The sequence below is a fragment of the Aplidium turbinatum genome, chromosome 12 (assembly GCF_918807975.1).
Source record: "Aplidium turbinatum chromosome 12, kaAplTurb1.1, whole genome shotgun sequence".
Lineage (NCBI taxonomy): Eukaryota > Metazoa > Chordata > Ascidiacea > Aplousobranchia > Polyclinidae > Aplidium > Aplidium turbinatum.
Genome location: NC_137483.1, coordinates 13899169 through 14030768, shown reverse-complemented (window position 1 = coordinate 14030768; position 131600 = coordinate 13899169). Strand labels below are relative to the sequence as shown.

The 131600-nt window shown below is 37.2% G+C and overlaps 5 protein-coding genes across 8 annotated transcripts; 1 reads left to right on the top strand and 4 right to left on the bottom strand.

Annotated features, from left to right (window-relative positions):
* Positions 1-13356: 13356 nt before the first annotated feature.
* Positions 13357-16817, top strand: LOC145780481 (ADP-ribosylation factor 6). Its single transcript, XM_082592092.1, has one exon. It carries the CDS (start codon positions 13431-13433, stop codon positions 13956-13958), a length of 528 nt encoding a protein of 175 aa, XP_082448218.1. The 5' UTR covers positions 13357-13430; the 3' UTR covers positions 13959-16817.
* A 3641-nt stretch (positions 16818-20458) lies between these two features.
* On the bottom strand, positions 20459-35537 carry LOC145780603 (uncharacterized). The gene is made up of 10 exons (XM_082592229.1): positions 35401-35537; positions 34538-34731; positions 31258-31381; positions 30907-30966; positions 30215-30473; positions 29008-29108; positions 27917-28006; positions 24490-24724; positions 23467-24092; positions 20459-22728 (listed from the first exon to the last, which is right to left on the bottom strand). The coding sequence occupies exons 1-10, from the start codon at positions 35411-35413 to the stop codon at positions 22694-22696; spliced, it is 1737 nt and encodes a 578-aa protein (XP_082448355.1). The 5' UTR covers positions 35414-35537; the 3' UTR covers positions 20459-22693.
* Positions 35538-36675: 1138 nt separating this feature from the next.
* Positions 36676-41765, bottom strand: LOC145781034 (retinol dehydrogenase 13-like). 2 transcript variants are annotated; one of them, XM_082592741.1, is made up of 8 exons: positions 41576-41765; positions 41109-41227; positions 40566-40721; positions 40308-40424; positions 39526-39626; positions 38728-38956; positions 38103-38208; positions 36676-37806 (listed from the first exon to the last, which is right to left on the bottom strand). In XM_082592741.1, exons 1-8 carry the CDS (start codon positions 41662-41664, stop codon positions 37623-37625), a joined length of 1101 nt encoding a protein of 366 aa, XP_082448867.1. In that variant the 5' UTR covers positions 41665-41765; the 3' UTR covers positions 36676-37622. The 2 variants fall into 2 exon arrangements, with proteins under 2 accessions (XP_082448867.1, XP_082448869.1); XM_082592743.1 differs by having other exon boundaries at positions 38920-38956.
* Positions 41766-59923: 18158 nt separating this feature from the next.
* LOC145780529 (uncharacterized) lies at positions 59924-62542 on the bottom strand. Its single transcript, XM_082592155.1, has 6 exons — positions 62423-62542; positions 62055-62153; positions 61551-61744; positions 61064-61231; positions 60632-60773; positions 59924-60179 (listed from the first exon to the last, which is right to left on the bottom strand). The coding sequence occupies exons 1-6, from the start codon at positions 62495-62497 to the stop codon at positions 60156-60158; spliced, it is 702 nt and encodes a 233-aa protein (XP_082448281.1). The 5' UTR covers positions 62498-62542; the 3' UTR covers positions 59924-60155.
* A 7831-nt stretch (positions 62543-70373) lies between these two features.
* On the bottom strand, positions 70374-100211 carry LOC145781129 (uncharacterized). Of its 3 annotated transcripts, XM_082592891.1 has the most exons (18): positions 100086-100211; positions 95116-95330; positions 88958-89076; positions 88004-88202; positions 87559-87803; positions 85423-85606; positions 84591-84717; positions 84025-84167; positions 82420-82654; positions 80697-80885; positions 80231-80336; positions 78605-78787; positions 77600-77688; positions 76386-76494; positions 73674-73747; positions 72568-73153; positions 72340-72486; positions 70374-72065 (listed from the first exon to the last, which is right to left on the bottom strand). In XM_082592891.1, exons 1-18 carry the CDS (start codon positions 100182-100184, stop codon positions 71629-71631), a joined length of 3486 nt encoding a protein of 1161 aa, XP_082449017.1. In that variant the 5' UTR covers positions 100185-100211; the 3' UTR covers positions 70374-71628. The 3 variants fall into 3 exon arrangements, with proteins under 3 accessions (XP_082449017.1, XP_082449016.1, XP_082449015.1); XM_082592890.1 differs by having other exon boundaries at positions 72340-73153; positions 78605-78784; XM_082592889.1 differs by having other exon boundaries at positions 72340-73153; positions 100086-100186.
* Positions 100212-131600: the final 31389 nt, after the last annotated feature.

The following is a 131600-nucleotide window of genomic DNA, read 5'->3' as shown; positions in this document are numbered from 1 at the left end:
ACCGGCCAGCAAACTGATTTCATCTGGCCCGCCACGTGCTGCGGAAATTACAGCTGCACTACAATTTGTACATGTACTTCCCTTGGCATTAGCAACCGTCTTTGGCTTTTTGTGTAATAGAGACTTCTTAGTTAAAATTGTTCGTTTTTATAGTTTGTTGTTGTATGTTGAATTCGTACATTTTTCCACTAGGCAGCCTACATGTTGGTGTTCTGTTTTTATTATTAGGCCACCGCAAATGGGCAGGGGATGGAATGGAAGACATTTTTTCATCTTCCATCCTGAGATTTTCTTCCATTCCATCTTAGAAATCTTCCATTTCATCTCAGAAACCTCTTCCTTCTTCATATTTTGTGATCTCCCCGTTGAATATGCTACAAATAAACCTAAAAACTACAGGCTAAATTTAAGCTAAAAATTTAACAGCAGTATTTTCCTAAGGATTACGTACCGCTTGGTGTTAGGCGTTGGTTTAATACGAACCAAACATCGAATTATTTCAGCAAGCAACGTAATATTTTGCATGTCTTGATAAAGCGTTAGAAAGTTAATGATGGAATTGGGATGGAATGATGGAAGATTGTCTTCCATCCCATCATCAAGATCTTCCATTCCTTTCCACCCTTGACATTTTCCATCTCAAAATCTGTCTTCCATTCCATCCCATCCCATGCAAATGGGGACTGCCTAGGCCAAATTTGGTAAGATGTAACGTTTTTTCAAGAGCACGATGCCCTGTAGTGTATCACAGCAGGGGATAACTTTTCCAGCTACCTTTCGATTTTCATCACAACTTTTCTATTCCACCGCTGACTTTGTTATTTATTGTGCTCAATCCAAGTCAATGGAGATTCTAAATAGTTGTATATCTTTTCACAATTTACATCCGGCTCGCAGATAATCTCGCAGCAATCCGGCTCTCAGAGAAAAAAGTTTGGTGACCCTGCTTTACAGTTTACAAGCTATAATTGGTAGCTATACTAACTTATGCTATATGCTTCACAGGCTGTAGTTGATAGCTATACTCAGAACTGCATAAAGTTTCATTAAGGTTTTTTATTCCTAAAATTTTCCAATGTTTCGTTTTGAATGTAGCAAAATTAGTTGCTTCGCCTACTTACTTTTCTTTGTCCAACACACCCAAGCAAGACCATCAGCTGTCAGATGAGATCGATGACTAAGTCTATGCCAGTAATCCAAACTTGAAAGCCTCTACAAACAGTGTTGCCAGATTTTTTGAAAAAAAAGAGCCCAAAAATGAGCCAAAGCGATTTAAAAGTAGCCCAATTTGTCGTCGCGACTTCGACGATCGAGCGACGAAGGCGCAAGCTTTCTAGGGGGGTTTTGGGGCATGCTCCCAAGAGTCATGGACAAAGCAACATCTTTGTCCATCATGCTGATTGTGTAGATACAAAATGCATACACTGTTACAACATATAAGAAGTAGAATGTTCAATATTGAATCAAGCATTGTTCAATAGAAAAAAACTTAGACGGGACAATGCTATATATACAGACTTCCTACAAATTCCTATTTTCAAATTCAAGATACAAATGGTTCTATAGTAGATGCTAACGCATAGCATAAGCCCTTCAACTCAGATGAACTACTAAGAACCAAGACCCGACAACATTCTATCATCAACTGCTGAAGCTTCATTTTCATAAATAGAGCTGTCATACTTCAGCTCTGATGACCGAGGATCAAACGGCATTTTTCCAATTGTTGCAGCAGAGTTCTGATCCTCAAAATCGCTGACAAAAGTTGAAGTCCCATACGATTTCGCAGTTTGGTTTTGATTGCAGAAACTCTCGAAAAGGCTCGCTCAACCAATGCATTGCTGATTGGTAGCCTATACATTGTCAGTGCCAATTGAGTGACTTCTCTAAATTTATACTCCCCTGCACTGCAGCATTTCTAAACTCGTACACCTTGGTACATAAAGTAGCCTACAACAATTTATCATTGTTTTTTCATCATACAAGGAAGACGAGTTTACATACAGTAAATTTCTCCACTGACATTCAATTTTTCCAACTTTAATTTATAGCTTAGACACCAATAAAAGCTTCAAACATTATGGCACTAAACCAAGATCATAACTATAATTTCCGATATTCGATACAAGTGCAATTTCGCTTTCGCCACTCGCCAGTCAGTCCTTCCATTTTCCCGGATGAAAATGAATACAGCATTAATGTAACAACAGTCAAAGCTGCTCATGGTCAGCGGTAAAATCAATCCTCATGCCAAATCATAAAAATAACGTCATTTTTTTCGTAATAAACCGAAACTTTACCAACATTTTCAAAGGCTCGTCGGATTCTACCAATTATTCAATTTTGCCAACTCAAAATTCATTGCCAAACAACTTAAAATTCTGCCAAATTTAAGCGCCGTATCGCGCCAAATAAGAGACTGAAAGTAGCCCAAAAAAGCGCAAGTCGCAAACCAACATTTTTTGGCGCCAAGCCCAACTAAAAGTAGCCCAATTGCAGATAAATCGCCCAATCTGACAACACTGTCTACAAAGTATGCAATATTGGCTTGCCAAGAACCACCGTCATTCTGATTAAGCTTCCAAAGAGGATTTCTGAAAAAAAGATTTTTTACAAATATAATGTTCGGTACTGTATTAAAAAAAGGTTTAAGCCTTTTTGAATGCCAGTCTTCTGAGGTTTCCAAACCAGGCCTTTTACTCTCTCTTCTTTTTTTGAACCTCTACATTTCTTCAGTTGAATTTTTTCTTTTTTGAGAATAACGGTCGAGTCAAATTTTTCCTCAACGAAAAGTCACAGAACAAAACTACAAAAACAGAAGTCATCATCTGGCAACACTGCTTGAAACTAAAAACAAGTGTTGCCATGACCTTTACCAAATTTTAGCATTAAATTTATCACAGCTTTGGCAAGCACAAGAAGCAAAACTGTAGATTTAAAGCCATCACTCAGACAAAACTTTTGATATATAGGCTATGATTTCCAAAACATAAAAAAACAAAAACATTACAGCTAAGGCACATTCCAACGAATTAGGCTTCAATGGTCAATCAGGCTTCAGTGGTGCCGGATGTTTAAAAGTTGCCTAATTTTTAATATTTTTGGATTATTTAATATAGTAATCAATAGTTTCATACCCCCAAAGATGGAAGCTGAAGCTCAGCGAAACCAAAACAGTGACAACAGCCTTCCACTTAAACAGCCGGGAAGCAAAGCGTGAGCTCCAATGGAAAAATCCTGCCCTTCTGCCCAAACCATAAATATGTAGCGGTAGTCCCGGACAGGTAGCTCACTTACCAATTACCATCAACATTTGGAGTCACTACTCAAAAAGATCTCAACACGCACAGCTTTTCTAAAACGTCTGGCCGGCTCAGGCTGGGGATCCGGAGTTGACACCCTGCGCATTGCCACCATTGCGCTAGTTCACGCTCCAGCACAATACTGTGCACCTGTCTGGAGCCGCAGTGCCCACTGCCATCAAATCGACACTGCCATAAACAACGCCTTGCGTATCGTGACAGGATGCCTGCGACCTACAACATCGCAAAATATCCCTGTCCTTGCAGGCATCCAACCAGCTGAGCTTCGTTGCGAAGTAGCCATCCTGTCTCTTTCTCGCCGGGCTACGAACCCCAACCACTTGTTCCACTCAAGTCTCTACGAGTCTGTGAGCGAGCAACCTCGGAGACTGAAATCGAGACACCCATTTGTACGTGCGCACAACTCCTGATGAAAACCGCTGAAAACCAACCCATCAGTGAAGCTACCTGGGCGGTCCACCAATGAAGTTCGGAGTGGAAGAAAAACTCCTCAAGACTTCAAAGTTTCATTTCCGACACCAGCCCCCACTCAACTGGAATGCATTTGCCAAGGAAGGCCTAGGCAGTGATGTACGCTCATATAAAAAATATTGACGCCGTCAGCGTAAACGCAAACGTTAGAAAAACCTACGCCATATACGTCAACGCAACTTGTAAAAAAAGTTGGCGGCGTCATCGTATAGCCTACACTAGCGTAAACTTATTTTGTTTGCTAGGTGCCAAACATTCACACGGTATAAACCACTCGAAACAAACAAGTTTTATTTTGAATTTCCACGAAGAAACACAAGCATCTGAAAGTGCTCATCTGACATTTTGTTGTGTTTTGGTTCCAATGTGTCTTTGCCCATTGAAAACATTCTTTCAACTGCAGCGCTGGAAGGTATTGGTGTGTTGTAGCGAAAAAAATACATTTAAAAGTAGGCTATGCGTTGACGCTATGCGCTAAAAAGTCGCGAAAACTTTAAGGCGTAGCCTCAAGCGAAAACTATCCAAAAAAATGTGGCCGCAAGCGTTAGCGCAAACAAAAAGTCTACGCCGCAAGTCCGCAAGTCTGCGGCTTAGAATTTGCGGCGTATACGTACATCTCTGGGCCTAGGTGCGGCTCAACCGCCTGCGTACTGGCGTCGGACTATTCCACTCTAACATGCACAAATGGGGAATGGCTCCAACCGCGGTCTGTGAGTGTGGCAAGGAGAAACAAACCGCAGACCACACCATCTGTAACTGCGCCATCTGTCATGCGCCAAATGGTGTGCGTGGTCTGCATGAAGTGGATGACGAATCCATTCAATGGCTGCTCGGCTCCTGCTCAAACACCTAGACCTAGAGTCGCTGTCACTGCCCAAGGGTGGTAAAAGGCAGAGCCCCTCGACCCCTAAAGTGGAGAAGAGTTTCATGAAACAACGTTCCACTGAAGTTGTGGTGTTGAAAGTGGGATATTATCTGGGGCTGTATCCACTTTTAGAATTCGGGGGGTGATTTTGGACAGTGGGTTAAAATCATCATAGTCATTTCAACTTATGGAGGGCTACGCCCCCCAGACCCCCCATTGCAGCATCAGCTTCATTGATCATAAACGTGCACAGGGTTTCCAAATGGTTCCACAAACTAGGCTATGTTTCGGAAATGGCAGTTTTGGGTACGCATTTAACTAAGTTAAAACTCCACAGTGTAAACGCTTGTCTCGTAGTTCAGGAGGATACATGGAGGATACAAAATGGTCATGTAGCTCATGGAGGATACAAATGGAAAGAATTTCAAAGAAAACTACAATCTGACAGAAAAAAAAATTGCAAATTCTGCAGAAAAACTAAAGACAATGTGACCCACGTCCTCACCGAGTGCGCCTTTGCACAAGGAATATGGAAGCGCCTGAAACAACAATATTTTGACCTAACCAAGGAAGACATAGAAATAACAAAGGACATGATCCTTTACAACCAACTCCCTGGAGGACAAAAGAACAACCTGATCCTTCTGACCATGATGAATATCGCCAAGCACACCATCATCCAAAAGAAGATATCTCTGGACATAGGCGACACATATATACAGGACACAAAACGGTCCACCATTCAAGCCCTGTGGGTCATCATGACAAAAACGAAAGACATAACACAAAAGCATAACATTCCTTTGTCATCTGACATTTCTACTCCTTTCAAACCTCTTCTTACGGTCAGAAGAAAGAAGAACTAGTCGAGATCCACTCTTCAACCGCCCTCTCAGTCGTCCTCGGTGGTAGGGATGACTGATTGCAGCGGTGGATATCACTAGCACAGTACGGTCGTAGATCACCTTTGAAGAAGCTTAGACAGCCAAGGGCGTAACAACCCACCTTTAACCCGTCCCTCTCACTCATCTACAACGGCCTGATGCCGGAAGAGTGATTGCAGCGGGAGATCTTTACTCGTCCCTCTCCGTTGTCCCACTCGCCCTGGGATGACAGCATTGCAGCGGCCCATTCCAAGATGACTCTGGGGTCAGCGAAAGCTACCCTCCCTCTGGCCGCTCCTCTCTGGCATCTCCGCCAAATGAGGTGTCAGACTGCAGTGGCCCGTCTCCCACAAGCAGGTGCCCTTCTTCAAGCGGGCAACAAGAAGATACACACACACAAACAATTTCAAATAAAATTAAAATTAACTCTCTACCAAAATGCGCTAGTTCTTGAGCTTGACCCGCCATCTCCTAGACTGCTCCAAGATCAGCAAGAGGAAAGTCGAGACAGGCAGATCAGCTTGAGGCAGCCACTAACCAAACATTTACATCCACAGATTACCATCTACCGCGGTGGGTCCCTTCGGTCGTAGTGAGTCCCTCGCCTCCCTGGTAGGTATCTTCCATGTAAGTATGGTGTGCCTGCTGAGTGTTTGGGTGTGTGGACGGCTCCCGGAGCGGACGCACTAATGATGAGACAGGAAACAAATCCATTCCATATGGACAATTTGTAAACCTGCAAAATGTAGTGGTATCCATCTTGAACTCTGAGCGTTGCGCGACGAAAAAAAAAAAAAGTAGTTCAGGTTGCGCAAAGAAAAAAAAAAGAACATTTTTTTTTCAAAATTTGATCAATAAAATATTACAAAACCTTTGATAAGGGTGATAAGGGTACCGTAACGTGTATTAAGGTGTATTTGTATCGTAATAGACCTACCGTTAACTTAAAAAGCCAAGTCAAGCATTTGCCTAGCACGGACTGAAAGAATCAACAAATCGGCAGCCGTGGCCGAGTGGTTAGCGCGTTGGGCTCGCAGTCGAGAGCCTGCATGTTCGACTCCAGCCACCTGCACTTGCTGTTGTTTCTCTGGGCAAGAAACTTTACGACAATTGCCTCTACCTAGTTATCGATTTCGAGTAATGGGTTGGATGGATGGTCATTTTATTTTTGTTTGGATGCGAAACGCCGAAACACACATAAAACAAAAACTGACAGTGTGCATCCAATGAGAGAGTGCGAAAGACCGTAGCCCTGAAGGCGTAGGAGGTCGTCGAGTCTGCACTCTCTCATTCAAATAGTTACACAAAAGAAAGTATTGCGTTGATAATATTGTTGCAAATTGACACAAAAAAGAAGAAGGAAGGAAGAACAGAAAAAACAAAACAAATACAGATACTACAAACAATAATAACAATTAACATACCGGTAGTCAGGTAGTGGATGTCGTTTTTATAGCTCTTGATTATTGAAGAAGTGTTTTTTGCACATTTTACTGAAATATTTGAAGCCTTTGTTCATGTTTTTTTTCATATTTTGAGGTAAATTGTCCCATACCTTGATTCCCATGCATTTTAAACTTTTTTGAAATAATTGGATATTTGCCAGTTTAGTATAAAGTGAATTGGAACTTGAACGTCGGGTGTTATACGAATGAATAGATGATACATGTGTAAAGAAAGTTTTGAAGTTTTCCGGTAGTTTATTATTATAAAATTTGTACATAAATTTGCTTATTTCTAGTTTATAAGTAGAATTAACAGTTAGTATTTTATTTTCTTGATAGAGTGGCAGTAATTTAGTTTTCATTTCAAATGCTCCTGTAACGATTTTAATTATCTTATTTTGTCTAACCTGAATTCTATTCAAGTATTTTGTGGGTGCGCATCCCCAGTTGATAATTCCATATTGTAGGTGCGAGTGTACAATGCTATAATAAATATTGATTAGAACTTTTCTAGTAGTGAATTTTCTAAGTTTGCTGAGTACGCCTGAAGAAGAGGATAGTTTTTTGGAGAGGCTATCAATGTGTTTATTCCAGTTGAGTTTGTTATCTATTGTGATTCCTAAGTAGCGCGTGTGGTCAACTTCTTTAATTATTGTATCATTTAATTTTATTTGCATATCGGAGAGTGTAGTCTTTTTATTGTTAAAGAGTATGTAGTTAGTTTTACTCAAGTTGAGTGTCAACTGATTGTTATCAAGCCAAGTGTAGAGTTTACATAATTCTTTATTCATTATCGGTTGGAGGTTGCTGGTAGTTTTTTGAGCCAAATAGAGAACTGTGTCATCAGCATAGAGTAGAGTTTTCAAATTAGTTGCATCGGGAAGATCGTTTATGTAAACTGAAAACAAAAAGGGGCCAAGTACACTGCCCTGAGGAACTCCAATAGTAATATTTGAGCGAGAAGAGTTGATTTCCCCGCCATGTACATATTGCTGCCTATTGGTTAGATAGGAATGAATAAGGTTTTTAACGTTTCCCCTTACGCCATAATGATTCAACTTGTCGATTAAGATTTCGTGATTAACTGTATCAAATGCTTTTTTGAGATCTATAAATACTGAGCACACAATGTGATTGTTGTTTAGTTCATTTATGATATCTTCATGAAAGTGAGTAATTGCTAAATTGGTTGAGTAGTTTTTGCGAAATCCAAATTGCAAAGGGGAGAAGAGTTTATATTTGTCCCAGAAATTAGCCAAGCGTTTGTGAATGATTGTCTCAAATATTTTGTTGAAAGGCGATAAAATCGATATCGGTCTGTAATTCTGAGGTTCCTGCTTGGAGCCTGATTTATAGATAGGTATGACTTTACCAAAACTTTGGTAGTACCAAATTTAATTCATAAGTAGAGTAGACAACCGGAAACAGACATTGCCGTCGGCTGCAGCATGGGTCAATCGGAAGGCGAACATCGATGCATAGCGCTCAAGTCCGCTTTCCCGCAATGCAGGATAAAGATAAACAAACAAAACAAATACCTTTTTTTGCAGATCCCATTTCCAGCCCTGCTTTAAACACATTTTTTGAACTCATGCGATAAAATGATGGCGAAATATGAAAGATTGTGTTACACACAAACTTGAATATAAATTAGTCGTCTTGATTTTTTCAGATTGTTGAAAACTTCGAATAAACTTCTGTGATGCTCAAGAAAAAATAGGAGCAGCAATTTCCTTTTCAAATTAGCCGTCATCCTGACGTATCCCTTGTCCGTGTATTCCATGAAACCGTATTTCTCCTCTCACTCGGACCTCCGTCCAGCGCTTCCACTTTTGTGGTAATTACCACAATTGTGGAATTTTCATCATGCTTGTGGTAAAAATGTGGTAATGAAAAATTTGTGGTAAAAATGTGGTAATATGGAAATTTTGTGTGGAAATGTTGCCAAAATGTGGAAATTATAAATTTTGAAAATTTAACATAAAACACTAATAATAAATAAGAGCATTAAAACTGTTGTCCTCCAAAGTCGAACAGATATGCAAAAAACTACTTATAATAGCATGTGACTAGCATGTTCCGCTGTTTTCGGTTTGATTTTGGAATGTGTCCTGACTTTTGACTTTGAAGGTAGGGTGACCATGTGATCATATTCATAGTCAATATGTCTTTCAGATTCTAGCTGCGGTGTCAAGTACAGTACTTTGCAGTGGCGTAGCCAGGGGGGGGGTTACAACCCCTCCTTTGGCACGCATGTGACGTCACGATATTGAGAGTGATGCTTTCAGTCTCTATGTCTTTAAAACAAAGTTTGCCTAATTTTAAATGAAACTGCATTAAAAGAGCGAGTTTTTCGAATACTAAACATTCCAATATCTCAGCCAGGAATTAGCAACAAGACAACATAGAGACTTAGCTTTATTACCGAAAAATGCCCAAGACAACATGAACTTATTCTTTTGCTATGCCACCAGACAGCACCATTTTACAGGAACATTTATACCCACATTTTTGTTGAAAATGCTCTCAGAATGCACCAAATTTAAAGTAATTTTTCAAATTTTTCTGGGAGAGGCCCCCAGACCCCCCGCCGCTGGGTGTCGCCTTTGGCGAAAAGGCCGGCGGGCGAAGCCCGGCGCCGTCAAAACCCCCCCTTTCAAAATTCCTGGCTTAGCTACTGGTACTTTGCTTTCTTATTTCGGACGTTCTGTTAATAAACTGAGTAGTTGTTTTAGGCCTTCTTTTACACTATATAGTGTAAATATAACCAAATAATAGCGTTGCCGGATAAGGAATTCTGTCGTAATTTGAGAAAAGTTTAAAGCTGTTGAAAACAAAAACTTGCATTTTAGAAAAATTTTTAGTTCTGGATAAAGATCAAAACCCTAACCTGATTCCTAAGTCTTACCTTAACCCTTACTAACTTTAATCCTAACTCTGACAACACCTGATAGTAACTATGGCAACAAGTGAGTAAAAATAGCCAATGTGTTAATGTAAAAGTAAGTCAAAATACGGTTAAGATCGGGTAAAAAATCACAGTAAAAAATGTGGTAATCTGAGGACAAATGTGGTAATACAAGTGGTAATCTAGCTTTGTAAAAGTGGAAGCACTGCCTTCGTCCTCCAGTCTGGATGAAGTGATGTTGTTGTAGTAATAGGCGTAACACGCTGAAAGAAAATTAGCTAAAGGCTAGTACACAAAGGAGAATTTGTAAAAGATGGCTTCAGTTGGCCTGTATCCGGTCTTGTAGTCAGACAAAAACAATCAATCTTCAGCACAACCAGTAAAATTTTTGTTTGGTTTGTTCTATGCTTAGTGATCACCTTATGCCGAGTCTTCAAAGTTAACATATTGTTAGTACCATAAAAAGCAGCCCACAAATAACCCTGAAGCACAATAAGTCATGTCGAATTACTTGTAAGTGTGGCAGATTACCAGGGTTGTCGGTATTTTACCCGACCCAAAAAAACCCGGGTGGGTTTTTTTAATAAAACCCACTTAAAAAAACCCAAAAAAACCCATAAAAAAACCCAGAGCATCATATTTGTCCAGTTTTTAATAGAAAATTAAAAAAATGAACAAAAACACTACAAGGCACTTAAAACAAACTTTAAATTTTAAAATTAAAATTTTAAAGCAGAAGTAAATTTTTTTAAAGCAGAAGTATAGTAAAGCAAATTGTAAAGCATTTTAAAGCAGAAGTAAATTTTAAAATTGCGCCTGCGGTGCAAAATTAAAATCTGATTTTCTTTGTAGCTGCATTAGATCTTTGTGGCATAATGTTTTCGCCTGTGCCGTATGATTGTGGTGAATTTCCAAGAATAAACTGAAAACGCAGTGGATATTGTACAGTGCACAAAAATCAAGTAATGCCACTTTGTGTATACTACACTAAAGCTCATTTATGCAAGAAGGCCTTATAGTTAAACTGGTGAAAGTACTACTCTATTGTAGTCTGTATTAGTGTATATACATATGATGTGAAATGCAATTTAGGAGGCTATTTACCAATTACAGATTCTGGATTCTAACGCATGGCTGTTTCAGAGCATTTGCCTAAATGGCCATTGGCCACGCAATTGCTCATCCATTAGTCATTACTATATATAATATATATAAATGATAAAAAATATTTAAACATGATGGCATAAATGCTCCTTGCCTTCAAATCTAAAGCAAATGATGCAATAATGTGATTTTTACCACGGTAGCATCAACTTGGTAGCCTATTGAAATCAGTGGATGATGCAACATCCAACTTGATCTTGAAATTAATGGATGATGCAACATTCAAGCAACAACAGCCCTAGTGCATTATTTTATTGAGTTATGCAAGCATGTACTGTGAGTGAAAGGCACTTTTTTCGTAAAAAGTAGTTTTGAGGTGAAATAAGCATGAATCTACCTTTTTTTACATCTTTTTTAAAAAAACCCAAAAAAACCCGTTTTTTTTTTGAAGAAACCCGGGCGGGTTGGGCTTTTTTAAAAAAACCCAGGTTTTTCTCAACCCTGCAGATTACCCATAGGGTCATAAGTCACGTTTGCCCACAAACATCCTTTAATTTGAAAGTGGCTATTTTTCCACACTTATTGCCATGATTATAATCAGGTGCTGCCAGGGTTAGGATTAAAGTTAGGAAGGGTTAAGGTTAGAGTTAGGAATAAGATTAGGGTTTTGATCTTTGCTGAGAACTAAAAAAAAATTCCAAAGTACAAGTTTTTGTTTTTAACAGCTTTAAACTTTTCTCAACTTATGGCAGAATTTCTTATCTGGCTACACTATTGAGGCTATTATTACACCATGTAGTGTAAATATTGCCACAGCCACAGCCTTTTAATTTACTGTAGGATCTTGGCAAATACTAAGGTAAATGCCAAAGTACGGTAATTAAACAAAACAATAAATGAATGTGCTGATGAAAAAAAAAATGCTAACGTAAATATTTAGCAGATTTATTACAGTTCATTACAGAAAGTTTTTGTCAAAATAGGGACATTAAAAGGCGGAAATGCGGAAGGCGGAAATAAGCCGGGCATGAAATGGCGTATTGTCCGCAGAAGTAGCGATTTAATGCCGATGTAGAAAACGCGGAACTACAATCTTGGCGTCCATATTGTTTAACATAGCGATAAATTCATCATGAAATTCATCATGAAATTCATCATTCGCCTTTACAAAGTCTAACTGTCTAAAGCGCAAAGTTACAAAGTCAGTTGTACAAGTGTTCTGTGAGGCAGAAGTAAATTTTAAAATTGCGCCTGCGGTGCAAAATTAAAATCTGATTTTCTTTGTAGCTGCATTAGATCTTTGTGGCATAATGTCTTCGCCTGTGCCGTAGTAACTAAAAGTAAGGTGCAACCTATTTCGTCTCCTGAACACTTTGTCCCCTGATTCATCAATTGTAGAGTTGTGCTCCTTTGACTATAGCCCTTGGGCCTTGATTCCTCTCATTATAATGAACAGTATGCTGTTCTAGAGAGAAATGCCTACGGCGTTAAGACTATGGCCTGCAAACTCAAGTACGTGTCAGTTACTGTACTTTATATTTGTAGGTTTTATAATTGCTCTCATTGTGAAACATTGCATCATTGTTGTAGTAGAAGCATAAAACAATGATATGTGATTACTGATCCATACTACTAGTAACAGACATCATTTTAATGTTAATAATTTTTTACCAATTTTCTGACATCATATGTAATATGTATCTCTACTTCTTTAGTTTCCTTATTGCCATGACAGAAACTTCAAAATCTTTATAATGTACTGCAATTTGCTGGTAATCACTTGTAATATGTTTTTGTGGCATTGTGGCAACTAAACTTCTTCCAAATCTACATAGCTAGTTGTACTCATGATTTGTATCATGATATAGTGATGTTTTTTAAAGTTTTAAGTTGCTTTGAGATATGTTTTTTTACCTGCATAGGTTTGATTTTTTCTTTAATTTCAACCACAAATAAACTACACTAAAATAAGACCACCACTTTTTTTTTTTAAATCTAAGTCTGTCAGTGTAGTTACAAAGCCCAAATATTGATTATATATAATGAAAAAAATATTTGAATATTTGATATTGATTATAATATAACCCTTAGAAGTTTGTGAATTATTCACCAGGGATTTTCTTATAAGAACCAATGAGAACAAATCCTAAAGTGGCACAACTAATTGGGCACATGCCAAAGTATCAACACCTAAATTTCTTGCTTGAAATATATTTATATTATCACTAAATAATTTCATTTTTTTGAATTTCTGAAACAATTAAAGTCGATATTAAATTGAGCAATTGCTCAAAAGTATGTACCGGTAGCGAAAGAAAAGTTTTGATGTAATTATTTTTCTTTATTATATAGATTAGGTTTGAACACCAAGTAGTGTATATACCAATTTTTGAATACAAATTTCTGTCTGTCTTGAAGTTTCCTGTCAAAATGGGAAACTTCTTTGCAAAGCTGTTTGGTGGTAAGGAGATGCGCATACTGATGCTTGGCCTTGACGCAGCTGGAAAAACGACAATCTTGTATAAACTCAAATTAGGGCAGCCGGTGCAAACTATTCCAACTGTTGGATTTAATGTTGAGACTGTTCAGTACAAGAATACTCGGTTCAATGTGTGGGATGTGGGTGGCCAAGACAAAATTCGCCCTCTATGGCGACATTATTATACAGGCACACAAGGACTTATATTTGTCATCGACTGTGCGGATACTGATAGAATTGAAGAAGCTAAAATGGAGTTGCACAGAATAATCAACGATCGTGAAATGAAAGACGCAGTCATTTTAATTTTTGCCAATAAACAAGATCTTCCAAATGCAATGAAACCACATGAAGTGCAGCAAAAACTCGGCCTTACTTTATTGCGAGAACGAAACTGGTATGTTCAGCCATCTTGTGCAACGACAGGTGATGGTTTACAAGAAGGACTCGAATGGCTTGTATCTAATCAAAAACAGTAGTAGAACGTTTCATCAGTAGCTTTTGTTCTAGGTCTATATGGCAACACCAGGGCTACTTTATACAATCTAGAGTTGGAACAAAGCGGACAGACTCTTTGCTTTGATGTAGTTTTTGGAAAAGATTCAAATCAAGCATAATTGGTAGCTCAAGGAATAGTTTTTTGTTGGTAATTACAAAGTTTGTACTTTGATCCACATTTGAGCCTTGAAATAAAAGTTGCCATGACACCAATACATTCAATGCAGAAATAATTTTATTAAAACAACAAACTTTGGTTGGTAGCTCAACTTTGGTTTTGAATGTTATGTATTGCATACTCCAAAACGTAATTACTGAAATATCTCCCAGTAATTTTTGTAGTGTTCATTGTTTTTATTTTGTTTATTTTTAGTAAAAACATTTTAGTCTTAGTTATACCTTTGTTTCATCATAACGTGTAACAAAAGTCTTCACTTTGGTGAGACTGTTTTTGAGCTTTCAGCTTACTGTAATTTTTGAGCATGTTAAAGTTTTTTGTTATAGACTTCATTATGAATTTTTGCAAAATTTCTAAAAATATTACTTTTTAATTCCTAATTCGATATGGTTAGTGGTAGTGACTACCAGTATCGTGTTGTGCAAACTTATCTCTGTACGTTCATCAACGACATTTTGTCATAGAATGCACTCATTACTCAGTGATATGTGTGGTTGCAGTACAACAATGCTTGGTGTAAGTCAGGTTTATCGATAAGTGTTCAGAAGTAGAATCTTATTTTTTATGATCTCTAGTCACAAAGAAACAGTTTGTCAACATTATCATGGCGTTGTGTTTTAAAGCCAGTGTTTTCATCATCTGATTTCAGCACATGCAAAAGGCTTGCTTTCAATTTATGAGATTATTCCCTAGTTAGTAACAAAAGTTATGAATAATTTACACTGAAAGCGCTTCAATAGTTACAATATGTCAACACAACTCCATGTAGCAATCTAATCCTAACTAATCTCTAATTATAATAATATATCATAAACCTCGAACACATGGTTTTGGTATGGTCGTTAATTAGTTGTGTTATTTAAATTTCATTTTCTTCACTAGTTTATGATATTGCTGAAAGTTATAATTTTTTCAAAACACTTGCGGTGTTTTTGTAGTTGTTTTCTTGAATCTATTTTACAGTCTTTTCTTACAGTGTTAAAACACTAAAACCCGAAATTGTTTGTGTTCATGAAAGCACAAGAAAATCAATGTTAAAATTTGTGGATGATTCATAAAAATATCTTATACTGGTTGAATAGCAGCACATTAGTGAATCTTTGCAATACTGAGCAATGTGTTCGTGCTGGTGTCAATGTGTTGGCTGACCAGTGACCAGCTTAGCAACAACACCAAGAAAGGTTTTGTTTGATTGAGGTTGACAATTGACATGTATGAAGATAAAATCGACTGAACGTCGTCAAACTGTTCTCTTGAATAATAATTTCATAGACTGTGTTTTATCATTAGTTGTTCAAGTGTAAGAATTGCGTAGCGCCTGTTTTGTTTTCAAATTTGATTCTAATTCGCTGATAACATGACGAGCAAGGGTCTAGACTAGAGGCAAAAGCTGAAATGTTGCTGCTGATTCAAGGCTAAATACACCACGAATCGATTGAACATGATCGTGCACTGTTTTTCGCAGGTTGTACGATTAATTAGTAGCAATTTGTTGTCTGCAAAATTTTCTTGTGCTGTCTTGTCACATCGCCATTAATTCTAGTCTGTCATTAAGCAACAGCACGTCTGGTTGTTCATGGGGTAAGGTCTCGAACATGTCCATAGATTTAAGATTTAAAAGCATAAGTTTGCACATAAAGGTTTCCTTCTAGATTCGTGGTTCTTGGTTGGCTATACTTTTTCTTTCACCGGACATGTTTTCAAACAATAATCCATTAATAACATATTTACCCGTATCAACTTTTGCGAATTTCATGCATTTTCCAGCTGTTTGATTGGTAAGCATTGCCAGCAGTCAGTGTTTTAACATACAGAAAGGTGCTGAAATGAAAATCAAACCGTTTTTATTTGTACGTCATAATGCTGAAGATCCATTGTACTTCTGAACCTACAGAAGGGCATGCTTTCATGACCAAGGCCCACTTGTAAGCAACACCTCCAATAAATACTGTACTTTGTAGTTACGTTAATTGAATCCAAATCATGTTTTGGTGATTGCTTTTTCGTCTGCCGGGCGTTTTTTACTGATTCTTGTGTTCAATTGGTTATGTAGAAAATGCTGTTTATCGTAACTATATTCGGATGCAAGTGGTGTAAAAATATGATGGCGTATTGTATAGCACATAACAGAAATTTGGTCTTGTGCACTCTCGCCTCTCGGTGTCTGTAGGTTTTTGCAGAACGTCCAGAGTCAAATTAGTCAATCTACGATGTGATATTTGTCGTGCAACTTTGAGTGCATTTTTTGCTGCTGTATAACCTGCAGAACAAACTACGACTAAGGTCCTGAAATAACTAGCTTTGTGTGCCTAGTAACTTGATGTTTTTGTTCGGAACGACAAATTAACCACCCTAACTGTTTTTGAGTCTGTTTTGATATCTTGAATTGTTTTCAGTGTCAAAACAAGTGTACATCGCGATCCTTGTTAAGCAAATTTCATCACTTAAAAACAATATATGAAAAGTCAATGCATTGTAATGATGAACATTTGTGTGCTCATTTTTTATTGTTTTTGCATCCTTTGCTGTTATTATTCAGTTATTAAACACCACGACGCACGCAAATATAACCTTCATTGTCCGAAACCTGCTTTACTGAGTGTTTGCTCACCATTCGTAGGCGACCTTAGATTATGTGCTACATTATATTTTTCCTTTTGTACCAGCTTGCTTTGTTACAAGAAGTCCGTTGTCCGAGTGCTCTGTGGGTTTTTTTGAGTTTTAATAGTGAGGTGCAAATTTAAAATGCGATTTTCTTCGTGGCTTCAGCATGTCGTTTGCCTTGATTCTTATGTTCTTTAGCTCACTCATTTCGGCAAGCAGAATTTAGGATTTGTTACAATGCTTTAAGATTAGTAATTTTCCAACAAATGGGGAAGTTATACTTTTTTATGATCTACTGTACATACCTATATTATGATGTAACTGCGAACAGTGGCACACCGTTTTGGCCTTCCAGCTTCATCAGTGCATAGGTACGTAGGTATGGCCACGGAGATATATACCTCGTGTGATGTTTTTTTCCATTTGTGGAACCCAAAGAGCTTCAAAAAATAGTACTACCGCCCATCTATACACCACTCTGTACGCATACAATGCCAGAGATTAAACATAACCCTCTGAAGATAGGTCCATAACATTTCAGTGTTGCCAGACTGGTATGAGCTTATTTTGTTGTTTGACCGTTATGTTGTAAGGACTTATTGGTTGAAATGAATTTCATCTTAAACGTGTGGTTGGTTGTGACAGCACTGTAGGCTGTGGTTTACTAATGAACAGGTAAGTCTAATAATAACGGAACAAGAAACGCTCTTGTAAAATACTAAGCTAGCTATGAATCATTGCTCAAGTATCATCAGATTGTATGGTTCAACTTTTCACACTTTTACGTATCTGATGTCCACGGGAAATGTCTTAGTTTGTCAAGGTATGGTGAAATGCAAATCAAATTGCTTAAAATTCTAGTATTTTGCAAGAATGTGTTGTATTGTTGCGTTTATTTGACACAGTCTACCTATACCTGTTCATTGATAGAACATGCCGTGCTGACGCAACCAATTATCGCTTTTATGTAACATGCTTGACTGGACACACAGTTAAGACCATACAATGAATCAACGTCTATCTGGCAACACTGAAGTTTTGTAAGGCGAAAACGGTCCGTTAAAGTTTTGTGATGAAAAGTGATTTCATTTACGTAGCCTACAGATTTCTCGAAAGCACAGGCTGTAAGTTAAATCCTTGCTTTTCTGTGATGTCACTGAACAATGAGTTCATGCAAAAATTCTTGACTTCGTTTTGCATCACATTACTGATTGATTCACCTTTCTCATACGTTACTCCATTACGTCACAGCATATTGTCTTGTAGGCTACCTGTCATTGCATCCTGGTCTTTGTTTTGTTGCCTGCCTGTCTAAAAAATACTTTAATTTCAAGGGTTTATTAAAAAAAGTAGCGTCCTTATCTTATCGCGTCTTTTAGACTGAACTATCATCCTACAATTGCTTCATTTAGTTACGTTGTTGCGTCTTTGAATAAGCCACTCTGTCACTGTAGGCAAATTGGGATTTTCCGAACTACAGTAGCGTAGGTATATGTGCCGTTGCAAAATGGTAGACAACGTCGCAGAAAGGAAAAGTGTGTCACAAAAGCTTGCATAATTTGAGGAAAGCTTATGAAAATATTTGAGGATGATTTTGCTAAATATGATGCAATAGGTCAGAGGTTCTTAACCTTTTTTTGTCTCGTTTACCCCTTAGGGAACGTTCAAATATTACGTAACGCTTTTTTTCCGAATTTTTGACCCCCCCTCCCCCATGTAACGCCAACGTAACGCTTTTTTCAATCCCCCCCCTCCCCCATGTAACGCTTTTTCAGTACGAATTCAGCACAAAAAACTACCATTCCGTACTCGAAAGCGTTACGTAACGTTTTGCTTGAACCCCCTCCCCCCCAATGTGACGCTAACGTAACGCTTTGCATAAACCCCCCCTCCCCCTCGAAGGCGTTACGTAATATTTGAACGTTCCCTTACCGAATGAAAAAAGTAAAATTTACCCCACCGTTTTGGTGGCCCCTTGTGATGTCATCGTGTCCAGTCAACCATGCGAAGAAATGCGAAACATCCATTTTTGTCTGGATTTACAAATATCAAAAACAAGCTGTTTATTTGCCGAAGACACAATTGTTCTTGACGGGGTCCTGTGTAAAATAATGTCTACTCAAATGTCCTAAATAACTATGATCATAGCTGTACGAGACCAAATCATTTTGGGGCGGGGGCAGAACGTAAATTTGCCCAAATATGCACGCTTTTATAGAAATTGCCCAAATATAATGTAGGCCTATGCGGTGCATGATAACAGTGAAAAATTAACATAACAAGATCACCAGCTAGCTAGAATGTCTTACCAAAGTAGGCTACCGTAATCAAGATAGAACAACTGAATTCATCTTTGAAGATACCTTGCTTGTGCATTGCTTGATGCTTCTGCACTTTGGCATGGTAAATTGGTAGGTAGGAGTAACAAATCTTGTTTTACACACCACAAATAAAAAACAACCCCACTTAAATATTGGATTAGGCCTAGTTGCAAATTCCTTGGATTGCAAAAGTAACAAACAGATTTTGAACCAAATTTAACCGGACATATCCCTAGAAGCTAGAAATTATAATATTTTGCCAGCTTGCATGGCAGGTTTTAAGTTTGGAAAGCTTTGAAATAAATGAATATGATTGGTTTGAGATTATATATTTCAGCAGTAGCATTTTAAATGTTGGTGAAGTTAACATGACACAGTTGCATAAACAAACTAAAGATTTTATTTTGGGGCGCAACTGTATCATTTTGATTTGGGTAGTTTTATAAAAGTAACAAAGCTAAGCAACACCACAACATTAACATTACATTTAACAGGTATAACATTTTTTTGTTAAATGTTGTGGTGTTGCCTAGCTATGTCTGTTTATGGTTGAAAAAGTACTGTAACCTCTCCACCCGAATTGTTTTATGAAAGTATTCACCAGATTTATATACAGTCATATTTTGTAGTTGCCCAAATCAAGATGATGCATTTATGGATATTATGAAAAAAATTAAACACTATGTAAATTTTGATGCCGAGGCAACTGCATCAGTGCATCATGCCAATTCGGGCAGTTTTATAACTAGAGTATGATCGGATAGTTTCATATTTTTTGTTGCCCAAATCTAAACGATACAGTTATGTAAATGGGAAAAACTAATAAATTTGTTCATTTTGGGGAAACTGCCTCACGCTAATTTGGGCAGTTGTATATTTTAAACAGACTACCGTAATCAGTTTCATCGGATAATTTCATGTTTTCAGCTGCCCAAATCAACACCATGCATTTGTGAAAATTAATAAAATTAGCTATATAGCAAATTTTGCATTTTGGTTTGGGCAGTTTCACAAAAGTAATAGAGACATACTTTGGTGGCTGCCCAAATCGGCATGATGCAGTTGGTTAAATGCATTTCGTACTACAGTTTGATCACCATGCAATGCAATACATCAATACGGGTGTGCCAAATGAAAATTTTGCGGCACATTTCTTGTGCAAATAAGAGGCTGTACTTAGTTTGATAGGTAAAATGTATTAATTTATAATTTTGCTTAATTCATGCAATTTTGTAGCTTTTCATACAGCAATTTTTGCCCTAATAATTGCAAGATTTTGCCCGGCTTCGCGACGTTTTGAAACAACAGGGGGGCAGCCGCCCCCCTGGCTCGTACGGCTGTGACTGTGATAAAGGCACACAAGAATGTTTAAGTTTTTTTTATTAATAACTGACACGCAATTTTAACCGTCAATCACTGCGACTTTTGTGCAATTTTGAACGAACAATTTAGGAGATTCTTGGAACAGTCGTTCTGACTGTTGGCTGCATAGCCGATTGGTGAGAACCCTGGAACGTCAATCGAAAGCAGTGGCGTAGCCAAGAGGGAGGGGGGGGGTTTGGGGGTTACAACCCCCCTTTTGGCACGCGTGTGACGTCACGATATTGAGAATGATGCCTTTAGTCTAAAAAAAATTGCCTAATTTTAAACACAATTGCATTAAAAGAGCAAGTTTTGCCAATACCAAACATCTCAGCCAGGAATTAGCAACAAGAGAACATAAAGACTTAGCTTATTTCCGAAAAATGCCGAATAAAACATGATCTTATTCTTTTGCTATGCCACCAAACACCACCACTTTACAGGAATATTCGTAACCACATTTTTGTTGAAAATGCTCTCAGAATGCACCAAATTCAAAGTAAATTTTTCAAAATTTTCTGGGGAGGCCCCCCATACCCCCCGCCGCTGGGTCGTCAAAACCCCCCCTTTCAAAATTCCTGGCTACGCTACTGATCGAAAGGGTGCCGTTCGATACCGCTCAACAGAATGCAGCTGTGTCTCTGGCAGGACACCTAAAGGCACGCTTAAAGGTGGACACGAAGATTGGCTTCCTTGCCTTTCCCGTCCACTTAATCTAAATCTTCAACCACCGGGTGTAAGCCTAGATACGACAAACAAAAACAACCAAACTAACTCCAAATTAATTCATTTGCGAAAGACGTTCACTGTGCAGTCTGTCCATTGTCCATGAAGAATGAGTATGAGACAAATGGAGCTACGCCACGTTTTGACCATTGCGAAAACAATGCACTTTATTGCGCAATAAAGGAAGTTGCAATCTTAGCAAAGTTGCAATTCACTCTTAATTAGGTTGTGTAAGACCTCTTAATTAGGTTGTGTACAGTAAAAATGTAGCACACATACGTTGCTGAAATGAAACTGGTAGTCTACTTGCGTGGAGATAAAAGAAAAAGACGAAAACTTACATTAAGCATAAATTTGAATCAAAATCGAGTGCAACACTACCAGTTTTTTAATAATTGAAAAATGAAGTTTGCTTTAATTTATGATTCAGTAAATTTACCCCCTCGGTAGGTGAAATTTACCCCCGAGGGAGTAAATTTAACCCCGTTAAGAACTCCTGCAAGAGATGCAAACTGATTGAATCTTTCGATTGATTTGATCCGGGCCGGAGATGATTTTAGGGGCCCAGAACCTATCCAAGGGGTTCGTAAACTTTAAGAAACCAACCTCGTAGCTATTCTTTGGATATAGAGCGTCAAATTAATCTCTCTAGCTACGGCATCGCCTGCACACCAAGTGTGTTGTTAGGCTACTTCACTTGGCGTTCCTGGTAGCTTTTGTCAGCCTAGTGTGCTAACCATTGGTGTAGTTTAGCTTAAACCCATTCGGTATGATCAAAAAAGATGTTAAGAAGATTATCAAAAGCAAAGTTATTTGGAAAATAACCAGAGGAAACACGCTTATTTGCAACGCCATTCCCAATAGTTATCGCTGCTTTATTGTCAATGGGTAAGTAATCTCTTGGATACTTTCACTTCTAGCCCGCAGATTGTAAGCTAAGTAGGTTTATTAGGCTATTCAGCGTTCACTCATAAGCAGATTGTGTGTGGGGCTACCAGAATAAAGGTAGCTTATAAAACATAGTTAAAATGATCTTTATGATGAGAAAGTAAAAGTAGATGAATTTCAAGGATTAAATTAGTTTTAGGTGTTCAACCTGCTGCAGTGCAAGGCCAATAAGTTTGAAACACTGGTGCCAACAAAAAATGATTGAAAAGCTTCTATTCGCCTAACCAGCAAAAACACGATAGTAGGCCTATGGTAGCCAAGCTTACACATCTATCATCATTTATAATTGAATGAACATGATATATTTCAATTTCTCATATAAAATAGGCTACTGTGCGCTGCGATAGAAACTTTTTTAAAATGCATTGAATAGCAGCAAGTTGCAAACGTTGTTATTAGTTAATTAATTAATATCTCATTAAAACATGATGATATTTTGCGAGTAGTCTAATCATAGAATTTCTCCATTTCCTCATAACTGAGCAGTTGCAGGTGACCCTCTGTTTCGCACAGAAGCTCTTAATTTTCCACTAGCACGATTGATGGCATGGGAAAAAGAGTTGTCTTGAATTGTTTGTCACCTTTGCACATGCAATGGAACCGCTTGAATCTCTGGAACAAAGAGAAAGAAACATTCAACTGAAAGCAGTTTTTTGTCGTATCCAGGCTTAAGCCCGGTGGTGAAAGATTTGGATTAAGTGAACAGAAAGGTAATGAAGCCAATATTTGTGTTCCCCTTCAGACATGCCTTTAAGTGTCTTGCCAAAGACACAGTCGCATCCTCATGAGTGGTGTCGAACTGGCGTCCTTTTGGAGCTCACACCACCTGGCTATGCAGCCGATATTGATAGTGAATAGAGTATAGTCACTAATTCGATGGCAGCAAAGTAGCTATAAAAAATCTCACAACATAAAACTTGGCGCTTCATTGCCTCCAACCTTGGACCAGGGGAAGAAACTTAATGATGATGCTTACGACACCACAATAAAAAGAAAGCCAAAAGTACTTGGCGTAAATATTGGCACACACAAAAAAAATGGGTAAAAAAGGTATACCCACCGCACCAGACACAACTGTCATCAAGTGCGAATTGTAGAACAATTTTAAGTTGAAAATTTGCTTCAAAGCTTTATGCTTTTTACATAGACAAACAGTATTATCGTGAATATCATTGAACATCGAAATTCGAATGAGTCTTCACTAATTATTGGAATTACAAATTTATAATTGCTCGGTTAAACCATTTAACCAACATTTGTGTTGTGAATGAATAGGTGCAGCTCAGATTATTATAAACCTGGTTTCATATTTGCAGTCAGTAGGCTAAATCAATCATTTTTTTTTCTCACCTTTATGGTTTGGTTCATTGACATCATCTAAGGATTCATAAATGTGATCAGAATCTTCCACTTGTGACTGTTGTTGTTTTGATTGGGTGCTTTCAACTTCGATGTCGTGAATGTGGCGATTAACTCTAATTGGACCATGAGATGGGAGTCGAGATTGGTGTGGATGATAAGTTTTACTTTGGACTTGGGTCTGCAGATTATTTACGTCTTCTGCATATCGGAAATCTTCAGGAGCCCAAGCAGTCGTCATTTGTGGAAAATACATGGCTGGACTTGGTGAATCTGGTAACTGGCTATGAGTATTAGTCTCATATCTTCCGCCATGCAAAGTGAGCGATCGTCTGTGATACAATGACCTGTCGTTCAATTCTGCACCGACATTCTGTCGAGCCATTATGTCCAGGGCCGGGGAAGGCGGTCTCGCATGAGCATATTCTTCAAACATGGAGTACGGCTGGTGATGAGAGTGCGGCCGACGTCTCTGATCATCTCCAGATCTGTAACCGCCATCATTTCCTCCGTCATTGTAGTGACTTCTTGGGGACTCTCCTCGGTAACGTCGCGAACGGTGTCGATGACGATGATGGCTTTCGCGACGACTACGCCGATAAGTAGTCTCGGTCATTCTGATAAAATAGTTCACTTGAACAAATGTTAGAAAATATAGAAGGCATTTTTATGAACTACTTTTTCACTTCTTTTCTAACTTAAATGTAGCTAATTTCTCCACGACCTAGGTTGATACGTTGTTGTCGTCGCGTGGAGGCTTGCGAGCACCGAGGAATCTGTCAGACAAGCAAGGTCATGGAACTATCATACTTGATCTGAACTGATTACAGATAAGCTGCTATACCAAGATTAACCCAACCCCGCCATCACGCCAAAGCTTATATGAACGCCAAACGAAACTGCTATCCATATTTCACAGAAGAGATACAGAATAGAAGCTATTTAAAAAGGTAGCCTATAATCGGCTTGTGTATTTTCAATCTGGCTTTCTCGGTCTAGAAATTTGATGCTTACTTTGATAAAGATGAATCAGATATTCGCGAATCGGCTGATGAACTTCGCGATGAAGCGCTGTAGTATGTCGATACAGCTTCAGTCATTGATTCTATCCTTGACATGGAAAGTCTTCTGCTTCTTGACCTGCTGCCTCTGTACAATTGACCATAAGGTGGCGGTGGAGAGTGGCGTCCGTGCGAATGCCTCTCCCGCGACTGGCTTCGGTTCGACCGGCGATTGTGACGACGAGATCCTATCGAATTCAGACGGAAAATTATTTTTTATTGAAACAGCTATTAAATTAAAAAGATGCAAACTACAATGTTCAAAAACATAAAAATCTATACAATATTTGTTGAGCTTTGCTGTGTAGCCTAAAGAGATCATATTCTTGATCCTCAGTTAGGCTACTCTTGGCTTTTCGAATGCCTGACTTTTATAAAATTGCTTGGACCACAACAACACCAAGCCTGGGATATGTAACTCGTGATATCTAATTGCTGATTAGCTGGTTTTGGTGTTCTTTAAATTTATCTTAACCATTCAAAATTATTAATTTAAGGATATGGAAGATGTGGGATTGATAGAAGAGAATGAGCACAGAAGGCTGCTTCAAAAATTAAAAATTTGCACCGGTGATCTATTATCGTGGAATTACAGCCAAAAAAGAAGATCCAAAATTATAAACAAATGAATACCTGAAAATGAGAATGGCCCAAGTCCAAGTGATACTATTTCGAGAAAATCAAAAAAAACTTTACAAATTTTTTGTTTGTTGAAGATATCAAAGCCTGGTTAATATGGGTAGTTACTCATGGGAATAGACAACAAAAAAGCTGTATTGTGTGTTGTTGTGCGTTATAGTTTATGCGGTGCGGATCGTCAAACTCACTGGATTTGGACCCTTCTTATATTCAGGACTTCACAAATTTGTAATGCACTGCGCTTTGCTTGGATATATTGATAGATAGCACCTTGCCCACTGGCGTAGCACCCTGCAATACCTGCAGTCGCAGGGGGGCCCCGCACCTAAAGAGCCCCACGTTTAAGGGCCCCCTCTCGAGGTTGAACACCTCTTTTGTTTTGAAAAAAAGCTTTTTTGGGACAAAAAAACGAAGCATTTCTTAGCTGAAGATGCAGTGACAAAAGCCACGCAGGGGGAAAGCGCTCTCGCTAGGTACGCCACTGACCTTGCCCCATTGTCATATCAAAATACATTCATCATGAAAGAAATCTGAGACTTTTGTTATGTAGGCTACAGTAAAAGCAGTTTTTCAGTTCATTGCGTAAGATAAAAGCAGTTTGTGTAAAAAGTAACCCTTTAGTTTTCATAGTCTGAGTTTTGTGCATCAAAGAATGCATCTTCCGTTGTAACGAGTTGGTCTATCATGTCTCTTGTTTCTTGGCGCAAGTATTTTTTCAGTTTGATAACATTTTGCTTCTTCGCAGCCTTAATCGGTACTTGGCTAGAAGAGCACTGACTAGCTTCTAAGGTAGGAAGAGCGTTAGGCTTAAGGATCCGAAATTTAGTTCGAACGAGTCCCATCATATTCTTTGAAACGTCAATTTCAAACGAATGCTCCTTCCTGAAACGGAAGCTTTTATATTCTGACACGAGATACTTCTCAGCTCCCCGTTTCGTCGCTTTTTTGGAATATTGAGCCAAGTGTCCACGATAGTCTTTTGTCAAGTCTTGGGTAACTCGAACCAATTCAAACTGTTCTTCAACCATGTTGATCCATCCATCATACCATTACATCTTCTCTCTCCGCCGCTTCATTTTCTCAATCGTAGCAAAATGCCGGTCACATGGCAGAAAACTGTGACCTCTTATTAGCAGATTATGATCAATAGCATCAAAATCTCCGTTTTTTACCAGTGTCTGAAAAAACTGCACTGCAGTGTGGACTATGGTTATGGTTTTAGCCCCTGCAACCGTCAGAATAAACGTTTACCTTCTTGACTCCGGGTAAAACTTTGTTTTGGAGATAATGATGAAGGCACGAAACCACTTCATTTGCTCCTCGCTTTGCAACAGTTTCTGGCCACATGTACATCGTAAATGTTTTCGTTTTTGTGCTGTACACACAAAAGTTATGCAGCCAAATTTGCCGCATGTAAAAAAATTCTCCAACAGAAAGGTGAGGAAAAGGTATGTTTTGTTGAAAGTCGATAGCTAGTGTCTCCGTTTCTGGATCGTTTTCCGCCGTAACAGAGTCAGCTTTCAGCTTTTCATAAAAAGACTGAGCTTTGCGTTTGTGGAGTTCCGAATCTGATTGGAGTTTTCTTCGCGTTGCTTGATGTTTTTCACTTTGTATCTTGATCTCCATTTCGGCGCATGTACCACATACATCAGATCGTGGCCTTCCAAATCCGTAGTTAAAAAGTAATTAAAGTATATCCTGTGTCTAACAGGGCATTGTACAGATTCTGGTTCTTTCCCAGCTTGAACCTGAAGGTATTCATCATCAGCGCGTTTTAGCAATGTGCGGAAGAATATCTAATATGTATGAAAGAATGGCCGAAGTCCTGGACTTGAGCCATTCTTCTAATCATACAAATTTATTTGCCTTCGATAACACGTTTCAAAGCGTGAATTTGGACCTTTCTTTTGCTCTTAAGGTAGCGCTAGGCGTTAGTATTACGATGGTGGGTATAACTCATTTTGCTAAAAATGTGGACTTGGGCCCTTCTCATTTTCAGGTATTCAAATGTTAAAACCTTTGATTATCATGTTTTTACTCGTTGGAAAAGTTAATGTTGAATGGGATAGCACAAGGGAAACGAACAAAAAGGAAGACAAAAAAATTAAATATTTTGACAATATCAAGAGAATTTTGCGAATGAAAAGTATGCCGAAAGTATAGGCTACTACTAAAGACAAAACACAATGGAGGGAGTTCATATGGGAAATCACAGCTGATTAATAATGATCCTCTGTTGAAGAAGAAGAAAGAATCATGTTTTAATGCGATTTTTGTCAAGATGTCGGTGAAGTCTCTACAGTTAGGCTATCTTCTGGAGACACAATAATTTGAGAAATGTTTTAAAAATTCGGCAGACGTCAAAACCTATTTTCTTAGTTGGTATTCATTCGGAGTACTTTGCTTTGCGACGATATAAGTTGGGATTTTTAAAATTTCTTGGATGTCTCAACACAACACGTTAAAACATAGCCTACCACATGTGAGTAACAACATTAGTTAAGGATGCTGTTCCGATGGAATTCTAACCTCAGCTTCCGCCAAAAGAAGCGGAATTAAAAGTAACAAAAATGTCTGTTAAACAATCAGAAACAAACCAAATCAATAAGCAAGCTTGTGTTTGATAAATACATCCTGTAGGCTACACGTAGGCTTACAATTGGCCCGTTGTGGAAGTCTAGTACAGTGCTTAGCCCATTGTGGAAGTCTAAAAAAGAAGCGTAGTGTAATGTAGCCCATACCTTGATCGGCTTCTATTGATTTCATGGACCTGCGAGTATGGCTTCCTCTAGTTATGTCTTCAATGTGACCTTTTCCATTTCTGTACATATCTAGAAAACACATGACTTGTTAGCCTACTAACCTGCTGTCCTAAAATGCAAGCCTACTTTATGACTAAGTAAATGTCGACAACACATATAGCTTCGGTGTTTCCCATCATTGGGTCTAGAAAATACACAAAAATATCTGTCATTTACATAGCCTAACTATTTATAGGCTATATAGATGTTCTTAAAAATGTCTAGAATTTAGCTTAAAATGTGCATCAGTAGGCTATTTCATTGGGTAACCTGAGTAGCCTAACTCGTCTAAGGTAGATCGGTCATTTAATCTCCAAAATCGAGTAAACAAAATCGTCATAAATCAAAGAACTGTTTGGGTAGGGACAGTGGAACATCGGGACGACTCGCTTTACTGATTTTTCTTGTAATATGGACAACTGGAGGGTCACTGCGAAATTAAAAAATTGGCAAAATTGCAAAAAGTTTTTTTTGCTTTTACATAAATTCCTTTTTATCAAATGAAATGCTATACTTTGCGTGAGATTTTGGGTGCTAGAACATCGGCAGAACCTTACTACAGCAGTGTTAGGCTAACTATTGTTGCCACTGTAGCGTGACATCTATCGCTGCATTATTATGACTAGAATAACATTAAATAAACATGATATCACGTATTTTCATGCATATATTTTGGCAATACACACTTTGTACACACGCAGCCAGGTCACATGCACTGCACCTTGCTATGCGACACATGGCGGTAGACCTCAAGCTGTATTCGCACCAAATTTTGTCATAACACTAAACCCTCCAGTTGTTCACCTTCATTTTGAGTGAGCAATCCCCTACTTCTACCATCCCTAAGTTTGGGTAGGTAATAGGCTACAATAAATAAATAAAAATTTTGAAAAATCTTAGATGTCTGTCGTAAGCACGATTAACCTCCAAAAATGAGTGAACAAAAACCGTCATATATAAAAGCACATATGATTATAGCCTAACATAATAAACAAAAATAAATATAAAAAATGATGTTTCAAAATGTTTACTCTGTTCTGATGGTCTTCTTGTGAGAGTTGATGCATCTGTGTGTATCCCATTACCTGGCAGATTGAATGGCTTGTTAATCGTTGTTGTCCTTGAAAGGCCACTGAAATACATCGCAAGATATTAATTACTAACGTCAGCTTAATTCACGTTTTCATCAGAAAACTTGCTTGACAAGTCTGCTGTTGTAGCGGCGAAAATATGGAGTTCGCCTACGGCAAGCTGTTGCGCTTTGCACGCGTTTACTTCGTGTGGTGCGTAGGCTACTGTTGTAAGTTGGGCTATCATTGATTCACGCCGATGTAGCCGTTACAGATTTATAGCATCATTGCATGCTCAAGGCTTGTGGTGCAGGAAATCACCAGAAATGTTATATGCCGTAGGCCTACACAGTTGTTCGAAACGATTATTAGTCGAAAGAAGATATATCAAAATTTGTCATACATTTAATTAGAAAGGACACAAAACCATATCGACAGAATAAATTTTGTGGGAAAACAAAATGAAATATGTTTTCTTGAATACCGTACACTTAATAAGAATATATTTTGTCTAGAATGCACCTGTAAGCTAAACCTACATTATTGACAAAACGTTGTGTTTCGATTATGTAAAAAAGATTTTTTTTTTTCATAATAGGGCTACAACAAAATGACGAAAAAGTTTGCGCTCAAACCAAGTAAAATATTTCGAAACAGGTTCAAAATATTTTAGCTTCGAATAGCTCTAACGTTGAATTCGAATTTTGTTCAGATGATTTGTTCACTAAAAGTCAACATCTAATTTCTTCAACGCATACGCAGCTTCCATGCATTGCTAATCTCCAAGCTGAAGCGGAACGTGAATAACCCTTTATATTATATTAATTAAAACCACCTGAGTAACTTACAACCTGACTGTATATTAAAAATATTTCATTTCCCCACTTTAAAGAGAAAATTTGTGGACAACAACTCTATTTCAGATCTGTCAATCAAGAGCAAAAACTGGTCAACTTCCTTAAGACTTGAAAGAAAATGTGTGTCATAACTAGGGGCTGATCCAAAAAGTAGTCTTGGGGAGGTTCAACAAAACACAACGATGTGCAGGTCTACATTGATCGCCCAGTTCGCCCCCCTGGATCCGCCACTGGTCATAACATAAAAAGTACAAACTAAGGAGGATGTAGTCCAAAGTCTATATAGGCCTAATCATACAGTCTAAACGCACTTGTAACTGGACCTTGGATAGAGGCTCCCAGTTTTTGGAAAAGCAGAAGCAGTGCTCGTTGTTTTCTGTAGTTCTTTCATTTTATCTTTTCTTGCTTTTTGCCTTCTTCTGTTGCAAATATATCGCAGGATAATGGCAATGACAATGAATATTCCGACTGCTACTACCGAGGCTATGACAGCAGCATCTGAGGCCTCTTCTACCGCGAAAGTGGTTTCGTCAAGCTCATCTGGTACTGTGACTGGTATTTCCAGTTCACCTAGTTTCAACAGCAAAATATTGCATTAAAACATAGGATTTAAAATACTGCAATTATTGGATAACTAAAATGCAAAGCTAATTCCTAAAAAGGGCGTTCTGTCATTTTTCACCGACGAAAACAGATGTGTATATTTCCTGTTTACATTAAAATTGATAATTCACGCATTGTGGGTTAATCATTTCAATTATATAATAAACGATCACAAGATAGGCAAAAAATCTATAAAAAATATGGCTACTAAAATTCACAATCCACGGACTGCTACATAAGAACATTAGTATAAAATGTTGTTATGACAGGATCCACGAAAATTAATTCCGCAAATATTTCTTTATGACTTCTTTTCCCAAAACTTTGGCATCTTTGTGATAGCCAGACAAATACTATATAGCCTACAAATTGCGGGAAGTTAATTGCACAATCAACGTACCAGGTAGATCAAAACGGTCAATTCCAGTAACCCGTTTGTTCAAATATTGCGTATCACCGTCTGAAAAACATCTATCATGAAGCTAAGGTAAAGATTACTCGTGTGAAGCATTTATGTTGGTCACATAGTACGGTAGGCTATAGGTAACATTCAAAGAACAACCAGATCAATAGAAATTTGTTATATTAGGCTACCCGCAAGATATATCCTGAATCGAGCCAAGTAGCCCAATCGACAGTAAGCTTAGCCTATATCTATAACAAATAATACTTTAGAAAAAGGTTTCAGCACTGTATATGGACTAAGCTTCACAAAGTGAGAAATCAAATATTAGCCTGTTGCAACACTTACATTTTTGGCAAATATAAGGGTAGGCAGAGTTACAATTGACTAGAGCAAAGTTTTTTGATCTCGTGCTTTGGCCTTTTATCATGGGGCAGTTGGTGCCTTTTCTTTTTGTTCTTTTGCTGCGAATCTATTGCAAAAGCAATAAAAATACCATTACTTTATTTCAATTATAAAAAGGGCATACAATTGATGAAAGATGTTTTAGACCGGTACTTCCCAACTTTGTTGAGCTCATGGCCCACTTATCTTGACATATTGGCTTGGGCCACACTATGAAGTGGCTTGGGCTTGGCTTGGGCCACAGTGTCGTCCAAATTGATTCAAACAGGGAAAAAAGCATTGTTTGGACGGTATGTTCTATTTCGTCAAAGTAACGTTGAACAAACTAAAATAGAAGAACAAAACAATAGCCTACAAGGCTACAATAGGCTACACAATTTATCGTCAATGTGCACTTGGCACTTAAACTTTCTTGTTTAGATTATTTGAAATGATTACATGATAGCGATATCAGATCAAGTCGACGTTTGATAGTCGACAAACTCATGGAATGTAACATTTCCAGTTTCAGTGTAAGACTGTTTGGACGTTCAGTTTCAGTTTTGTTGCAGTTGAAAAGCCGCACTCACAAACGAGCAAGGTGGCAAAAGGCAAGAGTAATCCGATCTCGCCCTCTGACAATGAAGTGTATTTCTTCATTGGATCTTTATCCTCGGACTGGGAAAGCTTCTTTGAGAGCTTAATCTTGGCAACTTCGCATACTTATAGAGGCTTTAAATCACTGACGCAAGCCTTGTCACTGAGATTGACAGAGTGCAGTTTCCAATTGTTTGTGCTGTTGCCGGAGAATTATTCCATCCACTGGATTCCCTGAATCGAGAGCAGTCCTTAACGTGCATTGCTCAAGCGCACACCCTGCGAGTCGAACCAGGTCCATTTGATCTGGATGCTTCTTCGTTCACGACTTAATGCGCTAACCAACTGAGCTATCGGAGCAGATCGATTGTATAAATCCAAAATGACGAGGATCTAATTCTTGATATAGAAGCTTGACACGGTTGCAATAAGAAAGTTCCATAAGTTTATTCTCGAGTTCCACAGACAAGGCCACATCCTCTGCTGCAGCCTGCAGCACCAACAGTAATGGAGTTTTAGAATCCAAAGGTTTCAAGGACGAGGATATTTTCAAACATATTTTTTGCAATAATGGAGTAAAATTCTGGATTATAACCTATTGGTTGAATAATGTTTACATGAGCAGTAAAACAAGATTTTTGTAAAAGAATGAAAACATCGTTCAAGTCGTTCATCCATCACCTTCATTTTTTTCATACCTAACTTTTTCTTCCACTTCCGAAATTTCTCACCAAATAAAAATATTAAGTTGTCTTCACTTTATATTTATTTCTACCATACTGACTTGCTGGGTTGATTCAACTTGATGAACACATTTTGAAGATTGACCAGCTTTAGGCATAAACCAGGCATAGAAGTGGTCATGAACGTTGTGTTTAGTGAAAGATCAACACTGATCCTAAAGCAACATAACGTCTCGTTTTAAAGACACGATTACAAAAGCGTCGCTTTGTGAGCCACTTAACTTCTCAGTGGTACATGAACTGCAAGTGATCTGAACTGCATCTGTTACACACATTAACAAAATTTCTTCATTGCAGAGCAGATTTTCTTGCTATAGTTTACAGTCTTTACACCTACACCCTGCAGCCATGACCTCAAGTAGTTCTGATGACATTTGCTTCACAACGATATTTTTCTGTGCAATCAGTAAGTTCATTTCATATCATATCATGTTATTTTTCGTCAATAACGCGTTCGGGACGAAAAAGATACTACTAACTACTGTATAATAGTTGAATAGGCTGAATTGCCTACCAGTAGGTCAATGAACGGGAAAAGGTGGCAAAATCTTGAAAGGTCTGAAAGCTACCTGAATGCAGTACAAGTATATGTAGGCTAAGCAGTTTGCACGCCACAAAACCCAAACAGCAAAAATAAAAAAAAACAAAAAAAAACAAAGAGAAACACATGTGTAGTATCAAATAGCAGAACAGCGTAATGTTGGATTGAATTTGCCAGTTCCAATATTAATGTGAATGATGAGAACATAAAAGATGACAGGAAACGGTGGCGTATGAACAGCACTATCCCCCTTGGGTTGTAATGCGTGGAAGTTGAGGATGTGCTTTGCCAGACCCAGTCTTACCCCGACAATTCGGTAATGAGACGAAAAAATAGGAAGAAGGAGATGAGCAGTCATTCCTGCCACCATAATAGTAAGATAAAGAAAAAAAACTGAACACAAAAACCCATCTTCAGGCAAAAGTCCATTTCCATGTGGGTCAGGAGAGCATGGCTACAGTAAAGGTTTGGCTACATGTCCAGCTCTTTCCAAAATTGATCTGACTATAGGCTATAGCCTACCATGATGAATTTCATTCATTGATGCAGCGCCATCAGTGCACACACCTACTCAGTTCTTCTAATCAAGGTTGTTTTATTTTTTTTATTTTTAAAGTGTTTTTGTAAAATTCTTCCCAGACTTCTTTTAATAGCTTTGCTTTCCAAAGATTGGGAAGCTATAGCCTAGTGTAGACAAGTCCTAATAATTGAACTTTGGATTCACTAGCCTACTACTGGTGCAAACGTAAAAGTGTTTTATTCACATTTCTCCAACGCTTTACACTTTTTAAATTAGTTTCAAAATAAAGCCTAATAACAATTTAGTAGTTTAATAAACTTTGCCTTAAAGAAAATTACTTGTAGTCTATATTTTACACTTGACAACTATAATAGCTTTATTTTATTATGAATTCGAAAAAGTAGTTAAAATTGGACAGGTAAATTTATTGCTACTGGGGGTGTAAAAGCAAAATTATAAACATCAGCAATCGACAAAGCAATACAAGAAAATCAGCGGCAAAATTCGCCCCTTCTCAATATGGATGTCACATATAAACAAGGGTTGATGATCATGTGCGGTTGCATGCTTAATACACCTTATAGGCTAATAACGCACAAATGGTCCGCGGCTCACTGGTTGGGAAGCACCTGTCTTATTAAAACCTATCTTGATTTGCTCAAGAAAACACAATGAAAATAAATTGAGTCAATATAAAATTACAATGGTTGTACAGTAATTGTATCAGAAGATTTTAAGTTGCCCTCAAATGAAAGCGAAGTAGCAATTGGGAATGCCATTGCTGCATCGGTGAGCTATTTTCATAAGGCCTTTTGCTGTATATCTTACTTAATAAATGCTTACGATATAAGAACCTATCCAATTATCATTTCCTCCATGCTTAACGAGTTGCTCCTTGATGTACTTGTTGTTTCGTGGATCAACGTCCACTAATCGGGCGCCTACAGATTTGCAATGGGACTGGGCTGCTTCGAAACTTGCGTGTCCGCCAAAGAAGTAACATGCGTCAGAATGCTCTTCATACCGCTGCGGGCAAGCTGAAAAATAAAATGAAGTTTTCTTTCCTCGAATTTCTCACGCCAGTCAAATATGGACCCAGTCATTAGTCTTTACGGTTTGGTTGATTGGTGGGTTTGAATCTTTATTCTCGGACTGACAAAGCCTTGATAGGTTATTCCTGCTAGTTTCACATAGGCTACTGGTACTTTTAAAGGGTTTTGAGTTTTGACGCAGGGCTGGTTACCAAGATTGGCAATGTGAAGTGTTCGATTAGTGAAGTGTTGTTGCCAGGGAATTATTCAATTCATTAGCTGCCGCTGAATGGAGAGCAGTCCGTAGACTACGTTGCTCAAGCGCAGAACCAGCGCCACTTGATCTTAAAGCTTCTTCGTTTACGAAGTCTCGCGCTAACCAACAGAGCTATCGGGGCGTACAGCCCAATCATAACCACCCATCTAACTTTACGGGCCACATGTGGCCATTAGTAGGCTACAGCTATCTATGTTTACTTTCCTGTTTAATGTTTATAAAACACTTAATTAGACGGGTTTCAAACATATGACACCCTCGTGAAATCTGATTCTCATAATGGCCCTATATAGAATGGTGAAAAACATCTTATTGTGAGTAGGGCAAAAAGGCAAGAAATAAGCGTCATTTGATATTTCAATAGCCCTTACACAACGCAATTCACAAAGGCTACTTACGTTTTCTAACCATTTTCGAAAGCAAGAATATTCAGCAAAATCCTTTAAAATTCTCGGAAGTAACTTCACAAGAGGAACTGTTTGATTTATCACATCCAGGTCCGATTGTGTCAAAGTCAGCTAGGCTATAATTCACTGTGAATGGTTATTTAAAAATAATAGTTTAAATCATGACTTAGGCTATTTCTTTTAGTTGTACTTAGGCTGCTAAAGCTATAGGCCTACTGTAGGACTTACGCTGATCGACATTTTAAAAATTAACAAGGTTGTGATTAATTAATTCTGCTTAGTCAAAAGTACGTTTTTGTCAGCAATGGATTGCTGGTCTTTAAAAGTGCTGTACCGTAGTCTATTTGTTGTCTTGCTGTGATCGCAAGTGAATAAGTACATTTTTGTCTGCACAAGTCATTTTACAGTAAAAGCCCTCAGGCCATGTCGATGTGTAATATGTTACTCAACAAAGTTTTAAAGCGTTCAGGTAATGCCTCCATAAAATTATAGTCCAATAAACCATTGCTTCAAAACAAGTTTGTTTTAAAGCTCATTAGGGGGATTACAGATTGGTTGTTGACAATCAATATGCGCAACAAATAGCCTATGAAAAAAGAGTGAGAGCGTACGAGAACTCTTATGGCTTGCAATCGAGTACCGGTAGTGGGTTTACTTTGGGCTACAATAAGGAAAAGTATAAAAAGCATCAGTGATTTATACTGGGTTCTTTAGATACCCTTGACCAGTACGTAGCCTAAGCTACACACAATTTTCTCGGTAGGCTTAGGCTACGCCTACCGTATGCTAATGCTATAGCCCACTGATATCAGCTTAGACCAGTGGTTTTCACATCGTTTTTGGATTACGACACACCAAAGAGTTTCGGCTTCCAACGCGACTAACTACCCCACCGTTTTTCTTTTAAACATAGCGTTTTTACATAATTATGTCCGGCCAGTGGTTAAGCGCCTGATTCTGTACACAAAAACCTGAAGTGCTGGTGTGCGCTCGAGCAACGTATTCCAGGACTGCTCTTCATTTAGCGGCATCTAGTGAATGAATTCACAAACAAGCGGAAACTTCACTTTGTCAATCTCGGAAACAGGCCTGCGTCAGTGGTTCAAAGACCTTAAAATAAGCTAACTGCCAGGAACAACGTATCAGAGGCTTTCTAAGTCCGAGGATAAAGATTTAACAACCAACCTCTACCTTTTTGATTGAAACTGTTGCATTGCAAAGCTACAGTCTACGTCAGTGCTCTTCAGCTGGAGTTCCGCAAGGGTTTCTCATTTTTAATGACAATTTTTGCTTCAGTATGTTGATGAGACATTCTGAGTTTTTAGATTACATTGTCGCATTCACAGTTCAAGCAGGTCAGTTACTTAAACAACAGGTGAGTTCCAACTTTTGTAAAACTGTTCACTTTATAAAGTGTCTAATTAATTTTAGTTAGCTGCATGCAACTTAAACTACTGAGAACTCATTCAACAAGGCACATTGTTGGCAATATGGGGCAAACCACGCCTTGTTGAATTAGATTTAATTTTATAACATGATCTGAAAGCAAATTTTATTTTCTAACACAAGTTTTTTTTTTACTTTGAAAACGTTAGACCTTTTCAAAAAGTTGACAATATTTATCACAATTCCATGTAAAATATGCAAAAATGATTAAAGCAGATAGCTCGGAAACAAACGTCACATCGTTACGTAAGCAAGAGTATCAGGTAGCCACTTTAACATAACAACTTTTGTAAGAGCCGGTAAAGCTTCCAACCAATCAGAAGTTAGAGGTAGAACAGAGAAAAAACGCAAACAGTCCTAATAAAAAATGAACGTTCCGCCGTAGCCAGCGTGGCATAGAGGGTTAGGAAATACAATTCGATTCCCACCCCCCTGCCATAACACTTTTTTCTTCTGTAATTAGCAAACAAAGCTCAAAGCACCTATCAACTCTCTGACTGAGTGCTAGAAGGGTCACAATTGGACGGTAACCACTTAAACAAGATTGTACTGATTGGTTGACGATGTCATTGGGTCTTACTGAGAATTAACATGTTAAAGTGGCTACCAGTGTATCACACTACATGAGCAAATTCAATTTTAGCACAGAACTTGCGCAACACAATTGCAGTTTTACCTGAAAATTCTGCATCTATCTTGGACAAATAATAACAACCAGATTCTAACAATTTTAAACACATCACATATTTTCCTGCGGATAAATAATGCTAACTGGGAGATTTTAAAGATTGAATATTCGTATCCGAGCCTGCAAGATCATTTTTTACAACACCAGAGAGAACTGTTTTTAATCGGCTTTGCACATCCGTCCACTCTTCACTCTTTCTCCACAGAGTGTCGACCAATTGGTCTTCACAAACTTCACAGGTTTTAAATTTTTCTTCACAATCACTGAAAATACAATAAAAGAGTTTCACTTACTAAAAACATATTTTATACCAGTTGGGTGCAAAATAGCGTCCATGTTTCGTTTGACATTTCGTGATGAGTGGTTTTTCACTTGCGGGCGGGTGATTAGCCCAACTGGCTTCGCTAAAGCCTCGCTGGCCTACTGGAAACATCTTCCAGCGTTTCCACGTCTGCACCACGTTGAGGTGAGGTTGGTTTTAACAAACATGCTCACTGCTCAGCGAACGAAGCATAATAGACCAAGACCTAACTGCCACGACCTCTGCGAAGAAACATACTCAAAATATTTTCCGCTGGTGTTCGCCTTCGTTGGATCCGAAGCTAAATGTAAACTTGTCTGGGCCCCTTGACGAGGTGTTTTCATGGCAACCAGCTTTATTGGTTCTGAAGTATAAGAAGTTTTATTAGCACAAGTGTGTATCAGCGGTGCAAATACATGGAATTAAAATTGCCTGAAAAGTATTCATCATAGTTATAAACACTACATTAACATGATGCAGAAGCGTTGTGGCTGATTCTCTTTTGCCATAAAGATGCAATAATGACGAAATAAAAAAGATCATTGCATTAAATCTCATTTTATTTTCTCTCATTAATGCATATCAGCACACCATTAAACAGAAAAGGCAAATCTTTGTAAATTTCGTTGTAGTATTTGCTATCTCATGTTGAATGCACTGATGACTGCAACATGAAACGCGTTTGGTTGATTCTTTGTTAAATCAATTCCACTTCTGCACCCCAAGAATTGGCTAAGCATTCTTTGATACTTCCATTCGTCCACTTAGTTGTGCAATAAAAGAAAATGTGCTTGTAAACAGCCCGGTCACAAAAAAAAACCCAGTACAATAGGGATTTTTTCGTTATTCGACTTTCACTAAAGGGAGAAAAACTTATACTCACTTAACAAGAACAATGGAGATGCAAAAGGGGTATTGGAGTAACGATTGATGTTTGTGTCCACAATGCCAGGGCTTAAGCAATTACAAGTAAATTTGTTGTTATACTTGGAACTTGCCAGCCGACTTAAAGATTCTGTGAAATAGATGTTAGCTAATTTGCTTTGGTAGTAAAGCTGCGTCAGTTGGTCGTCACCTTCAAGCGAAGACTTCTCGATGTCGTCAAGATCGATCTGTTATGAAAAATTAAAAATATATGCTTTAAAAAATTGAACCGGAAATATAACTGGGAATTCATAGAGCGTGAACTTGCTGGCTCAGCGAGTCTCTTTGCACTGCGTGGAAGAGGCCAATGCGTTGAAACAGCACTGACTGCAGTTTTGAGCATAGCATGTTACACAATTACACATCGATGAAAATAATATAAAAAGACAAGCCCAAACTATTTTTACATTCTGTTAAAGGAAAACGACACAGTTTTCCATCTCTTTTTGGTCGGTTACTTTGTTGTAGATATGAAACCAAGCACAACAGAATTTACTGCATTGGCAAGTTTTAATTAAAAAGACTGTTGTGGATCATGTTATACAATTTCTGTCGTTGTTCATTGAAGAATGAAGCATGGACATTGGACATTCAACACTTTCGTATGGCATTTCTCTAATACGTCAATACGAACAACACCTCTCTTTTTATTGTAGCAATCCATATGGTACGATAGTACCTACATTTAACTTTAAAAGATTGCCGATAGTTGACCGTAATTAACATCAAACCAGTCAAATAGGTCGTAAAAACATACCTTTCCTTGTTCGAAGGAAGAAGCCGTTACATTGATAACTCTTCCTGGGGCTTCCCCATTTACGAGATGATCAAGCAGTAAATTGGTGAGAAGAAAATGACCTGTAGATAACAGAAGACACATTTTTTTTAATGCAATCTAAAAAATAATTCTTTTTTTTATCACAATAAGGAAAAATACAACTCAAAATATAAAATAATGTCAAAAATATGACTTTGTTTTACTAGTAATTGATAATAATATGTTTTAAAAAAACATCAAAGTAATTTACAGAATAAGGCTAATTTACAGAGAATTTTTTTTAAATATTTCAAAACTTTGCCTTTAAATAAAGTTTAGTTTTTCTGTAGCATGAACCAGGGCTGTAGCGTAGAATCGGTAAAAAATATACAATTCCAACTTCTAGATTTATAACTGGCCGAATCCGGTTTTATTGTTGCCAGATTTTTTAAATCTTTGTTCTTTTTTTAAATTTAATTTCACTTTAGTTGTGACCCAAATTGAAACAGCAGCTTCCACAAAAAACTGAAAAGAACACACACTTCTATTTTCTGGCAAAGTTTTAGAGCGGAAGACGAAGAATAAGTAACAATATGATTCAAAAAAAAGATTGCAAATAGAAGTTTTCTTGACCATGGTTTAGTATCAAGCCGGAGTCAGCTTTTATTTTAACAATTTTGACTAATGACAACTCAAAATCCCTACGATTCCTACTCCACAGCTCTGAAAAAAATTACTTGAAACACTAACTATGAAAAACTTATGTAAAAAAATTACTGTACCAAGGTAATTAACACCAAACTGCCTTTCAAATCCATCATCGGTAGCAGGTGTAGTTTTAGGTGGTCGTGGTTTCATCACACCAGCGTTGTTCACCAGAACATCAATGTGTGATAACTCTGCAAAATTGTACATCCTTGTCAACTGCTTTCGTACAAATTATATCAAAGCATACTTTTTGGGTTTGATGAGGCAATGGCCATGAAAACGACACAAAAAACTTCACCTTACAAAATGAAAACCAATGAGATTCCAGCTACCTTTGCGTAATGTTGTTGCAAAATCAGTGACTGAATCTAAATTAGCGAGATTGAGAAATCTACAAACAACATGGCGGTTTTCAGTTTCTCCCCTAATCTCCACTGCCGCCTTCTCACATTTTCCCATATGACGACATCCGAGTACAACAGTGGCACCTGCAAAATTTGTTTAATAACAAAAAACCTTGCACGACACATTCGGAAAATTGCACGTTAAACTAAAATCTATTGAACTTTTTAAAGTAAGTAAAAATAAATCTAAAAAAATTAAAAATCTATAAATACATTAGCAAAACTAAAAAAAAATGTAGCAAAACCATAATGATTCATCACAAGTATTATAGAATGCATAACAAAGTTTTTAGAAACTGCCACTAACCCTAACAGCTTAAGAGATGAATCAGTTCAAACAATAAAGCATTCTCATATCATCAAAATGCGTGTGGGTTATCATTGAAGTGATATAGAAATGACTTTGCAATGTATGGAATAGAAGTCTTGCAACACAACTTTTTAATACATCAAGTCTTACACATGTTTCACCTCTTTGAGCTAATTCTTTTGCTGTAGCTTTACCAATTCCAGAATTTCCACCAGTGATCACAACAACTTTTCCATCCATTCGATCGTCATTTGGGCATTTTTTTCCTGCTTTAGATTCCCTGGCATGAATTTCAAAAAAGGTTTGATATGTAATTTTGAGAGCACAAATTTAGTTACAAGTAGCCTACATATAATCAGTCAGTTTTGGTTTTAACATAACCATGTTTATGTGAGTTTTAACAATTCGATCAGATGCTACTTTTATAGATCCTGCCACAAAAAACTGTTTGAATGTTGTTATCTCATCAATTTAAAACTTTTATTCTTGCATACCGTACCTGTATGAGTGTTCACTACTTTGTTTACATTAAAACTAAATATTGCCTGGCACTGAGAAAATTGCTGCCTTGTTTTCAAAGCGAAGCACATTTCACATTTTGTAACTTCAACAAAGAAATAAAACTTACCGTAACAACATAATGCCTCCAGCAACAGATGAAAATAGAGAAATTGGAACTATAACACGATTGAAAATAGGACTGTTGACAAAACTCATTGCAAAGTTTTATTATGGTGACTTAATCATAAACAAGAATATGTAGACTGCTTCAGCAAATGGTAAAAAAATCCAAACCAAACAAAGCCTAGCACATTTGACATTCCTTTTCAAATGAAAAACAGCAAATAAATTGTAGAAATCAAGAAAATATACTGTAATATCTTTTGAGTTTTGACAGGTGTCAAACCCACAATGATCTTTTCATTCTTTTGCACCTCCTTCATTTGATTTGTGTTGTTTGCATTCAGCTTAACTGAAATGATCTAGCCTACCTAATAGCAGATCGAAATCGATTTTTTGCAGTTTATGATTGAACTGACTGAAAATAAATTCGATTGTGAATTGTAGAAAGTGGCTATAGTTACTGCACCATAGATATAGCTGTTCCATGCAATGATGCAATCAATTATAATTATTATTTATCTATGTCACTGTTTCCGAACATAAGAGATGTAAAAATTTTATACCGGTAGGCTACTACTGTAATTTAAAATCCAAATTCACTTCCAAATTTAAACTTAAAATCCAAAACCGGTTAGATCTGACAATAAACTAACATTGTAGCTAAATCTAAAGGTCTGAACTCTGAATGTATTAACAGTTTAAGGTTGCCAGATGGTTTTTAAATTTCTAGCCTAAGTCCTACGGTACTGAAAAGTAGCCCAAAATATGACAAATTTGCGCAATATAGTCAAAATCCATAAAGTTTGGAATGTGAAAATGAAACAAAACCAAAAAAATCACTGCTAAAAAATTTTTGCAATGCGAAAGAAACTAGCCCAACTCCATGGGAAAACGGCAAAACTAGCAACCCTGCAAGAGTTGCATCTGCCATCTTGCATCAGATGTTCGAATCTATCTTTTTCAAGATCCTGATCCGACAAGTAGCCTATATTCAAGTCTTGATGATTTTGAAAATTCAAAATATTCTGTCTTCATGCTGCCAACTCTCGGATGCAACCTAGTTCGTACCATGAACAGTTCGTACCCTCAGTTCGTACCTTGAAAAGATCGAGAGAAAAAATTAAAACAGCCAAAGTCACTGATTGCAGTTTCCGCAATCATTTTAAAAATTTTTCCCTGAAAAGATCGTGAGAAAAGTTAGCTCAAAGCCGAAGTCCGCTGATCGCAGTTTCCGCAAACATTTTTCCGCAGTTTCCGCTAACCCTAACCATAGAGTAATCTATGCTCTAACCCTAACCTTCGCTGATCGCAGTTTCCACAAACATTTTTCCGCAGTTTCTGCTAACCCTTACCCTAACAAACATTTTTCCGCAGTTTCTGCTAACCCTTACTCTAATTCTAACCATAGAGTAATCTATGCTCTAACCTTAACCCTCGCTGATTGCAGTTTCCGCAAACATTTTTCGGCAGTTTCCGCTAACCTTTACCCTAACCATAGAGTAATCTATGCTCTAACCCTCGCTGATCGCAGTTTCCGTTAAACGCAGTTTCCGCTCACCCATGGATCACGGAATTAGAAATTAATAAAAATTAAAAATAAGAATTAAAAATTTAATCAAAAGAATTAAAAATCTAATTCAGTGATCCATGGCTTACCCTAACTCTAACCATAGAGTAATCTATGCTCTAACCCTAACCCTCACTGATCGCAGTTTCCGCAAACATTTTTCTGCCGTTTCCGCTAACCCTAACCCTCGAGTTTGTTTCAAATTGTTTGGGGAAACTCCGATCAGCGACTTCGGCGTTGTGTTATTAAAGGTAGCCACTTTAACAAGTCGAAATTCTGCCACTGAAATTGACTACAATGCAACCGCCAACCAATCAGAACATGTTATAAGAGGCTGCCGTCCAATTGTGATCCTTCTAGCACTCATCCAGAGAGTTAATGCTTGTTTTGAACATTATTTGGTAATTAAAGAAGAAAAAGAGCAATAGCAGTAGTGGGAATCGAACCCGCGTCAATGAAATGACTACTTTCTAGCCCTAACCCTAACCCTTAAGCCAACCAGCTGACAAAAAATCCATCACTTAATTTGCTTTCTATGATCTTCTTTTCGCCATTTTTTGCGTCACTTAAACCGTAGCTTCTGATTGGTTGGCGGTTTCATTCTAATCAATTTCAGTAGCAGAATTTCGACTTGTTAAAGTGGCAACCGTTATTAAACTGCGATCAGCGACTTCGGCTTTTTTGAATTTTTTCTCTTGATCTTTTCAGAGTACGAACTGACTGTACGAATAGTTCAAGGTACGGTACGAACTGGGTTGCACCCCCAACTCTCATTGATTGTTTGTTTGTTTGTTTGTTTGTTTGTTTGTTTATCTTTATCCTGCATTGCGGGAAAGCGGACTTGAGCGCTATGCATCGGTGTACGTCTTCCGACATACACCTGACCCACGCTGCAGCCGACGGCAATGTCTGTTTCCGGTTGTCTACTCTACTTATGACTTAAATTTGGTACTACCCATTAGGCCTACTCGAAATCGATCACTAGGTAGAGGCAATTATCGTTAAGTTTCTTGCCCAGAGAAACAACAGCAAGTGCGGGTGGCTGGAGTCGAACATGCAGGCTCTCGAAAACATCTCAGCTTTCAGTTATACACAGTCCTAAACTTTTGAAAAAAACCTTACAATCTGTACATACAACATTATTTGATCTGTGCAACGCTGTTTAATGCAGTGACCTATGAGATTCTTGTGTTTATTGTTGAGCTAGTCAGAAGCGCTGTATAGTTTTTTAGCTTTTTCCTTCCAATAAATTTAATATTTAACCGTTGTATTTTGTTTACATGCAGATAAAATTGAAGAGGACATCATCTGACGTCGAAAACATTCAAATTTGTTTCAATGTAGTTTTTCGTTTTCTGTAAATGTTGCAATAAACTTAAACGATTTTTAATTTGATTACGTTACTTGGCTTTGTACGCCCATGGTTCATCAAGACGAACTCTCCACCAAAGCTCAAAAAACGTTACTGAATTCTAAATGTCATGTCAGTGTGATTTAGAATTCATTGCATGCACATTATACTGTAGCCTACAGCATTAACATCTGCATTTTGTTGCTTATACCTTTTTCTATATCTCTGCTATGTTTGGCATATATTGTTTTTTCGTGGTGATGGTCAGAAATAAAAACAAACTGAACTGATCCTGTGAACGCCTCCGTCTTACATTGCATCTGAATTCTGGAATCTGGAGTCTCTTCACTCTTCAACCCGAGACTATTTATATAAGTCATGTATGCAGTAACGCCTAGATAGAACATCACACAACTAAGGCGAAAGAGCCATGTCCATTGAGTCCTGTCTTTGTCATGAGCAGGGCCGGATTTAGCTGATGGGGGCCCGGGGAACTTTTAGATCGGAGGGACCCCAGGAAAAATTTTTTCGCGCCTCAGTAGCATCAATCCAGCACTGCACAGCATTTTGCAGAAACTTCAAAGGCTGAAAGGAAGAAAAAGTAACACAAAATCACATTTTTTCCACGTAGGGGGGCCCTTCAAAAGTCGGGGGCCCGGGGCACCTGCCCCCTCTGCCCCCCCTAAATCCGGGCCTGGTCATGAGTTACCAAGGGGGTGGGGGTTTTTAAGGTTTTTTATTTATTTCGATCATTTTTTTCTGATGAAAATATTTCCTTTCAAGTAGCTGATAGGCTACGAACCAAATTTGCACTTTCTGACTAGCTACAACCAGAGGTGGGCAAAGTTACTTTCAAAAGTAACTGAGTTACAGTTACAGTTACTTGGCCAAAATAGTAACTGAGTTACCGTTACAGTTACCGATTTCAAAAATGTAACTAGTTACAGTTACTAGATAGGCTACAGTTACTAGTTACTTTGAGTTACTCATAAATCTCAACATAAACGCTGTAATCCAAATTTAAACAAACAATTATTTGCGGGAAGCGCATCCATTTTCCTCAACATTTATTAGATGTATCACGCACCCTGTGGTGCAAATTCTATTCTAGTTACGCAGTTGCCTTTTCCTAATGTAATTTGTTTTCCGTCTGTCTGTTTTCCACACTATTGTTTATAATCGTTGCGTGTTTCTTGATGCTTATAGTCAGTTAGTTATAGTTACTTTCAAAAAGTTTAAATTTATTGCAATTTATACATATTTTCAGATTCCTGATGAGGGCTTAAGTTAAGCCGAAAACGTTTGACTGTTAAACTACTTGTAAATATGTAAAATATGTGAAGAATCTTGTCAATTCTTGCTACAAATCGGCTGCCCAGAAACTTATGTAAAATATATTGTTGTAATGCTCAACCATGTGGTATTGTTGTGTTTTGCCTGTCTTTGGTACAAAAAAGCAAACTCTTTCCCGAAACTATATTCCCTTTAAATGCTCGAAACAAAGGAAATAATTTGTTTTCCCTGCTATGACTCGAAGTTACTTAGACATCGACTTCCGATTTTGAATCGAGAAAACAATGATGTAATAAGGTTGCGAACAGTGAACGTAACACCGAGACTCCGGGTCCTAAATACTCCAAAACTACGCTCCTGTACACCTCTGGCAGCTATACGACAAGCATGAACTGAGCTATCAAGTGTTGCCAAACACTTTTGCCAAACATTGCATAAAAAGTCACATATTGATCAATCACCAAAAGCAATTAATTTAGCCAAATCAGTTCTCAAAAAGCGCTAAAAAAGAGCCAAATCGCCAAACCATAAATATGAAGCCAAACGTCTTATAAAATCGCCAGATTTCTGGATTTTGGCGATGAATTAGCCAATATGGCAATCCTGCTCCATAAGGTCACAAAACAAGAGCGCCGCGCATGGGCAGTGCTGCTCCAATACAGCTGCGAGAAGAATGCATTATTGCGCAACGAGCAGCAAACACGCATAAAGCATGACACAAACATGTGCAGAGAAATGGACAGCAATTACAAACAGAAATTTCAATACAAAAGTAACTTGGAACTGTAACTGTTGAAAAAGTGCTAAAATAGGAACTAGTTACCGCGTTTCGTTACTTTTGGAAAATAGTAACGAAGTTACCGTTACAGTTACTCAAAAAGTAACTAGTTACAGTAACTAGTTACTTTTGTAACTAGTTACTGCCCACCTCTGGCTACAACATTAAGTTTCGCTGAGAAACGTTGTCGTGTTTTATCTGAGAAAAGTTAGAACAGACAAACGTTTCTTCAACGTTCATCAGCGAAACTTAACCTTGCAACACTTTTTTCGGACATTTTGACCGAATTGACTATAGTCACTATACGGTATATTTTTTCGGACATTTTGACCGAATTGACTGTATTTTTTTGGACATTTTGCTGAAAAATTAGTCAATGACCGATAAATGACCGAAAAAAAACCCAGATTCTTAGGAAGACATTAAAATAGTATCGACAAATAAAACCTAACCACCAGACAGTATTTAACATAACAACATGAAAAGAAAATGGTTGCAGATGGAGCCATTCCCAGACCCAGTTTGTGCATGTTAGAGCGGAATAGTCGGACCCCAGTGCGCAAATGGGATATGGGTGTCTCAATTTCAGTCGTCAAGGTCGCTCGCATACAGAGTAGGGTACAGACTCGTAGAGATTTGAGTGGAGCGATGGGTTGGGGTTCGTAGCGCGGCATGAGGGTAAGGCTTCTGTTGTAAACGAGCTCCATGATCACGCAAATTATGTGCCTGGCCAGGAGGAGGCGGAGCAGTTTGCAGGTGAGGCCTTGGTGCCACTACGGTATCGTAGGCGCCTGTACTGAGGTCAAGAAACACAGCACCAGCCTTCTTCTTTGCCTCAAAGCAGTCTTTGATGTCTTGAGTCATGAGAGTGACTTGGTCCGCAGTAGATCTTCCACGTCGGAAACCAGCTTGCTCCCGGGAAAGAGTAGATCTACAATTGGTTCGACACGAGTGTAGATAAGACGTTCGGAGATTTTGAAAAGGATGCAGAGAAAAATATAGGTCGATGACTCATCTGGTCCTCTTGTGGCTTATAAAGCTTAAGGATCGCGACTACTTGATTCGTCTCCACATTTTGGGTATTTTAAGTTGGCATAAGCAGGAACAGTGGCATAGGAGCATATGCTGCCGCCCTTGGCTTTCGTTGAAAATGCCGCCCTAAGTAGACTGCAGCAAATTTTGAAATAGTTTCATGTTCAAGCAATCTTTTCAATAAACATAATTTCAAATAATGTGCCGCGTCTCAGAATTTCTATATTGCTTGAGAAAGAAGCCTCACTGTCTCAGCGTTAAGGCCAAAAATAAAAGACAAAAAATGGACAACAAATGTATTAGGAAAATAAAAGATCAATAGCCGCCTCAAAATTGAACTTTTCGAGCTTTTGCCGAAGCAAAATCAGCGATAATATCTTCAAAATCAAGTTTTTGAACGTAGTCTCTTTCTATAGAAAGAATCGATAGAGCTGATAGCCGATCATCATTCATGGTAAAACGTAAATACGACTTTATCATTTTGAGCTTTGAGAAACTCCTCTCACAGCTCGCAATTGAAACACCGTTTACAATTAAACGTTATGCCCAGGACTGGTTCATCTTCCACAGTTTTCTTGGTCTGTGGGACCAAATCGTAACAAATTAGCTCGTGATTAGCCATCTCTCCGGGGCCCCCTCAGTCCCGGGCCCCCCTCAGTCCCGGGTACAATATCCCTCCCTCTCATAGGGCCAACCGTGAGAGACTCGCTAAAACTTTTTTTCGTGCTAGCGTCAAAAGCCAATAAGAGCCCCTGGCCGCCAAAAGTCTTCTAAGTAACCGGAAAAGTCTTCTAAGTAACCAGAAAAGTCTTTCCCAACGACACACCGGTAGTCTACCTCAAATCCTAAATAAACACCTAGCTAAAATTATGACGTTGGTGCTTTACTGCACACGAGGTCTGACTACAGAAACTACTGCTGAGATAGAGAAAATGGATCGTGATTATAACAAAAGATTTATGACGTAATAAATGTTACTAAAAATTGAACAACAGACGGAATACAGGTTACAGCTATCCAACATCACGCAAGAAGCAACTCCAGCTTTTTAGCTGTTGTTCTATCCTTAAATTTTTTAAGGTGTGCTAGCTGTCTCATTGTAAATCATTTTCTTGTTTTACTTTTTATTTATTTTTGCATTACTTCATTTCTCGTGCTGTGTGCACTGTACAGCCTCATTTTTCCGCCCCCTTGCAGCCTGTCGCCCCTGGCGCAGAGCCAGAACCGCCAGGTGGCTGCTACGCCACTGAGCAGGAAGACAGGAACTTGCGCAGCCAAGACTTCATGGCGATGCCAGCATGGAGTACAAGTTCGAAGCAGATGCTGTCGGGGGCTTACTGGTCTTAGTTGAATGGAGGGCAGCGATGAACTCATCCAATGTGATTCTCCGGAAATGCTTTCCTCGTCTGGTGTTGAAATTTTCTAGAGATTAGATTTTCAAGAAATAAGTTACCGTACCGTATTTAAATCCTTCTGTGGTCGTGAATAATTTTTTTTTTTAATCTGCAAGCTACAGTAACTTAAAATTTAAACTAAACCTTCTACCTAAATCCTATTTTAACTTCATGAATTTGGTTATGTAGCTCCTGCGACCTTTACGTGTGTCGTTTTTACGTTCCCTGACGCTACTTGTTCTGGAGTCTGTGTAATGTGTATTCCCTCCAGGCTTTCCATAGGACATATCTGCATTTTTCTCACGGCGTCTTTTTTAGCATCCTTAGGATTGGAATTTCATAGAGTGCTTGGTTGCAGTCTTGCAATTGGGACATCGATACAAAAAGGCCTATGGCTTTGCTTCCGTTTTACGTTGTTATTTTGTTACATGCCGGATTGTAATCAATTCTTCTTCGTCGTATGAGCTGTTCTTCTGGACTATATGTTTGGGCATGATGTCATCAGCCACTCGACAGTCTCGTCATCCAGGGCCTTCAGTCCAGGCGCTCCATGTGGTGGTTGATGGATTGGGCAGTCATGGACGACATGATCTACTGTCTGGTCTGTGGCGCCACACTCGCATCCCGGTGAGGGAGCCAGGCCCCATTTGCACATGTCTGAACGAAAGCGACCGACGCCGGTTCGTAGGCGGTTAAGCCGGACCCACGCAAGTCTTGCGAGGGACATTCCCGGAGGATGGGGATCGACGTCGGGTAGGAAATCACGGAGTCGGGAAGTGTTGTTTTGCCACTCCATGTTCCATGTGTAGTTCGTCCAGTGTGCCGCACTTATTCCAAGATCTTCAACGTTGTTCAGAAGCTGTCGTGCGGCGGGCACAAATGGGCGTCTTGATTTCAGTCGCTGCTGTCCTCCAGGTAGGCGCTGGAATGTACTGTGGAGGAGGCGGTCGGGGTCCAGTGCGCGACGAGCAAGGGAAATCATGGCTCCTTTACGGCGAAGCTCAGCAGGTTGGATGCCTGCAAGGATGGGAAGGCAATCCGTTGGAGTGGGACGCAGGCATCCAGTCACAGTGCGTAGTGCGTCATTGATGGCGGTGTCAATGTGGCGGGTGTGAGAGCTGCGGCACCACACTGGTGCGCAGTACTCAGCGGTAGAATGGACAAGGGCCAAGGTAGCTGTGCGAAAGGTTTTCGCATCAGCTCCCCAGCCGTAACCCGCCAGCCGCCTCAAAAGTGCAACGCGCGCAGATAGTTTTTTGCGCAGTGACTCCAGGTGTCGTCGGTACGTGAATGACCTGTCCAGGGTTACGCCGAGGTAGGTGGGTTCGGCGCAGTAGGGTAGGTGTTCGTCATCGGTGGTAATGTTGATCTCACGTTTTGCTTCCTTGTTGTTTAGGTGGAAGGCCGCCGACACTGTCTTTGCCTTGCTGAGCTGTAGCTTCCATTTCTGGAGATATGTTGATATAGTTGACATGTCCTGGCTTAGGTTCCTCTCCATTGACTGCCAATCTCCGGCTGGATGCAGGAGAGCCAGATCGTCTGCATAAGCATACTTCCTGGAGATGGTGTCAGGCAGGTCATAGATGTAAGTGTTAACTCTTTCGCGCCCAGCGATTTTGCACGGTTTGACCGCAAAACCCAGCCATTTTCTCTTTTTTTTCTTTAACTTTAACGAGTTGACACGCGTAACACCGATTGTGTATTTTGACATGGAATATCTCATTGGAAAGATAATTTCAAGTTCTGACTATAAATGTTAGAACCTACTTTCCTAATACAACATATTTGAAGATACAGTGTTTTCAAAATGTGCACTTTTTTAACTTTTTTGTTTGTTGAAAATTTTGTGAAAATGAAGCATCTTACAAAAAAAATACTCCCACCTTTTCTGTAGAACCTAAAAAAGATTTTTTTTCTTCAGTGGACTTCCTAATGATATGAAGTGTCAAGGAAAAATCAAACATGCCTTGTTCCTTTATATACATACTTTTATTTTAACTGTTGGTTAAAGTAAGCACACTTTGTCCAATTTGAGCAATTTTTTTTTTTTGAAAAACACAAGAATATCAATAAAATAAGCATGTTACAAGGGACCAGTAAATTTATAGATATTTTGCTAAAAACACAAAGTTTTATATCACGCATCAAACAGCATCATTTTAAAATGATGCTGGGCATTTCGCATTAAACCTCAGATCATTTTAAAATGATGCTGGGCGTTTCGCATTAAACCGCAAATCATTTTAAAATGATGCTGGGCGCGAAAGAATTAAAGAGGAGGGGAGCCAGGACAGAGCCCTGTGGGACGCCGTTCCTGAGTCGACGTAGTCTACTTCGTCGGCCGCTACCGGTGGAAAGGGTAAAGCTGCGGTTTTGCACAAGTTCCATGAGTCGCAGCTATATGCTCTGAGCGGAACATCTTTAATCAAGACGGGTTTCTTTTGAGCTGAAGCAACCAGCGTTTTTTTTTTCAGAGTGAACCTCAGAATATAAATATAGCAGTAGGCCTATAGGAGTAGGTTATCAGCATACCAGTATGTCTTGGTGAAGGTAGCTTATAACTTTTATTTTTACTGTTAATCTTAAGTTTGGTTCCTGGTGTGGACGTCATTGTTATGCAGTTTTGTTCTGCGTTCTGTTTATGGCTTAAATTTTTGGTGTCAGACTGGTCTTCCTCTTTTTGCCTTCTGATGGTGATGATTTTTTTTTCTACTGCAATAAACTGCTACATAACAATATAGACCTCGTTTTTAGGTTATCCCCACCGCTACTGTGCTCGGGATGTCGCTTTCTTGATTAGGCTACAGCTACCGTATGTTTGAACGGGATGTTACTCACTAAGTCCGCTACAGTTACATACAAAGCAACCTATGGTTACATTTTGATAAAAAGCAACATTATTGTGCCAAAAATGACTAAAAAGTAGCCAGAACCAGCCAGTGGCGTACCGTGACCACTTTGACAGGGTGTTCAGTGACGGCAAAGCAACAGCGGGGGGTCTGAGGGACTCCCCCAGAAAATTTTTAAAATTAACATTGAATTTGGTGCGTTCTGAGAGCATTTTCCGCACAAATTCTGAACATGAACAGAAATGACAAAAATAATGTTGTCGGAATGGAGAAGAATACAAAATAGATATTTATTTGACAGCGCCTATTGAATGAAAGACTTAATAATATCAAACATTAAGTTGCATTTCTAAAATCTAAAGTCACATACTTCAGTTCAGTTTTTATTTCCGACCATCAAAACGAACTACTGTATATTACTTGCCATAACACAGCAGGAGTCTGAAAAAACGCGAAAGTTAAAGCGTGCTCGAGATGGAAATGATATACTTCATGCAAGGCTTAGGCACGGTCGCAACACATTGAGAAATGTACAAGCGAATTAAAAACAAACATGTAGTAAAAACGGTGGTAGTCTAAACGCAGCTTTAGCCACTAGCCAATTTTTTATTATCAGTACCGGTATCATTTTGTTCATTGGCTTCACATTTTAATCAGTGACGTTCGGTGGCTTAAACCGTTGGGAAAGCAACTTGGAAATATGCTGCAGCAAGGTAGTAGGCACGAAGGGCGTAACCGTCGGGTGAAGCCCGAAGGCGTGTTGCCCAAGGCAACACTTCCATCGGGGGTCTGGGGGGCCTCCCCCAGAAATTTTTGAAAAACACTTCCAATTTGGTGCGCTCTGAGAGCATTTCCAAAACAAATCAAAAATAAAAGTCTGTCAAATTGTGCTGCGCCTATGTCGTGATCATACATCCATTTAATGTTTAGAAGGCATGAACAGTCTTAATTTTAACGTTGCAGGACCAAACTCCTGTGTTAGACATGGAATAATAGTTGTCTTAATGTTTAATTCGTCATGAATGTTCATTCTCAGATATTCAGTTAAGCCTACACTACAAAAACTAACACTTAGGCCTAAACATTACAACCGCAAGCAATTTGTACAAAAAGCTGGATAAGTTTGCCTCCTGCGTATAGAAGCTTAACAAACTAAATATTGCACCCGTACCTGAACGTTCATTGGCGAAGTAACGTTATATCAACGCTGTAAAAAGGGCAAAGGCATGACTATGAAAGTTAGTACAGTAGGCTAAAGTACATGGCGAGGAGACATCAAAAAACAGCAACAAGCTTTTTGGCATTATGATGCTGTGCGTGTACCGTGACGAGATACCATTCTGACGAGTTAGTCTAGTCGCTCTAGCGAATGTACGCATTGACGTCACTGGGAAAGCACAACTAACCTACCATAACCATAACACATCTGATTGGCTAAGCAGCTGGTGACGTTTTGCAAAACGGGTGAGGATTGGTTAAAACGAAGGCGTTTTTTGACATTTTTTGAATCTGGGAAAGCAAGTTTGATAGTTGCTTACCTGGAGCCTCAGTGATTGTTTCTGACAGAAGCGTTTGCGTTAATTGGCATTTATAGGCAAGACATGCGCGGTTTGGTGAGGACTTAGACTACTCACAAGCGTTACGAGTAATTCTAGTCACGAATACAGTAATTTTCAAGTTAAAATAGACGTGATAAAAATAATAAGTTAAACCTAGAATTCAGTCATTATATTTTGCATAGTTTTTGCTAAGGTAAGCACTGCTTTCCTTGCTTTCCCTCACCGATCGTCACTGATTTTAATATATAGGCTATATTATATACCGTACCGGTGGTACACCCAAGACGAAACAAACATAGGCAATAATTAATGTGAGACAAACCAGGAGACACAGAAAGCGACTTTGAGTCAGCTGGCACCTGCTACATAATTAAGGTGTTTCAGCAATAAGGTAGCCTACAATACCAGTAACATACAAACACTCTCATCACAAAACGATTAGATGTGTTGTTTTAGAATGGTGCATCAATGATATTGGCTGTTGCCATAAGCTTTGTTGCAGATTCAGACAAGCTAGTCCTAATTTACTGGCACTTGGTGCATAAAAAACATTTTATCTTATCTTGTTTCCAACTCTGATCACCTCAAGCTCTAATCCAGTGTTTCTCAACCTTTTTTGGTCCAACGCCCCCTTCATGAACTGGTAAAATGTTACCGCCCCCCAACAAAAACGATTAATTACGAAAAGCGAATATAAAACAATAAATGCTATTAATACTACAAAAAGTGCTCAATGCCTAGCAAAAAGCCAAGCAGAGCGAATTAGCCTACATCAATTATTCAAATATAAGCTATAGTTACCCGTCTCTAAAACCCTTACTGCCTATTTTACCTTAAAAGGGGGATTATCAGAAGGTCTTTATTCAAATAGAATTCTATGTCTATTAGAATAAGGACCTTTTGATGATCCCCTTTTAGGGTAAAACAGGCTGTACGGGTTTTAGAGACTAGTAACTATATTTGATGAAAAGCAAATATATATTTGCGAGCATGAAAACAGTAGGGTACGGTATAGGCCTACTGGTAGTCAGTGTGAACCTTGGGCTTGGTGAGAAAGTGCCAGTTTCTTCACATCCGGTGTAAAGCCAGTGAGAAACATTCGAAGATCACCTCTTATGGATACCGTAACTGGATATGTCAAATGGGCTTTGCAGTTTAGTATGTAGCAGAACAACAAAGCTGAATCCCTTTCCCACAAGGTCTGAAGTAGGAAAACCACCAGGATACGAGCTCTTTGACGATATCGTTATCCTGGGCGGTAGATGGGTTAAACCAGAATGGTCCTAATAATTAAAACGCCCCCCTTAAGCCGAAGTAATCATACCGCCCCCTGCAAAATCAAAACGCCCCCCGGGGGGCGGTACCGCCCCCGTTGAGAACCACTGCTCTAATCCAACAAGCTAAAACTTGCTATTGCCTGGGATTCCCCCAATGACGCGCCAAGGTGTGCAGATCAGCGAGTGCACAGCCTGGCTGACCTAAAACCATTGCTGTTTTCGCTGCGTTGTGACGTCATTTTTCTTAATTGTTTATTTTAAATAGCACTCGCCAAGCTGTCAATGCACGGTAGCCACTTTAACAAGTCGAAATTCTGCCACTGAAATTGACTAGAATGAAACCGCCAACCAATCATAAGCTACGGTTTAAGTGACGCAAAAAATGGCGAAAAGAAGATCATAGAAAGCAAATTAAGTGATGGATTTTTTGTCAGCTGGTTGGCTTAAGGGTTAGGGTTAGGGTTACCAAATAAAGTTCAAAACAAGCATTAATTCTCTGGATGAGTGCTAGAATGGTCACAATTGGACGGTAGCCTCTTATAACACGTTCTGATTGGTTGGCGGTTGCATTGTAGTCAATTTCAGTGGCAGAATTTCGACTTGTTAAAGTGGCTACCTCAATGCACACCCAGCTTAAAGGTAATGACCGAAAAAAATTAAAGGCAATGACCTCAAAGGTTGGAGTATTAAAAATAGAAGGGGACGAGTTTTGCAATTGAAAAGAAAGCAATCAGCATGCAGCAAGATGTTAAAATATCATGAAAGTAAAGAACATCGACAACCGATGGAAGTTTTCTTTTTTTCTGGATTTCTTGAGGTGTTCAGTGCACACCTTGAACACCCTGAATATACGCCACTGGAACCAGCCTATATTCTGTTTTTCAAAATTTCTCGGGGGCAAGTCCCCACAAGCCCTGTCTACCTTTACCTTTTGGACTTAAGTTTTGCACTATCCATTGGTCTTATAAATTTTGGTGCTACTCAACCTGTGGTAGGCGTATCGGTGCCGGTACGCAAGCTCTCGACTGCCGGTACACAATTAGTTTGAAAATAGTTGATTGAGCAATGTTTTGTTGTGATCCGAATGTGTTTTTCACCATGCTCAATTTTTTTTTCTAGACATAATTTTCGTACTTTCTTATGCTGTCAAAACGACACAGCCTATAACATGGATGACGAACAATTGGTCTGCGGGTCACAAAGTGACTCATTGCAAATTTGCAGTGACCCACTTGTCTTTGTGAAAATAACGACCAAATACTTCAGAAAAGAATAAATGTTTCACTAAACATTTGGAATAAGGCCCACCCTATTTTCATTTAATAGCCTGCAGAATTTCCATACAGTAGGTTAGTCTGACACAGACCTTTAGTGATGCATTATTATGGCAAGTGGGTGGATGAAAATAATTTAATGAAAATAACGACCAAATATTTCAGTAAAGAATAACTGTTTCACTAAACATTTGGAATAAGGCCCACCCTATTTTCATTTAATAGCCTGCAGAACTTCCACACCCTACAGTAAGCTAGTCTGACACAACTCATAGGCTTTTAGTGATGCATTATTATGGCAAGTAACTGGATGCTTAAAACGTACCGGTAATGAAGCCCTTGTGCTTTTGACAGTTAGCAAATCATTTTGCAGTGCATGCCTCTTGGCGGTTTAGCATTATTGTGGTCCGTAAAATCCATTCTGAAAACATAACCCTTACAAACTGAAAATCCTTGCCAAGTTCGTTTCAAACCATGAATACATTTGCGCCTTGCGGTAGTTTGTTAAAGCTGTTTGGTAGTTCATATTTGCGTAATTTCTTATTTTTGCACTTGAGGTGCAAGCATAGCCTACACACGGAATCATCTTACCTCAGATATGAGTGTTGCAGGTGTGAACCTAAAAATTATGTGTAACCAGCCAAGGCATATAAGACTTGCAGAAAAGATGCGGCAGCAAGTATAGCATATTTACATGCAGCCTAATTAAATTTATGACCCATTTTTGTTTTTCTAAGATTAAGGTCTTTTTCGTGACCCATGCAATGAAAAGGGTTCGCTATCCCTGATCTACAACTTAATTTTTCAAATAACAAAGTTTGGTGTATGGAAATGTAGGTAAATAAGAAACAATCGCTTGATCCAATTAATTCTAATTTCCACAAAAGTTATATTGAAAATGCCAAAGGGTTGGTCGTAATGAATTCGTTCAAGGTTGTTTCGACATTGCGATACATCATAGTCACAATTTGACTTTATAGCAACATAGATGCTTGTGTGCCGAAACCACATTGTGTTGTTTGCAAAGTTATGCTCAGGAATGTCTCAATGAGACCTTCAGATCTAAAGAAACATTTATATTGAAAACAAAGAAATTAGACCTGGGCCTAAGGATTTTTTTAAAAAGAAACGAAACGAATTAAAAACTGCATTAAGAGAGATGTAGTATACATTGTACAGACACTCTCATATAAATACTTAATCTTTACGTCCGTCCAATGAAGTGGCGGCAGGCCTGGATTAACCATTGTGCTAGGGTGTGCTAAAGCACAGGGGCCCCGCAGACAGAGGGCCCCATCTGAGCCTTCTCAGCATAGAGTGTGATAAACTGCGACTTCTCAATTTTGATGCTATCCTTACAGACTTTGCAGCAAAAAAAGTCGTTCGGCTGAATTTCATGTTAGTTTTCTAAATCCTATTGGTAATTAGTAGTGAATGAAAGAGCAGTTTAGAATAGAAATTCAGAATAACCTTTCATTGCAATTTTCAGTGTAGCGTGCAGTACTAACAGTGTTCCCTTGCTACAATGTTTTCCCTTGCACGGTTTCGTTGATTTAATGTGTGTGATTTTGCATCCATTATAACGTAAACATTGTTGACTTAATTTGCACATGCTTATTTAATTATCCATCACGTGCTATTTCAAAGTTATCTAACTTACCTAAGCAAGGCTCGGTTTCCTCTGCAAGCGAAACCAGCTTACTTCCATTACGCTCCACGTAAGCTGGTAAGGGCCCCCATAAAATTCATTAGCACAGGGGCCCCATTTGACCTTAATCCGGGCCTGAGTGGCGCTATAGGGATTGTAAAAGCTAGAAAACCACACACCGTAAGTAAAATGTTAGTGAAAGACTCTAAATTTGTTCATTGTACGGTAGATTTGTGAAATTCGTGACAATAAAGTTAGCCTAAGTTTGTTTAATGTGATAGCCTACTGTATTTACGCAGTCGTAAACTATTGCTATTTAATTGATCTGTATGATTAATCTACCATTTAACTGCTAGAATTGGTAAAGCAAGATAATGGTAATTAGCCTACCATTGATTGGTCAAATTGATTCTAGTTTGTAACTGTTCGTTTCTTTTCAGATTGCACTGCAAGCAGTAGCGTTGACAGGGGTGTCCAAGAGGTACTATTGGGCGGGCCGGGTATAATTTTAGGGGATCGAAACCTTTTGAGGGTGCCTAGAAACGTGAAGAAACCAGCACAACGTATTCTATGGATAGAGTGCGATTTTCTCATAAATGTCTTGATTTGGGGCCCAAGGATGCCATTAGGCCTAGTACCGGGCCCAATATATTCTCTCAATATCCCTGACTGCAAGGTAGGCTATGGTTTAATGTAATTGCAATAAGCCTAGGCTTATAGGCTACATTGTTTTCAAACGAGCTTCTGTCTACAGTAGACTACTGTTCTAATTGTTAGACATATAGGCTAATATTAGTTTATCGTCGGGTTTAACAGGAATTCGATTTTACATGCTTCGCCTACTGTAGGCTATAATCTGGAATTTGGACTTGGATTTTAAATTCTAAAATCCGTTGGCTACATCTGAGGTGTAGCTGTAGACAGAGCTGGAATTGTGGAGTATTTAGGAATCGGAGTCTCGGGTTTCACCCGGAGTCGGAGTGGAGGAGAGTTTGAAATTCTTAGCAAAAACAGGAGCCGGAGTCTGATTTGTTGCCAGGTAATGCTTATAGCGTGTGAGCCAACAAATATTTTAGCCTAGGCTGTTTTTGGCGCAGTTTGTAGCCTTTTTTTATGTAGCCTAATTTTGTGGCTTTCTTTTCCCAGCAGTAGCCTAATTTTTTTATTTAAAAATATGCTTTTCTTTTCATGACAGAGGATAAGGAAGATGTAAGTTATAAAACTTGGATTGTGGTTTATGGTCAGTTTGGAGTGGACTTTGGAATCAATATCTCAAAAATATTTGGAGCAAGAGTAGATCGAGTTTGAAGTCACATACCGTACTTAAAGTCTGAGTAAAGCAAGAGTGGACAAACCTGACTCGTACACATCAGGTTAAATCGCAATCCTCGCGAAAGGCATAGGAAATTCGAAGCAGGTAACCGTACGGTTGCTCTTTGAGAATTTTACTTTTGAACGAATGCTTATTTCAGTCAAAATAAAAATATTTGAAACCAAATAAAAAAAATTCAAAAATTGAATTGAAGGAATATTTATTTTTGGACAGAAAAAGCTTCTTTGAGAGCTTATTCTTCGGAGTTTCGTATACCTGTAAAGGCTTCATTTAAAGGCTTTCAACCAGAGAATTAGTGACGCAGGCCTGGTTACCGAGATTGACAGTGAAGTTTCTGCTTGTTGAAATGTTGTCTGTGCATTTTCCATCCACTAGGTGCCGCTGGATGATAAGCTTTCCTTGAAACGCGTTGTTCAAGCGAAAACCTCGCGAGTCGAACCAGCGCTGCTTGATCTTGATATTTCTTCGTTTATAAAGTCAGGAGCTCAACGCACTTAAACCACTAGTCTTAGGCTATCATTTTATAATCTAGCATCCTCGCCTGCATCAAATGTATCAACACCAATAGCCTAGCTTTCAATATGATTCAAAAGCAATTGCTAGTTTTTTTTTACACGGTAAGCATTGACTGTTCTTTCTCTGCGTTATACTGCAACGTATATTATTATTTTGCTCTTACACTAGCCTTTTATAAAACCTGAAGCTTAGTCTGACGAAAAGCCCGTTACTGGGACTTAATTGCAGCCGTATCTTTAAATCTTAAAATTTAGCTTTTAAATCAGTTGATGAAATGATTGGGTCTGGCAAGATTGAGGACTGACATTTTAAATTAAACCCTGGTCGTTGCTCGCCTGCACGATTTGTAGCGTAAATATCAAACGTCTTCCATTTTTTCCCGTCTTTTAAGCCTCACTGTTGTGAAAAAATAGCACATTTAAGCATTTCACTTTTCAATTGTAACATTCCTTTATTTATTCATTAAATATGGCAAGCCTGGCAATATTCAGCTATAAGTTATATGTATGCGTTAAATAAATAATAAACAAAAACAAAACGCAATGTATAAATAAGCCACTTCCGAAAAACTTCCTGTTCAAAAATATCTTTCAGTGGCGGCAAGGGAGCTAAAATGACTTTTTCACCTTGATGTCTTGCGACACAGAATCGACGTAATGACATTCATTCTTATAGCAATAAAGGTAGCAAGTTTTTTTTTGTAGCTTGCAATTTCATTGAAGGAGTTTCATCAGCTGCTAAAAAGAAAAGGGAATTAAATTAAAATAACAGAGTTTCAGCAATTATAGTTGATCTTAAATTAGCTTGTTTAGAACTGTTCCTTTTATTTATTTAAGAATACAAACAGCAGCAGTCTTTGATGTAAAACCACCAAAACAAACGAAAGCAAAGGTTCTGGTTACATGTTGTATGATTTTTCTTTTCATTGGGCTTAGTGTTGCAGTTACATTATCTTAGTAAATGTACTTTAGTCTTGTTTTATTTAGGATTTTCAAAACGTTCGGTTAATTTACTAACGCATAATAAAAGAGAGAACAATATAAAATACAAAACATTCCCTCCAAATTAAGTTGGATTCTATACGTGGTTTGAAGTAATCGTTCGCTTACGAATCAAACAGCCTACTAGGCTATTGTGTAACTTAAAGCTACATACTTAGTACTCTTTTATCAGGATATTAATGACTTACTCGCTCTACACTCAAGATACTCCGAGTTGATGGGCACGCTTGACATGAACAGCCTGCAGCTTGTGCTCCAACTCTTGGTCTATTGTTGCAAAATGATGAAATTGTTGGCACTCTCTTCTTCATGTTTCGTAGATTGCATACACTGAAAGGACAGGCATTGTAATTTATTTTGTTTTTGTATATCGGGTTGTTATATTTTTCAGCTTTTTTACTCGTTTGAAACTGAGGAGATTATTGTCCATTATAAGAAGAATGAGAAATATTAGACATTAAATAGCCTAAAAGAAACGTTTAGGGTAAATTAAATTTACTAATCTTCATATTGTAGATTTGGGAATCGTTGTTGCCAAAGTTGAGATAATGTAGCAAAATAGAAAAAAATATGTTTCTTTTTGAAAAAACTTTTTGAGCAAAAAATGCATTAAAACTTACTTGCAAATACAGGACAAGAAGCATTGAGTCGACTGACTTGACAATGGCATCACTGGGGGGGCATTGCACGCTGGTGGGTGTTGTGAGGTAGGGCATGTGCATACAGGACCAGGTTTCAAGTTGGCTTGATTGCCTGGACAATGACTTGGATTGGTTTCACTGCAACTCCTGATGAAAAAAGAAAAGTTTTATAGAAAGGAAACAAACAGATTTTCAAAATTGAAAAGTCATTCAGTGTGCTTGATTGTTGTAAAATATGTAGGCCTTTGGTGTGTTATTAAAGTCCTGTAGTAGACAATAATATTTAGAAAAAGTCAAATTAAACTTCAAGAAAATTGATAAACTGTCATTTGCGAGTAGGCTACAGCATAACTAGGCTTAGGCCTAATTATACAAAAGTGATGCAATTTTCAAGTTGAAACAGGCAAACTTTATAAAATCGGACGGAGGGTGCCTGAAAAATTTAACAAAAACATCACATTCTTACTTGCAGTAGCAAGAACGGTCGCATTTGTCTTGGTTCCACTGTGGGCAACTTGATGGTGTGCGGAACTCGCAAAACTTTGCTGGGCATTGAAACCCTGCTGGTAATTCCAATGAAGCTGATGCGCTGCATGCCGGAACAATACCTGTTTTTGGTAATGATTCTTGACAGCAGACGCAACTGCAGTATGATTGTATCTGCATAAAAAATAGACGTTTTGAAACATTTCCAGTAAACACAGTAAGGCCATAGCAAAATTTATTTGTACTTTGTGAGTTTACGTGTTGTTTTAAAGTATCAGTGCTGTTAGTAATAGGAACGATTCTGAAGCATTAGGCTATAGATTATTTACAAATTGAACAACGCAAAATCGTTACTTTATCTCAACTTCCCAATGAATAATAGGATACGCTAAAGAAATACTCTACAACTCTAGTCTTTACTCTACAAAATCAAACGCATTTCAGGATGCCGTTTCTGTGACACACGAATAAAAATATGACTTACCTTTTCCAAATGTTGGATTTGTTGCGGTGTTATTCGAAAGACGTTGATCTTTAAATTAAATGTTTTGGCAATAGCGACTAGTTGTGCGTGTTGCCTTTTCTAAAATAAAACAAAAGGATTATATAATGTAACTTACAATGTGTAGGGCTGCAGGCTACTAAGCAAACAAAGCAATTGATTTAGAATTTAAGGTTTGAAATCAAACAGATTGTCAAAGTTGTGTTTGGACTGTGGCATTTTTCCAGTTCAAAAAAAGTTAAGATATTTTTGCATAGGTTCTATGCTACGAAAACACAACGAAACTCATCTCTGACATTGAAGTTAACAGATTGTTTTACGATAAAAAATGAAACTAAATTTTTTCTTACCTTGATTTTTATTCTGGTGGGTATTGACATCACTACAACGGCCAAGGTCAAAATTGTCAAAACTAACCTGATCATTGTGAATGTTTTAAGTTTTTATTTTTACTTTCCTATAAAAAGAAACCTTTTCTGAAAGACAAAAACTTCATGAAATATCTCTATGATTTCAACCAGCATGACATTATCCCAAGTTATATAACCATTTTGTTTCGGAAATTTAAACATGGTCTACTCATAGAATATTAAATCGTACGATTCCAGTCTTTTTTGTACGATTAAACTCCTGGAGAAGAATCCATGGAGATGTGCTGTGTTTCTTGGTTGACACTGTCATATATAAGCTCACACTCTTTTACTTTCGAAAAAAAGCATACCCTCAAGCTGTTGGAGTTTTAAAATAGCCGGTAATTAAGAGACCGTGGCAGAATGTCTAAAAAAAGCAACTGCAGGATTAACTGATAAGAGTTGATTCAAGTAACGAATGGAAAAGATTTTCAAATTTTGCTGCAACTGCAAACAATGAGAAGCAGTTTTCGATCATCTTGAGATAAATCAACAGTAAGTAAATAAATTAAAAAGATCTTTTGATTTTTTTGTGCGATTTTGATCAAAAAAATTTGCCACTTTGTTGTCTAATTTGAAATTTGCTCTTTGCCGACGACAAAAAACTTGGTTTCTTGTATAAAAAAAAATTGAAACTGCATCAAAAATTCAAGATAAGGTTTGCATGAAAGCGTGGCAATGAGTTCAAAAACTATCGGCACTGAGAAGAAACGCACCAATTGGCAGTACTTTAAGAATTAGGCCCACTCATCTGAAAGAAATCTTGACTGATAAAATAAATGATTACTTTATGATTAATTTATCATACATACTGTAGACTTTTATAATTACTCTGTCAATATAGTTAAAGTTATATAATCAAACATGTATTAGTCAGTGTTAATTTTTTTCAGAACTTTTTTGATTTTGCGATCTGTGATTTACAGCCTTCTAGCTAGACAAGAGAATATTTCAGCACTCCGAATATAAATGGATTTTTGCTTGCGAAACAAATTTTTTCAATTTATTTACTTTGAAATACTAGTTAATAGGCATTTTTTAAAGCGGTGGGAAACCACATCAATGGAGTTAAGTTTGTTTTGTAAAATCGGAAAAATCAAGTCAATAACATCCCAGACAGCAAATCAGTCGTTTTATACATTGACTAAAGGTTTTAGACGTTGAATCAACGTAAAAAAACGACTGATTTTCTGGCTATCACTGACACAGGGATTGGAAGAAATAATTTCGTCCATAATTTTTTTGTAGCGCACGTGATTCGCATGACAACAAGTGACCTTCTAAAGATCGAGGTCTTTTCGGTAATCAAGCAGAACTTCGTAAATTATTGCAACAAGTCCAAGAATTGGCCTTTTAACAATCTATCTTCATCAACGGTTTGGCTGTAATGAGAGACATTATTAATTTTTATCATCTACTTGGAAGACTTAAAATCTGAAACTTTAAGTTTGCACCGACAGACTTTTGAAGGCCTAATCGAAAAACACTTAAAATATGAAGTATTTACGCTGTTGCGATGAGACTTTATATAAGAGCGTAGCTTTCTGGTTACGTATATACAATAGGAAATGATATGTCATGCGGTTATACAAACCACGCCAAGTCATTTATGTTCGATATGTGACATTTGGTTTGTATTGCTATAACGGTGTAAAATAATTTTTTTTTGGACATATATGGTAGAGAGTTTGAATCGACAAAAATCGTTTAGAAAGTCATTTTATAGATCTATCACAAACCACTATCAGGAAAGTAAATTAATTTCAACACTGATATAACCTATATCACGTTTTTAATTTTTTGTTGAGCTAAATAAAGAATAATGAGACACACTTCGATAAGGTTTTTAAAATCGACATGGTGCTCGCGATTGTAATCTTTGCCTTCTCTTAAGATCTTAAATCACAAATTTAGCAATGATTATTTACAACACTGTGTTTACAAAATAACTTACTCAGACTTCTTTGAAAGCGCAAGCTGCGATAACCTACGAGATCTATTCTGACATTGCTTTTACCGATCGCAGTATTTATTAAATTGTTATATTTAGGCTCACTTTAATAATGATAGATAGATTTGGTTAAATGAAGGTCAGAAGGACAGTTGCAAGAAGAGAGCTTTAGCTCGGTGGAAAATTCCCAAGAAGATGTTTCCAAAACTCTGTCGGTTTATTTTGTATTATTTCACATGTTCGGTTTCCATACAGCTTAAAACTATAAGCTACACTGTACTCTGTAACACTTACGGTTTTTGGCATTTAAAATTTCGTTGAAACTCATTAACGAAACTTTAAGTATTTTCCCACAATGCCATTGCCTTGCTGTGACTGTCCCAGCTTGATACACTGACCAAACCTAAAAACGTTTTTTGAATTTCTAAAATAAACAAAAAACCACTAAAATAATTTTGTCTTCGTGCCCTTCTAACAAACTTTGTGGGTAGTGGATAGATTTGCTTGTCAATTTATTTAAAAACAGCTTCGAAAATGATTTATTAACTTATTGGCATAGATGCAATACATTTTTTATTATAGGCCTAGATTAATTAATGTCAAAAGCAGGAAGCAGCAATTGCAATTAAAAGTTTGAAATGCATTAAAAACTGACATAAAAAATTAACCTCTACCTTTCGTTTCTTGCTCACGACGCAAACTAAAACACAAGAAATAAGCTAACTAATTAAATATTAAACACCCTAGTTTTTATGATTTACTTAGTCAGTGGTTTCCAATCGGAATTTTGTAGACCACGTGGGGGTCGTGAAATGTTTTACTGGGATGCATTAAGCTATACATTGATTTCAGGAGAAAAGACAAACATTTAAGCGGAATAATTAATATATTTATCAATAATTTTACAACACTTTCATTCAGGGTCGTCAGTCGTTACTCTCAGAAATTTTTGAAAGCATAGCGTGACCACGAAAAGGTTGGGAGCGACAGGGTTAATAGCTACACGTAACAAGTAAATCATAAAATTTAAAAAATACAAAATTATTTAATTTATTTTTATGTAACGCTTTTATCATAAAAGTGTGATTTCATCCATAAAACGATTTACCGAGGACGTGGTATACTATTAAATTGCTTTCAATGCAATTTCATTTATTTCTTTAGCGTGATATAGGCCTATGCACTTTTTGATTGTATATTTTCGTTAAGACAAGCGACCCATCGGATACCATAGTAACTTAAAAGAATTATTGGGAATGCCAAAGTAGAAAACTTGATTATTGGCCTCTTACTTTCATATGTCCAAAACCGATTTGTTAATTTTCAACACTTTGAACGAAACCCAAGCTCACAAAACCATTTGATGATATTTTCACGTTTTACCAGTTTCGAGCGTTACTTTGATGCTAATGCATCGACACTTTGATTATTTCATACGACGGATGGGTTTGTGTTTGTTTTAAATCTGTACAAAAATGCACAGTCTCGAAATAAGTAAAGACAACGTAGATCTGTACGGTACAAGACACTAACAAAAACTAAACAAGCCAAAACTAATCCTCATCTAGCACAAAATGTGAATTTGAGAGTTAACATGAGACAACATTCAGCAGCTGAGCTAGTTTGAGGTCAATGTGTCAAACGGGAGACTAAACATAGCTGAAGGGATATTCTGGCCTTCTTTAAACTATGCAATAATTAGGTCCCAAAACAGTTGTTTGACGACACAATGAACCTCAACAAAATAGTTGGTCAACACGCCCCGCCTACCACTCCTTAAATTGCTAAAGGTCTGATACAAACTCACTTTTATGCAGTTGAGTAAATGCATGCTTAAACAGGCATTAAAGTTATTGCAATAAAATTATAAAGTTAAAATTACAGTTAAAGTTATAAAGTTGTTCACAGTGTACATTGAGTAAAAACACAAAGTAGTGAAACAGATTGTCTGGTAAATGGTACTCTGTAAATGCAAATGCTTAAACAGGCAATAAAGTTATAAAGTTGCTCACAGTGTACATTGAGTTAAAAAACAGAAAGTACCGAAACAGAGATTTGGTAACAAACACAAAGTACCGGCACAGATTGTCTGGTAAAAATTCGTAACGAGTCAGCAAGCTAGTTTTGTTTTTTCATTGATTTAACATCTGTTAATGAACGTTGAATCAATGTACAAGGAAATAATTTGCCACATCACTGTCTTCAAACAAACAAGGTGACGCCTTGTGTTTAACGCCATTGCAAAGATTTTGTGCGTATGAAATTTAATTTAATGCAGCGACGCGATTGAAATCTCTTTGATAGATTGATATCAATTACAGCAATTGACCCGAGTGAATAAGAGTAATAGAGTAGTTAATTAGTTCTTTTATCTATCTTGATTTTAGGAAATCCCAGGCAATGCGTTTGTTTGCAGGTCATCTCTAAAGCGCAACGGAGCAAAGCACTATACACTTCTTTCACACTTTGTTGGATAAACGCAAGAACCCGGATAAACATTGACCGCAAGTAAATGATCATCTTTATGTGTTCTTGCAAGTTTGCCTCTTCGTGCTGCAATTCCAAAAAATCTAAAAGTAAAGCTCGTTTGATAGAGCATTGGTAGAGAATTTGTCTTGTTGAACCATAGACACACGAAGCCCAGCAACGAAATCAAATTTAACATATCTACGTTTATTACAATAATTTACAGAAGTCGAAAAAGAAAACTACATCGAAACAAATTTCAAACGTTTTCGACATACAAGATGTTCTCTTCAGGAATAACATACAGTACTTATGTGTAAAATGGTTAAATATTAAATTTATCAACAACAACAAAAATGCCCAGTGCTTTTGACTAGCTCACTGTGCAGCTTTTTTTCATATTGATAAATTTAATATTAAACTTATTAATTATTATTAAACTTATTAAACTATTTTGTTTAGATTTAAACGTAGTAACGTACTGTATGCTATTCTTGAAGAGGACATCTTGTGATGTCGAAAACGTTCGCAATTCGTTTCGATGTAGTTTTCTTTTTTGACTTCTGTAAATTATTGTAATAAACTTAAATATGTTAAATTGGATTTCGTTGCTAGGCTTCGTGAGCGTATGGTTCAATAAAGCACGTTTGTAAAGCGAAAGACCAAAAGTAAAAGTTCCTAAAGCACGTTTTGTTATCCCATTACGATAAGATTTGTTTACCAAACACAAGGCATATCATATACTCTATGGCTAATAGGAACTCTTAATCTCGAAGTATGCTTTTGAGAACGGCTCTAACAGTTTAACTTTTTCAACTCAGCCGAAGGTATTAAAAACAATAAAATGCATTGCGTTTGACGCTTCAATTTTTTTTGTTTGTAACCAATGTTGTAGATTAAATTGCAAATCTAAAACTTATAGTAACAACATTTTAAAAGTTTTATGGTATATCACAGGCCCCAGATTTTACAAGTCGGTAATATTTTAAATCGTAAAAAAATTAAAATTAGATTGACCCGCAAAATGATAGGTAAAACATTGCAAAAAATCATTGAAGTTAATTTACAAAATTGACTGAGTAAAGTCACGATTTCACACAATGCTTCGAGAAAAAGGCTACAGCTTGTGTTGGTGCGTTAACTAAAACACGAGCAAGACAAATGAAGCTTTTGTTTCAGCAATACCGGCGATAATATTATAATTCTTCCAAGAGCTGTTGACATGCCCTTTAGATTTTCTTCCGCACCCTTTTCCTGCGAAGGTTTAACCAAAATAACGAGAAGAATCACGAAATTTTCTTCTCAGTTCGTTCTCATTAACTCAACAATTTAAGCTTCAAATCTCGTGGGTCGTCTACAGTGTACAGCCAACCAATCACACCATGAGGCCGTGAGTTAAAATAACTCCTTACTCAGAACCTCAGTTTTTCTTTTTAAAAACCTCTCTAATCCTAATTGAAAGCAGCAAATTTTGCATCTTAGTTTCGAAGATATTTCGACGATTAGTCATGCTAACACATTAAACTTTTTTCTGCATCTGCGTAAAATAGGCCTATTGTAAAAGTGGACACTTGGTTTCGTTTGACCATCGTAAACAATAAGGACTAAACCAAACGTTTCCAAACTGTGTGCTTAAATTTAGCATGGGTTGCTCTTCACAACTAAGACACACTGCAAGTGCAAATCGGCATTGTTTGGTGTGCTGTTGTCGGAAAAAGTTGAAAAACCACTGGACTAGGCTATTGCGCGTATTGCCATGAAACAGCAGAATTAGACAAGCCACCGCGCTGGCATATTCCTCTGAAACAGTTTAATAATTTTGATGCTATATGCGTCGACAAATTAAAACAATGAAATAGTAAATATATGTGTTTCTTTTTCAAAAGACCAACACAAAACTGGATTGGTCGAATCTTTTCGCACAACAATATTAAACTGCTATTTCCTGAGTTTCCATTTTCAGAATCTCATGCGGCTCTCACTCAAAAAGTAGAATAATGTAACAAAGTCTTTGGCTTATATCCTCGGACTAAAAAATGCTCATTTGGAAATTAATCCTGAAAGTTTTGCATGATACAAAGGTTAAGCCTTGATTATTGAGATAGGTTTGTCGTATCCAGGCTTACACCTGGTGGTTGAAGATTTAGATTAAGTAGGCGGGAAGGCAAGGAAGCCAATCTTTTTGTCCACCTTCAGGCATGCCTGTGTCCTGCCAGAGACACAGCCGCATGCTTTTGAGCGGTGTCGAACCGGCGCCCTTTCGATTGCCCTTCTAGGGCTCTCAGCAATCGGCTATACAGCTGACAAAAAAAAGTTGAGATAGGTTACCGCATCTTTATTATTACAATACCACCCACCCTCCATACAATGTGCCTTCTGCCCATGTCTTTACCATCATAGACTGGGCCTCCAAAGCCACATACGACATCACCATCTAAAGCCAAATTCGATTTGAAGACAAACCAGTGCTCGGACACGAGCTGGAGCCGACGACGACGACGATTATTACAATGTACATACACACTGTTTCAATGAACTCCAGCATACAACTCCAACCACTGACAATTTTTCTTCTTTATAAGCTGTAGGCCACCATGACTTTTGAAAACAATACTACAAAACCATACACATAGTGTAGTCCGAAAAAGCCATGAAAACCTGTGGTTTGCTTGAATTTCAAGTGTATGAATAGAGGCTACGTAGGAAGACGTAGCCTATAACAGGCTACATGAAACGAAAAAACAACTTTTTTTCTGTTAAAATTAGATTCTATTCAAAAGTAATCGCAAACATTGGATTTGCCGTTATACTATGACGTAGTTTTGGTTAACGCAAATGCAAGTAATACAGATTACAGAGAGTGGACTGCTTTGGTTCTTCGGCAGTGCTTTTTGAAACATTTTGATAAGAAAACTCATTAAACCGCTGGAAGTAATCAAAGTTTTCAATTGAAAGGTCTAGATCTCAAGCAAAACGCGTTTGTTGATAGATTTTATTTATTGATTGAATAGGCAATAGTGTTATATTGATAATGCTGGAAGCCAGCAAAGCACAAAGTCGCATATAAACTTTATTGATATCGAGAATAAAATTAATTTTTAACATAATACAATTAAATTTTTTAAACAGCATTAAAGATATTTGCAAATAAAACGATAAATTACAATACGAGATAAGGAAAGTTGATCTGAACGTTCCCAACTACCAACAGTCGCATATTGATCGTGAGATTTAATAACCTCGTTATTGAAACATTTTGTCATATCAGTCCAGAATTCAATCGTGATCTGGCTTTACTTCTAGCATAAGGTTCTTGTTGGGCTTGTCAGCTTCATGTATCGGAAGCTCTATGAAAAGGCAAAGAAACTGCTGGTGATCTGTAAATATTTGAAGATGTGGATGTTTGACCTACAAAATCATCACCGTTTACAATCTGAATAAGGATTTCAGGAAGAATTTTACAAGCCAGAATAGTTAAAATATTAATCTTTTAATTTTCACAACCGATTGCGCAAAAAAATAATAGATAACAAAAATTTACAAGCAAAGCTTAAAAACCGTTGTTCAGCAATATCAGAAAACAATAAAATAACAAAATGAAGAATGATACTTTGAGCTGCACAGAAATTAAGATATCGTGTTTGACGCTGATGTGTTTCATGTCATTTCTCAGGAATCTGAGAAAAAACATCAACAAATCTCGAGAAACGGCCATTAACGTATCATGATGTTGAATGGCATGCCTTTCAAAGTCGTTTCGGACGGGATATAAGCAAAAAAGCTGATTGCACCGTTGAACTGTGCATTTAGTCAAGAAAACTTGAAGCAAAAATATACTTTCTGGCAACTGGTCGAAAAATTGCAGCAAGGTTAATATATGTCTTTGTAAATACAAGATTATGTTGAGCATTTAGAAAGATATGCGTAGAGTTTTGACAAACGTTTGTTCATATTTTTTTTTTGAAGGATTAGATGTATAGCCGAAAACGTATGCAATTTTTTTTTTGTTTTCTTTTCTTATCATGTGAAATGTTGTGCTGTTCCTTATTTGTTTATAGTTTAAAAACAAAAACAGTTTGGATCAATTACTTGGCCAAACAATAAATGCGTTTCTCAGAAGCAACCACCTTTTTAAATCAATCGCAGCAGTACTTTTGTTCGTTAAAGTGAAACAAACGAAAATAAATGGCGATGTTTTTTAAGATAAGTGTAAACGTGAAAAAATATCAATCAAATATTTACAACATTCGAAGAAGCAAACATAACTTGCTTATTTTGTTACTCTACTTCCACTTATTTTTGCAAATGATAACGAATACGCTTCAACTTCGTGCAATCGACTAATAGAAGATACCTACATTTCACAATGATTGGCAGTCATGCACAGTTGAATTAACTCAGTTTGGTGCCTGGTTTTAAATTTTCTCGCACCTTTTCTAAGAGCACATCGGATTGCAACTTTAAATAGAAATTTGCCGGAGAATCAAGGTACCACCAATTTCAATACACAATACAGTAGGAAGGAATGCAAGTTTTACAGCGCCACATGTCATCCTCTTAATGATGTAATGTCTACGTAATTGTCATGTTCTTCCAATGTGTGCCTTACGTAACCATTGACGTCATAGTTAGTGAAGTTTCACTTTAGTATTTTAGTCGTGAACTTAAAAAAAGTTTTCATTACAAAGTGGTAGATATGCATGTTTATTCAACATCAAGTCTCGCTGATTTAACGAAACGCTTCTGATGTTTCAATTATCTTGAAGGGCAAGGCCTTTCCTGAGGAGCTGGATTGACGAGTGGGCTGTGACTTTCCATTCGAGATAACTGCTGGTTTGACGGAAACACCCCCGCTGTTTTGCCGGCTTGGTTTGACGTAAGACTGCTGCCGCACGCTTCCGCTTTCGAACATTGCGCGGGCAGTCTTGAACTTAGGAGTGAATGGCTTCTCTTCCTCTTCTTCACGCCTCTCCTCCTTTATGGTGCTGACCACTTCCTCTGCTTGTTTTACTTTTCTCAGCTTTTGGTGAGCTTCGACTAAGTTTTCGGTTTTCGAAGCTTGATTTATAGTGAAAGCAGGAGAATTTTTCTTTACTGATTGCCGGAGTGGCACTTGCTTGTTGGCATTGCTGGCAGCCACAACCGATGGGGTGAATTTGGGTGGTTCTGCAATGACAAAAGTACTTTTCAGAGCCTGCTTAAACACCATAAAACCAAACTGAAACACATTGTCAAACGACAATTACGGTCATGGAACGAACCGTTGGTATCGGAATTTAACAAACCAAGCAATTTTTTTGTAATATTATTGTTTTGATACCATTTAAACTTACAGCACAAATAAATAAGCATACTTTTATATTTTACTTATTAGCCTACATTGATAAATTTTGGTCAACTTCTTTTTTACCTCAAACGTTTGAGTTTTATATAATTTTACCTGGAAATGATTGGGCTTCCTCTGCAGCTTTTTGTCTTAACTCTTCTGCAATCTTTTCTCTCATTTCTTGTTCAATTCTTCTCTTCATTTCTTCCTCTTCTTCTTCTCTCTTTCGCCTCAACTCTTCTTCTTTTCGTTTCATTTCTTCTTCTTCTTTTTGCTTCATCTCTTCTTCAAGCTTTCTTTTCATTTCCTCTTCCATTTGTTGCCTCATTTCTAGTTCCATACGTTCTTCTTCTTTTTGTTTCATTTCTTCTTCAAGCTTTCTTTTCATTTCCTCTTCCACTTGCTGCCTCATTTCCAGTTCAATACGTTGCCTCATTTCCTCCTTCATTCTTTCTTCCATGTTCTCTTTCATTTCTTCGACGATTTCTTCCTTTACTTCTTCGATAATTTCTTCCTTAACGTTTTCCACAAACTCTTCTCTTGCCTCTTCTTGCGCGTCTTCTCTTATTTCTTCACTCACTTCTTCTACAGCTGCAACAACAGCAGCACCTATTACAGCGTCTTTGATTTCTTCTCGAATGTCTTCTCGGATTTCTTCTTGGACGTCTTCGATAGCTTGTTCACGAATCTCATTTGCAATCTCAGTTAATTCTTCTTCAAGATTTTCTTCAATTTCAGAAGCTATTTCATCTCGCACTTCCTCTTTCACTTCTTCAACTGCTTCAGAGATTTCTTCCTTCACTTCTTCTGCAACTTCATCCCGGACTTCCTGCTCATGAAACTCGTTGATTGCATCTTCGATGAGATCCGTAACATCTTCTTCTTCAGTGGGAGGAGGAGGAAACTCCATGACAGGTGAGGAAGGCTCCTAGCAAAAAAAAATTGACGTAAATAGAAAAATAAATTGCCTTCTCTTTAATATTTTTCGTTCTTAAGAAATCTCGAAAGAGAACAGCAAACAAACTGAAATCAACGGAGAGTAATTGCGCCACTGTCTTTAACAAGCTAAATTTCACAATCAACTAACAAGAAAGAAAGCAAAAAGTTCATTTTTTTTCTTGTTTTTGTCTTTAATATGACTTTGTTTATCTCTTAAGATTAAACAGATGTTACAGCAAGTTACTTAGATAATAATATTAAAATGCCTTTAACTTTTTATCTGAAAACATTTTAAATAGATAATGAAATCTATAGATGATAATGGTAATTGAGTAATAGGTTTGATTCAGTCACATTTTCTTCATTTCAGGAAGTAAGTTATGTTCACGGAGACTACACTTTCAACAATAGATGTTAGCTGTGAATCTGTAGTAATACCAACATTACAACAGGCGTCCAGGTTTACAACACCCATGAAAAGCCAAAGAACAATTTGATGAGAAGCTTACCTGATCATCTGAGCTGACGTGGACGGTGGCTTCCGCCTCAATGATTGAGGATGAGTTAGAGCGCGAGTCCAAATCTGAAATACAACTTCCTCAAATCAGAAAATGTTACTTTTGATAGGAAACGGCAAAGACCAAACTTAACCCGTTAAACTGCAACTGCACGATGACTTTGACCGCACTTTATCTGAAAGAGCATGTTTCAATCTGTAAATACCAATCTCGCCCTTACATTTTAAGGCTATATTTATCTCAATAAAAATTATGGTTTTCCACTCGCTTGTATTTTTGGCCACGTTCCTTCAATGGCGGATTGCATTGCGCAACACGCAGATTATGACGTCAGTTGGAGTAAGACTGAAGCGACAATCGCTTTTGCAAGTCCTTTTATTTAGTTGTGTTTGTTCTAGAGCAGTGGTCGGCAACCTTTTTTAACAAAAGAGCGATTCTGTTACATAATTTGGCAGATATGACCAGCTGAGAGCCACAAAACGTAATACTGTATATGTGTTTCAAGTAGCCCTAGATCAGACCACTGTTTCTTTGCTACCGAACAATTCTTTTTTATGCCGTCATCTCTATCTGTGTACGGCTTTCCTCGCTTAACAATCTATTGAGCTGCCACAAAACTAGCAACATTGGTGTGGCATGGGGCTGTTATCAATTTATTGATCTATTGAGCTTCGATCTTGTTGCACGTGCTTTTTATGTGAAGGCAGGTAGTAGGCTATAGGCTCTTTGCAATCTCAAGTTTGAAAAAAATAAGCCAGGTCTGTTGACTGATCCATTGAAATTGTTGCTTAAGGGACAAACCAAAGCTGTCATCGGCCCGTGTGAGGTAAGGTACGTCTTAAACAATGTTATGTGACATTCGAACCACGAAATCGAGCAGTGTGTAAGGGTGCTTAACGGCATGGCGGAGAGCACCTCTTGCATCACTGTGTTGGACGACTTCCATGCAATGGTCAATCCAGCAGTCCTACAAACCTTCTGCAGGGTTGATAGGAAGAATTGGTCATAAGTCATACGTGCCAACTTTAAGTCATAAGTAGAGTAGACAACCGGAAACAGACATTGCCGTCGGCTGCAGCGTGGGTCAGGTGTACGTCGGAAGGTGTACACCGATGCATAGCGCTCAAGTCCGCTTTCCCGCAATGCAGGATAAAGATAAACAAACAAACAATTGGGAAAAAGATGGCAAGCCCAGAGAACGCGAGAAAAAGTTGCCAAATGAGTGAGTTTACTTGAGCTTGTTTACTGTTCAACAGCCTTTCAAGAGCTGGTTGCGTAATTGTTCCACTCATTATTAAACGAAGCTGTTATATCTCCCAGGCAATTCAGGCTGGTCACTTATAGGCACGTGCTGCAGTGGCTGTTGGATGGAGAAGTTCTGGGCAAGTCGAACAGAGTCGTGCTGCCATCCTGCATTGTCTCTTTCATCCGTAGAAAGTACCCCAGCGACGATGGAGATTATGCTGGGTTCCGAAGACCAGTGTTACCATTTTAGTCTTTTTAAAACCAAATCTGGTTTATTTGCAATTGTTTGGTTTATTTTTTCGATTTAGTGTTTTTTTGGTTTGTTTTCGATTCGTGTGTCGTAATGCGATTTGTCATCAGTATTGTATGTTGGTTTATTCTTTTAGTTTATTTCTGCTTCAAATTGGTTTATTCTGGTCTTTTTTTAGCTTTATCTAGATTATTTTTAAAAAACCTAGATGTCAACACTGCCGAAGAAAGTCCCAATGAATGTCCCAATAAAGAGTTATCGCATGATAGTCGACTGTAGCCTACTATGTCCTATAATACAAAATGTTTTCGATATAACCAAATTTGGCTGTTGTAATCTACGAAACTAGCCTTCGGCGATGGGCTTCGCAAACCACTCCTGGCACACAGGCATGAAGAACTAAATTTGTATAATGGTGGCTGAAAGATGCGCCTTCATTATGGATGCCTTATAAATTTAAGCATTCACTAGCAACCAAGCCTATCTCGGCTAGTTTGGTCTCAACTAAGCTCGACTCCAACTGACATCATATCACTAGGTGGCCTTAACGAGTTTGCCACTTCCAGGTAGCGCGAGAGAGAACCGCTAGAGAGCGTGGGAAACGGCTCGGTTTCTCGGCTGTGGGCCTCACTTGTCAGGAAGTGAGTTTTTCAACAGGTACCGGATGTCTTGGCAATGGATTCTAGCCAATGTTAATTCGATCGCGCAGTTGCACTTTAAGTGCACAATTAACTTTTCGCAACTCGAGTTATTGTGCGCATTTAATTTAGTGACTCCCAGCATTTTTCGTCGCACTTTTACTTTGTAGAGTATTGGGAAGTCCTCAGCCCACAGTGCAACAAGCTTTTGTTTTTATTTTCTTTTGTAATTTTTGCTTCATTTGTCGTTTTGACCATTCCGGAAAAGTCGATATTGGACTATTGTTTTCTGATGTAATCGCATTATCGCTGCGTTATTTCTGTCAGACTGCAATGTCATTGGAAACAATGTTCCTCGGTATCTTTACAGCGGGGCTTAGACTAAGCAAATAGAGGAAAGCGAAATTAAAAGTGCCATGAATACGAAAACGACAATAGTTGTCTTAGCACAGCAAGAGCGACTGTATTGGGCGACAACTGTTGTCATATGCACTTAACAGGTTAACGGCAAGTTAATTGAAATTGAAAAAAAGGTTTAAATTTTCGAAAGCGTTATTTAATTCATCTTACTTTCTTTTGCTTCGGACACAACTATAGAGAGTAGAAGATTTCTCGTGATATTGATTGACCGTTCTTTGTAGTATAAATCAGCTTCTTTATCCACAACAAGAAAGTTAACCTAAAAAGTGAGGTAACACCACTGCAGAAAAAGTAAACCGTGCAAAGTTAATTATGCACTGCAAATATTGCTCGTGAAGCTGTCTCACAATCCTGAGAAAATTTACAATAATTCAACATTTAAATAGAAATCGATAATACAATTCTAAACACAAAGATTAACTTTACATTTGAAATCACAGAACATGTACTGCACAGAATAACATTTACAAGAAATATGTATATCTTCATTTCACGTTTTTTGAAAGAAACATTTCAAATCTAATGCTCCAAATTAACTTTGTGGGTTTTGCTGCTTACATTGCGGCAATGCCAAAGTCAGCAATGGTAGTTTCCAATTTCCATTTTCTAATAATTTGGTTATTAACCATACACTGTTGTTTATGATATGGACAGCATTCAAGTAGATTCTATGCCTGAGCCGCATTAAGTCGATCTAATCCAATACCTCAAACCTGTTTAAGTGTTCTCTGTAAACGTAATCGAATGCGATGCCAATGAAGCAGTGAGTTCAAACTTAATCTGCAATCAAGCCACGGCGGATCTAGCAAATTTCAATCGTAGCGTTTGCAAAACTTTTACTCATGCAACTAGCAATTCTACATGGAAGGCCTGCATCTACATTAGCTTGTCAATGTTTCAAATACAAGTTTTTTGGACCGTTGAATTGTTTGAAGTTCATTCGGCACGAATATTTTTGATGTTTATTTGTGTCGTTTCGTTTCAAAATAATTTTCGTTATGAAGAATTTCGTTTATTTTTCTTCCAAAACTTTCCTTTTAATTTTCTTCCAAAAGACAAGCAATTTTGCGTTGCTATTTGTTTGAAGCTAAACTAAACCGCACCACAAGAAATTCAGAACTTAGGAACTGCAATGAACTTTAAAATGGGGATTAAGCGTCTTTGCGACACAATCTTTAAAATGTGCCATGTGCCCAAACTCACAAAATTCAAAAATCTCACGTACTTAAAGAATCTTATCACTTCCTAAGGAATATTATTTCTAAAAAAGTATTACTTGGAACAAAATGGAACCAGACTTGTGTTTTGTGAATTCCATTAAGGATGAAGTTAATACACAAGTACGAAAATATAAGCTCCTTTACCTTGTCCCCACTGGCTTTGATTATATCAACTACGTCATCGTGAGACATGCCATCAACTTTGTCCCCGTTTGCTTCAATCACTCGGTCTCCTGTGACAAGATATGTTTCTTTAAATTATTGCATTGTTTCATATAGGCATTCGTATCTTGTAATTTTTTCTTTTTTTTTACCATCTGCACCCAATTGTGTATAAAAAACTTGTTGATTAAATTATGACTTGGATTTTGAATTGGAGCTTTTGACATAAATGATATAAAACCGCAATCAACTTGCATGGCACTAATTTTGATTGCTGACTGCAAGAATGAAAACTTGAACATAGCCACAGACCCAGCTGGCACATCAGCCATTTTTACATTGATTTAACGTCTGCAGTCGTTGAATCAATGTAAAAATGACAGGTTAACTGGCTAAGTAACAGCATGTAAGCTCACATAGCTGTGTTCATTTACAAGTTCGGGAAAACATGTCACAAGAAAAAAAATTGACAGGCAGCAACATGTGTGTGTGAAAAGGAATCAAGATGATTTTAGGTTTCAGGGAATCAACAAACCTTAGCAATCTACAGACTAGGAGTATTCTACTGAGTTCAGTTATTTTGTATCCCTATCAAAGCAATATAGAGAAATATTGTAAACAAAGATGATATCTCCTGCTATTTTAAAGTTTTTTTCTTGTGGCGTCGACGGATATAAACAATTTCATGTTTAAAAAATTACAAAATGTGATGAGAAAAAAAGTCGATTGAACGGAGCTGTAGCTTATTTACACAATATAGAAAAAACTTTATCTCCAAGTTGCTAATATTTTTGCTTATGAAAAGCAAAAAAAATGACTGCAAACGTTAAAGAAGCAAAAAATGTTTGGGTGAGTCTGCAGAAAAGAAATAATTTTTAATCCATACACTTATGAATAAATGGAAAAAGTTGACGTTTGTGAATACTTTGGCACTCGAAATTAACAAAAATCAACGTCAAAATGCAAAAATCCAACGTTAAAAATTACCTTCTAGTAAACCAGCTTTTGCTCCTGCTCCGTTTTCTGCAATCTGGTGAATGTACTGACCGGGTCTGTCCCCTCCTTCAGTATTTAAATGGAATCCGAATGTGTTGTTCTCTTTGGTGAGTTCGCAGTAGCGAGGAAGGGGCCTATTGGAATCATCCGGACCGTTTTCCGTCTTGGTTCCTTCTGAAAAAAACAAAAAAGTCGAAATCTCTAAATAAACCTCCATCGTGTTCCGCATAAGATTGATTTTGTTTAAGTGGCACGTGGTAATTTTGGCAAGCCAAGGTAATTTTTAACACTATTGTACTAGGCACCCCACTTAATTTTTCGTAACCATAATACGCAGGAATGCAATAATGAGCAGTTTTCCTATCTTGCTACATTTACAAGCCGCCGAGAGAGCCGAATCTATATGAACATACAGGAGTAGAAGTGGGCAACTCTTACTGAGTCAGAAAAGCGTTTTTTGCAAATTAAATTCTCAGTCGATTGGATAACTAACGTACTAACACTAACTTTAAAAATTGCTGAAACAGCAAAATAAACTGTCAATAAAAGGAACCGACTGCGCAAACCAACGCAAGGTACTGCCTGCTTGTAAATAGCAATAAAGCAACAGTATTGCGCAGAAAATCAAACAGAAAAAAAAGACATAAATATTGCAAAGGAAGCATGTTGTAAAATGTCATACGTAACATAGAGAAACCTCTGCTTAAAGCTTTAAAACTGGACTTCTTCTTCCATTGCCTTTCATGAACCAGGCATCGACGGTCTCAGATAAATAATTAGACCAAATATTCCTATTATAATATGTTGCATGGATGATTGTTTCTGTCTTGTCGTTAAATTGTTTCAGATGAGTTTGTCTTTGCCTGCCAAGTGCCCGCTTTTCATAAATTTTACCAGTTAAAGAGAGATGCTCCGGTTTCTGCTTTCTTATTCATGGCCGAGAAATTTATATTGTTTGGTTTTCAAATTTTTATATTATATTTATATATTATTTTTATATTATATTATATATATTATTATGTTTATTTTATACATATTTTTATATTTACATAAAACTGAACTATTGCTGCAAAAATTTGTACTTCGATTATGAAAGTAAAACAATAAGCACTTTTTCTACTGCAGCAGATAAAAAAATGATTTGACTTAACATTTCGTATGATCAGCGATTAAAACCAAGTAATCTCTTGTGGCAAGATGTATAGTTTATTTCAAAACAAACACAGGCAATAGTTAATATAAATAGGCTACAAATTAATAAATTCTATGTTGAAAAGAGACTAACATCTGTTGTGTGGATTTAATCGTAACCTGACAAAAAAAAAAACAGAACTGTAATTAACATGTTTCTCTCGGTACCGCAAAGTTAATGCAGAAGACGAACGCCTCCAAGATTTATAAAAAAAACTGATCGAGCAAATGAAATCTGTCTAAATAAGCTTAACCTTTATTAAGCTTTCGTGTAAACAGTAATTGCACTTGCAAGATTTAAACAGCTTTAAACAGCAGAGATTTAAACAGCTGAGCCTCTGAAACTGTATCGTTTAACCTATTATATGCATTAATAAAAAAATTTCATGGCTGAAAATAACGTAATTAGTCATGAGTCGTTATCACCTGTGGATTCAGACGGACCAACTTCAGTATTTTCAAGAGCTTTTTCTTCCAAACTAGTCACAAGAAACACCACTTCTTCGCCAGAATTTCGTATCATGGTGACCACCTACAACAATGCAGTGATTAGAAAGCGTGTTAGAATTCATATTTTGCGCTGACATGATGAATCACTTGCTCGATGGATTGTTGTTTGGTTAAAGGGGGACACTGATTAAGTGATTATGTTGCAATGCGAGCAATAGCTAAACCAGTTTTACATAACTTTTATTGACAAAACAAGACTTTCAAGTGCTTTTTGCAAGATTTGCTTTAAATTGTTTGTTTTGTTTGTATGGGGTGGAATGAAGTAAAAATTGTCCACGCAAACTAATCAAATATGATTGCCAGTAGCATGTAATTGTAAAACTTAACTATTTTTAGACTGTTCTGTGTTATATTGATAAAAAACGGAAAAAAATCTTCATACTTCTTCGTGGGCTCTTTTCTCAACGTTGACACCATTGACTTCCAGAAGCTGATCATCTTCTTGGATCCCAGCAATGTCAGCAGCTCCGTCTTTCTCCACATTGCTAAGAAGGTGGGCAAAGTCATCTCTCAGGAAAAAGCCAAATCCTCCTTCAGTCTTTCTCAATGTGCAGAGACGGGTCTTGCGCTGCTGCAAAGTATAATCTTAGTTGATTAAAGCGATCATCTTACATCTCTCAAACGTCTGACAATATTTATATGATGCAACAAAATATCTGCAAAAATTTTCCAGCCAATAAGTTAGTCTTTTTTTCCACTGATTCAGCGTGTGCAGAAAGGATAAAAAAAAACTTACTTCCTGGCTGTTTTTTTATTAATTTCGTTATCTTGCTGATATAATTGCCATGAAAAATTGAACACAAGTAGCAAGATTTCTATCTTAGGCATCTAGCCAGTAAACACTCTTCTTTATATAGACATAGCTTACCACAACAATATAAGAGGCACCTATTACAGTGATATTTCAGAATAAACTTTTCTAATAAGTTCAATACACGATATAGGATTTCAGTGTTCATTTAATTTACAATCGTATTTATGTAGCCTACTGTACCGGTATTGTAACTTTTGTAAACTGGCAAATGAGAGCTATGCTTACGAATTCTGTTTGAACATACATGAACTTGACAGGCCAAGACAGTAGATTTACCTAATGCTAAAAAGTTTGCAGTCGCGAAACCGACATACCGCACTGTAGGTATGTCGGTGCTGAAATGTTCAAGCTACTATAGATGAGATGCCACACATATGTCACTTATTATTTCTAGAAGATCATTTATTGTTGTTTTATTGAAGCCTGGTAAAAAGATTATATATTTTATGGAGGTGGTTGGACAATGAGAAAAAAGACTCTTAAAATTGAAAATGCGGATAATTCACACGGCAACCATGCATAGCAGGTACAGTATAAAACCAAAGAAGAACATAGGTGCAATTTGAGCTAATATCACTGCTATGGGATGGTGAAAGGGTAAACTCATGACTCCAAAATGCAAGTCATGGTCAAACAAGGATGTAACGTAATGACTGTCATTAATACAGGATTGGTAGGCTTCCCAGTGATTGCATTGTCTTTCTCTAAATTAGTATGCATTGTTTGTTTACAGAAAACAAACAAAATTAAGGGCTTAAATTCTATTTTTAACGCGTTTCTTGAATTGGAAAGTTTATGAAGTTTTGTGGAAGATTCTAGATGTGTATTTATCAAGTATTAAACAACTTCTTTCTAACAAAATTGCCAATGTGCTAGAGCAGCAGCCATCCTATCTCTGGCCACATCAAAACTAGAACATGCAAAGAAACTAAAAAAATAAAAGAAAAAAGCAAAAGACATGTAATTAGTGGCAACTGGGTAAGAAAAATGTAAGCGAAAACGTTATTTTTGTGCTAAGAGAAACAATACCAGTATGATTAATCTGTGGAAATATGTGCGGTTAATAAAATTAGATTTAGCCGAAGGATTCATTGTGTGACCGCCAGGATGCACTCGAACTGAAATGTCAACCAGGTAATGGGATATGAAACACAAACAAGTAAAGTTTTCAAACAAACAAACAAAAATAAATTTCACCGGCCAAAGAATTAAGTGGAAATTTTACATGATCATCATTAAGAAGATATTTGATACGTTAGTTTTATGTCTACGTTAAGAAATACTAACAGACCTCCTTGAGTTCATTCACGGCTTCTTCTACTGCCTCTTCCACAGCACCTTTCACCACAGCAGCGGCCAAGGCAGCTTTGAAGAAGTGGTCATGTTCGGAAACATCAGGTAAAAGGAAATGCTTTTTCAAAGGCCAGTTGTCCAGAAGTTCCGGGGTGACATTTACACCCAGATCGTATAAAACCGCCATAGTTTCTTCAGTACCAACAGTCATTTCAACACTGTCACCAGCATTTCTGAAAAAAAAAAAAAAACTTATTTGAGCTGATGGTTGATAAACCCGAAGCACTCTCAAGCTTTCCACAAAGAAAAACAATAAATTAATGATTTTCTGGCACCACGACAAAGGAATGGATTCAAAATGATGAACTCGAATGCGTGTCTGTAGGCTACGCTGCACTGGCACTGTCTGCTCTGTTAAGCGTTAAAGTGCGACGCATTTGTGAGATGGATACAGCGCTGTGCAAAACACACATTGGTTATTATTACTAACGTAATGACAAGACTTTTTTGAAACCTTTGAAAGGGAACATTGCCCTAATCGTTTAATATACCCAACCAGAAAATCAATCCTTTTTACTTTTTAAAGATACATTTGAAAGATTATAAAAAGGTCCTAGTGCATCAATTTTGTGGCATTTCACTCATTTCGGTCAGCAACGATTTTGGAGTCGGATTTTACTGTATTGTCATTGTTTATATTAGGTAATCGCAGTAGTTTATCTCTTCCATACATGGAACTCAATTAACTGTTTCAAGTTCAAATCTCAAAAAAATGAGAAAATTCTCCGAGGGAAAGTTTAGGTATTCCTTGAGCAGAAATGCCTTGCACAGATCATTAAGATCGCGATATAAGCCGGTTGTGCCGCATTTTTAATTAAACAAATAGTTATTTTTATGCTTTATCGCTCAGCTTCAACCTATCTTTGTTGTGGATCTAATGTCGAGAAAGAATTTATCTGATCGAAACTCGCAGCAAAACCATCAAAAGGTCAATTTTTAAGCCAACTATGTTTTTGGTTATTTATTAAATGGCATTTTAACCCGATATGGCAGACAGAGGGTTCATGTATTAGACCTAACTGTTGCAGAACATGAATTAGTTTTTTTTGCAATTTAGGGCTTTTCAAAAGTGTAATGAAAAATATGCACTATGAGTTATCATTATAAACATTAAATTAAAAAAATCTTCGTTTTCTACCTGGTACGACAAGAGATTTTTAAATGAGATTGACCTGTGCTCTAATGCAATTTTAGCAAAGCTGCATTCAGCAAAATTCACGGTTTAAAAAATCGTTTCGAATATACGTTGTATTCATGTAGCAAAAACGCTAGGGAAACTATTCTGCTGAAAGTGGAGTTTGGGTTCCTATTCTCGCTTGCTGAATATGCAAGTAAAAAGATAAAACAGATAAAAAAAATAGAAGATCTTCTTTGTTTGAGCGTTTGTGGCCGAGGTTTACCCATATACTACCCCATTTTGGCAATGTTCTCCAAACTACATCAAAAGGTTACTAATGAGCTGCCAGTCTTTGGTTTCATCATTCAAAAATTGATGTAATAAAAGCTTAGAACGAATATGAAATATCTGATTGTATCAACTTACTTGATCTTCTGAACGCATTCTTCATGCGATATGTGCATGACAGAGGACCCTTCCACACAGACAAGAACGTCTCCGTCCTTTAATCCTTCTCTGGCGGCCACAGAATCACTTTCAACGTTTGAAATGATGTGTCTTGAGCTGCCCTGTGTAGTAAAAGTTTAAGCTTGGAAAATATTTGATGATGCAATCATCCAGAGTAACTTAGCTACTCGAATGCAAGATTTTGTTCGGTTGACTTAAATGGTATTCAAGAATGAATATTTGTTTTCTTGTGTCAAATTTCTGTCCAGCATAAAACATTTGATAAGAAACGAGTGGACTTTTGCACTAAAGGAGCTAATTAATCGCGCTTTGTGGTCAATTCCAGACATGTTTGCAACCAGAAGCAGCTAAGAAGGCGTTTGCTTTACTGCCTTTGAAGTTTTAAATAACGCTTCTAACAGTAAGTAGGCTACAAAGCATCCGAACCTACGTTGGAACATAACTTATTTTCATAAAAGCAACAATCAATGTTCAAAATGTGCTCTTTGCTTTCTTAAATATTCATGTTACAATCAACGACTAACCTGGTCCATCTTCAAGTAATATCCATAGCCATCTTTTCCTCTGTGCAGTTTCAGCGTTTTCGGCTTTTCAAGCAATTGCTGTTTGGCGCCATCTAGCGTGGCAACAAAACCGTGATCTTTTGCGTGTCTGAAAACGCATCATCGTTCATACTTTTTAGACATATATTGAAATAGATTATTATCTAACAGTTAGCAAAGGCAGCAGTTAATGCTATGAGTTGTATAGTTCAAACAGGATATGCACAGACCGCTGAGAACTTCTAGGCTACGTCGCACGCACACACAAGCAATCCAAACACATATTCCTGTCATTGCTTGAAGCAACCACAATCCTACCAACAATACGAATCATTGTATCTTTATAAACGTCAATGGAAACGGATGTGTTGGTGTATGAAGCGACACAGAAGCGAATCTTTCTAGCTGAATGGTTAAAAACTAGGGATTGTAGATCATAGGGATGCGAAACTACATGCGCTTTTGGCTTATCTCGAACACTACAAGGGTTACGATTTTTTCTAATTTACAAACATCGTACTTTTTATGGGTTATATAAGAAGAGTAAAGTTGGTTTTAAAATAATTTAAGCCTTTTAGTTAAAAGCAAGGCAGCAGCAAAGCGTAAAAAATGTCAAATCGGCAATTGACCCAATGTTGGCGAACAACGGAGTTGCGAGTCCCGTAATGTACTGTCCCTATTAAAAACTGATTCAAAATACTCCATTTTCGCTGTCAACGGACAACCAAAGGATGCAATAGCCGTAATACGAAAAAAGATCTTTAAAGTTCAAACTTTAAAGCAATATTACGCTTTACATGGATCGTTAACTTACTCGATGGCCTTAGGTCCAACAACTAAAAACACAACGTGGTTGGGTATGGACTTAATTAAACCAACAACTTTCTCGTGGTTGTCTGTAAGCACTAATTTTCCATTTACAGCCACAACTCTGTCTTCATCCATGAGACCACAGCGCTGGGCAGGCTTACCAACTTCAACTTCCCCAAGATAGTCTCCTGCGTTAAGAGTTGCAGATTAGTTTTCAGCCATTATTTGCATTAATTCTGCCAGAAATAAGTTAAAGTGGAAATGGTAAAATAATTTCACTAACATACGTGACCTAAAATCATTGATAAAACACACAGTGGGGCAAGGTGGAACACAGTGGGACGGATTTTTCTGAAAAGGGCTTCTCCATTTTGTTTCGTTCGGAACATGTTGATGATCTGCAACTTGCAAATCAGGTTTTTCGCTAAGAACGCAAGAAAATTCAAACTTTGTTTCATATCTTTATATTTACAGAATAGTCGCCATTCCTGTGAAGCAGAGGTTTCCAAACGTTTTCGTTACTGGGGCTGCTTTGCGGTTTTATCACAGTCGGCGGGCCGTTTGTTTTGCGTATTGAAAATAAAGCATCGGAAAAGCAAAAGGAATGGTGGAAGAACGTGACGTGTGGAAGCAATGGACAGCCAACCTTCGCCTTGGAAACGGCATGACGATGATGAAAATAAATTACAGAAATATATTTTTATTATCTTTGCTTTGCATCATTCTTCAATGTGACTTATAAAACTGGTTCTTTTGCTGTAACATTTGGTTCCATGCTTGATGCAACAGTACGAGAGTATCTGAAGGTCTGCTCAGATGCGTGGATTCACAAAATTTCATCTAGGAAAAAAGGTTTGCAACCTACTTCCAAGACATCAATCAGATTTTCAGCACGTTTAGACAAAATGACAAAAAAAATCCTTTATTGGCATTTTTATCATCGTTGCATAAGTTTGCACTGAATGATGAAAAATAGTATATTGGACATGTTGGAGTCACACTACATACACTTATTGTTTTACAATTAATGTTTGATAGAATATATTACATAGCATTTTTTCACTTTTAAATAAGCTACAACACCGGACTTTGATCTCGCAAAATAGGTTACTGAATAAATGTATTGTTCGTTTGTGTTTTCCATATCACACGTGAATCATAATTTATTTTTTGGCAATCATGGATGCAGAGCATGATGCAGAGTTAAAATGAGCAAACCCAATATGGTTAAACCAACATTAGCGGGCAATTATGTAAAATTTATAAATTGAAGTGGTCGTAAAATTTTAAAACATGCTTGCTGTTCAATTACAACATGCCAATAGCCTACACGAGGGATATAAATCATAGTCGACGAGCAACGAATAGCCTAATGATACACAATCAATTTGATATTGACAAAAGTTGTTATTTGTTGGTCTAAAACTCTAAACCATCATCAAATTAACGTAAAATCTACCATTTTTACATTGATTCAACGTTTGCAGACGTTAAGTCAATGTAAAAGTGACAGATTTTGCAAAAGTGACGCGTATGACTATACACAGTATGATGGCCACAGATTAACATTAGTGGTTTGACTCGCTGTCTTTAAAATAACCTTGACTCATTCTTTACTCTGTGTCTCAATGGGCATTAGTTGTAAAGGTGTGTTGGAGTTGTGCACAAACTACATCATGCATACCTAAATACCGTATGCGTGAAAGAGTTGAAGTAAAAGCCTTCAAAAAAGTGTGTTTGTGCAAAAAGTGCTTTGTTACGATCCAAAGAGTAGAAATGCTATGACTCGAGTAGCATTTCTTGTTTTAGTAGACTTCCTAGATTAAAGCAAGAGTTATTCAAGAGTCGTCTGTATGGCCGAACGGTAGAACGTCTGTGAAATGTTCGAAAGGACGTCGGTTCGACACCGCTCCAAAGCACGTGGCTATGTATCGGCAGAAACACTTAACGGCATGACAAAAAAGAAAGGTGGCAGCTGACTCGAAGACTTCATGTTCCTTCGCTGCTTCCTGTTGTCTGTTGCGATCGCAGTGTACTGTATGTTGTCGCAAAGAGCTCACAATAAAAACGTGATTATCATTATCGTTGTCCTATTTAGAAACTGACGTGAATCTCTGGTTGAGCAGCAGAACCTACGTACCCGTTTCTCCTTTTTTAACACGGAGGAAAAATCCGTATCCTTTTCCTTCTTGCTTGATAACATGAACCAGTCTCGCCTTTTCTTCATCGCTGGGTGTTTGTAAGACTGATTCTGAAGATGTGGATTTAATTTGAGACTTTTTCAAACTCTGATTTGACTTGACAGATCCGGACATGGAAGTGGAAGACCGATCAGATACAACGTCACTGCTGCTGTATGCCCGTTTGGCTTTGATTTTCATTTTCCTTCAAACAAAGATCAAAATTAGAGTGATTACGTTTTCTTTGACAATATTGGCAAGTTTGATAAAACTTCTTCTTCTTGTTTATGAAGCGTAATTGAGGCAGCATCTCCCAACCGCTACAACCAGACAAACTTAATCTAACAAGAAAAAAACATGTTAATTTTGCGTAAATCAAAGTTGCTTGTATGAAACATCTCCTACCTTGCCGTGAAGTGCTTGTACGTGGCCTCATCCACAACCAGAAGAGTCACTTTGTTTCCGCCTTTCTTGATTTGAGCAACCACCTTTGGGTGGTTCATCTTCTCAACGTTTGTGCCACCAACCTCAATAATGCGATCACCTTTTCTCAACCCACTATCAGCAGCAGGACCCCCCTCTGCGACCTCCTTGACAAAGTGACCTTACAAAAAAAGCACATAAGTAAGTAAAGGTTGATCAATTGAGCAATGTTATTTTTTGAGACAGAAAAGTTCGATATTGTTAGGTCATCTCCTTCTGTTGTGCTTCGTGTTCAACTTCGAAGTTATTTATGAAATTCTGTGCAAACTAAACCACAAGCTTTAGCAAACAGTAAATGATTTAATAGGTTACGTATCAATTGCAAATAAATTTTTGGTACATTGGCAAACAAAGATGCCACTCGGTTTTGTTGCACCTTAAAAGAGCAGCTTACAATATTTAAGTAAATCCGATATTGTTACATGGATTTTGAAATACTGTAGAAGTTCCAATGCAACGAACACTAACTTCCATAACTTGCAGCTGATTTCGAAAAATTAAAAATGGAAAAAAGCTCTTTAACTACTATAAAAATAGCTGAAAAGCAGGTTAGCTGTAGCTTTAAAACTAATCACCGAAAGCAAAGGGCATACAATGTGCCCAAACACTTGCAGTACAACTACTCCTGCTAGTAGATAAATCTATATTGTCTGAAAATCCACTAAATTATCATACCTCACATTATTATGTCATTTGTGTTTCAACCCGGAACATGTTATTCTGATGCAGTTGGAAAATGCATCAGCTGCTGTGCAGAACTTTTTATTTGCTACGAAGCGACTTGAGCCAAGGGTGTTTGGTCGCTCGGACCATTTTAACACGTCGGCAAACCATCATGTCACACCAACCACGTAAAACAGTCTGTTTCTAACTAACCTGGTTTTCCATCAGTTCCTTGGGCTTCAAGGTGGAATCCTAAAGTGCCACGTTTCTTCACGATCTTGCAGATACGAGGACGAAGATCTACCGCATTAGGAGCAACATCTCCATTAGTTCTAAAAATTGCAAAAAAAACAGCAAATTGTTGGTTGGGTTGTTTCCATGTTGTGCTCAATAGTCAAAACATTCACTATATTTGTCGTTGGTTGTATAGTTTGTTATATATTTTTGCAACAAAGGTCTCTACATAAAGAAATTGAAACTGGATGCCAATTAGCTCATTCAATAGTAATTAATTTGGTTTTCTGAAGCAACTGCATTCCTACAATACGTCTTCGAAAAAAATGTTCATTGTAGGGTAATTCCATGTCAGATCATCCAGAAAATTTTGTAAAGTTTGCTTTGATCATTAATTTTCTTGATTTTTTGTAGTTTTGTAGAGATTTACACACTGATTCTAGAGATTTTTTTGTCTTTTAAATTGGACCACATTTGACGAAGTTATGAGCGTTTGAAACATGGTCTATTTTGTGATCGCTCAACCGTGAAATTTCATAAAATATTGCATAGTCAACTTTAAACCCTGGTATCTCAGTCTTGGTTTAACAAAAATCATTTATTTTTGGCAGTTTTGTACTTTGACCTGTACTTGACAAGTTAGTATAGTCAAAAATATATTGAACAACATTAAATCACTTAACCGGAACAAAACATAATGAATGTCGTTGAAAATTACTGAAGCGGAACGGTGTGGTTTTTTGCTAATATCACTTTGCTGCCAACCCCGATTTTGACAAATGAGGTGTCATATGAAAGATCTTGGTGAGAGGAATCTGAATCCAAAAGATCTTCTTGTTTATTAATGTTTATCTTACAATTATGCCACCTGGAAAAAACATTCACTAAAAAGTAAAAATTGTACTAAAATTATCATTTTTACAATTAACATTGTATAAAAAACACAGTTAATATTATGATGTTACTATTAAATGTAGTAAAATGCAAATCTAAAGCTCAAGAAATTGGTTAGTAGTCTTAACCCTACTCCAGGTTTTTTTTTACCCAACCAAAGGCGGGGGGAGGGATTTTTTGCCCTCCCCTTAAGAAAAAGCTTAATATCTTGATTTCTGCTTAACTTATGGTCATGAAACTTTGTAAAATATTCTCTAGGATATTGTTTCCTTGGAAGAAACTTATCTAGAACCCTTATTTCAATACAATAAAGAACATAGGTTTATACAATAAAATATATATGTATATATATACATGTTTTTTGTGCATTTTCAAGAGTAGGCTAGTGACTATTTTTAATGACGTCATTTAACCCCAAGTGCAAAATTTAACCCCATTTGACCCCTAGTAGTACAAACAATTTTGTTCACAAAAAGTTTTCTAAGTAAAAGTTGGGAAGCTACACAGAGAATCAGACAGAAATATGGACATAAAAGTGCCAAAAAATTGGTTTGTGTACTGGGGGGGAGGGGCGAAAAGCCTTCCTGCCTGGACTAGGGCTTAAATAATGGTGTTGTATTGTATGATTGATATATAATAAAGTACATGACACAATATACAGTAGAACTCGGTTAATCCGGATCTTCGCCTAATCCGGATGAAACTGGAAGTACAAATGAGTCAGGCTTGATAGAACTGTCATCGGTTAATCCGGATCTTTGCCTAATCCGGATGGAATCGCCGGTCAAATCGAATCCGGATTAACCAAGTTCTACTGTATAGCACAAAAATGAAAATAAAAACAGTTGTACGCCATAAATAAATAAAACATTGAAATGATACCTATTGAATCAGGCCAGACACAGGTAGGCTACTCATTTACACTTCTGTATTAAATTCAAGCCAACTACTTCTTATGTTTTCCATTGATCTTTCACTTGCATGATACTGGCCACGTGATGTTGATAATATTGGTGCGTCAATTACATTCAAAATGTGAGCAAAGGGAACCCATGCTCTGTCAGCAGATTGAGGCCAGTGGAATGAGCGAGATGGGCCATTGGGTGCCATAAAATTAACAAATGCATCCTCCTGATTCTCGTCCATATCTTCAACCATTCCAATATACCATTTATCATCGTATGTTGCTGCAATATATTTTCCAATTGTTACTTTGAATTTTGTTGTTGCTTTTTCTGATATTGTGTGATCAATGTTTAGTCCAACAATTAAGGCATAGCTGTTGTCACTGCTTATTCGCTTCATTCCGATCTTGGAGTCTTCCAGTGGATGGAAACAGTGAAATCCACGGGTACCTTTTATTGTGGTTGATTTTATGTACCTCTCTTCCATTTGATCACGTAAATTGTTCATTTCTGTTTCATCTAAGTTCTTGAACAAGACTGAAGGTATCTTTTCACGACAATGTTTAAGCATATCATCGACATTTAATATTTGGTTGACATAAGGTCGTCTAAAACTTTCTAATGCAGTTGATCTCTTAACAGATCCGCCAACCCCATCACATGGTGACTTGCCGTGACTGGTTGCGAAGAAAGACCATTTGGCATAAACATTGAAGTCTTTCTTATGGCAGCACAAGTTATAAAAACTCTTTCTGTTCTTATACTGGCCAGCGCAGCCATCCGAAAAGTATTCCACTTGTTTCAAATCTGGGATAAGCTCCTTCAGATAGTTGACAGTTTCCTTCTGAATTGCATAAACCATTGTGACATCGTGAACAAGATCTTCGGATAAAAAACAAAGACTTTTATGGCATAGGGCACCATCAGAATTTTTATAATAGCACACAACAGGATGTACCGTGCAGCATGAATGCGTCCAATGGTAGCCCTGTGCTTCATCTTGTATCTTAAAACTGTAATTTTCACTGAAGTCCATAAGAATAATTACAGTCCCAAGTGCCAGTTCCAATTTCCGTTGCTTCAAATAACTTGATTGAGCATGTGCAATAAAGTGGTGTGACACAAGATCAGAAACTTTGTTTGTAAGCAACGAAATAAAAGAGTGGACTGGGAGGCATTGTGTGATCATCATTGTACGATCAACAGATACCCACTGTTTAAATTCTATCTGTTCATTCAGGTCTTCAAACTTTTCTTGTAACATCTCGGCAATAGCATTAACACCTGGGCAAATTTTGCATTTATGTAGCATGCAGTCACGATTCTCGCTGCTGCATACAGCCATTTCAATCAATTCACGATAATTTTCTTCAATTTGTGCAGCATGACACATTAGCTTTACATTTTGGTGGATAGTGCAAACGCAAACAGAATGAGTTTCTGAAGCTCCAGCACTGACACACCATTTAGGTCGCAGACTGCAAAATTTCGAAAAGCCAACTTTCATGTCTGGGTGATCTTCTTTGAAACGGTAAAACAAATCTTTTAAAGTAGATAAAATTAAACACTTTTGTTCGTATATTTTTCGACCAATACTAACACGATCTTTCATTCCAGGGAGCATTCTACTATTTTCATTTTCTACATAATACTGCTTTACTGCATCAATAACATCAGGCGCCAACGTTTTACCCTTACGTGGTGGTGGCATGGCTAAAATTCCATCAGTGCTTTCCAGATTGCATGCCTGTCTTACTGTATATTCAGAAACTTTGAAAAAATCTGCCGTCCTTTTTCTTGACCAATTTGATGGTGCAATTGTAAGTGCTTGAATCTTTTCAGCTCTTGTAGTATTGGGTTGGGTAATTTTCTCTTTTAATTTATACAACATTGAATCAAATGAATTTGCCCTTTCTCTTAAGATCTTGATTTCATCATCATCCATATTTCTTTCTTCCTCTGGATCTACGTTTAATGCAGATGCTATCTTTTGATTAAATACATCATTTATTTGTGATAATTTTCTTTTCTTGTAAGCATTCTTACTACCAACAGGAATATAGCTTTTCACTGGAGACTCTCCCACTTCATGCAAACTGGAGTTGATTGAAGACCATGTTTTGTCTGCCTCCACTTGGTTTTCCAGCTCTATTAACTCTTCATCAGTTGTTGAACAACTTCCTTGACTGGATGTTTCATGAATAGAGTTAGAAATTTTTGTCCAGCAATTACAGCAGAGTTTTTTTCCAGGAACTAAATGTATTTGCTTTGTACCTGCATTCTTACATAAATCGAGAGTTATCAACCTTAAACTTCCTTTAACACTCTTGCTGTGTACACGATGTGGGTCACAACATTTTTTTTGCATGTTTGAAAAATTGTCCAAATAAATAAATTTGTGGTGACGACAAATAGTTGAGTTTTCTGACATAAATCTGTTGTTTCCCAGTTCAGTTTCAGGAAAATCGTAATTTGTGAAAGCTCTGGCTGCAAGCAGCTCCCTTTCTACATCATTCAATTGGCTAATTTGGAATAATCCAGTTTCACGAACATAGGTTTTCTTGTTGCAATCTGTCGTATTAAGATCACCGATTGTGCATTTGATATTGTTATCCATATTTCAAACTTGAAAAGTAGACTACAAACTTGTGGAGTAAACTACGTTATGATAATGTATTTATTTCAGTAATCTTAATGAAACAAGTCTGGTTCACCTAAAAAGGAATACAGTAGTGCACATTAACACACAAAACAACAAATAGTGAACAACAGGTTAAAACAATGATGATGGTAAGTAAAAGGAAAGAATGCAAACTGCTTTCAAGACCTAATGCTGTAAAACTGGCAATGCAAAATGACACACTACTAAAAAGAAAAGTTATAACCATGCAATCCAATACAAAGAATGTACTAAAAAGATGCAGGGTGTCTATGCGAGGCTGGGGTTATAGCCATGATCCCTCACTTGTGACTGCGGACACCCTTGGCAAAACCATAGAACATCTTTTGGAATGCCCAAACCTGAAATCAAAGTGCAGTGGACAAGACCTGGAAGAGTTGAGTTCAACAACAGAGCAAGTGTCTGCGTGATGCTTTAGGCATCAATTGTTTGACACACGAAAAGAAGAATATAGCTGTATATAGTATATGCAGTGTAGATAGTGTTTATCCTAGTACTCTTGTAATTTGTAAAGGAATTCGAAAGTTGATTATGACATTGCTCAACCAAGCCGATGTTTCCTCTAAGATTTTGACTAACGTCCAAGAGCACACCATTTCGTGCTTAGAGGGAGGACTAAACCAAGCTCCTTTTTTAATGCTAAAAGATTTGAGTGAAGTTTTCTACATAAAATAATATATTAACGCTGTTGTGTAACTGTATTTTTCAGTTCTTATATGCACAATAAATGTAAAACCAATATAAAAATGATAAAGTATATAAGAAATATGATACAATTTTTACATTTTACTGTATGTTTTTTTCCAGATGGCATATTTGTAAGATAAACATTAATAAACAAGAAGATCTTTTGGATTCAGATTCCTCTCACCAAGATCTTTCATATGACACCTCATTTGTCAAAATCGGAGTTAGCAGCACAGTGATATTAGCAAAGAACCATACCGTTCCGCTTCAGTAATTTTCAACGACATTCATTATGTTTTGTTCCGGTTAAGTGATTTAATGTTAATCAATACTTTTTTGACTATACTAACTTGTCAAGTGCAGGTCAAAGTATAAAACTTCCAAAATTAAATGATATTTGTTGAATCAAATCTGAGTTACAAAGGTTTAAAGTTAGTTGTGAAACATTTTTATGAAATTTCACGGTTGAGCGAACACCAAATTAGCCATAATTCAAACACCTATAACTTGGTTATATGTGGTCCGATTTCAAAAAAAATTTTACCCTTGAAATCAGAGTGAAGATTTCTTTAAACACACAAAGTGGCAACTTATTTGGCGACTATGCCAAACTGGCCTGGATGATTTGACATGGAATTACCCTGTACTGAAAGTTGAACAAGCGGTAAGATGAAGTAATGTTGGTTCAACTTTCGGTGTGTGCGCTTGAGCAATTTACAGACAACAACACTCTTGCAACACTGCACCAAAAAGTGAAAATTTTACTGTTAATCTAGGTGACCGGGTTTGCGTCAGTGATTCAAAGCCTCTACAAGTATGCGAAACTGCTCGGATTGAGCTTCTAAAAAGATTTTTGAAGTCCGAGTATAAACATTCGCACAATTAATGCACTGATAAAAACCCAGATTTTGTCGTTGCCAAAACAAGACAAAACCAAAATAAAACTGGTATATGCTGACAAGATAGCTTACTTTGACTTTTCATCAGCTGCGGGCTTGTTTAGATCGTGATTTTCGTCGATAACTTCGAATTTAATTTCGTTTGAGGGCATGCTTTCTTTTATCAACTTGACAACCTCGCTATGAGACTTTCCGTCAACGTTTACTCCGTTTACTGATATGATCCTGTCACCATCTTTTAAACCAGCACGGTCTCCTGGCCCTTCTGCTACCACCTCAGAGATAACCTGAGAATAAATTTTTCATTGTTTACAAAACTTACATTAGTTTAAAGTTAAACGTAGACACTACAAGGCAAAATCAAAGTGATAAAGTCATCGTGTTAAATCATGCAGCTGACTTTGATACTGTTAAATAAAAAATACATAGGCCTATATGTGATTTATTTTGTGCAAGATTTAACTTGCCATAAAAATTGTACAGAAAATTTGCTTAAATTTGTGTTTCCCAACTTATCTCTATTTTCAGATAGCTGCTAATAAACGTTGTGTGACTCACTGTAAACGTGAAAACACCGGCTACGTTTTTGAGGGATTCCTTGGTATAACTTCAGTTGTACTGTGAAACTAGCAAACTTTAATTAAATTTCAATTTACGTCCAGGAGATTTTTGAAACTGAGCAAAACCGAGAAACTTTTCAACAGAGAAAACTTGAGACAAACAGTTTATCCACGTCCGTATTAGCAGGTGAGTAGCAATATGTAAAAACAATTTTCGATTGGAAGAAACTCCAGAACTGCGTTTAGAAATAAGGTTATGGAATTAGTGGTGAGTGTGGCGAACGCCCGAAACCGAGAATCTGTGCTTTCTGATAAAGAAATGCTTTTCTATGCCTTTCCATGTCTGAGTTAAAAATTGTACCGTTTCTCACTCATTGGGAAACACTTACGAAAATATTAAATAAAAAGTCATAATCTGGTTTCGTACTTATAATTAAACTGAAAAAATTTCTAATGTTAATAACTCCGTTTCTGTTATCCGAACTGTAAGTTTTCAACATTTTCTCTTATTCTTTTTTGCGTCTAATTCCAGCAGCGTTTTTAATAGAGTAGCCTACGGTAACTTAAAAACTAATATGGAATTCAAACTTAGTAAAAAGATTAATTTTTTGACCTATCAGAAGGTAAAACCAAAACGACACGGCATTTAATTTTATACCGGTACTATAAAGAAAAAATCTAGAAATTGCAAATTTTTTCTGCAATGCGACTGATGTCGACCTCTGTCGAGCATCAAGGTAATGTTCGTGAGCGATTTCTAGTGTATATCTTTATATTAAATGCTGTGCCACTTCTTGATTTTATCTGCTTATGGTTTAACGTGGATTAATATCAGTCAAATTCGCTTTCATTAAGTATTTATTCAAGTAGAATTAATAAAATTATGCTGCATATTTTTGAAAGAAACCCTCTTTTAAAACTCTTCATATCCAGTCACTCTTCCGTATGGCGTTCACCACCAAAGCATTTTAAAGCTCAGCAAAGTACCTATCTTACAAAGTATCTAGACTATCCTGTCGTACAAATGTCACCACGTCTGCTCGAGACGATGCGTGATATATGAGGTAAATTCCTCAAAGGGTAGTAAAACATCATCTCTTTAAACATAATGCTAAAACTGAAAGCTACAGATGTTGAATCTTGAAAGTAACGACAGTCTGTTTACGACTCTGTGGAATCCAGGTAGCAAACAACTGGTGAAGACAAGACATGAAAATACTTGCCTGTTCCAACTATTTATTTTAAATTACTTGCGCAAATAAGAGTCAAGTTATATGAGCAAGGCAAGAATGGCTTAATAGAAGAGTGTCGTTTGCCAAAATCGTTGGAAATGTACCATCAACTTGCAAGTAGGCTACAGATGTTTGTTAACCCTGGATTTACCGATTTTTTTAGTACGAGAATCACCAATGAGGTCATTTGACAAGTGGCATCAGCAGGTTTTTTTTTAAGGTTTGGTTTGGGTGACCGCTAAGTAGTTTTAAGAAACCGCAAGTGTTTCATTTAAATACCAAAAAATAGCCATAACTACATACAATCAACGCAACATAAAATGAATTATTCGACAAGGCACAGCTTAAATGATTGTGACAGCGACCAAACAGCCTGCCCAACACGACCGCCAAACAAGTTTGCTGCACAATCAAACAACGTGTGCTTGTTGGTAGGCACTTTAACAAGCAGATTTCTACTAATCCACGCGCGTATCCAATCCAACCACGAACCAATGAGGTGCTACGTTATCTGCTATTGTGACCATTCCAGCATTCAGCCAGAGAATTAATAATTACTTTGAATTGTAATTACAGAAGAAAAAAGAGCTATAGCAGAGGTGGGAATCAAACCCACGTCATTGTAATGACTACTACCGCCCTAACCCAATGCGCCAAGCCAACCGATGGCAAAGCGATGATTAAATTTAGCTAGAATTTGCGTTTTTCCTTTATTCTTCCTAAACGCAATCTTGATGACGTCATGAAAAGCGTAGCTTCTGATTGGTTCGTGCTGGATTGGATATCTGCATGTTAAAGTGGCTACCGCTTGTTGGCTTCTGCTTGTCATGTTTCCACACGTAAAAACTGATCATTATGCGCCATGAATCAGAAATAAACATTGACGAGTATCGAAGGTGCACTTCTTTTGTGAATAACTCTTTGATTCAGCTGTTAGTTGTACCTCCACTTATTATTTTTTCCGGACGTGAACTATTGATCGTAGGCTATATTCGTATTATCGACAAGACATAGCGAGAAACAACCATTACTTTTCTACTGTAGTTGCAAGTCCAAATTTTGGGAAACCGCTGGAGAAATTTGGGGGACCGTTTCGGTCCCCCAAAACACCTTAAAAAAAACACTGGGCATCAGTATGTTGGGACTGTTCTGAAATAGAGTCATGTCATTTCTTGCATAGAAATCCTTTCAGCCAGTTTGAATGTTTCTTCTGGTGACTTTATACTTGAAACGAATCAGCCTTCATTTGCCTCATTGTTAACTAGGTTGTTTTCAGTACGACACGTGCAAGTTAGTTCTTGCTTGAAAGTTCTCAACTATGTTCCAAGAACAGATCCAATCCGATTATCCTCCTAACATCTTTTCGGTTTGGTGGCTCAATAGATACATTGCAAGCCTCGGAACCGGTTGATCTGGGTTCGACTCTACGCCAGGTCATACTAAATCCCTTGTAAAAGTGGCATTACTATTTGCCCTTCGGTAGCAAGTAACATTGAGGGGATAGATTGAGAGTAATAAAGCACTCGGCTGCCCCTCAATGCAGTTGTAACTGAAACTGTTTGCTTGTGACGGTCAAATAGCCACGGATATCTGGGATTAATACAGCACGGTATATATCAATAACCCGAATTAAAAGCTTAGTTGGTTGATCTCTCGCCTGTGAACTAAGAAAAAGATCAAGCGACGATAATTCGACACTCGGAATGTCCGCTTGAGCAACTCATTTCAAGTAGGCTACACCTCACTAATGAGCGCCACCTAGTGGAAGGAACATTATAAGAAAAATGTGAACTGTAAATATAGTCGTCGTGTCATAAACGTAGCTTTCGTATTTGCGTGGGATATGGGCATAAAACTTGTTTTTTGTCCACTAGCTGCAAAGTGAATTTGCTTTCCCAAGGATTTATTCAAGTGAATTTATGCATTTATTTCAACTGCTCCATTGATAAATATTTGCTTTTTCTCATAACTGCCTCTTGGCGTTTTTTCGCACAAACGTCCTCGCAGGTATTTACGAAATGACATTGTCACAAAGCATTTACGATAAGTTGAACATTCATTGGGCAGTTAAGTGACAAATTGACTGCATTTTTGCATTGCAACGAAGCATGAAAAGATGCTAAGCAAAATGACGGATAAACCACACAAAAGCTCACTGAAGGATCATAACTTATCAATTTAATTTATATAGATTTTACGTAGCAATATGTTGTTGGTGAGTTTCTGTGCTTTACTTCGGACGAAAGGTTAGTAAGTTATTAAGTGATTGCAAATTCTATTAACTGACTGAACAGAGTGCTTTTGGAAGTTTATGCCTGAAACGTTCGCACACTTGCAAGGACTTTGGAACCACCATTGCAATCACCAAGAAAATCAAACATTTTACGCTAAAACGAGTTTGACAAACAATCAGCATGAGATGGCAAAAACTAAAAATTAAACACAAAAGAATGTTATGTGATTTACCAATTTTCGTACGCTTCAAGTTACAAAGATTACGTGACGATTGAGGTTTAAGTTATTTTTCTTAACACCAAAAGCTATTTTCTTGTCTTCATTTAAAACAAAACATCACACACTAATTTTAAGCAATAGGCTGAGTTTTGCTTTTAGCAGCACGATCGTTGTTGTTTCACAAATGTAGGTACAAACGACCTGTTTTAGCTTGATGCTGCGGGTTCGCTGTGGTGGTAGCGGTTTACATTAGGTTTCGGAACACAGTTTCCTAATCATGTGCCATGACAAAGTTTCTGTGCTCAACTTAGTAATTTGTCATTGCACGTGACTAGGAAACTGTGTTCTGAAAGCTAGTGTATACCGCTACCACCACAGCGAACCCGCAGCATCAGGTTAAAATAGGTCGTTTGTACCTACATTGAGTCTCCTACAAGTCAGCAGTTGTAAACTGAGCAAATGGAAGTTGAGCAAGTGACAACTGAGCAACATTTCAGCAAGTGGCTGAAGTTGGAAGATTATGAAACCGAGCAAGTAAGAACTGAGCTAGCCGAAACCTAGCATGTCACAGGTCAGCAAAATCAGTTCAACAAGCTATGACCAAGCAAGTTGGAAATGAGCAAGCAAATCTCCTTTGCAGTAGCTGAAATGTACTTGCTGAATTGTCGCATGCCGAGTGGTCTGACGACCATCTTCATTTGTGAAGTATTTTAAATTTACCTCAAGTTAGTAACTCGCCAGCTCCATCTAACGCTTGCAAGACCAAGCTTCGAAAGTTAAAAATTTAGAAAGTTACCTGCCCATCTCTTTGTGCATCTTGTCTCAGATTGAATTCATATTCTTCACTGGGTTGCTTCACTATATGACATACTCGAACGTGTGATATGGAAGGCATTTCTATTAAGTTACAAAAGCAAGTGAAATGATTCTGTTCATTTTAGAAAAAACATCAAAAAGATGAGGTTATCTTTTGCATTTTGATAATAATCTGATAATGAAACATTAATGACAACCACCGCAGATAAATTACGTAACCAAGACATGGTGATGTCAAAATGACGTCAAAATAAAATAAACAAGAGCGTGATAAGACGCGGTAATAAACAGCGCCGGCTTCTGAAAAATTATAAAAATCTTGCTGCATTAAGTGCTGAATATTATAACTCTTGCAATACATTGAGTTTCGCTTTATTTGTTTCGCCTTTGATCGTTGCTTGACCGCTACTACCACAGCGAACTCGCAGCATCAAGCCAAAACAGGTCGTTAGCATCTATATTGTGAAATTATAACTCTTGTTTTACTTAATAATGTAGTTTCTAAAAATGGAAACCAAACAATGATAATATTATCATTAGGAGAATTTAAATCTCTTCATTGCATTAAATTTGAAAGCTTTAAAAATTGCGAAAAAACTTTAGAACTCTTTTTATCCAACTGCTATTTTAACCAAAGTAAAGGTGTGAATGATAACCATCACACATAATGAGCAGTGACCACTAGAACGTTTTTAGTGGACCGTCTTAGTTTTGAACTCCTCAGCGTCTACGGATGTTGCATCAATGCTAAAAACACTGGCTTTCTGGGGATAGTCCATCAAGAAAATGGTTGGCAGTGGCAATGGAAGTATCAACTTTCACTGATCGCGAAAGCTTAAAGCAATCGGAAACTTCATGGTTCTTGAGCCTTTCAGGATTTGAGAAAAGGAACGCCAGGTTATCGCCTTTTACAATGTTGAGATATGACTTTACATCTGCTACGCAATAACTTATGTCAAAGATACAAGACCAGGCCCTAATCTATATTTTTCTACACAACAACACCCAGGAATCGCGTATTTACGAAGCTGCTTTCGGCAAAGAGTTGTTCAAGCATTTGTCAGAGCGAAACTGTCATAACCTACGTTAACAAACTGCCTGAAAACGTCGCATTGAGGAAACAAGGCAAAATGATTCGATGATGGAAACATGCAAACGTACGGTACAACCGCCTTGCAGCCGTGTACACATGTACAATTAAACAAACACAGGTCACAGTACCAGCACAGTTTTCAACAACTTCGGTAGTTCAGCTATGTCATCCGGTATGTCGCAATCTTGTTTAACAAGAAACTACTCATCCAAACTAACAAAGTTTTTAAGTTGGTTTCTTTATTGTAAAATTACTTGAAAAGTTGAAATATAACTGTTTGACAACATGAAGTCACTTGTGCATCAACCAAGGAGGAAAAGCTTTACTTAAACAACATCATTAATGTCTTAAATGACCAATGCTAACCTTCAATGCTTAAACGTTTTAATTATACCCTTTATAGCCTAACAATGGAGTTAAACAAATAAAAAATCCTCAATGGTATTGAAACAAATAGACTTTGGCACGCCAATCCTTTTTAAGTAAACGCTTGCATAAACCAAAGAGAGCTGCCCTTTCAAGAATCTTATCCAATATTTTGAGATGATTTTCTCATTGCCTTTGTGGATAAACTTTCAAATCTCTCCAAATTTGCACAATACAGATCCTTATGAGTAATTTTTTACCAGTGAAATGTGATCAATCGTTGACCTTCATAGTCTTAAATTTTGTAATGTTACAAAGCTTATCTTTTGTGACTGCAAGATTTTTTACCAGCTTGACTGTGGTTGTCTCCATTTAGGAAAATACTGCTCGTAATCTATCTCATCATCACTGTGTTCTTTACTCGTATTGAGGGTTGGATACAATACGCCATTGGTCACGATCATGAGCCTTTCGTACTGCGCATTCATAATTTAATTTTGTCGATTTAAAGATGTTTGTTGTCCAAATCATTCTTGGTGTGCCTTTGTTTCTTTTACCATTTGTCTTTCATTCTATTAATGATCTTTGTAAAGATTTTTGCCATATTGTGTGTCTGAAATATTTTAATTTTACTCGTTTGACTATTTGTGAGATAGATCTACACTATTCATAAGACATAATGTAGGCCTACACTCTAAAATCTAAATTTTTCTCGACGCAACGATACTATCTAGTTCTAGTCAAATAACCAGTGAAATCAAGATTGCCTATAGCTCGTTCCATGGTTTGAATGAAACATTTAACAAATACGGAGACCAAACAAACAAAATAGTTTATCCATAAAAACTTGATTGGAGAAACCCAATCGAAACGACCAAATGAAGCGAAAGAGGTCATTGCCATCGCTTTCCGGTGTAAGCATGGGTTTTGGTTAGTAGTACAGCAAACAGTCTTTACTAACACAAACAAATTAAAGCAAATTTTATATTTGCTAAACCAAGGTTGAACGAACATGATCTAAGAGACTCAAGGAGATTAATGTTTATTAGAAACAGGCTAGTAATTTCCCTGTTTTAGCTCTTGTTGAGTGTAACTTGTTATTATTTTGTCTTGAAAAGTCTTGGAGCAAGAAGAGATCATTAATGTTATGTCACTGGACATGTTTTTACCCCACGTCTTTATTTAAAAAGTAGCATTTTTGTTGGGAAACTCTGTTTTGCCCCTTCATTTTTGATGCTGTTTTGACATTACTGAATGACTGGTAAATGTGTTTTATGAGAGCTTCCAGAGAAGCGTCTTTTTTAAATTGATTAGGAAAAACCCACATTTAATGTTAAAAAAATTGTAAAATTGTAAAAACGTTGTTTCAGGTGTTTCATTTTGTTGGTCATGATTGCCTGCCTAAGGCAGATGTAGGCTAAGTGAACCAGCCTATATGTAACTTACTGTATTTATTAGGCCTATGTCACTTTAAATGGAACTGTTTAAGTATAAAAAATTTATTGAAATAATCATCGTCTAAAAGTTTTATGAACTTTGCTAATTCACACTTTGCATTTATTTCAGCAAACAAAATTTTGAGGTTATTGAATACAAAGAGTAAAATTTAAACTTTAGAAATCTGTTTGATTATATAAGAGGCAAATTTCGCATTTTGGAGCGCTAACAATTTGATTCAGATTAGGGGCCCTTCTGATCAGGGTCAAAAATCAGCATCAGACTGTCACAAAGGAAAAACAACCAAAACACATCATGGATTCTTTAAACTACAATTCTACTTGACCACTAATCAATGAGACGTCGTGCTATAATAGTAGGTGCTACAACCAGCAGCGTGGACAGGGGGGTTCAGGGGATACTTTTGGAACCCGGCCTTGGATAATTTTATGGGACCGTAACCGTTCTAAGAGGCCCTGGAACTTGAAGAAATCACCTCGCATTTGTTAGATATGATGTGTTTTTCTTAGAAGTGTCTGAATTTGGGACCTTAAAGTCTCATTGGTAAGAGGCCCAAATTATCATTTCAACAACCTGCCGTATTTACTTTTTTCTTGGTTGTATCCAGAACGTTGAAGCAAAAATAATAATAATGATAATGAGCACCTCTTTAGTGGTGTAAAGATTTCCTGTCTCGTTGCTTTTTCTTGAATTAAAATTAAAGTGAATAGAAATTCAATGCACGAAGTTGCACTAAAAATAAAACAAAAGGTTGTCTGGGTTGGAGAATCTTCTAAATGAAAGTGACTTGTGATACCTTCCGCTATCTTTATACTGTTGCTCGGTGACGTGCATTTGTGCCTATAACTGTACCTATGGAGCATACGTGTTTGTCTGCTTTCAGAAAATTTTCTATTTTGCGAAAGTTCAACAAGAATCGACGTCAAGTCAATGTAACAATTAAAAATTTTAATACCTTAGTGAACACGGGATGGCGTGCAGATTGCGCCATAAGAATTCCACCTTCCGTACTACAAGAATAAAAACTGAATACTCGGCCATTTATATAAATGTGGAATAAACAAAAAGTGTTGACATTATCTCATTGCTAGGAGACCACATCTGGAAAAGGTTGCGCAACATATGTTGCACTTTATTGTTTCTAATCCACTGATTTGTGGCATGACTTGGAAAAAATTATCAATAAAACAAAAATAATAATTTGTTTATATGCATTAGATTGTCAATACATTCAAAGCAACACACAAAATACCTTTGTTTTAAAACACAAAAATGTTATTTTTCAATTTTTTAACTGGTTAAGTTATTCAAAGACTTTGTTTCATTACTTCTAGTTTGTGATACGACATTTTGTTTTGATTCTTAGTTGCCTTTTTTCTGAAATTTAATCAAGTTAAAGCATCAAGAGTAAGTAATCTTGCGAATTCCCAAAATAAACTAATTTCTTGTTTTTTTCAATTGCCTGACATGCAGCAGCACCGCAGTAGAAAGAATGCTTCCATTCACTTTGCATTCTCACTAACACACAAAAAAGCTCATAACAAAGCTCTCTTCAAAAATGGCTGACGTTTCCAGCAGTGATTTTTTGCTACCTCAAAATTCTGACATGAAGTCAGTAGCACTTGTTGGCTGCGATGAAGTTAGCCTATATGGGCAGAGCTGTTTATTTAAGGTTCTGCTTTTCCTTACACAATAATGTTCTGCTGAGCTTGTCGAAGATTGATAAGGCGCAAGCCTAAGATCAAATGTGAGGTTATTGAGAAAGACAAAAGTCTTTGACAATCACAAAGAGCAAATGTGGAGGCTATTGACGAAGGCTTTTTTGAAGTAAAAGCACTGCAATGTAAGTGAATACAAGATAACAAAAGAACATCTGACATATACTTTTCTTCTAGACAGTTTTTACAAATAAAACAAATTTGACTTTTCAGAGGCGACTTGATACAGTGCAATGAACTCTGCTCATCACAAGCAAAAAGAAAGGCTAAGCAAACTTTAAGATAAGACTGTGTACGATCAGCTGTACCCTGAAAAGTTTTGGTGTCTACCAGGAATATTACCTTCCTTTTCTAGCAGCAGCAGCGTTCACTAGATTTTGACTTAAAAGCTACTTACAATACCTTGACCAATCTCTGAGTAAACTTGTAAAAAATTACCTTCCTTTTTCAATGCAGTTCTGCTTCTGATATTTTTTTACATAAAAGAATCAATTGACGTGACGTTATATTAGCATTGGACGATATTGCTTTCAGTTTCCAATTGTATAATTAGTTGATAAAAAAACTCACATCTCACTCAACTAATTTCTTTTGATTTTAAAACTATTTAAACTGTTTAACTGCAACAAAAGCTGGACGTTCTCAGATGCTGTGGAACTAAAAAAAAGAACGTTATGGAATAACTTGTAAAAACATTCTGCATTGATTGAGTGCTCCTTGACTCAGTGCAAACAGTGCAGTAACAAAGCCTATCCAGACAGCAAAATCTGTCTGCAGACGTTGAATCAATGTAAAAACGACGGATTTTGCTGCCTGGACAGTGCGCAGAAGTGAATGCCTGTTCTAATGGTTAATAATTAAGTTCAATATAAGTACCTGCTGGTCTTTGACGCCAGGTCAACAGAGATATACGTCAAAGCCAATTTTAGACAAACTTAACGTTCCGCAACGTTCAATCGCCTTAATTTATTTGATCCTAAATCAAAATAGTTTTAAATGAAAAATCCACAAATGACCCAACGTAGCTTGCAAACACCAATGGACCTCGCTTATGTCGGGCACACAACATCAGAACTACGATGTTTTTGCATTATGAAAACCTATTTCAATCATACATAAAAACGCATTGATTAATCTAATAACCTTTGATATTAAAGAAAAGAAAACATGATGGTTGCAGTCAGGCCCAGATTTAGGGGAGGGGCAGAGGGTGCAGGTGCTCCGGGCCCCCGACTTTTGAAGGGCCCCCCTACGTAGACAAATGTGATTTTGTGTTTTTTTTTCTTTTTGTTTCAGCCTTTGAAGTTTCTGCAAAATGCTGTGCAGTGCAGTGCTGGATTAATGCTACTGTAGACGTAGAGGTAGTTTTTCGCGTCGTAGGCGCGAAAAATTTTTTTGCAAGGGGGCCCCCGATCTAAAAGTGCCCCGGGCCCCCCATAAGGTAAATCCGGCCCTGGTTGCAGTCACATACAACTTTACATCACGGCGTAATGTAGTGGCGGTGTTTCAATGTTTACTAACGTAACTCCAATGTAGTAGCTTAATTTTGGGGAGGTGGACAGAGCGAGCATACTTCAATAAAGTAAAAGCCTAAAACAGAAATGCGGGCCATCCAAAAACGTACACTGATCACTACCGCTATCCAGCTACCAAAATTCATCCTTTTTGCATTGATTCAACGTCTATTTTGCTTTTCAGCCCATTTTTTGTAAGGACTGCGTGCTTGCATTTTTGTAGCTTATTGTGACGATGTGCACACATTATTCCATGACTTAGCCTTCTTCATAACCTTGCATTGCATGACCTAGATTCGAACCCGGGTCAGTCTGTAACAGGAGCGAAGGCACTGACCACTTTGCTATTGAGCTGGAAACATTTCTAAATTATGAACAAAGAAGTAAATTTGAGAGTTTTCTAATTGTGCGATTCCGTTTTTTGGGCATCTTTATCCATAAGGAGTGTCACTCTTTGCCTTGGATTCATCACGAAAAAGTCGTTTCGGTTGTGTTGTAAATTTGAAACGAAACAATTTGCCGGTCAGTCAGGCTTACGAAAGCTTAACATAAGACTAAACAAAATATCTTAAAATACTTCATTTGGATTGAAATTTATATAACAGAAGGTTTGTTCCGACCAAAAAAGCGTTTCTCACTGACCCGCTAAACATTACCTGTTAATCAAACCAAGTCTGGAAAATGACATTTTGCGTTGTTTCAACGTCTGGCGATGCGCTACGGCATACGTGGAAACTATAACAAATGTCAACCTTTTTTGCTGAGGAACAAGTCTAAGTTCCACAGGCTGACAGACACTCTTTCCACAATTATAATCGCTTAAAAGTGGAATTCCTTGCTTTGTAACAACTGAATCAAAACTTAGCTTACAAATCAGACCTTTTTTGCATTCTAATTATGTAAAAAAGACTGATTTTGCTCTGAAAAAGGCTTAAGCTATCTGCTAACTTTTCTCACTACATATTTACTTAAGTATCGTGGTTGACAATACAGTGGCTTCACATGCAGCGGTTTTTCCATTAACATAACATCGAGCAACTTCGATGTAGCCTAAGTGAATCCATGGTGAATCTATCAACCAAACTCTGAAACCAAATAAACAAACTCAGTACTCGAGTGGACTTTTCACAAAATCGAGCAAGTAAACGTTGATTTAATGCAACAGGATGAGTAAACCGTAATTTTCCAAACCAGATTATTGCGTCAAGTCCTGAGTGCTCGGTCTTATGTCAATACTGAGGTGCAGAAACAACGTTTGTGGAAGCTTTAAAAACAAGCCATGTGTGTCTACAGAAGCAACATCACCAGATACTGAAGAGAAATAAAAAAAATTCTCGTATGGGCTTCTTACTGAGAGTACTTAAATTTAATGTCATGTAGATATTACGTGAAACTGCTCTGATATGATAAAATAGTTTAGCCACGCAAACGCATCAAGGTTTCGTTTTAACAGGCAATACTGGTTTTCAAAACAAACTTAAAAAACTGTGCGATAAAGTACTTTACAATATGCAAATAAGACAAGTTTTATCAATAAGGTCCGGCATAGTGTGTAGGTTAATCCGCTGCCAATTGTGCAAAAAGTGTGCTTTGAATTACTGTGCGTGCAGTAAACTTAAATCAAGATCTAGTGGCTAAATGATCTAGGAAATGTTTACTTTGGGACAGAAAAAAATTGTTTTGAATACTCAATGCTCTCATATTCACACATTTGTATGGGCTTTGAACAACTGGTGCAGATCTGGTCACTGAGATGAATAGAACGCACTTTTTACTTATTTTTAAAGTGTTACATTATAAGTTGTATTGCTCAAAGGCACAAATCGTGAGTTAAAACATCTCTGTTAGATCTTGGTGTTTCTTCTAAGCATAAACGGGATTCATTTTTGAACCATCTGAGCAAACAAGATAAAATACAATCTCTTGTTCAAAATAAATACAATGTGTATACAATGCGAGTTGGCTGGCACATCGAGTTTTCGAATTAAAAAAAGAAATCAAGCTATTTCGTGAACTGAAGAGTATAGTATCAAAATGACAGAACACTACATACACTATAGTTAGTTTTTCTTATCTAACAAGTATATTCAATCTCAACATTTTTACTTGAGTACCTCTATCAAGAACAGACTGCTTGGATAAAAATAATCACAACCAGGGTAAACGTACACTTGACTTTGCTAACATTCTTTCATCTGAATACTGGGTCTACGCAAATTTTCCAAAGTTTGATAAACATTACCATTGTATAAAACTCATTACCTGTGACAGGTGCTCAGTAAGCCCTCCCAAAGATATTTTCAATATAGAAAAACGTTTATTTTCCTACAGAACTAGATTTTCGTAGCCTATCTACTATATAGAGTTGGTATTGGATCTCAAAAAGAAAAAAAAAAAACAATTCAAGCAATGCATGATCGATGCTTGATCAAAATCATCAAAAACTACAGATTCTTTACCAATATAGCCTACACATAGGAATCATATCCATTGATTTGAAAACAGTTTTTCTTTTACTCATCTAACGATTTAACAAAATTCAAGCCTGTAACTTGTATGTTTTGTTTTAAAAGTAGTAGCTGAAATAAATAGAACAAAAGGGTAAGTTCAAGCGTGGTAAACTTGCCTTTATCTTAAATTCACAGCCAAGTAGCAGAACTAACTTGCAATTCTACCAAGGCTACACTGCCTGTCTGTGCTAATAGGAGCTTACTCCAACTTTATACCAACTGGATATTTTCGTTTCTATTTACACTTGAATACCACTTAAGTGCTTCAACTCAAATACCATGTTGATGACATTGCTGTTCGATATTAATTGCCAGTTAATTATTGAATATGAAAGGAAAATGTTAACGTAAAGTATTAAGTGATAGGATATCAAATAATAGTATTAAAAGTTAAATAAATCAGCTTCGAAAATATACAGTGACGTAAGAGATTGTGACAATAATTACTTTGTAAGAAAACATTACTACGACTGATTTGAAGAACTTTAATTTTCTGGCAAGTTAAGTTATGGAGATATATATTATTAGGACGACTTCCTAACATTCCCACAGTTTGAGAATGTTTACTAATGTCTATATCTTATGGTCATAGACAAATGCTTAAACAAATATGTAAAACATCGCACATAGTCGTAGATTTAACTAGGAAAAGCATATAGGCCAGGGGTGTCCAAAAGTCCGGCCCGCGGGCCAAATCCGGCCGGCAATACGTTTTTGTTTGGCCAGCGCCTGTTGTTAGACAATGTATTCTTTTTGGCCCGCAGACATACAGAAATCATACAAATTCAGATTACACCAAAAAAAAAAAAAACTAATGAAGACCAGTATTTTCTCAGAGAGAAGCCAGGCGATGAAGTTAGAATCATTGAACACACAATACAATTTTGAGCACACAATACCGCAAAATTTATTCAAAGATGACTTGCAAATGGAAAAAGAAACAAATGCAGACCAAGAACGATTTGAACAACAAACATCATAAAATGGAGAAATTTAGTATCATAAAAATGCTCTACCAAAGGCACATGATCGTGAACAATGGCGCATTGCATCCAACCCTCAAGACTAGAAAGGAACATGATAATAATGATCTTTTTCAAGATTTAATGCAGAAAAGTCAAGCATTGGCTTCAACCAAAACATGTGCCAGCTCATGCCGGAACGATTATTTGAGTGTATTTATCGTACAGAAACCTGTCACACATACTGTATACACAGTAAATACACAAGTAGCCTGTGATTAACTTGGGGAGACGATACAAAACAGTGGGCTATCGTGTCAAACATCGGGAAAGCAAAAAGAGGAGCGGAGGAACGTGACGTGTGAAAGCAAATGACAGCCAGCCTTTGGCTCGGAGACGGCACATAATAACGATGATGATGATAAATTTACTTTTTGATATCAAATGTATTGAAAAGTCAATCTTATACATTACTTGTATTACTTGTCCTACACGTATCACGTTCAAATAATTTTTGTTCAATTTGAAGTTAAAACTCTAGCTTAAAAATGTTAAGTTTAAAATCAAACTTACTTAAATTATTATTTTCCACGTGCAGAGATGGATTGTCGTACCCAAAAAAGTCACCTTTCTTCCCAGTTCTGCCAAACACGAATAAAGCGTAATTCTAACAATCAAAACAAGCTAAACGTTTGTTTCTGTACGGAAGTGTTTAAGAATGGTTGATTTTTCCTGTTAATTTTAAATCTCATGTTTTTATTTTTAATACTGATTCCCACTCATATTAGTATAAATGTATGATTGAATGATCAAAACTTACGTCAATCTTGATTCTTCATCTAAACAGGTTGCATTCTCTGAAAAACGTTACAATTTCTTTTTATTTACTTCTTTGCAATACCTGTTAACATGATATTTTATGCAAGCCATTCTAAGCAGCCTTTTCAGACCAATTCTAAATCAACATAAATAGATAATCTTATTAGTAACATTAATTGATATATAATGTACTTAAATGTAATCCAACAGTTGGTTAGACGACAGGTCAAGAGAATTCGAAACTAGTAGATTAATAAGAAGAATGATGAATATCGAGATTGGGAATTTAGGGGATTTGAAAGTGGAATTTGAGAGGTTTAAAGTTTTGGATAATTCCGTGAATTTGGCTGAAAATGAAACTACAATGTTGAAAGAATAATTGATTTGGGTAATAAGACTTTAGAAAGTTTGCAAAAAAAAAATACTTATTGCATTCTGTTACATGCGCTAATTTCAATGGCAAAATATTGATGGACTGAAATAAAACTAACAAGAAGGTTACATTTAAACACAATGTAAAAATGTTTGTCAAACCAACATAAGCTTACAAAGTTACATCCGTACAAACCTCTCTTTGTTTGTCAGTGCGCATGCGCACATGTGTGTGGAACGTGAGTATCCTATCGTTTTAACAAATTCAGACAAAATATCTTCATTTTAGAGCTAACGTTATATACGGTATAAGACAATCTTAGACGAAAAAAAAAGACAAAATATCAGAAAAGATCGGAAGATAGACGAGAATCTCATTCTATAAGATTTCAGCAAGCAAGCCTCCAACAGAAATCCTTCAAAGCTATACAAAAAGTTTGAGAGCTCAAAAACTTGCAAAAATATCTTCAAATCATCGTGATTCAACAAATATTTAACCCTATGTAGCCTAGTTTTTGCCACTCCGTAGCTTTCAGGCCAAAAAAGCGATTACTGGGACCTTGCTCATAAAACCTATCGAGAAGAACTATAATTTGCATGTTTTGCGCGTATCCAACAATATGATAGACCCAAGTGATATATTTGTTTGGCAAGAGATGAAAAGAAAGATCTAGATGTCAGTGCGTGAATATAATGATGAACTTTGACGAAATATTGAATGAACAGTTTGTGATGAGTATGTAGCTACCCACTACTAACCACTAGGCTTCTGAAATAATGTAAAATTTATTTTAAAAAAGCTTTTGAATAGTTTCTAAAGAATTTAAGACTTCAATTATAGAGAAACGGCTAGTGTACTATAGAACACAGAAGCTTCGACAATGTGTGCTAATAAAGGCTGTGGCCACTGAGAATGGCATGCTTTTTTTATCCTCACTCTATATATAATGCCCGATCTTGTTGACTCAACTACGCTGGTGTTGGTAATGTGAGTGTAGATGACGAATGGCCTAACCTGGTCTTGTGATAGGTGACAACCTGCCTGCGCAATTTATAGGAAAAAGAAAGTGCAGCAAAAGAAACAATTTTGCTGTAACATGTTTATTCTCATGAGCTGACTATGTGTCATCATGTCTACCTGCAGCACAGTGATGTCAGTGCATGCAAACGTTAAGAGATTACGACAACCACCATGACAAATAAAACAAACTTTCGTGCCCTATCCAGTTAAAATAGTTTTGATATTTCTGAAGCTTTACAAAAAACAATAAAAGTAGTTTACAACTTTGTAAAATAACACAGCCCTTGATGTTTTAGGCGAGTTGCGTGCTGTGGATACGACGTTGTACACAAACTATTGTTACCCCAAAAGAGATTACATGTGAACTGGATTTTCACATCACAAACGTTCACGCAAAAGCTAAAATATTGAAAAGTTAATGTGAATATCAAAATAATTTACTTCTCTAAAAGTAACTGTAGTATGAGAAAACTAAAAGTGAAAAATAGAAACAACGTAATAATGTTCCGCTAACGTTTTGTACACCACGGTACTGCGCATCCTCGGAGCGATTTATGTGGTCTACAATGTAATACTACAAACGAACAGTGTTTTGAGAACAAAAGCAGCCTCCAAATAAGACAAGTATGAAGAAGACCGTAAGTAGAAAAAATGGCAGTTAAGATGAAGACTTCTCACGACCGGATTAGCTCAATATTATAGCAAACAGGGAACTCAGCATTGCTTAATCACACAAGGTTATCGTGTAACGAAGCAGTGGACTTGACTAATGCAAATCCGAAGGCTGCAGTAGTCTACATTTGAAAAAAAGCAATTAGTTTTCAAAACGTCTAACCAAATGTTTCATAACCAACACGGCTCAGTTAACCTAACTAGAAGTTAAACTGACTGAATACTTCAGACTAAATTACTGCTTACAACAAGTTATCGTAGGCCTACTGAAATTTATTGTAAGCTTTAGTTTACAATAATAGCACCCCATCTTTCAATTTCAGCCTAATGCTGCTACAATTTTAATGTAGGCCTAAATGGCTTTGCAGTATATCTCACGTACACATACTCTCAGCCAGTAAGTGCGTTTTACAGTTGATAAAACTGGTAGCCACTTTAAAACTGTTCAGCAAACAATAATGGAGAGTTGAAGAGGGTGTTTTTAGATGAAAGTTGTAAACTTTAGAAAACAAAATAACTCATTGAAGCTGAAGATGGCCAACGCTTCCGCGACAATCCAAAGACACTTCAATAAGCGGATAAGCGAGCGCTCAGAAAGACTTCCAAATTATGCACCACATACAGAGGGGAAAGTTTGAAGTGGGTTTACCGATGCGTTTTATGTCGGCTCTACGTCTGCCGACGTTGTAAAAGCGTAAAATAGCGCCATTGTTTGATAACTATTTTTAAAACTATAAGTCGGTTTGCAATTCAAGCGTGAATCTTAAGAATGATATTAAATGTTTGAATGTTTGTGGCAGAAGTAGAGTACAATTTGCTTTCAGAGTATCATCATCAAGTCCCCAGTTATTGGTTTATGAAATATAAATGAGCCGAAACAACCATTGGTACAGTCGCCTCTTTTGGTACAACGTTGCAAACGTGTTGCAAGAAACTATACACCGTGGAACTGGTGATAGAAGAAACTTTGTGCGGTGACACAACACTAGATATTGCTGAGCTATTCACGTGTTTGTCTTGGGAATAGTATGTTCCTGATCGTCTGTGGTTTCAAAATGATTTTGCAAGTTTGGTAGGGAAGTGATTTTTGTAACCATAGACAAATGAAACCTAACAACTAGACGGCATTTAACATAATAGCATTATAATAAACTAAAATTACAAACGTTTTCGGCCATACTCATGTTAGCCCTTTTCAAATAATCAACAGACTGATGTTCTTCATAAATTGAAATTACAGAACTGATCTACTTGCACAAAAATCGAAAATAAGAAGCGCATAAGAATGAAACGGGAAGGCAGAGGAGAGGCAAAATCACATGACGCTTAATTGCCTCGGAGAAACATATATCAATGACGCAAAATTACGTCAAGACATTGAGCAGATAGGAGGCGCCTGCGGCAAACAGCTGCCCATTGTGGCGAGGGTTGCAAGATTTTATGAGCAAAGTCTCATGAATTTTAGTATCAAATTCGGTGAAGCATTTACGTAACAATTCTAAAAGATTCCAAGGATGGTTTATTGTTTGATTAAGTTTGACAATCGAGTATATGATTTTTCATGGCACTTTTTTCGTTGAGAGCAGTTAAATCCAAATGCTCTCTAACTCTTGTGGCCAAATCTCGCGTGGACATACCAATGTATGTAGCCTACGTACAGTCCGCGTCGTGCGAACAAGACGCATTTTTTCAATATCTTCCACTTCTGACAATTCCTCTCAATACCTTGTTTTGGTGTAGTTCGAAAACGGCTCATAAACAGTCTACTTTGCAAATTTGTTTTGTTTCTAGCTGCATTGCATGTATTAAAACAATATTTTTTTAAGTAGATTTGTTTTTGTTTTAAAGTCGCTGTTTAACTTCATTAGATTTTTCTTTTCAATGACCACCTGACCTAGTAAGCTGCTGTATTCCGATGTGAGCCAATTTTCAGATATTACTGCAAAACACCACAGAGGTTAAATGATGCATGAGAACTTATTAAAGTTATACTTGGATAGGTTCTTTCTATTTTTTGTTCTATGAAATTTGTAGGCCTACTACAAGTCTATTTTTCTGTGAGTGCATCGCAGTTACAGAAAGGATAGAAAGCCACGTCAATATCCTTAACAGCTTGAAAACGCTTTTTCAAAAGAACTTATTGTTTAACTTACAACGGGTTATTTCTATACTGTGGCGGAAAGTAGGCAGGGGCGCCGAACGATTTTTGACTGGGGGGGCAGATTACGAAAAAAGGGCACTTTTGTTTACTAAAAGGCCAATATTTTTCAAGTTTTAAGATAAGATATAGCGACAATGCTAATCTGTCAGCTCACTATGTATTGAGTAATGATAGCCTACAAGTGTCCGGTATGCAAAGAAGGGCATCATGCTATGTCATAATGATGTAACCTACTGTCAAGCCTTAAAGCAGCGTGCGGCCATGGCCGATAAGTAATGCTTGAATGACTGCCGGTGCTACCTCTTCAATCGGCCAAGTTTGGCCGCCGGTCTCTTCTAGCCAATTATTTAATTTCACAATAGAATGATCGTGGATTAACTGTCGAAAATATGTAGTATCAAAGAGTGACGCCAAATTAGGTCAGCGCGTCATAATCGCCACTGTTGCATTGTGCGGGAAGATTTGTTATTGATGGAATATATCCAGCTGCGATCACCAGCGCTGTAAGTCTTGTTTGTAATTCCCGACGTTTATTTTAACAAAATGTTAATCTGAAGTGCTAATTTACATCGGCTGGCAATATTGTCGTTTTTATGTCGATTCGATGTTGTCGGACATTGAATCGTTGTTCAAAAGAAGAACTAGGTTAGTTGACATCCGAGGGGAAAATATTTTTGATCATATTTTACAAAAATTATGCTTCTTTTAGTAATGTCCTTCACATCATTGAAATACTTATTTTATTACCTTGCCGTCATCGTCAACACATGTCGAACGTCGTTTTTCGTTACTAAACAGAATTTTAGGGGAGTGGCGAACTTCTTTAAAATCAGTCACATTGGAGACACTCGTGCGAGTGTCGTTATATGGTACCGCAGTACTGGATTACAATCCCGATAAAGCAGTTATTGCGTGGTGCAACGATTCTATTGTAGGACGTCGCCCAGGCCCAGACTTCAACAACGCTAAGTGATCATTTTAGCATTGTTGCAAGTTTAGCCTAATTCTATTTACTTGTGCTATCGTTATTTTGTATTTTGTATTTTGGCCTCCAAGCACGCAGATTTGGCCGCCGAGAAGGAGCTCCCGGTAGGCCACGATGGCTACCGAAAAAAAAAAACGAGTTTTAAGGCCTTTAGCCTACTGTGTTGCAAAATTTTGTGCCGTATATATTACTTTGAGGCAAAAATGAAAGATTATAATTAGGCTAAAAGCGAATATCAAAAATTGTTATATTGCAAAATGTGCAGTAGCCTATAGCTTACATGACTTTAAAAGGGCACCATTGCCCCCCCTGCCCCTCCATTTGCAGAAAATTTGAGGGCAGGGGGGGCATCCGCCCCCCCTGCCCCCCCGATTCCGGCGCCCCTGAAAGTAGGCAGAGCCATGGACTTCTAAATAGTAGCATCTGGACTGGAAACTCAGTACAGTTGGCCAACAGTGGGCCAACAGGGTTAGTTACTTGGCTGTTGGCCCACTGTTGGCCAACTGACTTTAGGCCCAATCAGGTAACATCGCTGACACAAGTATTGGACAACCATGCTGTTTATTACGAATAAAGACGATACAATAACGAAAACAACTGAGCAATAAAACAAAACTTGGCATACGAAATTTGACACAAATTTTATATTGACATAGGAATAACAGAGTTGAAAAAATGTACAAAAATCAACAACTAAGTCGGTGAAGCAAATTAATTTCCAAGCTTGAAAGAAAGTCCTAGACTTCAATTTGCTTTTCTCAATACTTTATGAATTAACTCAATGTTGTAAATCCAATGTAGTTAATGCATAATAATTGAACAATATGAACTCGCCCACTGCGACGAAGTACTAAGCACAGCGATTTGCTTTGCTGCTTACCCCGACATCTTCAGCAATCAGGTGTAAACAATTAGATGCCACAAAACGCTGACAATGCTAACTTACACTGATGTCTACCTTGTGAAAATTAAACTGTGATGAAAATTATTTAACTCTTCTTGATAATTACAATGCAACACAACAAGTAGATTATTATAAATCAACCTCATTAGTCTCATATTTTCATTGATATGAAGATCAGCAATTTATAAGCATTAAGGAAATAAAATAATGCAGTTGATGGATTTTCAGAGAGTTTTTAAACGAGCTGCACACCAAAGAAAACGAAACGTTACAATATCATACATTTCTAGAAATCACAAGAAAAAAACTTCTCAAGAAAATAATTGAAAAACTGGTTTAAACTTGGCAGTCTGGATAGAAATGGGTTGTAAGGACCTAAACAAAAACCTGGCAAGCGCACGCAAGATATACATGTTTTGTTTGCAGTCAATTACACCAATGTTTCAAGTGACACTATGAAAAAACTGCAAGGGTCATAGCAGTTGTTCTTATCATGAAGCAAAACCAAAAGTAACATATATCCATCTCATGGTGATCCGATTTCATTATAACAGAAACAAGACTGATTTGACAAGCTTACGCTTAATAACAAAGAATAAAACGTTGAAAACCAAGTCATACAAACATCAATAAATGTTATCAAACATATTTGAGTCCAAGCTACAAGCTTTTGTGGCACATGACAAAGCATGACTGCAGGAGAAAATGTCACACTAACTAAACGTTTAACGCAAACATGAACACTAAAGACATTATAGCAGCAGCAGCAGCAAACACAACGAGTCGGTCTGAATTCATTAAACAACGCAGTTTGGTGATTACTTGATGACTTGTTAGGTGTTACATAACCGAAAAGTTAAAGGTAAAACAGGTGAGCTATGAAATGTTCCAACACCTTTATAAGGACTGATTGCCTTAAGCGGAGAAGAAGTACGCTCTACCACGATAGATTAAAAGCTGGGGTCCACGCACTCATTAGGAATCGATGAATGAATTGATTTTAGAGAAAATAAGCATGAACGTTTTAGGTTTAAAAATAACTTTCCTAAATTTTTACTGGGGACGTTTTTTGAGATTTTGAAAGTTGCAGGCTTGACGTTTTGAACAAAACGTTGAAAATCACTGCTTTATATCAATGTTAAAAGCAAAACAAGAAAATAAAACTCATGTTACTGGCAACTGATGCAAACTTTACCCCCCTACATAAAGATTTGTAAGCAGACATATACTTTTATGCAGCAAGCAACATAGACGAGCCATTTCAGAGTTTGCAATGTGAATAATAGCCAGGCAAAGACTGGCTCCTCTCTTGTTTCCAAACCCTGTAAGATTTAAAATTTTAGAAAAATCAAACTTGAATTTGAATACAGTTAGCAACCTACAGTAACCTACCAAAAATTGAATGAGGCGCTTTACACTGTAGGTTGCAGTTTTAGTTTATGAAATTTAATTTATCCTATCATGTCATTGTTTTAAAACTATTTGTTATTTTATATTTTTTTCAAATCTTGAAAACTTTTATATCACAATAAAATTGTCATCATCGCTTGCAACCCCAACGATTTATCATCAAGGTAAGCATTTTAACACGTAATTGCTAACTCAGTTCAGCAAACTGAAGGTTTATTTCTAGGTCAACAAGATCGCGTCACTATTACAGTATAAAGACTAATATGCAAGCTGTTGTATGGCACCACCATGCATTTCAGAGAATTATTACTTCACAAATAACCCAGACAGCAAATCAATCATTTTTTACATAGGCTAGCTTTTATTAAATTTTTGCAACGTCTACAAACGTAGAATCAATGTAAAAACAGTTGATTTGTTGTTTGGGAACAAACATCATCTAAGCATCTCACCTTCTGTTGAAGCTTGAGCCCAAACTTCTTTTTGGTCTTTCTGATGACACATCACGTGATAAGGAATTTTGTTGGGGACGAAACCGATGTTGTCGAAGTGGGCGAAAAGCTGATTAATGAGCGCATAATGTTAGCGCTGTCCTCTCATTGAAGTGCATAGTAGGCTATATCAAATAGTGACTGATTGATTATGGGTGTGATTCCGTGACTCTTTTGCTATCTTTAAATGTTTTATCATTTAAACCAGGTGTAGTTAGTATGTGTATTTAATCTGTATTTAATCCAAAATTTCAATATTTGATACTCAGGAATAATATGCGTTTTAAAAACCGCTTTTCGATGATTTTCTAATAAGCTGAGCTACCGGTCATTGTGTAATTTGATTCCCAGCAATTAAGGTTGTTCGAAATGATTTTTTTCTTTGATCAAAACTGAATATATATTTAAGATGAAACTAAAGAAGATTTGAGTCCAATTTATGAAAATCCTTCGAAGTATTTTCCACATGTTTGTCACGAACACACGTAGGCTACGTCAGAATAACTGGCAAATATCTTGTTTCAAATTCCAAAATCTTTTCTTTCAATATGGAATGAAACCAAGACAAAAAAATTTGCGTCGACACAAAACGAAATATTTTGAAATATTTTAATATCTAACATTTTTACCAGTACTTTGTGTACAATTGCATTTCAAGCCGAATTAATTAATGATTAAAATAGGCCAGATATAGCTAATGGACCCCAGCAATTTGTCTATCCCTGATTTAGCACAAGTAAGTTTTGTTTTTCTTTTATTTATTTTTATAAAGTTTCTAGCTTTGTTTTGTGAATCAATTTGGGCTTAGATACAGAAAGGTTAGGCCTACAGGTTACGCGATTTCCTGTAGCCTGCAATGTTTAATTTGCAATTGCAAAACGACTACATAGTGGAATCTCTGTGGTAGACTCATGAACTTGGCACACTGATTAGTGATTGTGGAAACAATCTAAGCTAATGCAATCTTTGCATCTTGGGCAGCCTGTCTCTAGAGGCCAAATTTCATTGAGAGTCCATTTCATCTGATCACGCAGAAGCCACGTGTCACGAGAGTTGTCTTTGCTTGCACACAGCGGCTCTCTTGTGGGGTTACTTAAACACACTAAAACTAGGCAAGGACAATTTCAATGTCACTGAACGACAAATGCTACAACACACATTGACTTGTTGCAACAAGTCTCAAACTTCGCTGCTGTCAATAAAAATTGACATCTTCATTCAATTCTCCATTTTCTGTCCGGTTAAATGTATATATATATATTTTTTTTTTTATGAAATATGTTGCACTGTCTATTTTGTTTATTTGTTATGCTTGTGCAGTTTTTTGTGCAATTGAAGCACTCCAGAAAGAATTAAATGAAGCAGTGCATAAATTTTATTTGCTGTCACCCGCGTAAGTCATGTGACGACGATTGACCAATCAAAACTGTGATTGCTTTTGATGAATGCGAAAATAGTCGAATAGCCAAATTGGCAAAAGAGCAAGTGAGCTATACAACCGAAAAGTTGAGCCTACAACCAATGTGGCAGTTCCAAGAAAATCAATGAATCTCAATATTTTAATTGAGACGCTCAAGACACAAGCAACAAAGTCTAAACGATGTCAATTAAAGCTTTGAATTATTTACAAAATCAATCTCGTTGAGTTTAACAAAGTCGATTGGGCCTGAACGATACGATCTTTTTAAGACTAACTATCATTTGTAATTGGTAGGCTATGAAACCAAGCTATTCTATTCAGCATCGAAGAATACAATTTTCTGCACCCTGGAAAACACGGCAAGTTTTTTCTAGTTTAATTACAAAAAAGGGTGATTTTCTAAAATAGCTGCAGTAAACTGCCTTAGTTCCCAATCATCATGATCGTCATCAAATGTGCGGCAACTGTTCTACAATCAGAATCCCTCAGTTTCTCAGTAAAGAAATCCTTTTCCTTCGAAAAGATTCCTTTTCGAAACAACAGTTTTAACCATAATAAAACTTTGAAAGTTGTAGGCTATTCATTATCAACTCTATCGTTTGAGTTTACATGCAATAGGCTAATTATTGCAATACAGTATAAACTTTTGCATCTGGTTTAGCACCTGAACTTGAAATCTAGGCTAAGCTAGTCTAACATATTCAGCTATCTGGCATGGAAACTATCGGACCAAAAATGTAAGGGGTCAATTTATAAAAGCCACTTTCATGGAATAGCTTAGATGGTTGAAAAGCTTATGATTTTACTTTAACAGAAAATCAATAACTTTGATTCATTTTTTTGAATTATAAATATTAGCCTTAACTTTTGACATGGAGATGTGCTTATGATTATTTCAGATAAAAAAGAGCTTAAACTCATTACCTAACAAATACACATGCGTGAAACTTGTTGCAAGAGTTATTGTTTTGCTTGTAGTTAAAACTTGGATCAGGACAGCTGGAAATAGTCTCCATAGCCTTAAATGACTAACTCTGCAGTGTTGAACTATCGTGTGATAAAAACTCATGATTCTTTTTGCATAATTTTTGAGCTGACAAAATATAAGTTAATCTGGTTTGAGTAACTCATGAAAAATGGAATAAAATCACATTGCGTTAACTAGTAAAAGTTGTCCAATAAATTGGCTTAAACTCACCCTGCATAATGCGAAGACGTCTCATGTAAGCGTATGTGAAAGCGTACAGGATAATCACCAGCGACAAGGCGATTATGGATGCACAAAATGCGGGAATCCAATCTTGCCTAGTGGATGGATCTTTAAACTGTGGTGTCTGGAAGGTAGGCGACACTGAGGGAAAAACACAACAAAAATACCATAAAAGTGTAAAAAAATTCTTGATCACAGATAGTGTAACTTATAAATATTACAAACGTTTAGTAGAGGCATTGATTTATGGACGGTAAGAATTAAAGACCGTATCTAACCTACTGAAGAAGCCAAGATAATTTTTTCACTGCATCAAATAATACCAACATCACTACTGTTGGTTCATAAAGTGACAAAGAAGTTTAATAATGTAGAAATTGAAGCAATTTGTTTGAAATATAATAATCACAAAAAAGTTGAGCAGCAATTTCTCTTTAGTATCAACCAACATAAAAAAGGCCAAAACTCTCAGCAATATTCTTACAATATTTGTTTGAAAAAAAGGCTATCCCACAATAGTAAACTGTACTTTCAAAGCAAATACATTCGAGCAGCAGTAAAATAAACTCTTTAATACGTGGCGTTTATTGTACTGGTAAAGAATTTCATTCAGACTTTAGGGCATATACATTTTTTCCAAATTTGAGTTTATTGTTGAATGCTGCATGTGGCGCATCAAATATATCATGAGAAGAGCTGACAGGGGATAACTCAAATCCAGCAGAACAAAAGACTTTGTGGACTCGTTCGCAACGGCGATGTATTGACCCATGCACAACAAATGAAAGGCAAATCCTGACTCAGCAAATTCTGACCTTTGACAAAAATATTGAAGTGATATAGACATAGCATGCATGCTTGTCACAAAGGGCAGCGAACTTTACTTAGGTCAAAGTTATGCAGTCTACAAACAAGTGTCGTTAAAATATAGCAAACACTGTCGTGGCTTTTGCTATTCCGCAGGAATGTGAGAAAAATGGAGCAAGTGTGAATCTTGCACAGCAAAAAAAGATTTAAGGTTGACTCAAGCTGATTGAAGTTCGAAATGATTTTTCGAAAGATGGGCCTATCGAAAAATGGAACGATTTTTAGAATTTCAATCGTTCCTTAGTTAACGCAAAAATGTGCTTGTTGCAAGTTTTGCCTACAATAAGACAAATTGTGCAAGCCGTGTCTAAAAGGTTGTAAAATGTTTACAACTATTTGTTCAACGCAAAACTGGAAAATGTGATTTACAACATTCAGGCAAGTTGTTGGTTTGCAATGCCTGACTGGTTTATGATAGTAGAGGTAGCCTGATTCTCAAGAATAAAGGTTGCTATTTGTAAAATATCTTGCACAAATCTTTCATTCGGCTGCTCAGGGAACAAAGAATTGCAATGTGAAAATGTGACACATTTTTCCATATTAAATCTTTTTTAAAGCAAACTGTATAGTCGTTCATAAATCTACGAAATTTATATTGTCATACAAGAAAGTATGAATCTCAAATAAGTAGCTTGAATCACTATTGTCAAAGTAACCTTTATAGCCTCTTTCACTCTTGCGGGATCATTATCTTCAGCTTTAACAAGAGGGAAACAGGCTGTAAAGATTGCTTTGAAAATAGTGATTCAATCTACTTGAATTAGCTCTGCTCAGCATTGCGCTTGGCATTGAGCACTCTTTTGTGGTATTAACACCATTTATCGTAGCCTACTACCAAAAAACTTATGTGAAGCATATGAAACCGAGGTGCTACTTACCCAAAGAGGGAAAAAACTTCGCTTTAGCTGTTACGTACGGTCTACATCCAGTATTGTGGGTCCAGCATACAGCCACACGCACTGCCCACTCATGGCCTATACTTGTTTGCAGTAAACCAGTGCTGCAAACCTCAGCCCATATGGCCACACACCACGAAACCACACGCCACTGAGTGCTGCGATAAATTATGTTGTTAAAGCATTAACATTTATCTCCAATGTGAAAGTGATATCTTAGTCTCAAAAATGCCAGCTGACAATGAAATAATGTAAAAAACGATTGATTTAGCAGCTGATTATTGAATGTAGAACGAGAAACATTTGAAGATTCATTCAATATAGGGTTCTTCTCATCACACTAAGCATTCGGAAGTCGGCACTAACGAGAGTGGGGTGGCTAGTTCCTTACGTTTGACCACCTTTCCTTCAGCAATTGCGCCAACCAATCTGTTACACTCTGGGTAAAGGTGAGCAGTGTTTATCAACAGCCAGCTTAAGGCTGGAGCCGAACCGGGTTTGCGTTATTGGAAAGCCAACTTCTTATCTGCTGCGCCAGCGAGAAACAAACTAAATAACAACGGTTTAACATTTAACCACAAAAACATTTTACTAAATGATAGCGACTTCTTACCTGTTCTTACGCTTTGCTTCCACTTTAACACAACGTGGAATAGCAGACGAATCCCAGGCCGGAGTGCTATTTGTCATATTTAAAGATACTTTCCATTTTATGCAACCACTGGTGACATCATACATGATGCCATATATGACATCATTCCTAATAGGAGAAGTGAAAGAGGAAGGTGTAGATACGGAGTCGGTGGACAAGATAGAAGAGAGGTTTACTTGGAGCAAAGAACTCTGAGAGAGAAGGCTCGTTTGTGTAAGATCATATTCCATTGAACGGATATCTGAAATAAAGGGTTTACGGTAGTCGGTCAGGCAACTCTCATGAGGATAGTTAAGGTCAGTGTTTTTTTTAAGGTGTTTTGGGGGACCGAAACGGTCCCCCAAATTTCTCCAGCGGTTTCCCAAAATTTGGAATTGCAACTACAGTAGAAAAGTAGGCTAATGGTTCTTTCTCGCTATGTCTTGTCGATAATACGAATATAGCCTACGATCAATAGTTCACGTCCGGAAAAAAGAATAAGTGGAGGTACAGCTAACAGGTGAATCAAGAGTTATTCACAAAAGAAGTGCACCTTCGATACTCGTCAATGTTTATTTCTGATTTATGGCGCATCATGATCAGTTTTTACGTGTGGAAACATAACAAGCAGAAGCCTGCCAGTGGCCTAATAAATAATTCGTTTAAGCAAATATGGCTATTTTTTGGTATTTAAATGAAACACTTGCGGTCTCTTAAAACTACTTAGCGATCACCCAAAGCAAACCTTAAAAAAAACCTGGTTAAGGTACTCCAAGCTATTGACCTTACAAGTTGCTTTGCACACCATTTTGTCGTATGACTAGCATTGGATCACAATTGTACATGATGATGGGACAAAGCGGCCGTTTAAGTGCATTTTATAACATTCTAATGTTTTTGGCGCAACAATGTTTATCATAAAATCAAAAGCATTCACCTGACGTTTTGACTGTTAGCCCGATTGACCTCTGGCTCTCTCCAACGGAATTGACTCCAAATAAAGACAGTCGGTAAATAGTGCTTGCGTTCAACGATTTAATGACGCATGATCTGGTCAAGCAAGACACGACCTCTCGATAAAACATAAGCGTCGACACTTCACAATGATATCTTGCATCACTCCTCACAGATTTTTCAAACGTCCAAACGATTGATATCTCACTGTCTGAGATATCGGTGACCGTAACGTTCTGAGGGACTGGTGGTACAACTGAAAATTGAAAAACAACACATGTCGGTCACAAAAACTAGCTTTAAAATCACGAGTTGAACGTACGAACCTGACATGCGGAACTTCCAGGAAAATAAACGCTGCTTTGATATTTATTCTACGCTTTTTTACTGTTGCCAGGTTTGCGTAGGAATGATATGACGCCACTGAGCTGCAAAATTACAACATCAATACTGTAGAAAAATGCTTCGCTGCCTCTTGTTGTGTTTGAAAAGTAAACTTTATTTGACAACAGAAAGTCGTTGAAACTGCTTCTCCAAAACTGAATTTGGGACTCAAGTCTTAAAAGACATAAAGGTCGAAAATGCTGTGATACCGCTCTCTACAGAAGAATACCATATTTGCGAAAGCAAGTGTCTTGTGTACTTCAGGTATGGGTATTTAGGCTATCTCACATTTATCTACACCGATTCTAAGTAATGTAATTTTAACATAAATTTTAAGCACTTTAGGTTTCAAAGTACTACACTTACCAGTAGGTTTTTGAGTTATTTCGACCACAGAAGTATTGTCTCCCATGCTACTGTAAGCATTGCAGGTATAAATCCCCAAATCATGTAAGACCAATCTTTGGATCTAGATTTATCCAATGCAACATTGAATTACCTGCATGCTACTTGACAAGGTGCAAACGAATGTACGCATGTAGAGTATCAAATAACCACTGGATCAGTAAAGTTTATTGTCCGGCTAAAAAAGTCTCTTCAAAAGCTTCATCTGACTCTGCACCATAACTTGCACGGACTTCGAACCATTGACAAATTTGTCTTTAAAAAATTTCACTTTTTGAATGATGAAACAGTGTAGCCTACTGAAGACACAAGACGGTACAATAAACTCATATCGCAACTCACAATTAAAGTGCTCAGCACTGTTGTAGAGTTATAAATACTTTCTGTGATGTATATTCGTCCTCTTGTCTCTTTGTTAATAGAACGCTCATTTGCAGTCGCATCAGTAGCTCCATGTTCCCACTGCACCAGTGGAAGAGGATATCCAGACACAAGGCACGTAATTTCAACGCGACGTCCAATCTCAACATAGCGCACTATTGGTAGCTCACGAATATAAGGAGGAACTGAACGGGATGTTTCAAAATATAATTCTTATCAATAAATAAAAGTAACAACGCTCTATGCTATAATTCAGGGCTAGTAGGCTAAATATTTTCTATATTGAAAGGCTCACATATGACTCGATGAGTTAAAACACAAGTGGGTGACTACATGGAATGATAAGTCAATTTTAAGGAGGAGAAGTACCCTGCTACAAAGTGCTACATCTTTCCCGTAAGTTTTGTGGTCATACATGTACGAATTGTGCAATTTTTAGTTATTACCGTACTGTAGCTTACTGGATCCTCACTAAGCTTACAATAGTAGAAGCATATTAAGGAGCAGCTGATTTCATAAATCGTGTATTTTTATCTTTTTAACCAGTAACGGAACTAGAACAAGCTCTTTATCAGGTGCCTACTAAAAACTGCAAAAAAATGCAATGTTTTATGATGAAGCAAGCAAAAGAGCAAGATTTTTGAAAATGCTTCCATTATCCTTTCAAGCTAAAATTTAACACCTTTCAGGCTAATTATTCTTTCCCTTTTTTAATTTTTTCAGCTACTTGCATTACCGCTGATACTAATTTTTACACATGCAGGTATTGTTTATACTGCCAAGTAATACTCTAATGTTAGAGGGTCACAGATGTAGAAGACGGGGTGTAACAATCACTTACAGGAAACTAATATTTTTGTTTCAACAAAAGTCATTCCATGAGAATTTGCAGCTTGACACCGATAAGTGCCCTGGTCATGACAGGAAATATCTGTTATGATTAATTCATAACTATCTTGGTTCGTGTGAGGTATTTCGATCAAGTCTTTGTACCTACCAATAAAACAATAAAAATTAGGATTCAAAGTTAGTTTCTGAACGGTGACCAAAATCTAGGCTTATCAGAATATAATTGATAAACATTTCAGATTACTTTACTTTGTCCAAAATTGAACTTTAGGTAAAATTTTACACTGTAAAATAATATTGCTGTTCGATACATCTATTTTTCATTAGCAAATTTTTTCTACAACAAAAAAGCAGGCACATAACCTATCGGCACCTGTCCGACTGCTAAGTGGTTGACATTGAACTGAACTAAGGGGATGAGATAATCGACAAGCTGGCAACAATTTACGCGTGCGTAATAGGCAATGATAGTGACGTCACGATTTGTTAAAGCAACTTGACCTGAATATCTCTTTACCCAATAATATTAAGCTATTAAGCTACTTATTGATAAATAATATTAAGTTAGTCGTCAGAGCATATGTGGGTCGTCTTAAAATGCTGTTTCACTCTCACCATGTTATAGAAGGTTTCGGAAGGCCGTCAGAAACACATGATAATGAAAAATTCAAACCAGAAGGAATAGTATATGCTGGTTCCAGCTCATTGATGATTTGAGGGGGATCTGTTAAAAAGTTTGAGGAACAAGGTTATCGGAAATAAATAGATCAATTGTAAATAAAAATCTATGTGGGAACACTGCTTTTCAATTAAACTAACACAACAGGTAAAGAAAAAGCTTAAATGGACAAATAACGGCCAGATGTTAAACAAAGTGACCGAATAGACAAATTACACCTTTTTGTTGCATTAAATAAACTTTCGGTGATACTAAATTCTTAAAGTTATGATAGTTGGAATAGTTTGTTTGTGATAGTTATGATAGTTTGTTTTAGACGCTTACACTGGGCTATGATCTTTGATTTTGCCATCGCTGGCTTCCCAATGTCATTGTATAAAATGCAAGTGAAAATCCCGCTGTCATTTCGGTGCACAGGCTGAATGATAAGGCTTCCGTCAGCAGATACAGAATAGTGATCAATGCAAGAATTTACGTGGAGACTCCCCCAAACAGGGGTTTCCCACTCTATGGAGTAAGAGGGGTTTCCTGTTCCGTTGCAGAAAAGAGAAAAGGCATCGCCTTCCACAATTGTGTAACTTTCTAACGGAATGAATGACAATTCTACAGGGTCTGAAAATAATAATTTATTAAATTGACAACTTTTTTGTATAGAAAGGATATTTGGTTTTAAATTTAAAATCGATTCTCAGTCACTTTCTCACTGGCGCCAAATAGTGGTCATACCCCTAACATTCTAAACATTTTTTAATTTTATTTAACAAAACATAGTTACATGTAGCACTTACATTGAATATTTACAGTGATGCTAGTGGAGGCAGGACTTTCTATCCCGTTGTATACTGTGCATGTGTAGATCCCTTCTAGAATTCGGCTGATATGTTTCATTTCAAGACGATTGTTTTCAATGCTATGTGCTATTCTGAATTAAAAAGAAAAAATTATTATTCTTGAAACAAGAATAATTGTTTGACTATAAAAAACATATGCAAAGTAGAACTAATCGGATTTAGAGAAAGGATATGAATTGTGGCAATTCACTACTGACAGCTATCTACAGAACCAAGCGTATTTTGATGTGGCACACAACTAATACATACCTTGAATAAGGCATTTCGTTGCTGTTGTTAAATCCATACGAAGTAGACCTGACAAAAAAGGTCAATAGAAATTGTTGATCAATTGTTTACTAGGTTCACTCACACAGGCACCACGCTAAGACAAACGCTAAGACAGGGGTGTGCAACGTGCGGCCCGCGGGCCAAATGCGGCCCGCGGGCCAAATGTGGTCCGCGAAGAAAAATTATGTGGCCCGCGAAGATGTGCCAATTTTGAATTGTGTGCGGCCCGCGAAACATGTTTATACGGTAATTTAGTTTAGTCTGGTACGTTTGAACAATTCATTGTGGAGTGGAATGTTGTAGATTTCGCAATTTCTGTTAACCATTTTAGAAGTCTCCCACCGGCCACCACCAATCCATTGTATTTAATTTTCTATTCTGATGTCTCTGGATTTATTAATATTCAATTGAACACTGAGAATATGTCCTTATAATGTTTGTAATGTATTGTATTGAGTTTAAAGTTAACCGTTGTTATTGCGTTCATAAACGTAGCCTAGTTGCACTGATGAGAATTTAATATTCGAAAACGCGTTCTGCAACACTGTATTTTGCACTCTGTAATGCCAGATGCAGATTTATCTGTAACTTTCCATCACGCATTGAAGCGGTGATCTAATCATGAAATTTTCTACGGTTCGAGAAAAAGTTTTCTCTGCCTATAAAACGTTGAATGGTAGTTTAATCAATTATTTCTAAAAATGTATGGTCACATAAAAGGCATTATGAACAAAGTACGACTTTGGAAAGCTCACATACAGACAGGACATCTTTTCCACTTTCCAACTTTGAGAGACTATGGAATGCATCCGGAGAAGAAAACTAAATTTGAAAAATTGTTGTATGAATTTTTGGCTCGTTACAAGGACTTCAAATCTCATGAACATTTGTTTAATATATTCTCTTCGCCATTCAACACGGACATTGACAAAGCACCAGCTGATATCCAACTTGAACTGATTGATCTTCAAGAGAAAAAGGATTTGAAAGCAAAGTATTTAAAAATGAATCTTGGCGATTTTTACCGAAAACATTTCAACTAAGATGACTTTCCACATTTCAAAAATCCATGGCTTCAAAAATGGCACTTTTTGGCTCAACGTATTTGTGCAAACATTTTTTTCTAAAACGGGCGTCATGAAATCTCCCTATTGATCGGTTCTGACAGACCAACACTTGGAAAATGGACTTCGAATTGCGATCACTTCCATTAAAGTAAATTTGGAAAAAGCCGTCAGGAAAAGAAGCCAGCTGCAAATTTCTCACTGAGCTCGTTTAAAGACAGTGTGACAATAAATTTGAATAGCAGTTTTCTTCAGAAATTTATGCGTCCTAACTTATTATTTCTGGAAGGAGATAACCCCTAATATAAGAATAACATGAATAACAAGAAAAACTACTCTTTTGTGCCTGCAACTACTAGAAATCATATGTTAAATAAACGTGCGGCCGCGGTTTCACCCAATTATTTATATCTGGCCCTCCTGTAACAAAGGTTGCACACCCCTGCGCTAAGAGATAAAAAAAAAATGAATCTTTCGCCAAATAAAGTTGATCTTCTTACCATGTTAAAGCATCGATGGAAATATTGTTGTGAAACCATTTGTATGTTAAATTGTTTGGAACACCAAAGCCTTGAACCTCTATGATAATATCACTCCCCTCTGTTGCTGTTATTGGATCGTTTGTTACATGAACAAAGCGTGCGGGTTCTGTGTAAAAAGTTGCAAATATTTGATGTGAATGTTTGTTTAAAGAATTTTAGCAAGAGTTTACCAAAAATACAATGACAAAAGTGCGACATGCAGGCTTAACAAAGTGTAGCCTACGTAGTACAGCCTCCGCAGTGTATAGCGAGAAATACAGTATCAAATTTGAAGTTTCAAGTAGTAACGTTTGAACTTTCAAGTTGCACAGCAATGTGAAGCATTTAGCACACAGCTGTTCAACTTGATCCTGCCTGGCCAGACATATCAGATCCTGTCAAACGCAAGAGATGAAACTCATAAAGAAAATAAAGAAAATAAATTACATTTTTGTACGGTTTGTAAGATTATGTTACTTACGATTTAGAATAATTTTTGTGGTGATGCTTGACGTTCCAATACTATTGTTAGCTTCACATCGATACGTGCCTGCGTGATTTTCCAAAAATTCTAAACGGCATTTGAATAAACATTTAGGCTTTTTGATAAATATTTAGGCTATTACAAAACACATCATCATATGTAATATTCATGTAGGCTAAACATTGTCGTCTTTCAACACACATGGATAAATGTTTAGTGTTTAGTCACGTCACATATACGCCGAATATACGTTTGCATGAGACCATTTTTTTAAGCACCCACTTACGAATATACAGCATTTGTCTGGGACCAATTTGCAAACGCTGATCCGAACGCACTTGAAGAGTGTCCTCAATGCCATTGTGAGACTTGTAGAACCTGTAGTGAGGTTGTGAAGTTGTGAAAGTTGTGAGGTTGAATTAATTATTTTGCTTTGATCACATTATTGCTTTTTGTATCAATACAATACATTTTACTTTATTGCCATTGCATAGGCATTGTTTTACTTTATTAAAGTCTTAACTTTAACGTAGAAATTATACTACAGCCTATACCTTAAAACAGGGGTTACCAACTTTTTTTTGCATGCGGGCCACTTTGGTACTTAGGAGACCGCACTAATAAAATTGTAGGTAAGTTGACTCTTATGCTAGAAAAGAACGCATTTCGTACCCAGTATCCAGCGTTACATGTTCTTAAATCTTAGAATACCGCAGCAACAAAATTAGTCGAACAACGCTACTGCCAGGCCAAGCTCCTCAACACTTTTGACTTCTTTAACATTGCCTAATAAACGAGGCCACTTGTTTTGCGCACTTGTAACGAGGCGAGCGGTTTCATCAGAATATTCATCGCCAAGCAAGAGTGGTGTTGTCACTTCGCTTCACAAAATATATCTTGCCATTAACAGTTTCAGTAAACAAGGAAATGTTTGACACATCGCAATACAGGCAACAATAGCGACCTGCAAACATATCAGCGAAAAATAGGCTCCAATAACAGGGAGAAAGAGATCAGGCACCATGAAACAAACGCTTGTGGAAATCACCGAAAAAACGTTTCTGTCGTAACTCATGAACAGTGTTCCCTATAAAAAAGCAATGAGTTGGTTTTTCATCCTATTTTGTGAGAGTCTATAAAACCGTCTTTCCTTGATTATTAGTCAAATGTCAC

Coding starts and splice junctions, on each gene's coding strand:
- LOC145780481 (XM_082592092.1), top strand. CDS start 13,431: ATGGGAAACTTCTTTGCAAAGCTGTTTGGTGGTAAGGAGATGCGCATA.
- LOC145780603 (XM_082592229.1), bottom strand. Junction 24,093..24,489: donor TCTGATTCATCTTTATCAAA/GTAAGCATCAAA, acceptor CTATTTTATCAG/AATGACCGAGACTACTTATC. Junction 22,729..23,466: donor CAATGAACCAAACCATAAAG/GTGAGAAAAAAA, acceptor TCTTTGTTCCAG/AGATTCAAGCGGTTCCATTG.
- LOC145781034 (XM_082592741.1), bottom strand. CDS start 41,664: ATGAGTTTTGTCAACAGTCCTATTTTCAATCGTGTTATAGTTCCAATT. Junction 40,722..41,108: donor AAAAGAATTAGCTCAAAGAG/GTGAAACATGTG, acceptor CAAATTTTGCAG/GTGCCACTGTTGTACTCGGA. Junction 38,957..39,525: donor CTTCCTTCGAACAAGGAAAG/GTATGTTTTTAC, acceptor TTTTCATAACAG/ATCGATCTTGACGACATCGA.
- LOC145780529 (XM_082592155.1), bottom strand. CDS start 62,497: ATGATCAGGTTAGTTTTGACAATTTTGACCTTGGCCGTTGTAGTGATG. Junction 61,745..62,054: donor AAATCCAACATTTGGAAAAG/GTAAGTCATATT, acceptor TTTTTTATGCAG/ATACAATCATACTGCAGTTG. Junction 60,180..60,631: donor GTATCTTGAGTGTAGAGCGA/GTAAGTCATTAA, acceptor TTTTCTTTTTAG/CAGCTGATGAAACTCCTTCA.
- LOC145781129 (XM_082592889.1), bottom strand. CDS start 100,184: ATGCCTTCCATATCACACGTTCGAGTATGTCATATAGTGAAGCAACCC. Junction 84,168..84,590: donor ATTACTTGAAGATGGACCAG/GTTAGTCGTTGA, acceptor TTTACTACACAG/GGCAGCTCAAGACACATCAT. Junction 82,655..84,024: donor GAATGCGTTCAGAAGATCAA/GTAAGTTGATAC, acceptor TTTTTTTTTCAG/AAATGCTGGTGACAGTGTTG.